A 144179-nucleotide genomic window follows, 5' to 3' on the forward strand; every position below is an offset into this window, starting at 1 on the left:
TCATTTTCAGTGGTCATGTCTTAATGTTTAATATTGTTTTATGTATTCAACGATTTGTCATTATAACCCACCTTAGCAGTCATTGCAGGATTCTGCATTCGTCTCTGTCGTTAAGAGTGGTGCTCGCGACCTTGATCTTGTTCTTCTTCTTTACATTTCTAATGGCATATCACAACCAACTGAAAGGTTCATACACCGTCACCTGCTGTTCTGGAGTGTGAGGCCGGCCACGGCCTCCCTATTCATCTATTTCTCTAATCCAGCCCTGCGTTTCCACCTGCTGTTCTGGAGTGTGAATTCATTACACTTTGTGACACAAAAAGGGAAGGGAAAAAGGGAATAAATGTTGCCCTTCCTACTAACCCCACAACCATTCAAATCTTACTGAAGCACAATCTTATCTTGACTGTCGGGTAAAGACTCTGCATCAAAACTCAGTTGGACAGACAGTGTCTTCTCTGTTTCACTCCACTGGTCACACACTGGTTGAAGCAATGTTATTCCCACGTCATTTAAACAAAATGAAGTTGACCCAACATGAACTAGACATTGAATTGACTTCTATGCCCAGTGGGACCACGCTCTCCACCGGGTCTGCGTGGCACCAAACGGAGGGCGTCACAGATGCACGACCTTGTTGATGGTGGGAATTGGTTGTCTCATTATTGAACGTCAATTTGCTCCACGAATTTATATGCATTCATCATGACTTAAAATTCTTAAGTTGAGAGAAATTGCAGCAATGTAATTGTTCTATATCAACACAAACCAGATATATACATGTTTTTTTAATCCAATACCAATGTGTCTGACAACTACTTTATTATTTTAAGTAAAGACGGAAAATACAATAAAATCTAGTAAAAACTACTTATTCAAATGTTAGATTGACTTTAAACTACTAAATCATTTTTACTTGTAAAAACTCAATAACTTGATATTAGCCGAACACAAATAAATAAAGTTGCATTTACTCAACAACCTTATATTTGTTAACATTACTCAAAAACGTTTAAGTGATAAGAAATATTATTGACTGAGTAGCACATATTATTTGAGTTTATTGACTGTCGGGGATGCTTGAGTAGCCACTAATACATTTCTTTAAGGAGGCAGGCAGGTATGTTTTACTGTGCACACACAAACACGCACGCACGCACGCACACACACACACACACACACACACACACACACACACACACACACACACACACACACACACACACACACACACACACACACACACGCACATTTGTGTCTGATCACAGAGTATAGTCTACCACTATATGAGTCAAAATACCCCTTAAACCTAGGGGTCGGAAATGGTTCCAATTTGTTTTCTACTATTCATATAATCCAGAAACACTACATATCCGGGCTGTGTTTCGTGTAGGCTTACCCTGCCTTGACGTTTTGATAACAGAGTAAATCTCTCTCGGACAAGGTGCCTTTTATCAATATACAGTGGGGCAAAAAAGTATTTAGTCAGCCACCAATTGTGCAAGTTCTCCCACTTAAAAAGAAGAGAGAGGCCTGTAATTTTCATCATAGGTACACTTCAACTATGACAGACAAAATGAGATTTTTATTCCCAGAAAATCACATTGCAGGATTTTTAATGAATTTATTTGCAAATTATGGTGGAAAATAAGTATTTGGTCAATAACTAAAGTTTATCTCAATACTTTGTTATATACCCTTTGTTGGCAATGACAGAGGTCAAACGTTTTCTGTAAGTCATCACAAGGTTTTCACACACTGTTGCTGGTATTTTGGCCCATTCCTCCATGCAGATCTCCTCTAGAGCAGTGATGTTTTGGGGCTGTTGCTGGGCAACACGGACTTTCAACTCCCTCCAAAGATTTTCTATGAGGTTGAGATCTGGAGACTGGCTAGGCCACTCCAGGACCTTGAAATGCTTCTTACGAAGCCACTCCTTCGTTGCCCGGGCTGTGTGTTTGGGATCATTGCCATGCTGAATGACCCAGCCACGTTTCATCTTCAATGCCCTTGCTGATGGAAGGAGGTTTTCACTCAAAATATCACGATACATGGCCCCATTCATTCTATCCTTTACACGGATCAGTCGTCCTGGCCCCTTTGCAGAAAAACAGACCCAAAGCATGATGTTTCCACCCGCATGCTTTACAGTAGGTATGGTGTTCTTTGGATGCAACTCAGCATTCTTTGTCCTCCAAACACGACGAGTTGAGTTTTTGCCAAAAAGTTAGATTTTGGTTTCATCTGACCATATGACATTCTCCCAATCTTCTTCTGGATCATCCAAATGCTCTCTAGCAAACTTCAGACGGGCCTGGACATGTACTGGCTTAAGCAGGGGGACACGTCTGGCACTGCAGGATTTGAGTCCCTGGCGGCGTAGTGTGTTACTGATGGTAGGCTTTGTTACTTTGGTCCCAGCTCTCTGCAGGTCATTCATTAAGTCCCCCCGTGTGGTTCTGGGATTTTTGCTCACCGTTCTTGTGATCATTTTGACCCCATGGGTGAGATCTTGCGTGGAGCCCCAGATCGAGGGAGATTATCAGTGGTCTTGTATGTCTTCCATTTCCTAATAATTGCTCCCACAGTTGATTTCTTCAAACCAAGCTGCTTACATATTGCAGATTCAGTCTTCCCAGCCTGGTGCAGGTCTACGATTTAGTTTTTGGTGTCCTTTGACAGCTCTTTGGTCTTGGCCATAGTGGAGTTTGGAGTGTGACTGTTTGAGGTTGTGGACAGGTGTCTTTTATACTGATAACAAGTTCAAACAGGTGCCATTAATACAGGTAACGAGTGGAGGACAGAGGAGCCTCTTAAAGAAGAAGTTACAGGTCTATGAGAGCCAGAAATCTTGCTTGTTTGTAGGTGACCAAATACTTATTTTCCACCATAAATTGCAAATAAATTCATAAACAAATCCTACAATGTGATTTTCTGGATTTTTCTGTTGTTGTCTGTCATAGTTGAAGTGTACCTATGATGAAAATTACAGGCATCTCATCTTTTTAAGTGGGAGAACTTGCACAAATGGTGGCTGACTAAATACTTTTTTGCCCCACTGTATTTGCCTGTATTTACCCCCCCAAAATGAAATGCTAAATGCTAATTAGCTCACCAGGGCCATGATGATCTGGACGAGACTGGCGAGGGTAAGGATCTCTGGATTAACTATCTAAATGTTTGCTAAATGTAGTAATTAATAAATTAGCTAAAGTTGCCTAAATTGACATTTATTTGAACTGTCTTAAGCAAGTTTTAAATTGAATGCATGCTAGATAGCTAGCTCATGGTTAGCTAGTTAGCAACATTAGCCTGGCTAGATGGCTTCATTAGCTGTCTATATTTCTAGCCATTTAAATGCATGATAAATTCATAAAAACAAGTTCATCTTTCTTTGGCTTTTATAAACTAAGAGTCTAGCTCAGATGCAAAAGCTATGGCTAGGCATTTTTGATAATGTTTGTTTGTGTCTGTGGTTGAGGGGTGGGTAGCCTACTTCAAGTACTTCTTGCTTTGTAGCTACCCTAGGTAGCTTATTATTTTAGTCTGGCTTTTTGAGAGGTTTTAGAGATGGACTGATTAGCATCCTCTAAAAATCACATTTTATTGGTCACATACACATGTTTAGCAGATTTTATTGTGGGTGTAGCGAAATGCTTGTGTTTCTAGCTCAAAGAGTGCAGTAATATCTAACAAGTAATATCTAACAATTGCGCAACGATACACACAATACACACACATTTTATTAAGTAAAGGAATGGAATTAAGAATATATAAATATTTGTGTGAGCAATGTCGGAGCGGCATTGACTAAAATACAGTAGAATAGAATACAGAATATACATATGAAATGAGTACTGCAAAATATGTACACATTATTAAAGTGACTAGTGTTCCAATTATTCAAGTGGCCAGTGATTTCAAGTATATGTATATAGTGCAGAAGCCTATATACATATTTAACAGTCTGATGGCCTTGAGATAGAAGCTGTTTTTCAGTTTCTCTGTCCCAGCTTTGAAGCACATGTATTGACCTCGCCTTCTGGATGATAGCGGGGTGAACAAGCAGTCGTTGTCCTTAATAATCTTTTTGGCCTTCCTGTGACATCGGGTGCAGTAGGTGTCCTGGAGGGCAGGTAGTTTGCCCCCGGTGATGCGTTGGGCAGATCGCACCACCTTCTGGAGAGCTCTGCGTTTGCGGGCGCTGCAGTTGCCGTACCAGGCTGTGATACAGCCCGAACGGATGTTCTCAATTGTGCATCTGTAAAAGTTTGTGAGGGCTTTATTTAGCCAAATTTCTTCAGCCTGTTGTGCCTTCTTCACCACACTGTCTTTGTGGGTGGACCATTTCACTTTGCCAGTGATGTCTACGCTGAGGAACTAGAAGCTTTCCACCTTCTCCACTGCAGTCCCGTCAATGTGGATGGGGGGTGCTCCCTCTGCTGTTTCCTGAAGTCCATGATCAGCTCCTTTGTTTTGTTGATGTTGAGTGAGAGGTTATTTTCCTGGCACCACACTCCCAGGGTATTCACCTCCTCCCTGTAGGCTGTCTCATCATTGTTGGTAATCAGGCCTACTACTGTTGTGTCGTCTGCAAACTTGATGATTGAGTTGGAGGCTTGCATGGTCATGCAGTCATGGGTGAACAGGGCATACAGGAGGGAGCTGCGCACGCACCCTTGTGGGGCCCCTGTGTTGAGGATCAGCGAAGTGGAGGTGTTGTGCGGCCCGTCAGGAAGTCCAAGACCCAGTTGCACAGGGTGGGGTTCAGGTCCAGGGCCCCAAACTTAATGATGAGCTTGGAGGGTACTATGGTGTTGAATGCTGAGCTATAGTCAATGAGCAGCATTCTTACATATGTATTCCTCTTGTCCAAATAGGATAGGGCAGTGTGCAGTGCGATGGCGATTGCATCATCTGTGGATCTATTGGGGAGGTAAGCAAATTGAAGTGGGTCTAGGGTGTCGTGTGAGGTAGAGGTGATATGATCCTTGACTAGTCTCCCAAAGCACTTCATCATGACAGACGTGAGTAAGTCGCTCTGGATAAGAGCGTCTGCTAAATGACTTAAATGTAATGTAAATGTGAGTGCTACGGGAGATAGTTATTAAGTTATGTTACCTTTACTTTCTTGGGTACAGGAACAATGGTGGTCATCTTGAAGCATGTGGGGACAGCAGACTGGGATAGGGAGAGATTGAATATGTCCGTTAACACTCCAGCCTGCTAGTCTGCGCATGCTCTGAGGACATGGCTAGGGATGCCGTCTGGGCCAGCAGCCTTGCAAGGGTTAACACGCTTAAATGTCTTACACACGTCAGTCACGGAGAACATGAGCCCACATCCTTGGTAGCTGGCCCTGTGTTATCCTCAAAGCGAGCAAACAAGGTGTTTAGTTTGTCCGGAAGCAAGATGCCGGAGTCCGCAACGTGGTTGGTATTCCCTTTGTAGTCCATGATTGTCTGTAGACCCTGCCACATACGTCAAGTGTCTGAGCCGTTGAATTGCGACTCCACTTTTTCTCTTTACTGATGTTTTGCCTGTCTGTTTGCCTTATGGAGGGAATAACTGCACTGTTTGTATTTGGCCATATTCCCAGTCACCTTGCCATGGTTAAATGTGATGGTTTGCGCTTTCAGTTTTGCGTCAACAATGTGTTACTTTACCGCGGGAAAACATTGATATGTTTGCTGTTACCTTCTGAACAGGTCAGCTGGTTCAGCCTGGAACGCTGTTCTCCTGCTTTGCTATGTTTCAGTCAGTGCAGGGTCCTGAAGAGCAGGAGGGTGTGAAGGGTTTTGTCCCAGCCCAGCTCTAACACCTGACTTTAATGATCAACATACTGAATCGTGGTGATAGGCTATGATTTGTAATCAGGATATAGGCTCGAACAAAAGCTTATACACACTCCTGCAATTCACCCATTTTATTCATTATCCAGTAATAATGGGGGGTTATTGATGTATAATGCATGCTCAACTCTCAAGTTGAAGTTGAACTTGTTGACTGATGCCATGGTGGCGGCTGCTAAGAAGAAGGAAGCAGCTGTGAACCAGAAGACTGCAGCCAAGGCAGCACTGGTCCAAACCTGAGTAGTTCTGGTTGATACTGTATGTGTCTTTAGGTTCCTCTCCATGTGTAGGCTATTGTACTGGCCTGTGTGGTACAGTCTTTCAAATGTGTAGTAGTTTGTTGCATCGTATTGCTTAGTTGATTTGTGCCAACCTTGAATTCAATATATGTCACAGATTGTTAACTTCCTCCATTTTGTATTGGACCTTTATAGATGCAGACCCGATGACATTCAAGCAGCATTTTGAGAGAAAGTATCCCAAGTCTCCGATGGTCCCGGTAACGGTTAACGTGCAGGTCTAATCGACCACACACTCAAATGGAGCTACAGCTGGGGTTAAGATTCTTCCATCATTTACACACAGTAGACATAGTGTAAACCACCATGTCAACAAAATGCTGTCCTCAATGCTTAAGTTGGGTTGTCTATGGCTCAGTTCGTGGAAACGCTGTGATCGCTCATCATCTTTAATTGCAAACCCTCTCTCTAGCTACCCTTTATTCCACACTATGCCTTTTATCCCCTATGGTCCCTCAACTTCAGACACTTTGGAACTCTCTATCTTATTTGTATTTTTATTCATTTATTTATTTCACCTTTATTTAACCAAGTTGAGAACAAGTTCTCATTTACAATTGCGATCTGGCCAAGATAAAGCAAAGCAGTTCGACACATACAACAACACAGAGTTACACACGGAGTAAAACAAACATACAGTCAATAATACAATAGAAAAAGAAGTATATATACAATGTGAGCAAATGAGGTGAGATAAGGGAGGTAAAGGCAAAAAAAAGGCCATGGTGGCGAAGTAAATACAATATAGCAAGTAAAACACTGGAATGGTTGATTTGCAGTGGAAGAATGTGCAAAGTAGAAATAGAAATAATGGGGTGCAAAGGAACAAATTAAATAAATAAATACAGTAGGGGAAGAGGTAGTTGTTTGGGCTAAATTATAGATGGACTATGTACAGGTGCAGTAATCTGTGAGCTGCTCTGACAGCTGGTGCTTAAAGCTAGTGAGGGAGATAAGTGTTTCCAGTTTCAGAGATTTTTGTAGTTCGTTGCAGTCATTGGCAGCAGAGAAATGGAAGGAGAGGCGGCCAAAGGAGGAATTGGTTTTGGGGTTGACCAGAGATATACCTGCTGGAGCGCGTGTTACAGGTGGGTGCTGCTATGGTGACCAGCGAGCTGAGATAAGGGGGGACTTTACCTAGCAGGGTCTTGTCTGAGAGAGATTTACACGGATATCAAAACGTCATGCCAGGGTAAGCCTACACAAAACACATCCCTTATTTGAAGTGTTTCTAAAATCCGAAATGTATATAATGAATTGTGAAAAAACAATTGGAACCATTTCCATATTTGACCGCTAGGTTTTATGGGTATTGTGATGTGTCCACTGTGGGGCTCAAGTAGTATACATTTGAACTTCTTGCCTCTTCCTGTAAGGGATTTCTTCCGAAGAGGAGAGGCGAAAAGGATCAGAGGACCAATATGCATTGTGGTAAGTGTCCATGGTTCTTTTTAATATGTAATGTACACATGAACAACTGACTACATAAAACAAGAAATGTGAAAACCCTAACAGTCCTATCTGGTGCAAACACAGAGACAGGAACAATCACCCACAAACACACAGTGAAACCCAGGCTACCTAAGTATGATTCTCAATCAGAGACAACTAATGACACCTGCCTCTGATTGAGAACCATACGAGGCCGAAACATAGAAATACCCGAAATATAGAACAAACAAACATAGACTGCCCACCCAACTCACGCCCTGACCATACTAAATAAAGACAAAACAAAGGAAATAAAGGTCAGAACGTGACACTTCCTGCTGGAATTCATTTAGTTAGGTATAGGACTCCAAATATTACTCCAGAGAAATAACATACAGATATGTTATGTTAGTTCATGTTATAGCACGCTATCTTTTAAAATAATTATTCCCCTAAAATAAATTGTAATGTAAATATTGACCAAAGCTGTCCCAAAGGGAAATAATGAAATTATAACCAAGCAAGCCGACATTATAAACAAGCAAGCCCTGTTAAGCCTAAGAGGACTGGACACTTGTCCCTTCAGGATGACCTCCTAAATCTGTTTTCTGCTTTGCTTTGCCACTGGTTAGGCTGAAACAACGCTGCCTGGTCTGGCCTCTCCTCTATCTGCACAGGGACGCCACACTGAGCAACCCCTAATGAGGTTGGTGTGTATCATCAGGGTCAGCACCCAGCCTCATCCCTGTCTTTTCGACTAGGGAGGTAGAGGGAGGATGAGGGGGGCCGGCGAGGATGAGAGAGGGCAAGGGATGGATGAAGAAGGATATGAAGGATGAGGGAGGATGAGGAGGAATGAGGAAGGAGGTCGAGGGAGGAAGGACAGGGAGGATGAGGAAGAGAGAGTCCGAGGGGAGGGAGAGGATGGTGAAGATGGACAAAGGGCCTGGGTTCACCCTGAGGCTGAGGAAAGGAGTCACACAGAGACAAGGCGGAACAATATAAAACAAGCCACGACAAGCAAAGATGAGAGATCAGAGGCATTCACTTAAATATCACTTGCATAGCCATACCCATCTCTCGCTCTGTTTGCATCCGATGAATTTGAATAGTTTTCTCTGAAGAGACAAATATCAGCAAATGACAAAGCAAACGTCCTCCATCATATATGGAATACACTGATTTTTTCTGTTTCTTTGCTTTTCTACACGTCTTGTCATGTATCCCTGTTGTAACTGCATAATGTGTGCAGTAAACAGTTCAGTACTCAGCTCTGAACAGGTATAGCCGAGCGGTTAAGAGCATTGGGTCAGTAACTGAAAGATCGCTGGTTCAAATCCCTGTGCCGGCAAGGTGGAAAAAGTTGCCCTTCTGCCCTTCAGCAAGGCAGTTAACCCCCAACAACAACTGCCACTTGAGTGCTGATGATGTTAATTAAGGCAGCCCCCTGCACCTCTCTGATTTCCAGGGGTTTGGTTAAATGCGGAAGACACGTTTCAGTTGAAGGCATTCAGTTGTGCAACTGACTGTGTATCCCCTTTCATGTCTACCAACTCCCCCTGGTTGCTACGATATGCTATTCACATTACTGTACCCACAATCTCTTGGGCATTATCACTCTATTGTGCTGAACACAACCACCCTCAATGCACCCCTGGTTTCACTGTCTGTTTGATTAGGTGAGAGTTTAGCAGTGATATTATTATGCTAATAAGAATCACCTTCACCTGCAAACATTACCCAATGACGTGAGAATCAGCCGTTGACGCAGTGAAACTTCGTCCAATCAACAGCCACCTATCATCTAAAGCATCGTCAATGGTCACTAACGATCATTCCAGTTTTCTGCCAGGCTACAATTAATCAAGTCAAATAGACATTAGGAGTCAGCATGACAATTGATTAAATGTCTCTCCATGAAGAACTGGGTCTGTGTAGGCAGCATCTCAACAGTTTCGTCCATATTGCTTTCACATATCCAGTCTCATGTGCAGGGGACAACTATTCCGACTGAAATTGTGATTTTGGCAAAGTCTTGACCAGAGCAGAATACGTTTGTTTATCTACGTTTCACATGGACACAGAGAACCTGCCTGCTCATCTCTCAACCTTAAGGTTTCATGGCCCCATTCCCTGGTCTGGAAGAAGTCTTACCATTAGTAAGGAGCCATCAGGAAGGAGAGGAGAGCACTGTAAACACACCACCTCAGAAAAGGCTCATGTCATTTATTTATTCACTCCCTTTTCCCAGAACTCTCCACTCACGAACAAGAGCAACACAGATCTGCACTTTCCTGGAGCTTGTCTCAAATATTCTTACTTGGCACACAACACACACACACACACACACACACACACACACACACACACACACACACACACACACACACACACACACACACACACACACACACACACACACACACACTGGTCTGTTTGAAAAGCTCTCTTGCATTTGCAATATTTTCCTCAACACATCGTCCTCCACTTCACCCGCAGATACAGAGAGCCCAGTCTGGAGTTTAAATCACTGTACTGGTGGCACAATACCTGGAAACACGCTGCCACCTTCTCCTGTTCCGCCCTTTCGTTTTTTCGATCCCTTTGGTACTATTTTCACAAGGATTTGGTCAAATTTCACAAAACTCAAAACAGATGTTTTTTCAAAACTCTAAAGCATATTTTCAATTGACTAAGTACAACACACAAAATCCCACAGTAACCTTTTCACCAAACCTAATCAGTCTAGAAATACCTTTCATATAAAGTAATTGCCTTTCACAATGCAATGCTCACAATAGTTTTCCTATGATTCTCTTCTCATTTGTTGAAATACCTTTGACCGTCACTTAATCCAACTGCGCTTAACGGTTAATCACTTAAATCAAATCTAATTTTATTTGCCACACGCGCTGCATACGACAGGTGTAGACCTTACAGTGAAATGCTTACTTACAAGCCCTTAACCAACAATGCTTTAAGAAGTTAAGAAGAAAAACGTGTTAAGTAAAAAATGGATAAGTAAAAAAAATTGAAAATAAGAGTAACAAACAACTAAGCAGCAGTGGTAAAATAGCAATAGCGAGGCTGTATACAGGGGGTACCGGTACAGAGTCAATGTGGAGGCTGTATACAGGGGGTACTGGTACAGAGTCAATGTAAAAAATGGGCACCGGTTAGTCAATGTAATTGAGGTAATATGTACATGTGGGTAGAGTTAAAGTGACCATGCATAGATAATAAACAGAGTAGCAGCAGCATAAAATAGTGGTCTGGGTAGCCCTCTGATTAGCTGTTCAGGAGTCTTATGGCTTGTGGGTAGAAGCTGTTAAGAAACCTTTTGGGCCTAGACTTGGCACTCCGGTACCACTAGTCATACAGTAGCAGAGAGAACAGTCTATGACTAGGGTGGCTGGGGTCTTTGACAATTTTTAGGGCCTTCCTCTGACACCGCCTGGTATAGAGATCCTGGAATGGCAGAAAGCTTGGCCCCAGTGAAGTACTGGGCCGTACGCATTGCCCTCTGTAGTGCCTTGCCGAGCAGTTGCCATACCAGGCAGTGACGCAACCAGTCAGGATACTCTTGATGGTGCAGCTGTAGGACCTTTTGAGGATCTGAGGACCCATGCCAAATCTTTTCAGTCTCCTAAGCGAGAATAGGCTTCGTTGTGCCCTCTTCACGACTTTCTTAGTGTGTTTGGACCATGGTAGTTTGTTGGTGGACACCAAGGTGGACACCAAGGAACTTGAAGTTCTCAACCTGCTCTACTGCAACCCCATTGATGAGAATGAGTGTCTGCTCAGTCCTCCTTTTCCTGTAGTCCACAATCATCTCCTTTGTCTTGATCACGTTGAGGGAGAGGTTGTTGAGGGGCCCTGAGGGGCCCCCGTGTTGAGGATCAGCGTAGCAGATGTTTTGTTACCTACCCTTACCATCTGGGGGCGGCCCGTCAGGAAGTCCAGGATCCAGTTGCAGAGGGAGGTGTTTAGTCCAAGAGTTGCAGACGGAGGTGTAACCGTTTGGTAGACCAATAGATTTTAAACTGGTTTGTGTACTCTATATGGATTTTGAGAACTACAGAAAAAAAGGTGTGTTTGTAAAGTATAAACATCTCAATTACATGTATCGTACATGATAACCATACATAATAAAAACTCATCATTGATAATTGATTTCACATAGTGGTAACTACAATTTGTCACCATATAAAAGGGTGTTTGCTGGATAAACAGCAAGGGAGACGAAGAAATCAAAGAGCCTGTGGCAAAGGTGCCCGTCAGAGAGGTGGTCATGGGCCCCATCAAAGAGGTCAAAGAGGTGGGCATATGGGCCCCGTCAAAGAGGTGGACATCAGACTGAGGGAGGCAGATGGCAGGGAACTGTTGTGTTTTATGATGTCCGGGCCATCGTAGATGACCATGCCTTACCATGGCAGCGGCTGCCAGATTAGTTCACCCAAATCTGAAAAGATCAACTGTCAATTCGATCATGAGAACATTTTGTCAAGAAAAACCGGTAAGTCTGCAAGATATGCACTATGCTTTACCATCATATTTACATTAAATTACATTTATAATACATGTAAATTCACAAAATATGTTACAGTATTCTTACCGTATGATCTATTGACAGTATACTATGTTCCACCCTCAGAATTGACGGAAGACCCCATGGTGGTGACCGTGGCCGTGGGCTGACCTTGGCCATGTACTTGTGAACCATCACAAGTACATCTTTGTTGATGAAGTGGGCTTCAACCTGGACAAAACTGGACACCGTGAGCAGAACATCATCGGCCCGTACTTTCCTTTCCTCAACCCTAGCGAGGAATGTTATTCAGCATGAAGCTGAGTACGATCGCCATTCCAATGAGCGCGCCACCCTCCTTCTGGCCATGTATGAGGCATGCGACGAGTTCAATGCAGACCAATGTCAAGCTTGGATTCGCTTTGCCAAAAGTTTTTTCCCGCGGTGCATGAACAATGAGGCCAAATGCACAAGACAGGCTTGATGCAAATGAATGCGTGCTAAACATTGTTTTATTGTCATTCATTTAATTTGTTACATCTGATTACAGACAGTACACCTATTTTGGAATTATATCTGAAAATGTCATGTTTTTTGTTTTGCACGAACGATTGTAGAGGATGTCTTCCTTGATCAGACCTTTGACTACACATTGGATAGATATTATGGAAATTATAGGTTTTCTGTAATGTAAGTCTATTGCCTAATGTGAAAACTGTGTAATCGACTGTAATTTACAGGACTGGAGCATATTACTTTCAGCACTTCTAAGGGCGATTTGAAACACGTATCTTGCATTGTTTGCTATTGGATTAACTGGTAGTTAAAACGACTAAATTGAAAAGATATCGTTGTGTTGTGTTTTGGTGATTAAACCAATGTTCTCATTACATTTCACAATAAACTTAGATTTTGAATCAATGGTTGTGTGGTGAGAGATGTTTACAATCCAAATTAATGCACAAGGACAGGTTTTGAATGAATGACTGGTTGCATTACAAGTGTGACAAGTTTGGCGTTTTGTACTAACAGTTGTGAAAATATATCACGTGAAAATAGTAGCAAAGCAAAAACAAAAAATAATAATAATAATAATTTCAAATCAGACTGCATCCTACTGTACAGTACAGTACACAATTGCTCACTTCTTGGCGACACTCAACTTGATACTCAACTACATTAAACACATGCATATGAGTTTTTTTTTGTAGTGGTCATGGTAATAAAATACAATGCAACACACAATTGGAGCTAAGGAATTAGTCATCTTTGGTTGGAGAAAGCAAAACGTGATCTAAACCAGGGATGGGCAACTTTGATGGGGGCTGGGTCTGTGTATGCACATCGATACCTACACATGCAGTTAGAGCCAGCTCTAGCCTTTTGTGGGCCTTAAGCGAAATTCTACGTTTTAGAGCAAATATCCTTCAAATATCCGTCAACTGCCCGGCACCCTCCACAGCAACCCGCCCAAGCCCCCACCATTTCTCCTTCACCCTTCTCCGCTATGCAATCTGGTTTCCGAGCTGGTCATGGGTGCACCTCAGCCACGCTCAAGGTCCTTAACGATATCATAACCGCCATCGATAAGAGACATTACTGTGCAGCTTTATTCATCGACCTGGCCAAGGCTTTCGACTCTGTCAATCACCACATTCTTATTGGCAGACTCAACAGCCTTGGTTTCTCAAATGATTGCCTCGCCTGGTTCACCAACTACTTATCTGATAGAGATCAGTGTGTCAAATCGGAGGGCCTGTTATCCGGACCTCTGGCAGTCTCTATGGGGGTGCCACAGAGTTCAATTCTTGGGCCGACTCTCTTCTCTGTATACATCAATGATGTCGCTCTTGCTGCTGGTGATTCTCTAATCCACCTCTACGCAGACGACACCATTCTGTATACTTCTGGCCCTTCTTTGGACACTGTGTTAACTAACCTCCAGACGTGCTTCAATGCCATACAACTCTCCTTCCGTGGCCTCCAACTGCTCTTAAACGCAAATAAAACTAAATGCATGCTATTCAACCGATCATTGCCCGCACCTGCCCGTCCATCCAGCATCACTACTCTGGACGGCTCTGACTTAGAATACGTGGATAACTACAAATACCTAGGTGTCTGGCTAGACTGTAAACTCTCCTTCCAGACTCACATCAAGCATCTCCAATCAAAAATAAATCTAGAATTGGCTTCCTATTTCACAACAAAGCTTCCTTCACTCATGCTGCCAAACATACCCTCGTAAAACTGACCATCCTACCGATCCTTGACTTCGGCGATGTCATCTATAAAATAGCCTCCAACACTCTACTCAGCAAACTGGATGTAGTCTATCACAGTGCCATCCGTTTTGTCACCAAAGCCCCATATACTACCGACCACTACGACCTGTACGCTCTTGTTGGCTGGCCCTCGCTTCATACTCGTCGCCAAACCCACTGGCTCCAGGTTATCTACAAGTCTCTGCTAGGTAAAGCTCCACCCTATCTCAGCTCGCTGGTCACCATAGCAGCACCCACTCGTAGCACACGCTCCAGCAGGTATATCTCACTGGTCACCCCCAAAGCCAATTCCTCATTTGGTCGCCTTTCCTTCCAGTTCTCTGCTGCCACTGATTGGAACAAACTGCAAAAATCACTGAAGCTGGAGATTCCCATCTCCCTCACTAGCTTTAAGAACCATCTATCAGAGCAGCTCACAGATCACTGCACCTGTTCATAGCCCATCTGAATACAGCCCATCTATCTACCTCAATCCCATACTGTATTTATTTATTATGCTCCTTTTGTACCACAGTATCTCTACTTTCACATCCATCTTTTGCACATCTACCATTCCAGTGTTTAATTGCCATATTGTAATTACTTCGCCACCATGGCCTATTCATTGCCTTATTTGACCTTATTTGCACTCACTGTATATAGACTTTTTTTTCTACTGTATTATTGACTGTATGTTTTGTTCATTCCATGTGTAACTCTGTGTTGTTGTATGTGTCGAACTGCTATGCTTTCTTGGCCAGGTCGCAGTTGCAAATGAGAACTTGTTCTCAACTAGCTTACCTGGTTAAATAAAGGTTAAATAAATAAAAAAATAATTCAACCATGATTACTACAAGTTAGATAGCTGGCTGCATTGAACCCGTCGAGCAAGTTTTCTGCAATTCTACACATTTTGCCATGGGGCAGAGAGAAAACTTTGCAATTTTAAAACAAATGTCCTGCAATTCTACCCATTTTGCCATGGGGTGGAGAGGAATGTTTACTGTTTCAAAGCTAATTTCCTGCAATTCTACACATTTAGCCGAAATGGCTAATTGAGTGACTGTCAGCGACTAGGATCACAAGAGAAAAACTGCTGATGCACAACCACATTTCGAAATTGCACCTTGTATATTCACTTATTCTGGCTCTCAATAAACAGTAAGTACATTGATCCGCTGCTCTACAAAAGGGGGGCCGCCAGTTGCCCATCCCTGATCTAAACCCACAGGATCAGAAATGTAAATATTAAGCCGGTGGGGTTGAACTCTTCAATTTGCAATGGACCAGAAACCAGCCATGCCCTTACCTGCGAGAAGACCAATAGAATTTTGATTGAAAAGCTGAGCTTCTCTCACATGGCTGAGCTTCTCTCTCATGGCTGAGTGCAACACATATTTTTAGAGAAATACACACATAGAGGTGGGAGGGAGGGAGATAGTGTGTGTGTGTGTGAGAGAGAAGTAGAGAGAGAGGCAGAGAAAGATTGAAGGGAGGGAGAAAGAAACAGAAGCTGAGAGGGAGCGGGAGAGAGGAATAGAGAAAAAGAGGCAGAGAGAACGAGAAAGAGAGATATGTCGTGGGTGGCAAACACAACGGGGCTTGAGGGAGATGTCAACTCTCATCAGATGAGCTAGGAGAAGTGCTAAGGGGTGTGTGAGTATGCTTTCATGTGTGGGTGTGTATGTGAATGCTTACGTCCATGCATTTGTGCATGTGTGTATGTGAGTGCTTATATGTGTGTGGCTCTGTGAATGTATGTACGTGTGTGTGTGTGTGTGTGTGTGTGTGTGTGTGTGTGTGTGTGTGTGTGTGTGTGTGTGTGTGTGTGTGTGTGTGTGTGTGTGTGTGTGTGTGTGTGTGTGTGTGTGTGTGTGTGTCCATGTGCATGTGTGTATATATGTGTGGGTAAAGCCTGTGACCATGCCATAATGTGTGAGAGCAGACATCACCTGAGGCTCCAGAGTACAGAGTCAGCCTCCACCTGTAGGTGGCTCCATGCTGCCCACACAGCGCGGGTATCAAAGGTCACTCAATCAGAACAGGAAGTGGCCCTGAGGCAGCAGGAACTCATGCATAGTACACAACACCTGGGTAGCATGAGTTCCTGAATTATAGGCAATACAAGCACAAACACACCTGATTCAACTAATCAGACAGAGATGATCCTAAATCTGTGGCTACAGGCTACTTCTACCTGCAGCTGTGTTCCACTTCCAATAGACCAACATGCAAAGCAAGAGAAAAGTCCCATTAGCATGGTTGGTTCCATTAGTTCATTTTGCATCAAACAGGACACATATTTGTCTCTCTCTGTAGAGTTCAGAACTGAGTATGGGTGGGGAGAGTGGGGTCCTGAGGGCCAGATGGCTTGCTAGGAGTCAGTCCACTGTGATGACTCTGACTCTATCCATCTGTCCATCACACTCCAACACAGCCTCTCTCTCCTCAGGCATCTATCACTACATGCCTACATGTACTGTACAATATGAACAGTATTTCTTCCTTTTCCTTTCCATTGTCATTTGTAAAGTGTGTGGAGATCCTTTCAATACTTTTTGAATACGTTAGGATTTGATTTCGAATGCCATTGATGATTGGAATGCCCTGTTTTCGCAAGCCATCCAGCCAACGTCCGAGTCTGTCACCGGAGAGCAGATCCTCAGCTCCAGGAACATTCCCAGGCAGCACATTTATTAGAGACATGATTGATACAGTAATAAGTTGGTTAGGACGTGTGTGACTAGTTTGAGGCAGGAGAGACTTTTCACAGCTTTCATACACTTGACAAGTGATACAGTACCTTTCATGCATAAAGTAATCAAATGGGATTTCTGAGCAAAACTGCTTACACTTAAGAGATACAGACTGGAGTCATACAAGGTATTTGGCGTGGACTTATTATAACATGCTGGAGTTATCATATACCGCTCTGAATAAAAGAAATAGAAGGATAATTCAGATTTCCTATTTCACAAGAAAAAGGCAATCATGCATGCAGCCGTTTGCATTCACACACCCAGCTACAAACACACACAAAATGAGAGGAATAAACTACACATACGGAATGCAAAGTTGCAAGAAAATCAACAGCAGATCACATCAAAAAGGGAGAAAAAAAAGAAAGAAAACTCCCGCTTTTTGCTGAAAATCATTCTGGTGTTGCCATGGTGAGGGGGTTCTGAGCTTGAAGCCTTCCATTACTGCGACAGTGACATCATCCCATCCAAATATAGCATAACATTTAGGAAGGGTGTCATAATACCCTCAGGAAACATCATGGGCTTATGCTGAAACACTAACTGACGATCCCTTCTAGATGGACCATGGAGAGGGGCTGGAGTCTAGCCAGGCCAGGGGTCACTCTGTTACAGTATCTATGGTCATTGTCTGGTGGAGACAGGCAACAACATCAGAGGTGTCATAACCATTGAAGCTGAGCAACCAATTACCTCCCTCACTTTCATTCAAGTTTTAAGACAAATTGCCCCTTGTATATTCTTCTATTCTGGCTCTCAATAAACAGTAAGTACATTGATCCACGGCTCTACAAAAGGGGGGCCGCCAGTTGCCCATCCCTGATCTAAACCCACAGGATCAGAAATGTAAATATTAAGCCGGTGGGGTTGAACTCTTCAACTTGCAATGGACCAGAAACCAGCCATGCCCTTATCCTGTGAGAAGACCAATCACATACACACAACCTCAGGAGCTGCTGTGGCCTTTGCTGTGTGAGCATAAATGCTAAAGTTCATTTGCTATTCAGACAAGCAGGTCAAGCATGTGGTTGTGGCATTTAAGCAACAGGCAGTCGGCCACAAGAGAAAATAAATCTCAGTGGCTCTGGAGAACTAGATATGGATATGGATCCCCCATTATTACCCCACCCCACCAAAATACATCTAATCGGAACACCATGATACTAATAGCCAGGTCAAAAGGCCCAGGAGGACAAAGAGCAAACCAGATGGCAAATACCGGAAAGTGTTTGATCTGAGGCCTACTGCTCCTGTTGAGAATGGATTTATCATATAGCCAACATGTTCACATTGTGTTTTCTAAAATATAAGCTAATGTTTTTTCAGACTGACGACTTTCTACGCTGCGGTCTACACTGACTACAGTTTACTAACGGGTAGAACTGCACAATTCTATTTGAATTCCCAACCACCAGATGTCACTGAAGTAGCACCAGCGGAACGGAATCACAATGCCACACACTTGAACGCTGTGATTGAACAGTTTGTCCCCCGCAGTCGAGAAAGTATTTAACCACGTAAAACTGTATTGGCATTGATTAAATTAAATATGTTGTGTTTAATACTTGGATGCATACTTGGGATTAATGTTTTTGTCAATAACAGTGTGTTCATTTCACTTGGCTGAAGGGGATCGAATAACTTCTCTCGCAGTTGTTCTTCCTGGTGTAGCGTGTTTACTGTATCTGCAAAGTTTAAACAATAACTATTTTGTCATCAAACCTATTTTGAGTTGATGTCAATTGTTGTTAAAGACGGTAGTTAGTGTAGTGTAAAAACCATAAAGAGAAAAACATAAATGTTCTCGTTTGAAATTTACGGTAAGGGGTGTTTTTATCGTACTGTCGTCACAAATACTTTTCGAGCAGGGTTTGACGTCAGTTTCTATATTTGGTGTTGGACGGAACCCTATTTGCATGTTAATCCCACCACGCTCTCGGATTGTTTTCCACGATGTGAACCAATCACATCGCACAGTGTGTGCGCTTTCTCTGTGAATCCCATTGGTTAAAATGCCAATCACTCAAAAAGGGTACTTGAGTAACGTCATCCATTCTCTGCCCCTTGATAAAAAGAGGCCACAAGACGTAATGTAAGCACAAAGAGAACTTGGAAGTGCTGTTTGAGAGGCCACAGCATCAAGCGAAACATTTTTTTGGGGGATAAAGAATGCTGATTGTTACGTTGGCCAGAGACAACTTGGTGCGTTGATATTACTGCTTCTGACTTGAAGATTCCATTTACTGAAGGATTCGCCCTGGACTGGAGTGAGGCCCGCATAGCTTTTCAGCTAGCTAGCCAACGTTAGTTGACGGTACCTCTGCCTCACACTGCATTCCTGACGAAAAAAACTTCTTATTTTCTACGAGCTGAAGTAACTATTTTTGCGGGCAAAATGAACCAAGCATACTCTTCTAGAAGTGAAATAGGCCCCGAAGTAACGGCCGCAGCAACCTTTGTTTCCAGGCTATTGAGAACAAGAGGCTTCCTGAGCGAACACCAACTCCATGATTTCAGAGATTGTCTTCAACAGTCATTATCAGGTAATTTGGTTAGCCATTTCCTACAGAAATAGATTTGCTCGGTACTAAAGTTCATGTCGAAATGGCTTCCTATACAAACTGGTTGCTTGTTTACTAGCGTCAACCTAGCTAACGTTAGCTAGCCTTTGTCTGTTCAACTGACTGTTAGCTAGCGAACGTTCGCTTTCTGTCTTGTTTTATCGATTTAATCCTTAATTTCAGCCAAATGCTCTACCTATATTAGATAATGTTGAAATACAATGCCAGCCTGTTGCTTAAGTGTCTTTTTCACGATGTTTAGTCGAATGGCTTTGCTGTTTTTGCAAGGCAGCAAGTTCTCGTTAGCCTAGGTAAGCTTGTCTCGAGACTATACTAGTAATTAGGCCCAATCGGATCGACCAACTGTCTATTCTCGAGCATACCTATATTTGGGGCGGCGAGCGATGTCGGCAAAAGTTGATAGGTAGTAGTATCCCATATCAGTAATTCAAACTCATTCAAAAGAGGTTGTCTTGTCAATTGCTAGCATCAGCTGTTTTATTGTCTGTGGCTTTGTTTTCAAAGTAGCACGTTGACTTCTAATTTCGTGTCTGTCTGAACATTCTCTTCACAGAGCACTACCAGAACCACTGGTTCCCTGACAGACCACAGAAGGGCTCTGGCTACCGCTGCATCAGAATGAATCATGAAATGGACCCAATCATTGGCAGGGCTGCTGGTCGGATCGGACTTACTAGCGATCAGCTCTTTGCCCTCCTTCCCCGGGAGCTGACACTCTGGGTGGACCCTTTTGAGGTCTCTTACCGCATCGGGGAGGATGGCTCCATCTGTGTCCTCTATGAGGCAGAGTCCCTAGCGCCCGCAGCAGCCCCTAGCCCTGACCCCACACACAACTGCAAGAATCAGTTTCTGATCGGTGGCCGCACTAGCCCTCCGAAGAACTACCTGATGACTGTCTCGAGCTAGTGTGGTTCAGGCACTACCGCGACGCCAAACCGCATCGGTGTGAAGGCCATCGACCACCCACAGTGATCCTTTTTGTATTTTCATTTCATAGTGTTTCCCCCCTATTAAATTAACTTGATTGCTTATTTAATTGAATTTGCGTATTCTAAAAGCACCTGGTATTTGTTAGAGCGTTGGGTAGCACTTTTGCATGTTTGACTACCAGCCCATAGGCTCTAATTGCACTGCTGGGACTCTCAGTATGTAGTGTGCTTATGTCCTGTGGTATTAGCACACTACATGCAAGCATGGGCTCTGTTAAGTGTAAACACAACATCTCTGGGATTCTGATGCTAGTTTCTCATGGTGTAATAATACTTCACTCCACTTCCCACAAATGTAAACAAAAACAATCGTATAACTGGAGTCAAGTATTTGTTCAGTAACCTATACATTTATAAAAATGTGGTTTTATAATTCAGTTCACTGCTGGTTTGTAATCTTACGGGACCACGTCACCTATCTGTGCCCTGAAATCAAAGACTCAAGACAAAATGTCTGACTTCCCAGTTGCAAAAAAAGCTGCCTCTAAAAAGGCTTTACTGCCTCAATGTGACGTCTGCTGCCCAAACACCTTTGCGGAATACTGCCTAACTTTCATAGATTCTTTTTTCACAATAGTCGGTGTTAAGAAAAATTGGAGTATGTCAGTCTCAACAAATGGCAAACTAATTTCACACCTCTTGCATCCCAGTAGACATAACATTAATAATTTAAAATGGCTTATGCTGTCAACATGTTCAAAAAGGGGTTAGGATTTTAATATTTCACTATTGTGAATTTTTGTTGGGAAGTCTTCTGTTATCCCCCCAGGTAGAATAAGCTGTGAGGTGGTTGTTGGCGTCATTTTAACGTTTAGCACTGCCAGGTAGTGTGGTGCTCTCAGCCCTCTGTAGCATCCTCTTCTTCCTACCGAGCTGTTGAGCAGCTCACCATTGCTTACTGTTCTAGACAGGGGAAGGATATAGTTTGTAAGCTATTTGAAGCACAGTAAGCATTTAAAGTAACTATTTTAAATGACTTTTGTGCATCTATAAATATTTGTACAGTTTGTCACAATTTTATTACAATAAACCTTTATGAATTCACATTGTCTCTTGTGGTGGTCAGTTTCCATTTACATTTGAATGTACCTAATCAACTCAGCTTTGCACCTGTAGCACATTGTAAGTGATCTATTCCTTTTGTGACCCAAGGGAACCTGTCAACATTACACTTTCAATTTAACCAGTTACGAACAAAGTCTTTACAATGATGGAGAAACCCGAGTAACGCTGGGCCAATTGTGCGCCGCAATATGGGGCTCCCAACCATGGCTGGCTGTGGTACAGCCTGGATTTGAACCAGAGACAGACCTTTTGCGCTGATACTGCGTCACTCAGGATGCCCCTGCCTCTGCTCTAAGTCCATATGTTGCTCTGAAAGGCTTGTATAGTATTTGGCAAAAAAACAGCACCTAACCATATGGCAGGACCATTATACCCTTCTGCTCCTTTCAGGTCTAGTTGGCATGAGTGGCCTTGGGGTTTGTATGAGTGGTGCGTTAATCACTTTCTGTTGTGTTCACTCTCAGGACCAGGCCTGTCGGTACCTCCAGCACTGGCTTGACTTAAGGGCACACCTGTGTCTGGACATGCTCTACACCAGCCACAGAGGGATCTATCAGCAGTTTCCTGGATGTAGTCATTAGGTAGAATGTCTTTTTAATATATATTGCTATTGGACAAATTCGGGTATGTCCCTCTGTTTTTAAGAAACCTTCAACTGAATCTGCTTAATGACTACGCCTCTGTGTCCTGGGAGAATGTGTCAAGTTACATTATGAACCCAGCCTCTGTTTGTGCAGGCTTAAGTTCTGTCAAACCCTTCAACGAGGGTGTTTGTGTGAACATGCACATTTGTTAGGAGAAAGCGGCAGTCTTGAATCAGCAATCCTACCTTCTAGGAATGGAGAGGCCTGTTTGAGCCTAAACACCAGGCTAAACAGTGTTGGAAATCACAACACAGCCAATAGATCTACAGACTTAAGTAATGTTTTCTAAACCTGTATTGCCAAAGGTGCCCTCAGGTTGGTTGTGTGGGGGTAAGCACTATAAAATAAAGGTCTGAGGGTGTGTGTCTTGTTCCCCATGGCTTATTTTTGGTCACACTGGTACTCCCTTGTCTGAAATGCTTTTACCTTTTTGATTTCAAACTCTTTAGCAAAAAACGATTTTGAGTTGACCTGCCCAGACAACTAAACTTCAATGTATTCTGCAGTGTGTTTATGTAACAATGTGAGTCATACAACACAATGAATGCCAACACCTCAAGTAATTACGAACAGAATACAGAACAGGAAGGGGCTGGTATAAAGAGGAGCAGGGCTCTGTTGTGACCTCCAGTACCACGTCTAGCACACAGAGAGAATGAAGCCCTGCAGTGGTTCCATTTCCATAAGAAATAAGAAACCCCTGAACCTCCCTCTCTGAGGGGCAGTCAGTGTTGCCTGGCCCTCCTCACTCCTCTTCTGTGCCCCTAAAACCCAGCAGTAGAGAGGGGGGAGAAAATACCAGAATGCAGCTCTCTTAAGCCTAGCTCACATAGGCAGCTGGAAGTGTATCAAATCCCAATTGTTTGCATATCTGATTCGAATCTGTTATTTTTCCTGTAGCCTGAACAGCCAAAAAGCACATGGAATAGGATAATTCAAACCACCTTCATAGGTGTTAGTCAGATACAAATCTGATTCCTGGTTTGCCCTCAAGTGGTTTTTAGACTTATTTGGCATAGCTTGTTGCTCGCTAGCTACTCTGTTGACAGTTTGACAAGAACATGTGGAAGATAAATTAGTGAGTGTGCTAGAAAGCTAACTAGCTAGCTAGTTGATGGCTGTGGCTAGCTAACAAAAATACTTGTTTTGATAGTTGAATTGAATGATCTTATCCTTTGTGGCTTTAAAAGTGTTCTTACACTATGATTTTGAACATTTAAAAGTCATTGGGAAATGTCCACTGCAGGCATTGTCACCTTAGCTTGCTACAACTTCTGAGTGACAAGAATCACAAGCACCACCACAGTCTACACAACTGCGCACACACCTATGACAACTAGCGTAGCCATGTCAGAAAATTACTGCTGTCTGAACACACACAGATCTGATTTGGTCACTTGTAACTTGCTGTTTGGACAGTGGGTATTCCAAAACGGATTTGAAAAACAAAACTGATTTGAGAATTAAGGCCTGCAGTTTGAACCAGGCTTAAAAGACGGGAAATGAGGTTGTTCTACCCCCTCCCCTCATCCATCCCTGTTACCCCTTTCTTCTCCCTCTGCTGACCCAGGAGGGGTGAGGGATGGACCCCTTGCAGCACGCTAGCAAGACAATTTCAGACCTTAGAACCTTACAGTCCTATCTGCGCAAAGCATTGTTCTGAGATATTGAGCATTAGTTTTCACATCCCAGATCTCAGAACTGTTATGTAGTGAATTCTTCTTTCATAACCTTAACCTAAAGTGTAGAGTATCAAAAGTTATTTGAAAAATAAATGTATAGACCTGTCTGCAGTAGCAGAAATCTGGGTTCAGTCAAAAGTTTTTATCTGGCATAGAATGTTACAATTATTTCAATTTCAATGGAATAGTACAGACATTTAATGATTAAATAAAGGGAATAACCTTCCTTCTTTCTAATCACATCATCAAATATAATAATTAATGTTCATCGCAGATTTGTTAAAGTGATAGTTCCCTAAAATGTCAAATGGACTATATCCTATGGATAACTAACAAAATTGCTGAAGCCTAGCTCTGGATGAGTAAACTGATATATTTGTCTGGTCTCTGACACCCAAAGTCAGCAAAGTACTTGCTAGTTATCAACAAAAATGTGGTAAGTTTGTAATTTTAGTGAAATACCACTTCCATGGAGATTTTTGTAGACAAAAACAGCAATGCCTCTCCCAAGGGCCTCAAATACGCTCTAAAGTACCTGTATTTATTTGTTTTTACCACAAAGAGCTTACGTTATGGCCATTCTTCTGAGCAGAACCTATGATATGAATAATCAAGGATTCGGGACAGCAAGGTTCTATCTGCGAAATGTATAGTTTTGAGATAATGAGTATTTTTTTAAGTGCCAGATCTCAGAACTGTCTTGTGATCTCTTCCTCGTCAGGACTCAATAAGTATGTCACCTTAAATCATATTATTTGGGATTGGATTGCAGATAGAACCTTATAGAACCATGTTAAAAGGTGTTGACACAGATATAACTTTCAGATTTGTATTTTTTTTCCATCATACATTTAATTTTTTCAAAACTCTGACATATCTCACATGTAAAGGACCACCAGAAGAGCAACTCTGTCATTTTTGACTAACGTGTCAGATAGAACCTTATAGGTCCCAAATTGGCATCGCATCACTGGGCCTTTCAGGAGAGGGTGTTTGTGAAACCTGGGGAGATGGGGGGGGGGGGGGAACAATAAAAGAGGCAGGCCTCTCTCCCCCCTCTCACAGTAGCCATAGCACCATCTGTCCCGTCCCCACCTCGCCCCTGCCCCCCCGCCCTCCTCACCCCTCCAGCACTAAACAGAGAGCAAAAGGCCTCTTTCAGCTCAACGGACCCCCTCAGCCCTCCTGTCTTCCTCTCACTGGAACAGAGGCCCGTGAGGTCGACAGAACTTTTCACGCAGCAACATGTACCTGTGGTGGATTACTCCGCTTTGACTGAGGGGGAGAGAGAAAGAGAGAAAAAGGGCGAGGAAGGGGAGTAGTTGTGCAGAGAAGCAGAGAAGTGGAATCAGTGCAATTTATGCCTTTGAAGGAATCCTATTGATGTGTAGATGTCTGAGAGCAGAAGTTTCCAGAAGTTTGCCCGCTGCTTTTATGTTGGTCTGAGCCTCTGCAGCTACAAAGTAAATCGCTAACTGTCAAAGTACTTCGGTTTTCTTTTATTGAGTTAACTCTTAAGCTGTGAATCAGTACAACAGTCACATTTGTAGCTATGTCAATCTCTAATTTCATATACAAAATACATACTACAATATACGCACCATAACTCTCAGAAAATATGGACAATCAGATACTTTCTAAGAGTTGATCTCTACCCTTATTATTTACAGCGTATTGGTTGTGTGTGGGGGAGGGAGCATTTATGTATGTGTGGGAGAGAGATAGGGGATATGTCTGGGTGCAAACAAAACAGTGAGTGAAATGGTGTGAAGAGGGATATAACTGGAAGTGGTTAAACAAGATGTAGGTGTTAGGGCGGAGCACAGAGGGTGTAGTTTATTACCCAGTTTGTCTGTTTCTGTCGCTCTGTCTGTCTTTTGGTGTCTGACTAGTACCTGTGTGCTCGCTTCAGGATTGTGTCACTGTAGGCCAATGTGTGTATGTTGTTGTTTACTGAGTTGGTTCTTTGTTCTTTGCTTAGAGGACACCACTGCGTGTTGGTGTGTGCGTGTGTCTGCTCTCGGTTGTGTGTGTGATCCAGTTAGAGTGGCATCATAAAGTAGGGTGTGAAGGAGGATATAATGGGAGGTGAGGTGATGTGTGTAAACACGGTGTGGGTGCGAGGCTCAACATGGGGCCACTTTATTGACATCACAGTGTGATTGGCGAGGCATAGATAAAGCAGAGGGATATGTCAGAGACATAAATGGAATGATTATCTGTCTGTTGAAACAGTGTGGATTCCACCTCAATTCAGACCTATCACATGTACGCACACACGCACAATTCACATTTCTCCCTTGATCTAGATTGTAGAGGAAAGGAGACCCTCCAATCCTACATACATGTCGATCATTGTGCTTCATCTTAGGTCACGTCTCACATATCACACGGTTGTCTCTTCTCTTCGTCACCCAATCAAGACTGTGTAAAGCTGCCACTCTGTGTCTTAGGAGCACACAGGCAAAGCACACTCTAAATGAGACCCAGTTAAAATAGCAGTATGCAAAGCTAACTATGGTAACTAGCCAGGGAAATTCTGCTTCCCTGATGCCGGATCCTCTTTGGCCCTTGGGAGGTTGACAGGTGGTTAAGAGTGACACAGTGACCCAAAAATGTACTTCATGTAACACTTGCCATAATGGACATTTTGCTCCTGTAATAGTCCTTAAGCCAGCCTAACAACATGTTCCCTGTCTAAAGTAGCCTGCGGATTTGGCCTGCTGTGTTGTAAAACTGGCCCATAAACTGAACAAACACCGTCCCAGTCTCTCTTTTGCCAGGTGCTGAGTTTGCAGATTGACGTTCACCATGGTTCCCTTTGTCTGCACTCGGCCTGAAGTACAAGGTAAAGGTTAGAGATAGGCTGAATAGTTTGTGACGTTGTACTCTTGATTGCTACAGAGAGACGGACAGAGTGGACCTCAGCGGGGGCTCTCTGTCTGCAACACACCGGACAGACTCAAAAGGGCTCTGAGTGTGCGGTGTGTGTATGCTTGAGTGTGTGTGAAAGAGACAGAGGGAGAATAGTCTGCCTGTCACATTCGGGCCAGAGTGATACTGTGTCCCCATGGGAATAAGTGTGTGTGTGTGTGGCTTTGACAGAGCCTCTCAGGCCAGACCGATAAGTACAGTCTCCTGGAACACACACCAGATAGGAGAGACCATAAAAAGATAAATGTGGAGCATCAATGTTCAAACTGACAGCCAGTCTAATATCTATTCATATGACAACTGAACACTCGCATTTTGAAAAGTAAACACAAATTGGAATTGTGTACTAGTGCAGTATGTGTGTGCTCATTTGATAATTCCAGTCAGTTTGTTGTTTGTGTTAGGCCATAGTTGGGACAAAGATGGGTAGAGTTACATCTCTCTCTCTGTCTCCCACCCTCTCTTTCTTCCACCCTCTTATCTAACTTTGTTAGGACATTCTATTGAGGAAACTGCATCTCAAGTTACCTGTGAATGCCCCCTATCCACACGTATTTTTTTAAACAAAAAATACGTTTTGGGGGCGAACTGCCAAGAATGTAACACTGTTTCCTATTGTATGTTGGCCAGAATGATTCATGATTCACATTCAGAGGGTTTAACAGTCACATGTACAGGGTTGCAAGTGTGATTGCAGGGTACAGTGGAAGTCTTAGGGTTCAGGTTCCAACACGCAGGACTGGTGAAATAAAAATAATGAAAATGGTAATTAAACAATAGAAATAGCAGTATATACATAATATACATGATAACATGATTATGGGTGTGTACATTTGAGGTCATTCCTTAAACAAACCCCCAGTCTCCCCTGTCATGTGTGTAATAGATCCGTGCCCTCCTTTCCCCTCTCGTTCTCCCAGCCTGTCTCTTACTCTCTCCGCGCCCAATGACAAAGAATGGATGATCTCTGACCTGTAGGGGCTGCTGGGGCCGGTCAAACGTTGAATTCTATTCAATCTGATTCCTCGATAGAAACTTTCTGATCGAGCGTTTGAGCATTTACGTGAGTGCAGTCTCTGCTAAAGCGGGAACATTGCCTTTACTTTTCAATCACTCTGACCATTCACAATTCGGGTTTAATAAAGCACTGAATGTATAGACCTGTCTGCTTTCTCATTGGTCGATGGCGGCATCCTAGCAGGTTTCTTGCTTCTTTCTCTATCTGTCTCTATCTCCCTGTCTATGTCTCTCTCTCTATTTCTATCTCCCTGTCTATGTCTATCTCCCTGTCTATGTCTCAGTCTCTATTTCTATCTCCCTGTCTATGTCTCTGTCTCTATTTCTATCTCCCTGTCTGTGTCTCTGTCTCTATTTCTATCTCCCTGTCTGTGTCTCTGTTTCTCTGTGAGACTCACTTCATTCCCACAACAAAGTGAAACTGCTTCTTCGTGCCACAGTGCCGTTGAAAGTCACTTATAGAAGTAGAGAGATGGTAAACAGTACTGCTAGTGTGTCTCTTCTTACCCCAGGGAAATAGAGATTCAATAGGGTCTTTGACAGAGCAGTCCCCACATGTATTTGGGTTCCCCCATGAAAAAAAAGATTCATTTAGAATCCCTAAGCTATAGGATCTCAAAGCTTTTTTTTCTCTCTCTCTCTTTCTCATTCATCTCTCCCATTCACCTCCATGCTACCCTTCCCTGTCCTGAGGCTGCCAGTGTCTCAGCTCAGGCTTCATTCCCCATTCTGCACACAAAACACACGCACCCACATCCCATTGCCTTGGCCTTGCTCCCCCCAGACCATCACAACAGAAACTGTTAGGAGGCCACTGGCTGAAGTGGAAGATAGAGCATGAGGGATTCCTCGGTGGCCCATCTCCTCAGAGACCATTTGATGTCAGTGTGAAAGATGATTCTCGACGCAGTGTATTTACTGGTTGACCTCCCGGCTCAATACGTTACAATAGACCCTGTCTATTCTGCTATGTGTGAGAGAAGCATACTAGAGGTGCCACTCAATAACCTTCTCATTTTCATTCTCTATTCTCCTATCCTCTCCCACTCACTCGTTGCATCTTACGTGAAACCCTACCGTCTCTGTCTGTGTGTTCTTTCTTTCGCCCACCTGTCTCATGTCTCCTGCAGTGCTGGAAAAAGTACCCAATTGTCATGCTTGAGTAAAAGTAAAGATAGCTTTATAGAAAATGACTCAAATAAAAGTGAGTCACCCTGTATAATGGTACATAATACTACTTATTGTTTTTTTTTGGTTTTAAATATACTTGAGTATCAAAAGTAAAAGTGCTTTAAAATCATTTCAAATTCTTTACATTAAGCAAACCAGACAGCGGGATTTTACATTTATTTACACATAGCCATGGGGCATACTCCAACACTCGGACATGATTTACAAACAAAGCATTTTTGTTTCATGAGTCCGCCAGATCAGAGGCAGTAGGGATGACCAACCAGGGATGTTCTCTTGACAAGTGCGTGAATTGGACCATTTTCCTGTCCTACTAAGCATTCAAAATGTAAAGAGTACCTCTGGGTGTCAGGGAAAATGTATGGAGTAAAATGTACATTCTTTTCTTTATGATTGTGGTGGAGTAAAAGTAAAAGTTGTCAAAAACATAAATAGTAAAGTACAGATACCCCTAAAAAACTACTTAAGTAATGCTTCAAAATATTTTTACTTTACACCACTGTTGTCATGTAGCCCATTATCAAAATGGCGGAAGGGAACTGAGACGCAGCTGTGCTGCTAACTGGGGGAAGTCCCTATGGAGGGAAGCTGGGGGTTGTTAACTGTAAAAATGCAGGTTTGAACTTTTGTGGAAGTTTTTTATTGTTTCTACTGGAGTTTTACTGTAAAGAACCAAATACTTATAGGACACAAAGCCACAGAACATCCACAATTCTCTCCCATCTGTCTCGTGATGACCCATGTTTTTTTATTTTTTATCTTTGTGCTGTAATTTTACCTCAGACGAAAGACCTTAACAAAAGTGTGGCAGCATAACTCGATTGTTCGTTGTTTTCTCTAAACCTCTATGTTTCTTCTCTATCAGAGAATTGATGTTACATCACTCGTCTCACAAAACCCAACCCAGACTACAAACGTACAAACAACCGCAGATTAGATCAGACATTTGCTTCGTCTTTGATTCTCTAAGTGATGATAATGAGTAACGAGTTAGTGAGTTGGTTGGAATATGAATGAAAATACATTACCGTTAGCTCTGTTCCTGCTAGTTCTGATTGTTGATTCTCTATGAGTCTCAGTGGTAAACATGTTGGACTGTTCCTCTCATATTGCCGAACGTTCATATAGAAATGCATTTTGCAGAAGAGATATGAACAGAACGTTTCACCCCACTGAACACACCCATGGTCTCTTGTTAGTTTCATGGGGGAGTGACCCTAGCAGCTACCTGTGTCTTTAAAGTCAATCTCATTAGAACAGGGAAACACTAGTCAAACAGCACTAAACTCCAGTGAATAGGTAAATAGGTCACAGTAAAGCTGCAAAGGTGAGACTTTAAAAGGACAGGGGGAGTTTTATGGGTGCCGTGAGTCTTTTAGCAGCTGTTTACCAACTCTCCCTCTGACCGTGTCCCCCTCTTCTTTCTCAACCCCTGAATTCCCCACCATCACTCCCCCAGCCCCCTCACCTCACAAAGCCTAAATTGTTCCCTGTGGATGCCGTGAACTCGACCCAATCCAGGGGCAGCTGTCTGAATAAATCCACGCACGCACGCACGCACGCACGCACGCACGCACGCACGCACGCACGCACACACACACACACACACACACACACACACACACACACACACACACACACACACACACACACACACACACACACACACACACACACACACACACACACACACACACACACACACACACACACAGGGGCTTGTGGCCCACCCCCTCCCAGACTGCAGCCATATCCTCTCCAGCCCCTCCCCCAGACTTCCCCCATAACAAACTGGGGGAAGGTCCCCCCAGATCTCCCATCCCAAAACGACCCCCACTTGATACATATGGGAAACTGTTGAGCGTGAAAAACCCAATAGCGTTGCTGTTCTTGACAGAATCAAACCAGTACGCCGGGCACCTACTACCATACCCCATTCAAAGGCACTTCAATATTTTACACGATCCATGTCTCAAGGCTTAAAAATCCTTCTTGAACCTGTTTCCTCTCCTTCATCAACACTGATTTAAGTGGATTCAACAAGTGACATCAATAAGGGATCATAGCTTTCACCTGGATCCACCTGGTCAGTCCATGTCATGGAAAGAGCAGGTGTTCCTAATGTTTTGTACACTCAGTGTATACAGTGCATACGGAAAAATACGGACCTACATTTTTCAGACGCCAAAAATACATATTTTCCAGACATTGAAAATATGTCATTTACCGACATTGAAAATACTTATTTTGTTGTTATTGAATCTATGGCAAAATTTCAATTGCACATACATTTTTTATGAAGTAAGCATTATATCACATTCATCAAGGAAAGAGGTGGCAATTTAAGATTGTAACAAAATATGTATTATTGCTCCCATCTTGCACATGCACTTATGTTAGCTTTTTCAAAAGCTGTAAACCGGTCAGCAAAGTAGACACATGCACTTATGTTAGCTTTTTCAAAAGCTTTAAACCGGTCAGCAAAGTAGACAAACCTATAGAATAAACACTTGCAAAGCATGCTGGGTACTTTGACCATTCAATGATGGGTCAGCCCACTGCTGATGTGTGTCTGTGTGTGTGTGTTTTGTGTCTGTGCGTATACTTGTGTGTGGTGGAAGAGATTGTCTCCGTTTTGATAGAGAGGAGGACAGGGGGATGGGGAACCTAAAACTTTTCTAGGAACCTTCTGGAAAACAGGCATGTTGAGGGTTTGAAAAACAAACACTACTCCACTTAAAAAGTGGGCCTTTACCACTGGCCCTGCCTCCACACCCACACCCTCCTCTCCTCACTGGCCCTGATAGAACTGAAGAATTACCCTGCTCTATGTTCTCCACATACTTCAGTCTGAGACGGCCATCGTTGAAGTCGTTTGTGGCAACGTTAAAATGAGGGGTGTTGAACAAATCAAAGTCGTCAGCAACGGGAACATCTGTAACATTTTCAAAATGGCACTTTTACCCACCTGTGTTCTGGCTCTGGCCCTAACCATCGTTTTTTTGGGACCAGTCAGAATGTGTTTGTGTTCTTGAAATCTTCGGGGAGGTACTCGGATCCAGACACTAACGTCCATGGGCGTGACGTAGCATTTGGCCGGAGCAAGGAGTTTGGGTAGCCAGGCAAACTCTCTCTCCCACCCCCCTGAGCTGTTCTCAGCTAAACAGGTCTGGGTGATAGGATCAGAACCAGACCTCTGGGGTGACCCAAAACAACAGTAAAACTACTCTAAAGAGTATGTGTGTGTAAACACCCAGAGGACAAGGCACCGTTCACAGACAATAGAGGTCATGATGTGGGGTAAATGAGGTAGCATGACGAACCATCAGCTTGACCAACAGTAGTTTATTAGGACCCATGTTTTGCATTGAATTTGCATCGACTTGCCTTGACTAGTCAGTCATAAAGAAGTAGCCCTAAGGACTAGGTTGTCCTTTCCATACTATGAGAAGAATGCATGTGTGTGTGAGTACGCCTATAGGGCTAGGGGATAGGCCTTTTCTAAAAATGAATTGTGTGGGTGGGTGTGTGTGTGTGTCAACATGCGTGTGCGCGAGTAAATGAGAGATCTTGCACGTGTCAGTGTGTGTCATTCCAACACACAGATTCCTATCCAGGGCTGGATTAAGAAATCATAGACCCTGGAGCTTTGTTTTTTTCAGGCTGTTGGTTGTGGCCTGTGGTATTGTGTGCAGATCCTTGCAACATTGGGCCGTGCCTGATCATGTTGAAACATGAGGTGATGGCGGCGGATGAATGGCATGACAAATGGCTTCAGGATCTCACCACGCTATCTCTGTGCATTCAAATTGCCATCGATAAAACGCAACTGTGTTTGTTGTCCGTGGCTTATGCCTGTCCATACCATAACCCCACCGCCACGATAAAACGCAACTGTGTTTGTTGTCCGTGGCTTATGCCTGTCCATACCACAACCCCACCGCCACCATGGGGCACTCTGTTCCCAACCTACAGTTGAAACCGGGATTCATCCGTGAAGAGCACACTTCTTCAGCGTGCCAGTGGCCATCAAAGGTGAGCATTTGCCCCCAATGAAGTCAGTTATAACACCAAACTGCAGTCATGTCAAGGCCATGGTGAGGACGACGAGCATGCAGATGAGCTTCCCTGAGATGGTTTCTGACAGTTTGTGCAGAAATTCTTTGGTTGTCCGGGTGGCTGGTCTCAGATGATCCCGCGGGTAAAGAAGACGGATGTGGAGGTCCTGGTTACACCTGGTCTGCGGTTGTGAGGCCGGTTGGACGTACTGCCAAATTCTCTAAAGCACATTGGAAGCGGCTTATAGTAGAAAAATGAACATTCAATTCTCTGGCAATTCCTGCAGTCAGCATGCCAATTGCACTCTCCCTCAAAACAGAGACAACTGTGGCATTGTGTTGTGTGACAAAACTGAAGATTCTAGAGTGGCCTTTTATTGTCCACGGCACAAGGTCACCTGTGTAATGATCATGCTGTTTAATTAAATTATTGATTTACCACACCTATCAGGTGGATGGATTATCTTGGCAAAGGAGAAATGCTCAATAACAAGGATGTAAACAATTTATACATTTTTTAAATGGACAAATACTCTTTTTGTGTGTTTGGAACATTTCTGTGATCTTTTATTTCAGCTCATGAAACATCGGACCAATACCTTACATGTTGATTTGATGTTTTGCTCAGTATATGTCTACGGCCACAATGCAAGAAGCTGTATGTTTGGCGCGCTTGCTGCCCAAATTACAGCCTTCCAGACTGTAAGTAACCGGTTACTGCCAAAATAAAGGAAACACTTGAGTAAATGAGGGACACAAAGTTTATGTTATTGTGTGTGGGTTTATTTTCCTGGCATGGTTTAGGTCCACTTGTAGAATCTATGCCAAGGCACATTAAAGCTGTTCTGGCAGCTGAAGGTGGCCCAACACCCTTTTAAGACACTGTATGTTGGTGTTTCCTTTATTTTGGCAGTTACCTGTTAGCGCTTGTGACATTTTTTTTTAATCAAGTTAATAAAAATAATAATACTTGTCCTCTGTGGCTAAATTACGCTCTCTGGTGTATTTTGAACATTGAGAGTGGGCTAAATGGTTTTTTTTCTAAATGTTTTGCCTCTTGGGCCCCTGACTCACAATTGACCTGTCCCATGTATTTATTATGCTATTTATTTAGTTTATTTTGATGAATCAGTTACCCAATCATGGCAGGGTCCCACAGTTACCGACGTGGGCTCCTTACCTCCTCTCCTCCCCCATCTGACGATTAGCAGAGCGGTGGCAGCAGGCTGTCTACACTCATTGAGAGCAGGCTCCTGAATCCTCCTGTGGTTTGCTGTTGTTGTAAAGAAATAAAAAATGTATACTTCATATCTAATACAGTATATACTGTATATATGTATTTTTGTATTACTTTTCTTGCTGCCTCTTGGGCCCCCCATAGGCCTGGGCCCAGGGGCTTCAGCCTCGGTAAGCTCCTGCATTAAACCGGCCCTGTTCATATTATTCAGATCAACATCAGAGGGCCACTCCTGTTGGTTACAGGTTGTAACTTGACCTCCTTCCCAGGGTGCATTGCATTGTGATTACCTGTGGCAGGAAGCCAGTTCCTGAGAATGTCTCTGTTCATCAGATTAGTAAACCAAGATAATGGCTGATTATACCACAGGAGAGGTCTGTTGTTTTAGTTATGGCTAGAGCCAGCCACCCTATCGGCCACCAGCAAGACAGATAGAAGACTTCTTAACTTCTAACATTGTTTTGTGCTGAGACCCATCTCAAGCTTTTGGGCCACCAAGTCAACAAAACCAATGTTTAGTCAGGTCTAAAAGTAGTCTGAAATTGTAACCCAAAGGGAATCCTCCCCAACCCACCAGTGAGTCTTTAGGAAACAGTGGTCTGGCATCATTTAGCTGAAGAGGATATGATTACAGGCGACGAGGGGGGTTTGCTGAGTGCTAGGTTTCGGGGAGTTTGTGTGTGGGAAAGTGTGTGAGACTGAGACTTGAGTATGTGTTGGTGCTAGGCTTCAGGGTTAGTATGTGTGTGTTGGTGCTAGGCTTCAGGGTTAGTATGTGTGTGTTGGTGCTAGGCTTCAGGGTTAGTATGTGTGTGTTGGTGCTAGGCTTCAGGGTTTGTATGTGTGTGTTGTTGCTAGGCTTCAGGGTTAGTATGTGTGTGTTGGTGCTAGGCTTCAGGGTTAGTATGTGTGTTGGTGCTAGGCTTCAGGGTTAGTATGTGTGTGTTGGTGCTAGGCCTCAGGGTTAGTATGTGTGTTGGTGCTAGGCTTCAGGGTTAGTATGTGTGTGTTGGTGCTAGGCTTCAGGGTTAGTATGTGTTTGTTGGTGCTAGGCCTCAGGGTTAGTATGTGTTTGTTGGTGCTAGGCCTCAGGGTTAGTATGTGTGTTGGTGCTAGGCTTCAGGGTTAGTATGTGTGTGTTGGTGCTAGGCTTCAGGGTTAGTATGTGTGTGTTGGTGCTAGGCCTCAGGGTTAGTATGTGTGTGTTGGTGCTAGGCTTCAGGGTTAGTATGTGTGTTGGTGCTAGGCTTCAGGGTTAGTATGTGTGTGTTGGTGCTAGGCCTCAGGGTTAGTATGTGTGTTGGTGCTAGGCTTCAGGGTTAGTATGTGTGTGTTGGTGCTAGGCTTCAGGGTTAGTATGTGTTTGTTGGTGCTAGGCCTCAGGGTTAGTATGTGTTTGTTGGTGCTAGGCCTCAGGGTTAGTATGTGTGTTGGTGCTAGGCTTCAGGGTTAGTATGTGTGTGTTGGTGCTAGGCTTCAGGGTTAGTATGTGTGTGTTGGTGCTAGGCCTCAGGGTTAGTATGTGTGTGTTGGTGCTAGGCCTCAGGGTTAGTATGTGTGTGTTGGTGCTAGGCCTCAGGGTTAGTATGTGTGTGTGTTGGTGCTAGGCTTCAGGGTTAGTATGTGTGTGTTGGTGCTAGGCCTCAGGGTTAGTATGTGTGTGTTGGTGCTAGGCGTAGGCTCTATTCTCCTCTCCGAGACAGGATGTAGCCAAGGCCGCTCTAACACGAGTGTCAGTAAACACAATAAACACGGAAAGCGAGGGAGCACGGAGAGCTGGGTGGACCACAATAGAGAGGAAACGCAGGTTGTCCAAAGCTCTCCTCTTTCTGGCTCTGCTCTATATTTCTCCTAACCTCCTCTTACGTCTTTCTTTCTTCCTCTCCTCTGTTGTTCTTTCTCAAATCTCTATAGTTACTCTGTTTCTCACTCTCGCTTCACTTCCACTCCTTCGCCACTGCTCTCTCAACCTCCCCCGTCCCTTCCTTGCTGCAGCTGTTGGTCTCGATGAGGCGTGATGTCACAGCCACCCAGCCAATCAGGTGCTGTTGTCGAGGGAGAACAGAGCGACTAAGCAGAGGAAAGAAAGAAGGGGTGGAGAGGGGAGGAGGAAGGGTTTTGTGTGTAGTGTGTTCTGCCTGGTGGGAGCTGGTGTAGATAAAGGCCCTCCTTGTGAACAGCGATGAGAGCCAGATCACCATACCTCTGTGTGTTTAGTTCTTTTCTTTCCTGGTTCTGGACAATCAACTCTTCAAGGAGCCCAGCCTCCAGCCCCAGTGTTTATTATCATATTCCCCTGGATGTCTTTCATTAGATGTAAACACAGGTCCTTGACTGTGAGTCTTATCTGGAATAGGTGAAGCCACACCCACCGAACTCCACAACTACTACCACCATGAGTGTCGTGATAAAGAGCGGACTGGTTGGTACGTGGCTGGGCTGGAATGCACTGATCCTGGGGAGGGGAGAGAGGGCTGGGGTGTTGCTTGGCCATCCCCTTTTGTGTGAGGCAGGCAGGATGCAGGGTGGGTGTGGCTGCAACATTGGCAACTCATAACAAATGAAAGGTGGAGACAGCTGGCGGTGGAATGCAAAGATCCAATGGAGACCTCATGTTTTGTCTTCTCTCTTTATCTATTTTGATGCCAAAGTTGATTTTTCCACTCACTTTTTGTTGTCATGATTGGAGTTGTTTCATTACAACATGAATAATCATTGAATAGAGCCACAGACTCGTTTCAAAGACTCTCGTTTCCTTTACCCATACCACTTAACAGTGGGATAAGTAGAAGGCTAGATTGACATACATTTAAGATGCAGTTTGTACTGTGACGTTTTACGGTGTGTTACTGCTTTTGTCTTGTGTTTCACATGTACACGATGCCTCAAACAAAACTTCACATTAGGGGAGACTCAAGTCAGTAAAGATAATCAAAGACAAGAATCTTATCTTTCTGAAAGGACAACTCAAAAAATCTATTCGCAGAAAAAGTATTTCCCAAAGGAAAGTGTAACATTTAGGAAAGAATTAGCAGCAATTAGCCCCTTCCTGTACTTTTCCCCTACAGTTTATGAAGTCAAGAAACTTTTCGATTCAGCAATTGTCTGAATCAAGGACTTCCTCCAAAACATGGTAATTGTTCAGGGTATTCTAGGTGGGAGTCTGACCCCTGGTGGTGAAAAGATAATGCCCAGATAAATTGTCTGGTCGAACCACAAACACACACACACAATAACTATTTATTGACAAATTTATACCTCCAGATATACAGCACAGCATGATATCATATTGGACTCTGTGATTTTGTTCATTTCTTCATCGATTTAGACAAGGCAACTTTTAGCTCCTTAGACCGACAGCATCACTCAGAGCAGATTCATCAGTGAAAGAATCCATCTGTTTGAGAGTGTTCTCCAAACCAAAACTTCCAAGTTTTAGAGCTTGATGAGTAGAAGTACACAGTACTGGTCCTGGAAAAATCATTGCAGTCAGTGTTGCAAAACAAAACCAAAAGTTATTGTATCATGATTATTGTATTGTGGTTACAAAGATTGGAGGTGAAATCGGAACTTTAGCTAGCTTTCGTGGAGCTGCAGCTTCTCAGAAGCATGAGTATGCTACTATATTGTGGTTAAACAAACAAACATTGATCTGCTCATGCTCACATCTGAACATTCTAACCCAGTCTCCATGACAACGGGCCCTCGGATTCTCTCTCTCTGATTAGTTCTGAGATCCGCACACTGTGTTTGTGACAGGAGGCTGGGCTCCAGGAGTGCTCTGGAGCGGGCTCCGTGTCATACCCAGGGAAAGGTGCTGTTTGGGGGTAGGTGTGTCTCACCAGCCCCCCTCTGAGGTGTCCACGTCCTGAACCATCCCTCCCTGCTGGATGACAGCTGTCGCCATGCTGATGGCCTCCTCCAATGTCTGCTGCTGCTCCTACACACACACACACACACACACACACACACACACACACACACACACACACACACACACACACACACACACACACACACACACACACACACACACACACACACACACACACACACACACACAGTATAATGCTAAGAGTGCAACTCGACAAGTTCTTAACCTCTGTGTGCATGGACTGACCTGAAAAGCAATCAGTGTGCCGTTACCCGTGGCCAGTAGCGCTACCTGCTGGTAGTGAGCTGCCTGTCATAACACCCTCTGACATCACTATGGCAACCTGGAGAGGAAAGACAAACCACCAGAAACATGATGATCCACTTTACAGCACAAACATTGACATGCAAGAGCAAATACTGCTTCATGCATTTAGCCTAGTGTGGGCTAAGGAGTATGTGCGTGTAACCTACCTGCTGCAGCGCCTTGGCCTCCCCTGTAACCATGGTAATGTGGCGGTGTCCCATGGCGGTCGTGTCCGTCTGCTGGATCGGCAGGGAGATGGTTGTGCCGTCCCGCATTACCATGGTGATAGCCGTGCCAAGCGCCTGTAGGTCCTCTTCCGACAGACCCACCTGCCAGAAGAGAACCAACTGTTTTTATAATACACTCAAGTTCGGAGAAACAGAACAGCTTGGGACTGTGGTGACAGCATGTACTAGAACTGAGCACGCGGCTATCAAAAGAATGGGAATGGTAATGTATGCCCTTTTCTTTCCATATCATACAAGTGGAATCACTAGATAGGAAAGTAGGACTACCTGAGAGCCAATGACGTCTTGGGAATCCGACCCTTCCTCTTTCTGCTCCGCCCCTTCCAGGAAGGAGACCTGTGAATGGTTGTTTATCGCTTTTGCAAAAGAGAAAACGGAGAGGCGGGTCATTAACAAATGAGGGGATTCGATTATCTGGCCCGGGTTACTCCGGTGAGAGGAGTTAGCACTGTGTTAAAAGTGATTGCATTTGTTTTGGAAGTAGGCAGCCTCCCGGTCATGAGCCAGGTGCCCCGTTTAAAGCCCGCGGCAAAGTCGGCTTAAAACAAAAGTGACGTAGCCTAGACTAGATGGAGCACGTGGAGTAATGAGTAGGATTGTGTTCTCACATAATAGAATGTATGTTTCTGGACGATGCACCATGCTGCCTTGTTGACAACAAGACCGAGCGGAGCTGATTATTGTTCAATTTGAGAAGGGAGCTCCTCCCCCACCGCTTTTCTCCGCTCACGTCACAGGCCATGGACCGTTGCATCGTGGCTCAGGTTAACAGAACTCCCTCAACGCATTGAATACTGTTAAGATCTTCAAGAGGAAATGAGTTCACAGCTGGTGTTTATTATAAGAGTGTGTGTGTGTGTCTCTACATACCTTCCCTGTCCCCTGTGGCCTCAAAGTCTGTGCGTGGTGCATTTGTGCATGGCTAGTGTAGAGGGCTGTGCCACAGTGGTTGCAGGTGTAAGGTTTGCAGTGTGTGTGAACCACATGGTGCTTGTACAGGCTGGAGTACTCGTTACATCGCTTTCCACAGCCAGGTATTGTACACAGGTGGGGCTTCTCTCCTAGAGGAGAAAGAGGGAGATAGAAAGAGGGAGGGAGCAGGGGAGAGAGAGAAAGAGGGAGGGAGCAGGGGAGAGAGAGAAAGAGGGAGGGAGCAGGGGAGAGAGAGAAAGAGGGAGGGAGCAGGGGAGAGATAGAAAGAGGAGGGAGCAGGGGAGAGAGAGAAAGAGGGAGGCAGCAGGGGAGAGAGAGAAAGAGGAGGGAGCAGGGGAGAGATAGAAAGAGGGAGGGAGCAGGGGAGAGAGAGAAAGAGGGAGGGAGCAGGGGAGAGATAGAAAGAGGGAGGGAGCAGGGGAGAGATAGAAAGAGGGAGGGAGCAGGGGAGAGAGAGAAAGAGGGAGGGAGCATGGGAGAGAGAGAAAGAGGGAGGGAGCAGGGGAGAGAGAGAAAGAGGAGGGAGCAGGGGAGAGAGAGAAAGAGGGAGGGAGCAGGGGAGAGATAGAAAGAGGGAGGGAGCAGGGGAGAGATAGAAAGAGGGAGGGAGCAGGGGAGAGAGAGAAAGAGGGAGGGAGCAGGGGAGAGAGAGAAAGAAAGAGGGAGGGAGCAGGGGAGAGAGAGAAAGAGGGAGGGAGCAGGGGAGAGAGAGAAAGAGGAGGGAGCAGGGGAGAGAGAGAAAGAGGAGGACTTATTTCATGTGAAGTATCTAACTAAACAGTCATGTAATCGCTCACCCGTGTGTATTCTCATGTAGTATTAGTAGTGTGTGTGTGTATTTTATCTTGGGGTGCGTCCTACCCGTGTGTATTCTCATGTGGTTCTTGTAGTTGGTGGCACTGGCGAAGCTTCGTCCACAGGAGGGCACAGGTCACATGTAGGGGCGTTCTCCTGTGTGTGTCCTGATGTTCGAGGTGGTGAAGGAACGACCACAGCCCTCAAACGGACACTGAAATGGCTTCTCACCTGACAGAGAGATAGACAAAATGTCAGGGGAAGAGATTGAGAGAAGAAAGAAGGAAAGAAGGAAAGAAAGATATGGGGGAAGAGCACGTACAGCCCTTGAACGGGCACTTTAATAGTCCCATCGAACAAGAGGGAAGGAAACAAGGAGGGAAAGACAAAAAGGAGAAAACGAGAGAAAGTGAGAGGGAGCGTAAAGAGGTCTACACTGAGGTGTACAAAACATTAGGAACACCTTCCTAATATTGAGTTGCAACCCCCCTTTTGTCCTCAGAACAGCCTCAATTCGTCGGTACATGGACTCTACAAGGTGTCGAAAGTATTCCACAGGGATGCTGGCCCATATTGACTCCAATGCTTCCCACAGTTGTGTCATGTTGGCTGTCATGTTCGTGGAACCGTTCATGGACAATCCTAGCCTTGTGGCATGGGGCATAATCCTGCTGAAAAACTCAATTTGCAGATAGATACACTGCCGCCATGAAGGGATGCATCCCCATGAAGGGATGCATCTGATTGGAAACGATGTTCAGATATGCTGTGGCTTCACTTTTATCAAGGGGCTCAACGTGTGCCATGAAAACACACCCCACACCATCATCACTAGCCTGCAATGATGACACGCGGCATAACATATATGCAAGGACTCGTGGTTTTCGCCATACCCTAGTCCTCCCATCAGCATGAAACAGCAGGAACCGGGATTCATCAGACCAGGCAATGTTTTTCTAATTCTCCAGTGTCCAGTGTTTTCGTTCCTTAGCTCATTGCAACCGCATTTTTTTTTTTTTGCTGAAGGAAGTGAAACTCAGGTTATCGACTGCTTTACCCCATTCGTGTCAAGGTACAACGAGTTGTGCATTATTTGATGGGTCTTTGGGCACCAATGTTGTACTGGACTGTCAGTTGATGAACTGTAGCCTGTCTGTTGCTCTGCACAATTCGTGTCAGCCTCCTTTGTCCACTTTCATCAATGACCCATTTTCAACCACTGGCAGTTGTTGGCTAGATGTCATTTGGGTGGGTGGTGGACCATTCTTGATACACACGGTAAACTGTTGAGCGTGAAAAACCCAGCAGCGCTGCAGTTCTTGACACACTGAAACCGATGCGCCTGGCACCTACTACCAGACCCTGTTCAAAGGCACTTAGATATTTTGTCTTGCTCTGAATGGCACACATACACAATTCATGTTTCAAGGCTAAAAAAATCATTCTTTAACCAGTCTCCTCTCCTTCATCTACACTGATTAAAGTGGATATGACAGGTGACATCAATAAGAGATCATAGCTTTCACCTGGATTCACCTGGTCAGTCTATGTTACCGAAAGAGCAGGCATTCCTAATGTTTTCTACACACAGTGTAGAAGTACAGAGATATGAGGAGACTGATGGAAAGAGAAAGTGTCTGAAAAAGAGGGGGGGGAACTGAGGAAAGAAGTGTTGGGGGAAAGATGCAGGGTGTGTGTGTGTCCTGCTACCTGTGTGTGCGCGGACGTGTTTCTGGAGGTCCTCTGAGGTTTTGAAGGCCTTGAAGCATATGTCTTCAGGACACTTGTGTGGTTTCTCTCCAGTGTGTGTTCGCAAGGTGACACTTCAGCCCGTGACCTGTGGCGAACGCCTTTCTACATGTCAACACGTCACACCTGTATGGCCGGACAGCTGTGTGAGCCCGCTCATGCACCTGACAAGACAGGGGGCAACGTTAGTGTAACATTCACATCTTGTCACGTGGTAACAAGTGTGTGGTGTTTGGTATCTTGAGGTGGCGACGCATGTGGAAAGGTCTACAAACGATTATGGCTTATAAAGGGAAAGCCAGCTGTGTGGCAAACACTGATGCCCTTCTCCCAGACCAGCTAAAACACTTTTTCTGCTGACTCAGAGGTAAACAACACCGATCCTCCTAGGAGGGCCCCCGGTGCGCAAAGGGACTGTGTGCTCTCGATCTCTATGGCCAACGTGAGTAAGACTTTTAAGTGTGTAAATACTCGCAAGGCAGCCGGCCCAGACGGTATCCCAGGCGGCGTCCTCAGAGCATGCCGCAGACCAGCGGGCTGGAGTGTTTACGGACATACTCAACCTCTTCCCGCCCCAGTCTGTAATCCCCACATGCTTCATGATGTCCGCCATTGTTCCGGTCCCCAAGCAAACAAAGGTAACTTGCCTAAATGACTATTGCCCTGTAGCAATGACTTCTGTCATCGTGAAGTGCTTTGAGAAGCTATTCAAGAACCACATCAGCTCCACCTTAACTGACACACTGGACCCACTACAATGTGCATACCACTCCAATAGATCCACGCACGATGCAATATCTAATTGCACTGCACTCGGCTCTATCCCATCTGGACAAGAGGAATACCTATATGAGAATGCTGTTCATTGACTACAGCTGAGCTTTCAACACCATAATCCCCTTCAAGCTCATTAAGCTCAGGCCTGGGGTCTGAACACCTCCCTCTGCAACTGGATCCTGGACTTCCTGACGGGCAGACCCCAGCTGGTGAGGGAAGGCAACAATGTGTGCTCAGCCCCCTCCTGTACTCATTGAACACCCACGACGACACGAAGTTGGTGGGCCCGATTGCCTACGACGAGACAGACCACAGGGAGGAGGTTAGAGCCCTGGAAGAGTGGTGCCAGGACAACAGCCTCTTCTTCAACGTCAGCAAAACCAAGGAGGTGATTGTGGACTACAGTAAACAGGGGGGCTGCACTGCCTCCACAGCACTGGGGTCATACCAATCTGCAGGGGTTAGAGGATGTTTGAGATTCCTTTCCTTCCATCCTTTTGAGAAGTAATACTCACTGATGTGTGAGGGACTGGACCAAAGAAAACAAGGTGACAACAACTATTGCTTTCACCAAGCCTTTCCTAGAGTAGTGAATGCAGTATCTGGCCCAGGTTTGATGTTAATATACCTTTGGGTGTGTGGTGGATGTGTGTGGTGGTGCCGTCCTCAAAGGCCAGGGGCTCTGGAGAGAGGACAGGAGAACAGCCAGCATCAGGAGCGACATGGTCTCACAGAACACAGACAAGGTTATTCACAAACCCTCCAGCATATTATTGGTTCTGAGGGTGCAGAATGACCTTTCTGCTGTACAGTGACCTGGTGGACACAGGCTGTAGTACCGCCCCAACAAACCTGTGTAATGCTGTATTACATTGTTCATATTCATGTGGCCATTGTCCTAACATCTTGCTCTGTGACAAGGATAGATAACCTAGGTCAGCTGATGTGACATTATTGCACTGATGATGACCTAGGGGTTGTGTGTGGTGGCTTGATACATCAGAGAAGAGAAAAGGTGTTGAGTGACGGGTATTAACAATCTGTGGCTGTCCTGGACCCTCAACCACTGAATATACCATATTCTATAATATTTGAATTATGTGAATGCACCTAGGTTAGGTTCAAGATGAGTCTATGGGGAGACGAACCCGGAGATCCGACGTTAAACTGCATTGGATTCAACGTCGGGTAGAAATGAGCATTTGGACCTCTACAAGCCAGAATGTTGAATAAAACTTCACTGGTAGTCCGTGTGGATAGTCCTTCTGCAGGCAGGCATGTGAAACAACATAACCACAGGAAAGTATCTCTAGCACCTGAAGCACAAGCAGAACCATCTAAACACGAAACAAGCTCAACATGTACGCACATATATGTATCATGCATTCAGAAAGTATTCAGACCCCTTTACTTTTTCCACATTTTGTTACGTTACAGCCTTATTCTAAAATGGATTCAATTGTCCCCCCCCTCATCTACACACAATACCACATAATGACAAAAGCAAAAACAGGTTTAGAAATCTTTGCACATGTATTAAAATGAAAACGAAATATTACATTCACTTAAGTATTCAGGCCCTTTACTCAGTACTATGTTGAAGCACCTTTGGCAGCAATTTCAACCTCAAGTTTGACGTTACAAGCTTGGCACACCTGTATTTGGGAGTTTCTCCCATTCTTCTCAGTAGATCCTCAAGCTCTGTCAGGTTGGATGGGGAGTGGTCGCTGCACAGCTATTTTCAGGTCTTTCCAGAGATGTTCGATCGGGTTCAAGTCCGGGACTTGTCCTGAAGCCACTCCTATATTGTCTTGGCTGTGTGCTTAGGGTCGTTGTCCTGTTGGAAGGTGAACCTTCACCCCAGTCTGAGGTCCTGAGCGCTCTAGAGCAGGTTTTCATAAAAGATCTCTCTGTACTTTGCTCCGTTCATCTTTCGCTCGATCCTGACTAGTCTCCCAGTCACAGCAAAATATCCCCACAGCATGATGCTGCCACCACGCTTCCCTTTAGGGATGGTGCCAGGTTTCCTTCAAACGTGACACTTGGCATTCAAGCCAAAGATTTCAACCTTGGTTTCATCAGATCAGAGAATCTTGTTTCTCATGGTCAGAGTCCTTTAGGTGCCTTTTGGCAAACTTCAACCGGGCTGTCATGGGTCTTTCACTGAGGAGTGGCTTTCGTCTGGCCACTCTATCACAAAAGCCTGATTGGTGTAGTGCTGCAGAGATGGTTGTCCTTATTGAAGGTTCTCCCATCTCCACAGAGGAACTCTGGAGCTCTGTCAAAGTCACCATCGGGTTCTTGGCCAGCTCCCTGGCCAATGCCCTCCCCCAATTTCTCAGTTTGGCCAGGCAGCCAGCTCTAGGAAGAGTGTTGTTGGTTCCAGACTTCTTCCATTTAAGAATGATGGAGGCCACTGTGTTCTTGGGGACCTTCAATGCTTCAGAAATGTTTTAGTACCCTTTCCCAGATCTGTGCCTCGACACAATTCTCTTGACCTCATGGCTTGTTTGTTTTTTGCTGACATGCACTGTCAACTGTGGGACCTTATATAGACAGGTGTGTGCCTTTCCAAATCATGTCCAATCAAATGAATTCACCACAGGTGGACTCCAATCAAGTTGTAGAAACATCTCAAGGATGATCAATGGAAACAAGATGCACCTGAGCTCAATTTTGAGTCTCATAGCAAAGGGTCTGAAGACTATAGAAATAAGGTAGTTCTGTGTTTATTTTTATACATTTGCAAAAAAAAAAATGAAAACCTGTTTTCGCTTTGTCATTATTAGGTATTGTGTGGAGATTGATAAGAAAAACAATAAATGTAATCAATTTTAGAATAAGGCTGTAACGTAACAAAAAGTCAAGAGGTCTACTTTGAATGTACTGTATGATATACTTTATGTATTTATCTTATGCACTATAGGCACTAACAGTGCTTTGAAACGTTTATGTAAATATACTTTCCTGTGGATATATTGTCATTCCTACCTTCAAAGGACCTACCACACAGACAACTGGTAAAGTAAGTTAAAATAGATTTTTATGTCCTGAGAGAAAGCTGTCCTGATACAATCGCTCATTTATGTCCAATGTAGAATTCAATGAAATTCAACGTCAGGTTTCCAGGATATGGGGAGGGCAGACTAATATTTGACTGTTAAGGGACATAGCTATCTGCTCATGTTGACACAAGGGTTTATGGCATAAGCAGTATGCCATCATTGGGTGCATTTCCATCCGGTTGTCACTGTGCCATCATTTCCAGGTTGTCACTGTATCGGTTTAGATGGGTTCTTTTGGTAAATGAGGGATAGGTTTGCGAATGGCTGAATGAATTATTCTGCAGCAGAACTGGTCAGGCCACACAGCTATCTTTCATTTTAGTAAATTATTGGGAATAATATTTTGTTGTACATTATAGTAGGTGTAACAATATGCCATGAAGTCTAAAAGGTAGCTTGTCAAGAAGGGATGTGGACTCGAAATAGTCCATTTAAACTGGTTCACAAACTAGGGGTCGAGTGACAACTAAGTAGCTAGCTAACAAGTAAGTAAGCTAACGTCATCATTACACTGAATGGCAAGTTTACCTAGCTAGCAACTGGCAGGCTATTGATGCTATGGCTAGCTTCAAGAAGCACATTTTCTTCACCGTTGTTGTTACAACTAGTTAAAAATCACATAACACCAATGACATCAGCAATCGTTGAATTGCTAGCCCCCTAACCTTGACTACGTTTGCAAATACAACCAGGCCTCTTCATTACAACACATTTGAGCCTGAATCAGACATTTGTGACGCAACATGGTTACTCCCGTCGGAAACACTGATAATCGATCCCTGACAAAGCGTTTTCTTTATCTTAATATTTTACCTCAAACTCAAAAGAAATCCAGAAATTCACAAGCCCTTCTTTATTTCCCTCCTCCTATTTTCCTATCCCATCTCTCTCTCGGCTTGCCAAGTTGCAACGCAAGCTGGGATGTTCACGGTGCCCACAAACTGTTGGGGCCTACATAAAGCTGTCCCAACATCTTACCACTGCTACACCTGGCTATCAGCGGAGCGTTGTCTGGCAGCGAAACAGTTCGTTCAGCCTCATTTACTGTCTTTATAAAAACATGGCTGACGTGCTTAAACAACCTCTTTGGGATAGGTGTGCCACTAGCGCCCCACCTCGACAACATCCGGTGAAATTGCAGAGCACCAAATTCAAAATATACAATTCGTAATATTAAACATTCATGAAAATACAAGTGTCTTACATAGTTTAAAAGCTTAACGTCTTGTTAATCCAGCCTCTTTATTAGATTTCAAAAAGGCTTTACGGCGAAAGCATACCATGCGATTTTCTGAGGACAGCGCCCCGCATACAAAAGCATTACAAACATTTTCCAAACAGAGATGTCAAAAAAGTCAGAAATAGCTATAAAATAAATAACTCCCCTTTGAAGATCTTCCTCAGTCTGCAATCCCAAGGGTCCCAGCTACATAACAAATGGTCCCTTTGTTCGATAAAGTCCTTCTTTATATCCCCAAAAAAAGTCAGTTTCGTTGGCACGCTTTATTCAGTAATCCACCGATTTCCGTCATTCAAAATGCATACAAATGAATCTCAAAAGTGACCAATAAACCTTTTCCAAACAAGTCAAATAACGCTTATAATCAATTCTCAGGTACCCTAATATGTAAATAAACACGCGCAACAATATTACAGTCAAAATGGGAGCCACCTAGAAAAACTACAAATTATAGTTCATTTTTCAAAAAATAAGCCTGAAACTCTTTCTAAAGACTGTTGACATCTACTGGAAGCCCAAGGAACTGCAATCTGTGAGGTATTCCATTAATATTCCCAAAGACAGCCATTTCAATGAGTGGTGAGCTCAACAACAACAAACAATTCTGGATGGATTCTCCTCGGGTTTTCACCTGCCATATCAGTTCGGTTATACTCACAGACAGATTATTTTAACAGTTTTGGAAACTTTAGAGTGTTTTCTATTCAATACTACCAATTATGCATATCCTAGCTTCTAGACCTGAGTAAAAGGCAGTTTACTTTGGGCACCTCAGTCATCCAAACTTCTGAATACTGCACAAATGTGGTTTCTAATGACAATTGAGATGTACAAACTATTGAATAAGGGGACGACAAGCAGATAAGAGGCAATCCGTAATTTGGTTTAAGACAATGAACGAGCTAGGACAGGCATAATGTTAGTCAATATAACTATTTGTTTAACACTTTTGAAATGTACAGCGACAGAATTCAGAACATGGGCGTTCTTACAGTGTTCTCCCTGTACACCAAGTTAGAACTGTAGGATAAATAAATGGGGCATATAAGCCGACAATTAAAGCTCTTACAATATTCAATGATTACATTTCTCTAAAACAGGTTATAGTCTACAGTAGAACAGTCAAAACAGTAGGTGAAATTATGAGGGGTAAATAGACCAAATTACTGGGGTGAGGCACATGGACTACTAACACCTTACTACACAACATTCACTTAGTATTACTTTCTCAACTACAGTATACATAACTCCCTTGCATGTTACAGCATTTATGAAGCAGCATACAGTACATTTTTGGACTCACATTTTTGTGCTTGGCTCATTTGAACAGGAAGGTGGTGCGGCGGTCCTCCTTATCATTTTAAACTTGGAAAAGAGCCCCTTAATCCCAGATTTGGGACCACACAGCCACGGTCACTGATTCCTTCCAAACCACTTATTGAATTTGCAATTTTCCAACTTGTGTTATGTTTGTCCACCGATGCATTTTATCTATAATTTATCTTCATATGACAATGATTAAAACGGATTTCTCAGTAGATTGTCGACTTGATTCATGATGACTGCTAGCTAAGATTTTTAAAGTATGTCGTTGACATGATCAGTTCAATCAAAGCTACTGTAGATATAACGTGATTTGATATTTTATCTGTGGCGAATGACCTCTGAGCCTTCTTGGATGGGCACTTCTGTGGCAGCAGCTGAAGGGCTAGAACTTTCAATGTATCCTCTTACATTTGTCAGTGACGTAAAGTACCCATGAGTGACAGAAAATTGAGCCAATCACAGCTCAACGCTCCGTATTTTCTGCTGGCTTGCCCAACCACCACAGAAAGCACTGAGCTTGGCTGACACACCTGCATTTAGGAGCTGCCAAAAAATAAACAATGTTTGTACACGGCTTTATTAACTCAATGATATATATCGTTTGATATGTTACACATATTAATGCCAAAATAACATGCAAAACAGTAAAGCCCCCCTCCCCTAAAAAAAACAACAAGTGGGGCTCTGCCCTGAATGATGGGTCGCCACTGGATAGGCTAGGGGTTGATACAGGGGTGGGAAGGACTGGTTCTATATATTTTTTAAGGATCAGCTCAGTGACTTTCAACGTGGCACAATCATTGAATGCCACATTTTCCAACAAGTCAGTTTGTGAAATTTCTGCCCTGCTCGAGCTGCCCCAGTCGACTTTGTGTGCCTGACCTCACAAACGCTGTTGTGGCTGAATGGAAGCAAGTCCCTGCAGAAATGTCCCAACATGTAGTGGAAAGCCTTCCCAGAAGAGTGAAGGCTGTTATAGCAGCAAAAGGTGGGCCAACTCCATATTAATGCCCATGATTTTGTAATGAGATGTTTGACAAGCAGATGTCCACATACTTTTGGTCATGTAGTGCATTTCAAGGACAGGCAACTTCAGTCTTCGGGGGCTGGAGAGGTGTCTCACTTTTTCCCCCAACTGTAGCAAACACAGCATATTAAACAAATTACATTCTAAACTGAAGATCATTAGTTTCAGTTTCAAGTTGTATTAGTCGTATTTACGGGATACGCATGGTATACATCGTCCAACGAAATGCTTACTTGCAGCTAAGTAACGTCACGCCAGGCTAAGCCTACATGAAACACAGCCCTTATTTTCAAGTGTTTCTAAAAACCCTTATGGGAAAAATGAATGGTAGGAAAACTATAGGACCCATTTCCCTGTTTGACCGCTAGGTTTTATGGGAATTATGATTATTTCTTTTTTGATTATTGGAGTCAGGTGTATTAGCTGGGGCTGGGGCAGAAGTATGACACCAATCAGGCACTCAAGGACTGGAGTTGACCATCAATTACATATTTAGATCCATGTGTAAAAATAATCACATTTATTTCTGGAAAATATGTAGCTATATAGGAAAAATCCCTTAATGATTCTAGTATGCATAGAAAAGCAAAGGCTAGCTTTTTCAAACAGAAATTTGCATCCTGTAGCAAACTCCAAAACGTTCTGGGACACTAAAGTCCATGGAGAATAAGAGCACCTCCTCTCAGCTGCCCACTGCACTGAGGCTAGGAAACACTGTCACCACCGATAAATCTACGATAATCAAGATTTTCAATAAGCATTTTCAACAAGCGGCTGGCCATGCTGACCCCCACAGCAACTTACCCAAGCCTCCCCCATTTCTCCTTCACCCAAATACAGATTGCTCATGTTCTGAAAGAGCTACAAAATCTGGACCCCTACAAATCAGCTGGGCTAGACAATCTGGACCCTCTCGTTCTAAAATTATCTGTCGAAATTGTTGCAACCCTTATTACCAACTTGTTCAAATGCTCTTTCGCATCGTCTGAGATTCCTAAAGATTGGAAAGCTGCCATGGTCATACCCCTCTTCAAAGGGGGAGACACTCTAGACCCAAACTGTTACAGACCTATATCCATCCTGCCCTCCCTTTCTAAAGTCTTCGGAAGCCAAGTGAACAGATCACCGACCATTTAGAATCCCACCGTACCTTCTCCGCTATGCGATCTGGTTTCCGAGCTGGTCATGGGTGCACCTCAGCCAGGCTCAAGGTCCTAAACGATATCCTAACCGCCATCGATAAAATACAACTGTGCAGCCTTATTCATCGACCTGGCCAAGGCTTTCGACCCTGTCAATCACCGGATTCTTATAGGCAGACTCCACAGCCTTGGTTTCTCAAATGAATGCCTCACTTGGTTCACCAAATACTTCTCAGATAGAGTTCACTGTTGTCCGGACTTCTGTCAGTCTCTATGGGGGTGCCACAGGGTTAAATTCTGGGGCTATTTTCTCTGTATACATCAATGATGTCACTCTTGCTACTGGTGATTCCCTGATCTACCTCTATGCAGACGACACCATTCTGGCACTTCTTTGGGCACTGTGTTAACAAACCTCCAAACAAGCTTCAATGCCATACAACACTCCTTCTGTGGCCTCCAACTGCTCTTAAGTGCAAGTAAAACTAAATGCATGCTCTTCAACCGATCGCTGCACGCCCGTCTAGCATCACTACTCTGGACGGTTCTGACTTAGAATATGTGGACAACTACAAATACCTAGGTGTCTGGTTAGACTGTAAACTCTCCTTCCAGACTCACATTTCCAATCCAAAATTAAATCTAGAATCAGCTTCCTATTTCGCAACAAAGCCTCCTTCACTCATGCTGCCAAACATACGCTCGTAAAACTGACTATCCTACCGATCCTCGACTTTGGCGATGTCATTTACAAAATAGCCTCAAACACTCTACTCAGCAAATTGGATGTCGTCTATCACAGTGCCATCAGTTTAGTCACCAAAGCCCCATATACCACCCACCACTGCGACCTGTATGCTCTCGTTGGCTGGCCCTCGATTCATATTCGTCGCAAAACCCACTGGCTCCAGGTCATCTATAAGTCTTTGCTAGGTAAATCCCCGCTTTATCTCAGCTCACTGATCACCATAGCAGCACCCACCCGTAGCACGCGCTCCAGCAGGTATATTTCACTGGTCATTCCCAAAGCCAACTCCTCCTTTGGATGCCTTTCCATCCAGTTCTCTGCTGCACCTGTACACAACCCAACTACCTCATCCCCATTTAATTATTTTTTTTTGCTCCTTTGCACCCCAGTATCTCTACTTGCACATTCATTTTCTGCACATCTATCACTCCAGTGTTAATGCTAAATTGTAATTATTTCGCCACTATGGTCTATTTATTGCCTTACTTCCCTAATCTTACTACATTTGCAGACACCGCATATAGATTTTTCTATTGTGTTATTGACTGTGTTTGTTTTATCCCATGCGTAAATCTGTGTTTGTGTCGCACTGCTTTGCTTTATCTTGGCCAGGTCGCAGTTGCAAATGAGAACTTGTTCTCAACTGGCCTACCTGGATAAATAAAAGGTGAAATAAAATGAACATACCTGACAAGCAACCTCACTCACAGTAGACCTGAAACACGTTTTTTTTATTTTTATATTATCATAACATTCAGCGTCTGAGAGATGTCCTGACGCTAGCCCTCTAGCAGAGATGTGACCCCCCCCCCTCCTTAGGAGGGGGCAGTTTTTGCAACAGCTCCCTACATTCCTGGCAGAGGCCCTCTTCTCCCTTGCAGAATTGAGTGTCACAGTAAGACAAAGGGACTCTCCCGCCAAATACTCCTACCTCCCGAATTGGAGAATTAAACATTATTCCTAATTTAGAGAATTTGGAAATGGTCAGTGGAGAAGCCAGCTACGACCCGGTCTATTTGTTTCATGTTTGTGACCTCATGAAATACAACACAGCCACATTACCCTAACTCTGTTTAGACAAGTTCCTCAGTTATGAGGCTTGCATCTGAATGTGGGATAAAAATGTCTAACGAAGTATAAGAACACTTTTGAAAAGATAATGTGATTTCGTCTTCTAAAATTAAAATCTTTGTTTTTGGTAACTTGTGCCCAGTCAGTAGCCACGTCCAAGTGAATAGATATTGGTTGGATATGATGAACCAACCCCTTTTCTACTCTAGAATATAAGCTCCTGTGATGAAAAGTCACCTCAGTTCCAAATACCGTGAGGTCCTCATGTTTAAAAAGGGCTAATTGTAATTTCCAATCTACAGGCCAGAACATGTGAGGGCTTGCTCCACACTTGAAATGGTATGAACTCTGAACTATTGATCACTCAAGAAGTGAGTCCTAGATTACAGCCGAACAGACTGCAGCTGGAAAGGTAGCAAATCTAGTAAGAACATTGACCCAGAAGAATCAACAAAGGACAATGGCGACATCAACTGGGCAAACCAAAGCCTCACACCAGCTCAACTATCGAAGGCAGCTTCACATAAATACAATGCATTACCTTTCTCCGAACGAGCGATCATTAGTGGCATAGGTATTTGTGAGAATAGCTTCCCATGTCCGATAGTGACCCATTCCTTAGTCTTCCTTCTGAACCTCCCCTTTATTATCTCTGAATCTATCGTGTTATAACCAAACTGTTTTTGTTTAGTCCACTAGGGATGGTATTTACTGTATAATGTTATTATGTATTGTATATTATGTAATTGTTTAATTAGTTAGTAAATAAATAAATAATTGTGCAAATGTGGATGGATGATTCATAGTAAAGGCTGGGTTCGTAGAATTTTACAACTTTCAGATGACTGATATTATGTAAATAATAATTAATGACTGATTGACTGCTATTGATATAAAATATCATGTATTTAAAAAAAAATATTTAACCTTTATTTAACTAGGAAAGTCAGTTAAGTACAAATTCTTATTTACAATGATGGCCTAGGAACAGTGGGTTAACAGCCTTCTGGATAAGAGCGTCTGCCAAATGACTTAAATGTAATGTAAATGTTATTCAGGAGCAGAACGACTGATTTTTACCTTGTTAGCTCAGGGATTCGATCTAGCAACCTTTTGGTTACTGGCCCAACACTCTTAACCACTTGGCTACTTGCCACTATTTAAGAATGGATTTGGGAGATAGCCACTCTATATAAACAAACTCTTCTGTGGTGCCCCAGGTTATTAACGAGTGGCTTAATTCAATCACATACTCGATTTGATAATAGCTTGGCATCACATTAAAGAAGCCAGAGACGACACATGAGTACATGAAATCAAACTATTTGATATAATGCTCTCTGATTTTAAGATCCAACATGGAAATTATTGCACATTTTATAACATCATGATTTAAAGGGATATCAAAAATACAATAGTCAAACTAAAGTGTTGATTTCCATGACACCTATTAAGCACACACAACCAAAACAAGTGTCCAATTCTTGACTCACATTGGAATTTGATCATACAAAACTATTGTTCAAAGCCAATAAGAAAAGGTTGAATTGCCACTTTCACCAAAGTAATCACATTTAAAGCCAGTGATATACATTGCCCCGTTTTCAATACAAAGAACCCACAGTGGACTGCTTGAAGGACACCAAATTAAGCAGCCTTGAGCTTGCTAACAGAAAAAGAAAATAAAAACAGGGAGAATATTAGCTACAGATAGTATGCCAGATAATGTGATATAACCTATTATAAAAGGCATGTTATGGAAGGGTCCAGAAACTTTTTTGCTATTTCACTTGTTTTTGAGAAACTTACCCCAGAAAGTTACCCCTTTAGATGTACACACTAAATTGTCTCAGCAACTTAATATTATATTTTGGATAAGTTCCCCAAAAACAAGTGAAATCGCAAAGAAAATGTCTGGACCCTTCTAACATGCCATTTAAATATTTTTAAAAAGATATGGTAAAAAAAAAATAAAAAAAATATTGAACTTCTTCAATAGACTATTTTTGGCACTATCCTCAGAGTTCATACAAAGCAGGGAATTAGACATGTGTACTACTAAAAGAACAGATGTATTCATAGTATGTATTATGCAATATGGCAGTAGTACATGCCAATACATCCAGTCATGAAGAGATGAACAATAACAACCACTTAATAGCTTAGGTTCCAGTACATGGACATCATTTGAACTTGAAACAATAAATAATGATAAAAGAAGTCAGCTCCAACAGGGAAGCTGAAAAACAGATTCATTTAAAATGTTAAAATATAGCTTAACAATAAGGCCATAATGTGACAATGGTTAATTCTGAGAGATTAAAACTCTATAAACACTATGTTGACAATAGAACCGGATCAAATCTCTGAACATCGATAGTCCATGTCGCTATTCACATAATAATAAGGAATTCCCCTCAACCATGCCCACAAATTGGGGAAAACAAAACTTATTTCCCATTGACCCCCAGTGTAAGAGAGACAACTTTGTTATACATTTTTTGGTAAACAGAAATAACAAAACATGGAGAAAATCTGCTGTGTTGCAGGCTATTCTCGGCGTGGGAGATGCGGGGACCTGGTGTCTAAGTAGGCTAAAAGGTAGCTGTGTGTGGAAAACATTTAAATCATAGGTAAGACATTTAACTTGTTTAGTATAGTCCGTTTGTAACGCCACTCACTACTTTTTTGTTTGTTTTGTGTTGTTTGTCTTGGCTAGCTTAATGTTCCGGTCGGTAGCTGGTAGCACTCACTCAGCTGATCGCACCATCATGTAAAGGCGCATGAGGGAAGCCCTAGAATATTTGTTTTTTTTAGTAGTAGTGAGAAGGAAAGCAATGTTGAAACAACAAGAAAATTGCATTTGAAAAATGTTTTGGCTGTGAACCAATGGGGTAACCTAGGTAACTACAGGCTGTTTTCCCCATAAGCGGCAGGGCCGCAACGTTTTATCTAATACTGACTGGGACTATAGCGTTAGTGACAAAACATCAAACACTGTGACATCACTAAAACAAACTCTGGCTTGTTAGTGCTCACGCGGGAGACTGGATGACAGTGGAAAAAGCAGTGACAAAACAAAAACAGTTAGTGAAAAGAACCTTAAGAAATAGCATTTCAGTCTTTCTGAAATTATGGCACAAGCACTCATCATCAACTATATATGAAATACAATATCTGCACTTTCAGTAATCAAATGTAATTCCCTAAACTGACAAATCAATTTCATACATCCTCCTAACCAACTGTCATTGTTACACTAGCAGCGACATGTTGAACTTAGGTGATGAATACGGTCCGGTATAAGAGCGAGTAGAAGAAGGGAGGGCAGCACCACAAAACTGTTCCATTTTTCCTGTTGTGGCGGTGTGATTTGATCACAACTAAAAAACATAACCAAAACAATCTTGAACATTCCAACTGAACAATACAGAGGCAACACCTTCTGATGTTCAAAAAAATTAAATCAGTCACTCTCTCCATTTTTCCTCTGAGGCAAACGGTCCTAATTTGAGAACATTCCAGCCTCTTCCTTATCGAGAAACACACCTCCAAGCCTGAGAGTGGTCGCTCCCTGCTTACAACCATCCAGTTGTCTTAGATCTGCGAAGGGATATCAACAAAGAGGCACAAGTAGGGGCTAGAAAGGAGTTTGTTATTAGGCCAGAGAAGGGTAGGGGAGATGAGAGGTGTTCAGATTTCTTCAGTCTATATTGTGCCTGTGGTGAGTGTGCTTTCCCATACCTAGAGGAGGGCGGGACTAGCCTGCAAGGGACGGTTAAAAGGTCCAATCACACTCGGACTCTACAGGAAGTGATATTCTCAGCCAGTATGCAGATGTCAAGACCGGAATGGAGTTTCAAGAGTTCTGTATGACAGAACCCTTCACTCTCTCCCTCCGTCTTCCTCCCATTCGGTTGTTCCTCACCTCCCTCAGAAAGTGGAGCCGTCACAAACTATGTTTTGGTCTCGGCCGGGGAACAGCTCCATCTGCCAGTAAAGCGGGTCAGCGTACACTGGCAGGGTCAAAGCACAAAGGTCACAATGAGGTCAAACTAAATGCAAATTTGTATAGGTCTAAATCAGGCTTTGGTTACTGCCGAGCACAAAGACACTATTCAAATAATTAACTAATAATGGTTACAGTATACTTACAATATTACACAGTATACTTGCAGTGTGTGAGTGTGTTCCTCTCACCTATATCTCCAGGTCCCAGCCAGAGGTTGAAGGAGCTGCAGTGTTTCTGACAGTGGTGGACCGGGAGCACTCTAACTGTGGGCAGGCCCTCTCCTACCACCAGCCAGCCCAGCACTCGCACCCCCTGAAACACACACACACGCACAATACCACTGTAACAGCACACAGCTGAATCAAGACAAACACCATAACAACAAACATACAGGGCCTTCGGAAAGCATTTAGACCCCTTGACTTTTTCAACATTTTGTTACGTTACAGCCTAATTCTAAAATGTATTTGCTAATAAAAACAAAACCTGAAATATCACATTTTTCATAACTATTCAGACTTTGTTGAAGCAGTTTTGGCAGTCATTACAGAATTGAGTCTTCTTGGGTATGATGCTACAAGCTTGGCACACCTGTATTTGGGGAGTTTCTCCCATTCTTCTCTGCAGATCCTCTCAAGCTCTGTCAGGTTAGATGGGGAACGTTGCTGCACAGCTATTCAGGTTCCTCCAGAGATGTTCGATCGGGTTCAAGTCCGGGCTCTGGCTGGGCCACTCAAGGACATTCAGAGACTTGTCCCGAATCCACTCCTGCGTTGTGTGGGCTGTGTGCATAGGGTCGTTGTCCTGTTGGAAGTTAAACCTTCGCCCCAGTCTGAGGTCCTGAGCGCTCTGGAGCAGGTTTTCATCATGGAGCTCTCTGTACTTTGCTCTGTTCATCTTTGCCTTGATCCTGACAAGTCTCCCAGTCCCTGTTTCTGAAAAACATCACCACAGCATGATTCTGCCACCACCATGCTTCACCATAGGGATGGTGCCATATTTCCGCCAGACGTGATGCTTGGCATTCAGGCCAAATAGTTCAATCTTGGTTTAATCAGACCAGAGAATATTGTTTCTTATGGTGAGAGTCTTTAGATAACTTTTGGCAAACTCCAACTGGGCTGTCATGGGTCTTTTACTGAGGAGTGGCTTCCGTCTGGCCACTCTACAATAAAGGCCTGATTGGTGGAGTGCTGCAGAGATGGTTGTCCTTCTGGAAGGTTCTCCCTTCTCCACAGAGGAACTCTGGAGCTTTGTCAGTGGCCATCTGGTTCTTGATCACCTCCCTGACAAAAGGCCCTTCTCCCCCTGATTCTCCCACCCCCCCACCTTAATTTAACCAGGTAGGCTAGAACAAGTTCTCATTTGCCACTGCGACCTGGCCAAGATAAAGCATAGCAATTCGACACATACAACAACAGAGTTACACATGGAATAAACAAAACATCGTCAATAATACAGTAGAACAAAATAAAACAAAAGGTCCATATACAGTGAATGCAAATGAGGTAAGATAAGGGAGTTAAGGCAATAAATAGGCCATGGTGGCAAAGTAATTACAATATAGCAATTAAACACTGGAATGGTAGATGTGCAGAAGATGAATGTGCAAGTAGAGATACTGCGGTGCAAAGGAGCAAGATAAATAAATAAATACTGTATGGGGATGAGGTAGGTAGATAGATGGGCAGTTTACAGATGGGCTATGTACAGGTGCAGCGATCTGTGAGCTGCTCTGACAGCAGGTGCTTAAAGCTAGTGAGGGCAATATGAGCCTCCAGCTTCAGAGATTTTTGCAGTTCGTTCCAGTCATTGGCGGCAGAGAACTGGAAGGAAAGACGACCAAAGGAGAAATTGGCTTTGGGGGTGACCAGTGAGATATACCTGCTGGAGCGCGTGCTACGAGTGGGTGCTGCTATGGTAACCAGTGAGCTGAGATTAGGTGGGGCTTTACCTAGCAGAGACTTGAAGATAAGCTGTAGCCATTGGGTTTGGTGACGATTATGAGGCGAGGGCCAACCAACGAGTGAACAGGTCGCAATGGTGGGTAGTGTATGGGGCTTTGGGGACAAAACGGGTGGCACTGTGATATACTGCATCCAGTTTGTTGAGCAGAGTGTTGGAGGCTATTTTATAGATGACATCACCGAAGTCAAGGATCGGTAGGATGGTCAGTTTTACGAGGGTATGTTTGGCAGCATGAATGAAGGATGCTTTGTTGCGATATAGGAAGCCAATTCTAGATTTAATTTTGGATTGGAGATGCTTAATGTGAGTCTGGAAGGAGAGTTTACAGTCTAACCAGACACCTAGTTATTTGTAGTTGTCCACGTATTCTAAGTCAGAGCCGTCCTGAGTAGTGAAGTTGGACTGGCGAGCAGGTGTGGGCAGGGATCGGTTGAATAGCATGCATTTAGTTTTACTTGCGTTTAAGAGCAGTTGGAGGCCACGGAAGGAGAGTTGTATGGGCATTGAAGCTCGTCTGAAGGTTAGTTAACACAGTGTCTAAAGAGGGGCCAGAAGTATACAGAATGGTGTCTCATCTGTGTAGAGATGTATCAGAGAATCACCAGCAGCAAGAGCAACATCATTGATGTATACAAGTAAGAGAGTCGACCTGAGGATTGAACCCTGTGGCACCCCCATAGAGACTGCCAGAGGTCCAGACAAAAGGCCCTCCGATTTGACTCTATCAGAGAAGTGGTTGGTAAACCAGGTGAGGCAATCATTTGAGAAACCAAGGCTGTCGAGTCTTCCAATAAGAATGTGGTGATTGACAGAGTCGAAAGCCTTGGCCAGGTCGATGAATACGGCTGCACAGTAATGTCGCTTATCGATGGCGGTTATGATTGCATAGCGGAGAAGGTACGGTGGGATTCGAAATGGTCGGTAATCTGTTAACTAGGCTTTCGAATACCTTAGAAAGACATGGTAGGATAGATATATGTCTATAGCAGTTTGGGTTTAGAGTGTGAAGAGGGGGTTGACTGCAGCAGCTTTCCAATCTTTGGGAATCTCAGACGATACAAAAGAGGTTGAACAGGCTAGTAATAGGGGTTGCAACAATTTCGGCAGATAATTTAAGAAAGAGAGGGTCCAGATTGTCTAGCCCGGCTGATTTGTAGGGGTCCAGATTCTGCAGCTCTTTCAGAACATCAGCTATCTGGATTTGGGTAAAGGGGAAATGGTGGGGGCTTTGGCGGGTTGCTGAGGAGGGTGCCAGGCAGTTGACCGGGGTAGGGGTAGCCAGCTGGAAAGCATGGCCAGCCATAGAGAAATGCTTATTGAAATTCCCAATTATAGTGGATTTATCGGTGGTGAGTGTTTCCTAGCCTCGGTGCAGTGGGCAGCTGGGAGGAGGTGCTCTTATCCTCCATGGACTTTAGTGTCCTAGAACTTTTTTGAGTTAGTACTACAGGATGCAAATTTCTGTTTGAAAAAGCTGGCCTTAGCTTTCCTAACTGCCTGTGTATATTTGTTACTAACTTCCCTGAAAAGTTGCATATCACGGGGGCTATTCGATGCTAATGCAGAATGCCACAGGATGTTTTTGTGTTGGTCAAGGGCAGACAGGTCTGGAGTGAACCAAGGACTAAATCTAGTCCACACTCCGATTACTCAGTTTGGCCTGTCGGCCAGCTCTAGGAGTCTTGGTGGTTCCAAACTTCCCCAGATCTGTGCCTTCAAACAATCCTGTCTCGAAGTCCTACGTACCATTTTTTTGACCTCATGGCTTGATTTTTGCTCTGACATGCACTGTCAACTGTTGGACCTTATATAGACAGGTGTGTGCCTTTCCAAATCATGTCCAATCAATTGCATTTACCACAGGTGGACTCCAAGTTGTAGGAACATCAAGGATGATCAATGGGAACAGGATGCACCTGAGCTCAATTTCGAGCCGCATAGTAAAGGGTGTAGTGTAAATAAGGTAACTGTTTATTTTTATTTTTTTATACATTTGCAAAAAATCTAAAAACCTGTATTCGCTTTGACATTATGGAGTATTGTATGTACATTGCTGAGGATTTTATTTTAATTTTTAATCCATTTTAGTATAACAAAATGCAGAAAAAGTCAAGGGGTCTGAATACTTTCCCGAAGGCACCGTACATGCTTGTCTATTTGGACTTCGTTAGAGGCCAGACTCACTCTCCTCTGAGAGTTGGCACTATGCGTGACCAGGCAACGCTGCAATGTTGTTCCGGCGCTGTCCAGTAGGGGACATAGCTCAGCCTTGGGGAACAGCCACCTTAACACCTTCTCTCTGGCCACAGATGTAAACCTCCTAGAGAAAGAAGGGGAGGACACTGACAAATGCATCCTTATTTTCTTCCTTCCTTGAGACCTGTTTACTAAATCATGCTCATTCATATGCATTTGTGGGTGTGGTTGGGTTTCTCTGTGTGTGCATGTGCATATCTGCACATAAGTGTGTGTGTGTTTGTATCTATATCACATTTTATTTGTCACATGCGCCAAATACAAAAGGCCTTACAGTGAAATGCTTACTCACAAGCCCTTAACCAACAATGCAGTTAAGACAAATACCTACGAAAACAAAAAAATAAAGTAACAAATAATAAAGAGCAGCATATATGCGTTAGTGTGTGCATCTATATGTGTAAGTGTGTGTGTACCAGAGCAAGGTGAAGTTTGCTGGGCCCTGTGGAAAACCCTCGTCATGTGACAGTAAGTTGTCTTTCTCCACTAGTATACTCATGGAGCCCGAGTGCGCTGAGTAGAGCTCCTCTAGCTGCTGCCTCTGCATGCACAGATACTCCCCACCCTGCATAAAGACAGGGGACATACGTCGGGCACAGGGCAGAAAAGACTGCCGATGTCAGCTAAATGAACTAGCACAATATGTATATGCTGTATGCTGTGATGGACCTGTAAACAATTAGCAGACTGGACACTCACTTTCAGGTACATTGTTGTTTTTCCAGTCTAAGTAAGATTTTCAGTCTAACAAAAACATTTCCTTTCAGTGATATTGCTGTTTTCCTGTTGAACTAAAATGTATATTTGAGTAAACTTGTAATGGTGTTAGTGTTTCAAGTTTTATTAGCCATACAGTATGTACGCGACACGCATGGTATACATCCGTCCAACGAAATGCTTACTTGAAATTCTTACTTGCAGTGGTGGTCGTACCTTAAGCAGCACAGGTTGTGGCCCCCTGCGCATGGCTGCAGACTCTCTGAGGGTCTCGGGGACCTCCAGCACAGAGGAGACCTCTGCACAGCCAGAACAGTTGACCAGGCCCTGCCGCAGAGCCCCAACACTCCACCACTCATGGAAACCTACAGGAGACAGACAATCCGGAAGCTGTTATTACACACACTGGCTCGGAAACAAAGATCCATCTATAGTGAACAACTAGTGTCTAACATAGGTCTTTTCCCTCAGTAGCTGTACCTTGCAGGTTGTACTTCTTGGCGATGGGCAGAGCTAGTAGTCTGACGTGGCTGAGGGGGGAGGACCAGTTGTGTCCCCCCGTGTACATCACACCTAGCTGGGGCCGAGTCTGGGGGTAGGTGAAGGCCAGCACCACCACCAACAGAAAGCCTACCGCTACCACAAACTACAGTAAGGAGATGAGAACAAGTGAGAGGATGGTTGATCAATGCAGAGATTGACATTAAGGGTTGTCTAATTACCGGGGCAAGTGACCTGAGTAGACCTGCAAATTGAGCCTGCTCTGAGGTTTCCACCTTGGGCAGGTGAGTTTTGGACTGATAACCAAAATGCAAATAATTCCAGTAGTCTGGTCTTGCTTGGTCCTCCCGTGTGTAGGTGAATAGCCACTTTACATTTTCAGGCTAGTGATCATAATCTTCCGGCAACCAAAAAAATGCTCCTGACTTGCCCAATGGGTGAGTGCCTTTCAAACCTTAATGTCAATCCCTGCAATGTGCTTTTGATATGTTGACTGGCATATGATTAGCTGATGGACATCGAAAGTCCCATTGCTTGATATATGATCTGTGGCCACGTGTGTGTGTGTGTGTGTGTGTGTGCACATCTTACCTTGATAGTGGCTCGAAGGATAGGGAATTGTGGCAGGTCTCTTCGAGGCTCGTTGGTCTCCAGGACTTGTTTGATAAACTTCTCGATCTCCCTCTCTGACATGCCATAGCGATACCCTGACTGGCGGAGAATATCGATGCTCTCCGACAGCTTGTCGTAGATGCAAGGCTCACTCAGCGTGGTGCCCATGACAAACGTGGTCCAAATGAATCTAGTCAACAGTTATTTTAGAAGGGACAGTGCCTCTAGTCTTCGGTTTGTTGCTGTGTAACTCATATTCCCTCGGAGGTTGGTAAAAACAGCACTTCCAAAGCCCCAGACAGAAGTTACACAAACAATCCAGATGATATAGCGGAACTTGGCCTTGGACTGTGGTCAAAAACATACACCTTGTCAATGTCAACACAAGCATTCAGAGGCCCACATGAACTGTAAGCAACAACAACAACAAAATGGTTTGATTGACATCGAGTTGAACTTGGTCGACGCGTTCTGTACATTTGTAGTTTTACCCTAAGGACATATGTCTCTGCCTGCTTAGATGTTGTCCCAACGTTTTCAACCTCTCAATTGTTTGTTGATATTATTGTCATGTGCACATACATTGAACCTTTAAACTAGGCAAGTCAGTTAAGAACACATTCTTATTTACAATGATGGCCTACCCTGGCCAAACCCTAACGCCGCAGGGCAAATTGTGCGCGAACCCTATGGGAATCCCAATCACGGCCGCTAGTGATACAGCCAGGAATCGACCCAGGGTCTGTAGTGACGCTTACTAACACTAAGATACAGTGCCTTAGACCGCTGCGCCACTCGGGAGCCACAGTGAATCCAGAAATGAGTGTCAGTTGCAGCAGTGGGGTGAAGAAATAAAGCTAGCTAAGTGGCTAGGGTCAGATATTTAAGAAAATTAGTCTCTGCTCGGGTTACTAGCTAGCTAACTTAGCTACTAACAGGTGTAGCTATATTTTACAAAATCAAGTAAACATCATTTGTCAAACAGTGACCACAAACTCACCGTAATTCACGGTTAATGTGCAATAACAGATCCACTATGTCTTGCTCATATTTAGCTTCGTATCGACCAACCAACCTTTCCCCACTTTTCTTGGTGCTTGAGAATTTGCGATGTCACTTGACTTCCCTGTTTTACAGATTCAAGTTGAGAGTGTCAACATCAGATTCGAGTAGCAAAACTCAAGATTGATGTTTAAATATAATATAATTAGTACAATTGTATGGATTAAAACTAACGTATATTATTACTATTGTTTGTCTTGTATTGGCAGTATTTGTTTTGCATGTATAAAATAATTAAATAGACGAATCTGCCTGGCCACAAAATGTTATATTTAGTGTAATATATCTTATCAACCGGTAGAGGGCGCACTTTCCAGAGTGAATCAGTTTTATACCTCAGTGATCGCAACTGCAGCTACTCATACTTGCTCCTTTCCGCGCTTTGTTTCGTGGATCAGCTGTGCATGGATCTAAAACCCCACCCGATTAGGAAGGAACGAAGGGGGAAAAAGCAATAATGACCGCAAGAAAATAAGAGGCTTTAAAAACAATTAACATTCTGTAAGGCGTCTAATCAAAAACATCGCCGTTTATATTGCGACCATTGAGGACTGAAACGGGTCACATCTTCGCATTCCTCCCATCTGATAGCGGCGGCGGCGAAGACATCCAGTCAGTTGATATTTTGCTACCATAGCCACACTCTCAAGATGATAGCCCTTTTTAACAAGCTGTTGGACTGGTTTAAACAGCTATTTTGGAAGGAGGAGATGGAGTTGACACTGGTCGGTCTGCAGTATTCGGGGAAAACCACCTTCGTCAACGTAATAGCGGTAATTTCTCAGTTTACTCGCTCCGTCTGTGTGTGTGCACCGATTACGATGGGAACAGACCTTTGCACAAAGTAGCGGTCTCGTGATTGAACCGCCGCTCCTCCTTTCAATTGGTACAGTGTCGCAGCATTATTCGTAATCCGGACCTTTTCGTCCTGGCTAGAAACAAATAGACTGTGTGTGTGTGAATAATGTCTAGATGTAATTGAATAGAACGATATGCTATATTAATTGGCCTATATGATTTATTGAAGGATGGAGACTGCATCTACAACCTTGAAATGGTGCACGGTTATTTCATTGTACACCAGAGAGTGTATATGTTACACACAACCTAGATAATTATGTGCAGTAAAATGTGCTGGGGCTAAATCCGCCCAGGAATGTCCAAACCAAGGTCTTGGATTAGGATGCTGATACTGCTTCCATGACAAGGAACTAGAAAAGGCCAAGACTAGGACCAGAAATGACCAAGGCATAGGCCTACATTGGTTGAAGTACTTTTACACACTGCAGGCTACACCAGGCCCTAAAATAGTGTATCTCTCTGACATACAGCCAGTAGGTCACAGTTGGGCTGTACATTCGATATAGGCCTCCACGCTGACTATATTCATTGTATCACCCACTCCTTATATGCTTCTACTTTGTGGCAACAACAACAACCCTTTCACCTGCTCCATTGCAACACTGTATCAAGCCTCTAAGCCTCTCACCAGCCAGTGTGTGATTGTAGTGATATCCTTGCAGTGTGGTATGTCGATGGGTGTATAATGGTTTGGACATTCTACAGGTATTTTTTGTATGAAGAGGACATGAATAGCCTATCTTTATTTGAATTTGTGTTAATACTGTAGGTGTGTGTTCACTCCTCTACCAGTGCCGATGAGTATCCCCTCTGTGAACACACACAAAACCAGGCTGTGCAGAAGAATGTCATGTGTATAAATTCACCTGTTTTACAGAGCGCATACATTAAACCTGGAATTTACCTCCTTGCATCTGCCTGCTCCAGCTGAGCCCAATCTCCCAGCCCCATCTACGTCCCCTAGCCTAGCAAGCTGCCTGATCTTGCGAGCTTACATGAATGTTCGCTGCACGGATATACAGTAATCAGCCTTATGAATCTACCCAGGCCCTGCCTCAGACCCTGCCCTTGCTTGGCCCTTGACCCTGCCTCAGACCCTGCCCTTGCTCCTACCCATCCTGAGCCCAATCCTCATCCCCTGCTCCAGCCCATCCCCAGGCTCAGCTAGCCACAGAAAATTACCCAGCCCCAGCCTCAGCTCATTCCGCTGCCCCATTCACAGCTCCAAATCCAGCCTCAGCCGATTTCCCCAGCACCATCACATCCCCATTTTCTGCCCCATACTCAACCCATTCCCGGCCCTGTGCCCATCCCCCAGGCCCACTTAGCTCAGGGCTCTCAAACTCACTGTCCGGGGCCATATCCGTCTGGTTTCACAGACCGTCCAATTCCCAACTTCCTGATCCTTGTGGTGTATCTGTTGAGCTGCCACAGGTGGCAGTGAGTGGGGTTGTCCTGTCTTATTGGAGGAGTGAGAATCAGAAGGCTGTCAGCTCTGGCCCTGGCTCCCCACTGAGTGCTAGACAGGGACTTGGGAAGATGGTGACTTAGTGACTCATCCTTGTTTGTCAGATCCTCCCATCTGGCAGTTTTGTGTCCTGTCTGTCTCATAACAGTACCCAGTAAGTGGCAGTTAAGTGTCCTTTTATCTGTCTGCTTTTATTGCACAACTGAAGGCCCAGAGTCTAACTCAGCCATGCTCTGATCAGTATGCACAGGTTATGGGTGACTGCAGTATGATCACTTAGTAGGGAAGTGTATTTTTAATGGTGTAGTTTTCTAACTTTTTGGGATGACACTTTCAGATAGAGATGTAATGTATAGAGCAGACAGAGGGAATCATATCAGTTCTAGATATTACATTTCTATGTCCAGGTTGTTGTGAAAGCATTGAAGCCATATCCCACTCGTACTAAGAATCCAAGTACAGATCTGTAGGCTAGGTTATAGGCTATGTAACAAGATGGCGCCGACAGACATGGTCGCCCTGTTCCTAGCGCCTCGCCAACTTTGCAGAATTTATTTTTTGGGTGTTATTTCTTACATTATTGGTGCAGAATTTTTCTTGCATTATTACGTACAGCCCAAAATAACTTTTGTATATTAGATCGGCAGTCACTCACCAGCATTTCGACTTTCCTGAATTGGATCTTTTGTTTGTACCCCTGAGGGAATTTCTCTCATCCCAGGGGCTGCTCAAAGACGCCGTTGATGGAAAAGACGAATATGGAGTGGGCTTTAAGTCTGACTCAGGATGCGCACATACCATCCACCGCTTCTGAGTGTATTACTCGCTAATATTCAGTCCCTGGACAATAAAATAGCCGACCTCCGGGCGAGGATCTCCTTCAGGAGAGACATCCGAGACATACTTTGTTTTACGGAATCATGGCTCTCCGGATATACTGTCCCTGTCCATAGAGCCAACAGGGTTCCCCCTACATCATGCGGACAGGAAGAAAGAACTATCTGGGGATAAGAGAGTTGGAGGTATATATTTCATGATTAACTACTCATGGTGTGATTGTGGTAACGTACAGGAACTCAAGTCTATTTCTTTTCTCCCAATCTGGAATACCTTACCATCAAATGCAGACCGCATTACCTCCCGAGATAATTATCTTCAGTCATCGTCACGGCCGTGTATATGCATTCGGCCCCTCCCCTCCTATAGACAGAAATCTTTAGTCTGCTCAATCAGAATCTATGCTTCTAGATTGTTTTGATCACACAAACTGGGATATTTTCTGGGTTGCCTCAAAGAATATAATTTTTGTATACACTGACTTGGTGACTGGGTTCATCAGGAAGTGCATAGAGGAATGTTATTCCCACTGTGACGATTAGAACTTATCCAAACCAAAAACTGTGCATAGATGGCAGCATTCGCGCAAAACTGAAAGCACAAACCACCACATTTAACCATGGCAAGGTGACTGGGAACATGGACGTGTACAAACCGAGCTGCTATGACCTCCGTAAGACAATCAAACAGACAAAACATTAGTGCAGGGACAAAGTGTATTTGCAATTCAATGTCTAAGACGCAAGACATATGGGGCAGAGACTCCAGAAAATCACAGATTATAAAGGGAATACCAGCCACGTCTTGGACACCAAGGCCTTGCTCCCGGACAAGCTAAACACCTTCGCCCACTTCGAGGAAAACACAGTGCCACCACCGCTCACAAAGACTTTGAGCTCACGTTCTCCGTGGGCGACGTGAGTAAGACATTTAAACGTGATAACATTCGCAAGGCTGCCGACCCAGGTTGCATCCCTAGCCGCGTCCTCAGAGCATGTGCAGTCCAGCTGGCTGGAGTGTTTATTGACCTATCCAATCTCTCCCTATCCCCGTCTGTTTTCTCCACTTGCTTCAAGGTGTCCACCGTTGTTACTGTACCCAAGAAAGCGTGGCCATGCACGTCTCCAACTCATTCACCAAGTTCGCAGACAACAGCAGTGGTAGGCCTGGTTACCAACAACGACGAGACGGCCTACAGGGAGGAGGTGAGGGCCCTGGCAGAGTGGTGTCGGGAAAAATAAGTAACATCTCCCTCAACGTCAACAAAACAAAGGAGCTGATCATAGACTTCGGGAGACAACAGAGAGAGCACGCCCCCATCCACATCAACGGGGCCGCAGTGGAGAGGATGAAGCGCTTCATGTTCCTCTGCGTGCACATCATGGACAACCTAAAATGGGACCATCCTCACAGACAGTGCGGTGAAGAAGGCACTAAGACCCTCACAAACTTCTACCGATGTACCATTGAGAGCATCCTGTAGGGCTCTCCAGAGGGTGGTGCAGTCAGCCCAACGCAGTACCTGGGGCACGCTGCCTGCCCTCTAAGACATCTACAGCACCCGGTGTCACAGGAAGGCATCTACAGCCACCTGAGCCACGACCTGTTCACACCGCTACCATCTAGAAGGCGGAGACAGCTGGGACCGAAGAAACTGTTTTTCAATCTCTATCTCCAGGCCATCAGTCTGTTAGTCACCACTAGCCGGCCTCTGCCCAGTACCCTGCCCTGAACTTAGTCACTGTTACTAGCCGGCTACCACCCGGTACTCTACCCTGCACCTTAGAGACTGTTGCCTTATGTACAGTACATAGTCATTGAACACTGGTCACTAATAATGTTTACATACTGTTTTACCCACTTCATATGGACATACTGTATTCTAGTCGAAGCTCATCCTATATACAGTTGATGTCGGAAGTTTACATACACCTTAGCCTAATACATTTCACAATTCCTGACATTTAATCCTAGTAAAAATTCCCTGTCTTAGGTCAGTTAGGATCACCACTTTTTATTTTAAGAATTTGAAATGTCAGAATAATAGTAGAGTTTACATACACTCAATTAGTATTTGGTAGCATTGCCTTTAAATTGTTTAACTTAGGTCAAATGTTTCGGGTTGCCTTCCACAAGCTTCCCACAGAAAGTTGGGTGAATTTTGGCCCATTCCTCCTGACAGAGCTGGTGTAACTGAGTCAGGTTTGTAGGCCTCTTTGCTCGCACACGCTTTTTCAGTTCCGCCCACAAATGTTCTATAGGACTGAGGTCAGGGCTTTGTGATGGCCACTCCAACACCTTGACTTTGTTGTCCTTAAGCCAGTTTGCCATGAGATGTTGCTTCAATATATCCACATGATTTTGCTTCTTCATGATGCCATCAATTTTGTGAAGTGCACCAGTCCCTCCTGCAGCATCGCAACCCCACAACATGATGCTGCCACCCCCGTGCTTCACGGCAAAATACATTTGCGGAGTGGTTGAAAAACAAGTTTTAATGACTCCAACCTCAGTGCACGTAAACTTCCGACTTCAGCTGTAGCTGCTGATCACACCTTTTCTATCCATATACTGTCCATCATGTCTATACACACCATCATATACATATAGATTTATTCCCGGACTCTGACATTGCCGGTTCTGAAATGTCTTAATTTTCTTTTTTGGATTTGTGTCACATCAGTATTTCCACTGCACCTGCAATAACATCTGCAGAATATGTGTACGTAACTAATCAAATTTGATTTATGTACAAATATGTTTTCATATAAGATGGGATAAATTAGGCGAGATACACCCCCCCCCCCCCCATATAGCAGACGGACCGACAGAGCTAAATGCAATCTATTATAGCTAGGGCCCTTAGTCCATGTGACCTGACCAGGACAACCTCGAGGCCTAATTCCTTTCCGGGTCAGGTCATGCAGTCAGGGAAAAACTCAGGACCCCAATTATATCATCATCTCTAGACAGGGAGTGACATTATGCTTAAATGGCATCTGACTTAACAATGAGTTCCATGTGACGTTGATACAATGTTGTGAGGACAATGGCCCTCCTTGACAGTTTTCTCCTGATAGATATCAAAGGGCTGCTCTGGCATCCACTGAGAGATTTTTTAGATTTTTATTTTTTAACTAGGCAAGTCAGTTAAGATCAAATTCTTATTTACAATGACAGCCTTGGAACAGTGGTTTAACTGCCTTGTTCATGGGCAGAAGGACATATTTTTACCTTGTCACCTCAGGGCTTCAATCTAGCGATCTTTCCGTTACTGGCCCAGCGCTCTAACCACTAGGCTACCTGCTCCGGGATCCTCTCCACTATTTAGGTCAGATGTTGTTCAGTGGTTATGAAGGAGGAACAAAGGCCTCGCTTATTTCCTCCCAAGTTGATATGAAGTCACTCCATGATCAAAACAGTAGGCTTGGCTGTAGGCAAATCCTATTGACCTTTTTACATAGGCTCCCTGTTTGGGGTTTCTATATCCAGGAATGTTTGCCCTTTGGAAAAAGTGATTTCTGTAGTTTTGTTATCATTTCATTTGGACTGTTATGGAAGTTTACATCTTAATCTTAGGGATTTTGGTCAAAATCTCAGTTTTGATTGATTCCATGTGAACTTTGAGCTCACAATCTTTGCATTGGGACATACGCAGCATTTGCATTAGGAAATACGCACCAGGCAACGCTCGCCACATTTGCGTCCATTGATCCCAATTGATCGTGGGGCTCTTTCTTATTTGAACTACACAAACGGGCTACACACAGTTCAGATAGGCCTACACACAAGTGTATGAACCCCCTGCCTGCCTCTGAAAGTCTGTGAGAGACTTATTCCCTTGGCCGAACAGGTCTTTGCTAGTAATGTGTCCGTCTGGCTGAAATATAGTTCCAGGTTGCATTAGTCTTGTCTGAGACACCTCTACAGCATGATCAGGTCAACACCTCGCCCCCGGGACGACGGAAATTACACTAGTCTCAGGACCCTATAGAGTGAAAGTGTAATATTGATGTCAAGTAGAGAGATGGCTTTGTGGCCTTGTGTCCTACTTTTACTTAGAATACTTTATTTGACCTTGCCTCAACCGAACTGACTTCATGAACAAAGTGCATCAGGTGGTGGTGTGGAATAAGCTTGTTTTTGTAATGATGGCACAAGGACATCCGCAGTGGATGCTCTTTAAGTTGTTGATTTAATGGGCAGCCGTTCCCTCTGCTTCCTGTCTTGCTCTCAACTCGAAAAGGTTGTTCGTCGGAGAGAGTACAGGAGCAGCACTCTGACAGTACAAGATGAAGGCTTTCTTCTTGAGTTAACCTGCAACACCTCAAATGGAGAATGCATTTTACTCATGTTTTCACTATTGGGTTTATATTTGTAAACTGATTTTAGACCTGGAGATTAACATGACACTACCACTGGGTATGTTTTCAGCTGAACTCATGACATTTTCCTGAAAGTTGTGTTGTCTAGGCTGAGCTCTGGTGTCAGCATTCTGCAGATTTAATGACTCGTCAGAAATGTCAGCTCCGAGGTGGAGTTTCTCCTAGGTACAGATCAAACATCCACTTTCCCTCCCCATTCCTAACCTTAAAAAGGGGCAATCTGCAGTTGCTACATCCATTTTTGGAATTGTAAACGAATGATATGTACTCATTGATTCTTGAAGAATATAACTTATAAATGCCTCATAAGCTTTGTTCAACTGTCGTACCCCATCAGAAACATGTATGTATGCATGTATGCATGTATGCATGTATGTATGCATGTATGCATGTATGTATGTATGTATGTATGTATTTTTCCCCTCTTTATAGAAAGACCTCGTGACAGAATCATTGGTATTACTACCTCATTTGATAATGTTAGCTTCCCTTTAGTATAAAATAGAAAGTGAGGCCTATTTCGTTGTATCCAAAGGTGGCTAGATAACTCATTGATCCTGCTTCATGAAACACGCTACCACCTTGCTTTCAGGTGAGAAACAAAGTACATAGGCCTATCCACTATCCACTGTGCACTGAGACCTGAGACCTGAGTGTGTTCGGTACAGGAACCCTGTTTACTCTTCTGCATACACACCTCCCAGGATGCATCTGATATGACGTAGCCTGGGGGAGTGTGATGAAAGGGCTGCTGGCTGTTGGGATCAGGTGACTTGCGGTCATGTCTCAGAGTTACGCATCATCGTCCAATATGGCTCATAATAATGATGAATGTGTCTGCTGAACGGTACTGCGTGTCTAACGGTCGCTCTCTCCGTCTGCCCCCTCCAGTCAGGACAGTTCAGTGAGGACATGATCCCTACAGTGGGCTTCAACATGAGGAAGATCACCAAGGGCAACGTCACCATTAAGGTCAGACCTGATGACGAGAACACAGGCAATGTTTTGATGATGAGCTGGACTTGTCCTTGGTGCTCATGCTGATAGTGTGTATTACGCGTCAGGTTACGTGAGACTGAGAGCGAGTCCACGCGTGTGTGTGTTTTGTACGCTTACGTTCCATTGTTCCCCAGCTGTGGGATATCGGGGGTCAGCCTCGATTCCGGAGCATGTGGGAGAGATACTGCAGAGGAGTCAGTGCCATTGTGTGAGTACACACACACACACACACACACCCTCATCAGAGCTCCATGTACCCTTTTTACCTTTCACGTGCTCATGCAGTAATACGTAATGCTGAATCTCTCTCTCTCCTCTCTCAGTTACATGGTCGACGCTGCAGACCCAGAGAAGATTGAGGCCTCGAAGAATGAACTACACAACCTCCTAGACAAACCCCAGCTACAGGGGATCCCAGTGAGTACAGCCGTTTACAAAAATCTGATATTGGTATCGGTGTGTCGATGTTACTGAAGAGGTCGAGATGAGTGTAGGTGTCGTGGAGTATGGAGGTATTGGGCGGCAGAGGCTCACCTTGACCTGAGCTGTACACAAGTCAAGGGGCGGGGGTAGGAGAGGAAGAGAAAGAGTAGAGGTTTAAGAGAGACAGGGGAGAGCGACGAATGGACAGAGCAAACAACTGGGTGGTGGTTGAGCATTGCAGATTTACTAGCATCTCCAAGGCTAGTGCCGTAGCAGTGCTGGAGGTAGGGAGGGATGGAGGCGGGGGAAGGAGGGAGTGAGGCATGGAGGTGGGGGAAGGACAGAGGGAGGGGATTGTGTGTCTCTGTCTGGGGCCGGACGTGTATTGACTGGGGTGGGGACCATTAGCAGACCTGGGCAGTGCAGTGAGATCCAGACAGGATGGCAAGTGATTCTCAGAGTATTGTTAGTGCCGGGTCATCTTTAAACACATTACTGCTCTCATAGACGTGACGATAGGGGCCTAGAACACAGGGATGGATGACACGAGTCACATCACACATGCTGCTGACTGGGGTAAGGACATGTTTATTTAAAGCCGTGGGGAGTGTGGCTGTCAGCCATTTTAAATGAGAGAGGGAAGATGGATAACGTTTTTCTGACACGAGCTAGCTATTCCCCCACTCACACCAATTCTCTTTAGCTGCCTTTGTTTCTCCACTAGCAGATATTGGCTTCCAACTGTTATTTGGAATGAGGTCTAGTTACTGTGTTACAGTGTTAGCCTGTGAAATGTAGTTCACAGCTCCAAGTGAACTACACAGCTCTAGTAACAGTGTTATAAAGCCTGTGGATTCTATTGTTAAATGGCATTGGGTTTGCAGAATAAAAGCCTCAAAGCAGGTGCGTTGGCACAGGCAAAATCACTCATGTCATTTCCATTGACTCTCAGGTACTGGTTTTGGGGAACAAAAGAGATATTACGGGTGCCTTGGATGAGAAGGAGCTGATTGAAAGGATGTGAGTATGGGAGCTCTGTCTTTTCCTTTAGCATGATTTTCACAATCTACTGTGTGGGTCTCTGTCTGTGTGCGCCTGTCTGTGTGCGCCTGTCTGTGTGCGCCTGTCTGTGTGCGCCTGTCTGTGCGCCTGTCTGTGCGCCTGTCTGTCTGTCTGTGTGTGTGTGTCTTATGTGTGTCTGTCAGTGTGTGTCTTTGTCTGGGTAATTTAAATGTTCTCTAACATTCTTTAACATTGCCCTCACACAGGAACCTGTCAGCCATCCAGGACAGAGAGATCTGCTGTTACTCAATCTCCTGCAAGGAAAAAGACAACATTGGTAAGAAAACAAATGGTTAAATGATTCCGAGGGGTTGGGTTAAATGATTCCGGGGGGTTGGGTTAAATGATTCCGGGGGTTGGGTTAAATGATTCCGGAGGGTTGGGTTAAATGATTCCGGGGGGTTGGGTTAAATGATTCCGGGGGGTTGGGTTAAATGATTCCGGGGGTTGGGTTAAATGATTCCGGGGGTTGGGTTAAATGATTCCGGGGGGTTGGGTTAAATGATTCCGGGGGGTTGGGTTAAATGATTCCGGGGGGTTGGGTTAAATGATTCCGAGGGGTTGGGTTAAATGATTCCGAGGGGTTGGGTTTCCCTTTTTAAATAGTTTCCCTTTTTAATGTTATGTAATTCCATAATAATGGCCTGATAACTATACCTTTTTATACTTTTTGTGTCGTTGGGAGTAATTGAAACAAACAAAACAATTTGTGTTTTTATCTTCTGGCAGATATCACACTACAGTGGCTGATCCAGCATTCCAGAACCAGGAGGACAACAACATGAGGCCTCAACTTACTGGATGACCCCCCCCCCCCTCTCCCCTGCAGGACCACAACTCCAAGACCAACCGTACCCCTCCTTCTCATCTGCTCTCTCCTCTCCCCCTCCTTTCCCTCTGCTCCTCCCTTCTCTCATCGCTCTGGTTCTATTTCTAGTCCCTTCGTTTCACTCCTACCCTCTTGGTATACACAGATCTGAGAGGATTGGATAGGTGTGAGCAATATGGCCGAATATGGAGCCATCACCACAATGCTTCTAAATATCCAATCTTCTCGGATCTGCGTACATGGAATGAGTAGAGGCTAAGAGAAGGGGCTGTCCTGTCATCTTCAGCTCACCTTCCTTTTTTTTATTTCCTTCCTTCCTTTTTTTTGCTATCTGAGATCCCTACATTTTACTCTTTAAAAACACCTGTCCCCCCCTATCTGATTCTGTTCTTGTAAAGAGTGTGAAAAATTATGATTTGCACTGTTTGAATTGTTTTGGTATGCATTTTTTACACCGTGTACTTCAGGCCGGATAATGTTGACTCTTGACAGTCAGCCACTGAGTAGTTATTGTTTGCATTGACTGTTGTTTATTTTGTTATATATATATACTATAATTGTACAGTGTGGGTCTGATTGGATGAGATTTTGGTCAATGAGGTAATATATTTTCACTTGCTCAAATTAATCATGTTAGCCTATCATTCAAAGTTAAAACTACTCACACAGACACTCACTCATTCTGTCGACTAACCTGTCGCTTCACAGCTGTTCCCATAGCAACGTGGTGGCCATTTTGGCTCTTAACCTGATGAGGTGATCAGCTCTGACCAATTATTTGTTGAGATTTATTGGACACAGTCATTTCTCCTTTCTCTTGCATGTTTAACCAAACTGAAAGGAAAAGCATTCCACTACAATCTGAAGGATATATATACGTTCAATACATAGGTCAGCTCACAAGTTAGCGAAACTGAGATGTCATATATATATATATGACATTACAGAACATTTTTCCATGTTGATGCAACATAAATCAATAAAGTTTCACGCAGGTTCGATATCCTTGACAATAAGTAAACCGATGTGACGGTCTTAAGCAAACATGTTCACCTTAGTGCTGCTTTTCAAACCGCTTTTCTCATATCACAGTCCAAGTCTGTTCCAATTCTAAATGCAAAAACAATGTAATATAAGATTTGATACCGTGTTATTTGGGGTAGATTTGGACCCTGCTTTGAGTTGTACATATTCTCACCAACATCAGTTTGCAACATTTTACTTGATCCCTCCTTTGGAAAGTCCTACATGACACTGTCATAACAGTGACATAAGTTATGTCAAACAGTCATGTCTGCTGATGGCAACTGATGAGTTGGAGAGGTCAGATGGAGAGATCAAGTAAAGTGTAACTATTGCAACCAGACACTTTAGCTAGCTATCCCTAATGTTACTTAGCACCATTTTGAATTGGCTATTCCTATGTCACCTCACATTAGCATGCATTGACATTCACACGCTTCTCCGTCTGACATGTATCTCACGAAAACACATGTCCATGAATTGTGATGAATGCTACAGTACTTGCCATCTCGTATAACATGTTTATAAGGCCATATTTGACTCTTAGTGTTTAGGTTTTCTTTTCATGTCTTGTCTTTGAACATAACCACAAAAAAAAAAGATGCAATACAACAATTCAATGCTAAAAGCAGCAGTATGCTCTTTAAAAACATCTCATAGAACACAGAAAGGATGTAAAGCACACAATATCCAACTTGTATATTTTGTTTCCAGTGGGTTTTCTCTGATTATTCACTCCCCGAATATGAATCTAGCCATTTCCTCCCTGTTGGATGTGGAGGTTTCAGCTCAGCCTTTAGTTTAGTGCCATGTACTGTACTGTAGCTATAGGGTGCATACTAGTAGTCTACTGTTGCTTCCTCCCCCCCTTTTCACCTTTCCTACATTCACACAGATATGAAAGACCTAGACTGGTTAAAAGAGGCATCCATCCACCATATTGCTTTCACACGTCCTCTCTGTCCAGATCATTTCAGGTCAAGACGATGAGTTGAGCCGAGGAAGTCCCTTTAGAGTATTGAGATGCATCCCTGGTCCCGTTCTTCACTTCAACGCCTCTCCATAGGCTTAATACCTGTTTAAGGTTGCTAGTCGTTATTTGAAGTTGGACGTTTGTACCTGACGGAATGTACCATGGGTGAATTGGCTTGTTTTAACACAAAGTAAAAATGGTCTTGTCTCTAAAATGAAGTGAAAGGTGTAATTTGTTCCACGATGCACCTGGCTACAGTGACTGACAGTGATGTGTTTCAGGGTTATTGGTTAACAGTGACAGTACCTCTTCGTCTTGGTTTCTTTGCCTGAGAATAGGAGTCTCTCACCTTATGCTGAACAGGCCTGGTTGTGTTGGGTTTTATGTGTGTGGGTTCAGAGAAGGCTGGTGCCAGTCTGTTTCTGCTCAATGTTTAGATTGACAATGGAGTTGGCAAAAGCGCAAACCGATCGGGGACCAGGCCAGGTTCAGAGTACAGTGAAACAGAGAGAACTCACATCATGACTGTCTGCTGGAATTATCTCAGCCTTTATTTATTTTTATTTATTTTTTTTATGTAAAAAAAAAATCATTTTTGTTTCAGTTTCATGTTAATAATACACCTGCTTTGTGGGAGAATATACACATTCCTGATGAAAAGGAATTAGTACTAAGAAACGGAGCTCTATGTACTAGTTGTTTTTAAGCCTTTCAGATAGGATCTTGTACATAGCGACTTTCAACCAAAACAACTCTCCTGAATATCAGGCCTGATGAATATGGCTATTCTTTTAATACAAAACTACACACACTTTTCCTACAGCGGCTGTCTGCAGCCGTAACGAGCTGTTATGAGGGCCGGGATGTTATCCTTGTAGCAGTCTTCTGAATGCATTGTGATAAAGTGTATGTCATTCTTATGGTGTGTGTGTGGGTGGGGGGGGTGGCTTGTCTGTGTCTCTGTCTGCTGTGAGCGAAGGTGTGATTTTGGATGAGTGGGTGTTGCGTCGTTCCCAGTGGTTAGTACCTTCTGAAATATGGTGCGCAATTCTCAGTTCTGAAATACAGCTGCAGTTGAGAAGCTCAAAACTGTTAAGTTTCCTCGCTCTCTTAATACATTATCCAGAGTGACTTGCAGGAGAATTTAGGGCACATTGACTGATTTTTCACTTTGTTGGCTCGGATTCGAACAAACAACCTTTCGGTTACTGGCCCAGTGCTCTTAACTACTAGGCTACCTGCTGTATTCATACATAAAATACATGAAACCAGGCTGACCAATTGCCTAATGAAAGACCAATAAGGCCACATGAACATATTAAATATATAGTTTCATATTGGCACATGTTTAAATATTTCCATCATGGTTCATGATGCAGTGAACTACAGTAAACCAATCTCTGCTCCATGATCCCAGCATAAGGAGGAGAGTGATCCTCAAAACTATTGAATCAAACCTCCAACCTGCTGTTGGTGGAGCTTCCACGGACAAGCGACATGGTGAGCCAGTTGAACTAAAGGCCACAGTGTGAATGTACAACAACAACAAAAACAACGTCTGATCTTTGCAATTTCTTCTTTTGAACTATTTTTTGATTTCAGTTGATGTGGTCGACGAGGTGGGACAAAACATAAAGTCCAGGTGTCTCTGTCATCATGAGGACCCGTGTGTCTTTAATTCATGTATCTTCATTTTCTGTCCTGTCAGTGACCACTCTGTATGTGTCTCTATTGTTATCTTGAGATGAAGAATAAAATAAAACTGTCCCACTCTGTAAACCCAATTTATGGATTTTTTTTCTTCTGTGAGTTTCATTGTATGACTGTCATTTATTACATACAGTACCAGTCAAACTTTTGGACACACCTACTCATTCAAGGGTTTTTCTTTATTTAAAAAAAACTATTTTCTATATACCTATACCACCCATACCTTGTCAAAACACAACTGATTTGGGAAGAAATTCCACAAGTTAACTTTTAACATGGCACACCTGTTAATTGAAATGCATTCGAGGTGACAACCTCATGAAGCTGGTTGAGAGAATGGCAAGAGTGTGCAAAGCTGTCATCAAGGCAAAGGGTGGCTACTTTGAAGAAATCAAATCTATTTGGATTTGTTTAACACTTTTTTGGTTACCACATGATTTGATATGTGTTATTTCATAGTTCTGATGTCTTCACTATTATTCTACAATGCAGAAAATAATCGAAATAAAGAAAAACCCTGGAATGAGTCAGTGTGTCCAAACTTTTGACCGTTACTGTGTGTTTGCTACATAATAAAACTACTGGTCACTATTTTTGGAATGCGGCGCTGTCTACAAATGAATCTGGAGTTTCATTGTTGGAATGGTTTTTCCATGGTAAGTACAGTTCAACACAGATGAGAACACTTCTTTATTTGTCCAGATCATTATGTGTTGCACAGATGAGTTATTTCACTGCATAATAGATGTCATTCCCAAGTAGACCCAACAAGAGGCGGTATAGGATCTGGTTTCAGATGGAACGGGGTGTCTTTCTGGGGGAGGGAAAGGGGGTACCTAGTCAGTCTTCTGCATTTAACCCAACCCCTCTGAACCAGAGCGGCCTGGGAAGAGTAATAACATGGGTGGACCTTTCTCTTCTCATCCTTGAACTTTTTGTTTTTGTTGTTGTCTCTCTCTCCCTCTCTCTTTCTCTCTCCCTCTCTCATATTCACATGCAAAATAGACTCGGTGTAACTCGGGAAAGAGTTAAACTCATTGAGTAGTGTTGATGGCTCCAGCCTGTTTGGCAGTGGAAAACGAGCAAGAGAATGAAGGGACAACCAGATTACAAATGTCCGACACAGATGGGTGCTGATGAGACGCCTTGCACAAAGAAAACAAGTCCCTTGTACAGAACGCTCACCATTTCATCTACAACAGTCTTATCTCAAAAGACCTGCTAGTTGGACTGTCTTTCAATAGATGTTGGTTTTCCAGGGCCTGCCTGACTATGTAAAGCTGTGAACCAGTAAATAGAGCCAGTGAAAGCACTGTTTCAGCCGGGATAGAAAGGTGATGTGATGTCTTTAGAGCTTATTTATTTTTCCCATGTTCCTATAAAACCAAAGCCAAACACCCTCACAGAGGAAGTGTCCTGTGGTGGTCTGTCACTGGTACCAGTCCTGATTGAAAAACAACCCCAGTCACACACATAGTCCACCCCCCCCCCCCCCCCCGCTGTCCCCCCCGCTGTCCCGACTCCGGTCCGGTTCCACCCCCAGCAGTGACAATCACAGGACAGTGACAGAGCGGACTGAGCCGGTTCTGTGTTCTGCTGACAAAAGGAACACATGGAGACTGAGAGTTCCAGAACCTCTGCCCTCTCTGGGAACTGGGCCCAGGGTTCTCTGCAGGGTTCTAGCCTATGGGCCTGCGGAGCACTGGACCCCCAAAAAACGGTTCTGTTTGCATTCTCCAATGTTCCAGAGCTGGCTGCTAGGCAGTAGCCGTGACAACGTGTAGATTGTGGTGTGATCAGAGCCTGCTGAGCAAGAAGGGAACAAGACAAACAGAGGGCCTTAACACGGTCAGTACACACATGGGGAGGCTGAGAACACACACCCACACACATATTTTTCTCGCTCTTCTCTATTTTCTCCCATCCTTTCTCTCACCGTCAATGAATAAATGGACATAAATTCCCAAAATGCATTCGCATATGTGTACGACTGTGAATGAATGGACACGTGCATCTGTATATAACTATCAATAAGATTTGCTTGTGTGCCCCAACAAAGATCCCTCTTTCATTTCATAGACAGCTTGTGTCACTGAACTTGTCTCAATCACACGATTTCCCTTCACAGCTGAGAAGGAGCTTTACTGCGATGCAGTGGGTAACTGTGGCCTTTCTCAACACAGACGGCACATTTTAGACACTGGCTGCCTCTCAATGGTCAAAAACCGTCTCCCTCTCCTAATCTCCTTTCCTTAATCTGCACTGACGAGAACGAGCTGGACAGGTGAATGTACATTCACAGTTGGCACCCCACCATACTGCGTTCACCTGTCCTGTCCCATTAGACCATTCCCTTTTCAGAAGTCGGTACTGAAACCATGCTCTTCGTTCATACCCTTGCTAATGTGAAAGCACCGATTAGATCAAAGCTTTATGGTGGATTCTCTACTCTGACCTATTGGAGAGCTAGGAGAAACCATCTCCATGTTGTTGTCCACTCAAGTGCTTCCCAAGCTGTTTCTCACCCAGACTGGTTCCTAACTGGCTAGAACCTGTTCACTTGGTGTGTCACCAAAACACTCCGACTGCGTTATGTAGGTCACAGTTCCAATACTATGTGTCAACTGTGCCCTCCTCATCCTGGCTTTCATTGCTGCGCTTTGTCACCTTAGCCTACTTCAAGAGTCACTTCAGCCCCACCTCGCTTCATCTCGGATGCAGATCAGGTTTGAAAACCTTGTCTGATGAGAAAAGTAAGCAGTCTGAGAGAGCGATAAGGCCTCTCATTTTAATGAACCTTCCCAATTATGCAGCCTCAGACACTCAATGGTGGCTTGGTAGACAGAGGAGAATTTCATGCGCAGCAAAAAACGGAACGTCTGGCCCGAACAAACAAGAGACCAGACCAAAAAAGGCCCCTCATTCGTCGTCATGGGAACCACAGGGCAACTGAAGGGTTTGGGAAAGTGCGGGTTGTTTTGGTCGCCTAGTGCCCCCTTTTTCCCTCATTCTTCCCTCTCTCCCCTCGTCTCCCTCTCTTGGTTCTGTTTGGTGACTGCGAGGGGGACTTCAATGTGACGGTACCATGGCAACTCCCCCGGTGGTTGGACATTGATATGCAGTGAGGGGACTGGGACTGGGGAGAGGGCTGAGGAACAATGCTCTCCTTATGAGAGTCCCCCCCCCCTCTCAGGCCCAGGCAGAACTAAGTGGGAGGACAAATATTTCAGCTCAGGGAGCCGAGACGCAACACATAAGACAGGGTCGACCAGCCGAAGGATCCTCACCGTCAATGTCCTCTGTGCTGTTAGTGTGTGTGTGAGAGGGATGATGGATGAGGATATGTGTCTGTGACAGAGAATGTGTGTACTTGTGTGTGTATGCATCCGTGTGTGTGCATGTGTGTGCGTGCGTGTGTGTGCGTGTGTGTGTGTGTGTGTGTGTGTGTGTGTGTGTGTGGGCAGACGTGGTGGTCCCTTTAAATTGACAGTGACTTGTTCATGCTCTGATAGATGCTTTCCCTCAGCCATGACTTCCGTGCCAGTAAAAACAAGACCACAGACACTGTCTCACTATTTATTGAGCACTGAATAAAAAAACATACAAAACACCCGCGACTAAATACTACCTCAGATAAACTATGTTAGAATCAAATCAGACATAATTGCAGTAAATTCACAATATAAGAGAATATATACTAATTCCAAAGAAAAACAATGAATTTATTGATAACTTGTTACGACATTCATATGATTTGACTGATCTCTTTTTGAGGAGTGAAAGTTTTCCAGATTGTACACATATATAGACTGAAATACACTGAAACATGTACACTAAAATATTGTTCATTGGGTCCTGCAATCTGAGCAGGTCGAAATTCCAGTATTGTCACATAACAGCAAACCACAATAGATATCAGCATTGTATCAGTCAGATTGTACTCTACACAGATTCACCATTTTGATAGGGATTGGTTAGGTTCTATCTCGACTTACAGTATATCAACATATTGACACAGGAGCCATTGTGTGGACTAGCGGTTACACTAATCGCTTTTAATAATAATAATATTAATAATAATAGTGTTTATCTGTAGAATAGACGTGGTGTAAAATCTGGGCGCTGTGAGTGCTGATAAAGGATCTGTCCATATAATAATATTCAAGTTTGATCCAAAAGGCAAAACTGATCCTAGATCAGCATTCCTTTACTGAGACGCTTGGTGGATAGGGGCCCTGAGCAATGTTCGTAGCTCTGCAGAAGATGCTCAGCAGCACGGTTTTTTGACGGGCAAAACGATGAGACAACCCTGAGCAACACCAACAAACATTACTGGAACAATTCTTAACACACCAGACCATTGATTTGCGCCCACTGTCACATTGCTCTGGAGAGATCCTAGACGACTACACTGTACTGGTTGTTAGTTACCGAGCTAACGGCAAGGTCAATGAATATTTACACCATGTGTAAACAGGCTGTCACCAGCAGTAGTGGGTGTTATGACTGATGTTTGACGGGTACCATTCTACCACATTCCTTCCCTTGTAGATCACTGTGAGATGAGGTGCAGGGGGGTTAGAAGGAGGTTATAGAGGGAACATGTACCCCACGGACACAGTCAGAGGATCCCTCAAAGGCTCTTTCTGTTGTTAATCTCCACTAATACAAACTCAGGAAGTAAAAAAAAAATACACCAAGAATCCAGACCATTATTCACAGCTAAGATAATTGTTTTCTTTTTTTTGTAAGGGATAATGGAATGTCTTTGTTGGTGTTCTTTTTATTATAAGAGAGTATAGAAAACTAGTTTTTAAAAAAAGCTGAGAGAAGTTTATGGCAGTTGATTCAGCTCTCTTCTAGCTTTCAGCTCCACCACTACAATTGATATGTTGTCTCGTGTCATAATGGTTAAGTTATCTTCATAACTTAACTCGCAGCTGGGAGGGATTGAAGACAACCAAAGCCCTAGTCAAGAGTTCCTCAAGTAGTCATAACCATAATTCTCTCAAAACCAATGACCTCAAAATCATAAAAAGTGGGCATTAAGCAGGAAGTCGCCCCCTATGCATGATGTCAACAGTGTCGCGGCTACCTTTCATCTCAATAGTCTTCTTGGTAAAATAAAGGTCAAATAAGTCACTCTTTAAAGACCCAGCATCATAGAGATCCTTTATCTTCATTCAGTTCAATGCCCAGCACAGCCACCGTGGGCCGAGAGAGGTTGGGGTAAGAGAGCTGGAGGTCTGGAGGTCTAAGGGTAGCTTGGTCACTTTGTGCTCCAATGAAGTGACTCCTGGCTAGTCAGGAAGAGGACCTCAGCAGGGTGTTCCGATGACCATGAGAGAGGAGCTGTCTTTGGCCTTGTCATAGAAGATGGCTGGTGTGGTCCCAGACACAATCGTCAACTTCTCCTCCTTGGTGGAGGACGGAGAGAGTGATGACGGAGAGGAGAGGGAGGTGGAGGCCGCTGTGGCGGTAGTCGAGGAAGACAATGATGAAGAGGCTCCGTCTGGTAGACACTCCTCACAGCAGCAACAACAACAGTCCATGAAGGCCTGGCCCAGTGAACGACACAGACACAGGAACAACACCGGTGTCACCGAGCAACGGACAAACAACAGGAACTGGCCAATCAGAGCCAGCAGGGCCTCAGTTGTCGTGGAGACGGGGTTGGCGATGTAGGCCAGGGCGATGTTACAGACATTCTCGGGGAGGTTACACGCGGCGTAAACGATGGCCAAAGCCACGACCGTAGAACTCAACCTACGCTCTCTCTTCAGCTGCTGCTGCTTCTTAGGAGCGGAGGAGGATGACGATGAAGAAGAGGTGGAGGAGGAGGAAGGGCGTACTCTTTTTCCTCCTACTACTGTGGTTGTCCCCTGTGTCCTCCGTGCCTCTTCAGCGACAACGTGTCTCGTCACCAGCTGACAGGCGAGGGTGAAGAGGAGCGGCAGGCAGAAGTAGCAGCCGAAGCACCACCACATGCGGGCCTCGTGGTAGGTCAGCACCAGCGAGTAGACCGACTCGGGCAGGCTGAGGGAGGGCCTCCGGATACACAGGTCCACCACGAAGCCCCCTGGCTGGACGGAGACCTCCTGGGTGAGCTGCCACAGCAGCAGCTCCGGAGCAGCCAGGACCATGGAGCCGATCCAGACCACAGACAGCTTGGCCAGGATGGACTGGCAGGGCTCCACCCGTGGGGCCTGGGGCTGCGGGCTGGTCGCTGCGTGGAACCGGTCGATGGTCAATGCACACAGGCTGAATGTGGCTACTCCCAGGGAGGTCACCTGGAAGGAGAGGGGTAGAAGAAGGACAGAGGGAGAAACAAGGAAGAAGAGGGGGGAGAGGTGTAGAGAGGGAGGCGAAACAGGCAGAGAAAGTGAAGATGGGAGAGAGGGTTTGAGGGCAAAGAAGGAGAGGAGAGGACAGTGGAAAGGAGAGGGAGAGTGAATGGGATAGATGGAGTGACACTGGTTTCAATACAAGATGTTCATTTGGCAGGTCTTGATGCTGATTCTGAGGCTTCTCTAACCCGCTAAAGAAAAAACTGGGGGAAGCACTACTGCCCCGAATAGATGCCCCAGGAATATGCAAATGTCGTACGCTTGGTTAAAAAGAGCATATAGACTAACATTAGAGCGTCCTGTCTGACCCAGATCCCCTCCTGGATAGAGCTCCTAACAACCTCAATTAGTTAAGCCACCCCACCAGACTATTAGCATGGGGCACTTGTTAGCATAACAATGGGCTAACTACCACAACACAGAGGGGTCTGGCAGACTGGTCTGAAGACAGCTATATACACGGGCAGTGGTGCACATAGTGTAATTACAACTATAAAACACACACATTATAGTGATTAAGTATAGTTTGTGTTTGAAATATATAAATACCCAGACAAGTAGAACAGCCAGAGTTAGGCTAGCACCATCAACCCTGCAAGTGGACTATTTCAGCCCTGATGGCACTAACACAGGGAGTATTCATACTCAAAAATATGTGAATAATATATATAAATAAAAAGATAAGACCTTTTACAATAAGAGTTCTTTGTATCTCTTCATGGACTCTTTATTTATATCTTTGCTGCCTATCACATGTGTACCTAAGTATGAACACTTGTGTGTATGACTGGCCTCGCCCTACTGTTCAATAACGGGAGAACGAGGAGAGCTAGATCCTATGCAGAAATAACGGGCACCTGCGCATGACGCAACAGTTGCATCTCTTTGCGCTTGTGAACGCACACGGCTGAAAGGTCCTCACGTACGTGGACGTTCAATGTGAACTTTTTTACCTCCATGTAAGGCACAATCCGACATGACAGGTCGCCTAGCAACCGTCTCTTGGTGAGCTCGTTGAAGACGACCACCGGCATGCAGAAAAAGAGCACGAGGAAGTCCCAGAACGCAAGGCTGGCCAGGATGCAGTTCCACGCGCTCTTCAGGTAATAGTTGTGCCAAACGATACACATGAGCGCGAGGTTACCGATGATGCCCATAGCGAATAGGATGAGCGCCAGCAGCATCACTGCGTAAGCCCGGTAGGAGCTGTCAGTTACCGGGTAGAGTGGGTTGTGTAGCAGCACCGAACCCTTGGAATCTCTGTCTGGGGTGCTATTGGCCAGGTGTGCATTCTTGGGCGTGGTAAAGTAGCCGTCCGGGTCATACGGTCTGGGGTGTCGGTAGCTGTGGGGAGACTGCTGGTCCCGGTTTCTCGAGCTCCCATCCTTGGCGCCCCGGGGGATTCTCTTTGGGTTTGCGTCTGGTTCCTGCAACAGAGATTCGATATGTCCTCCTCCAATCTGATTCAGATTCACCCCAGTGTCTGACTCTCCGTTCCCAGTGGTTAATACACGTGCTGACCCGTCCCTGTCCTGGCTCCTCAGCGCGGTGTAACCAGAGCCGACATGTCGAGGCTCCGCAGCCCTCAGGAAAAGTACGAACAAAGCAAAAAGCGGAGTCATTTTACCTTGATAGAACGTTCAGAGCAAAGTACGTAAATATTCTGAAAGTGTTGAGCTTGTTTATAAGGGATCACTCCATAAAAGCCTAAATGTATTCACAAATAGTTTCAGAAGCGTATCCAAAAATCCGTCCTCCGGCTGGTCCTGATGTAGAAGTTTTGAGCGTCTGTCTGGCTCCAACAAGCATAGCCGTTATTCACTCATGCCCCGCACATTCAAGAGACCACATCCGCCCTCTGGTGGCCTAGATGGGCGAGACAGACCTCAAGCCAAAGCCAAGTTCAATCAAAGCAAGGCAATTCATCTTGGCCATATTTCCCACAAAAGTGGCAGAAAGCAGGCCTAAACAAAAAACACAAGATCCAGTGGACAGGAGATGGTAGGAAAAATATATTGTTCAAAATAGCCGTTTTAATTGAATATACTTTTTCTTATGTCTTTCTATGGAATGTATTTTATTATAGGCCTACAGATGATTTATTTACGTTAGAGAGATCTTCACACTCCAACAGCGATCTAATTTTCCATGACGACTGGATTATTTCATGATGGGGTTCCATGCAATGCAAACAGCAATCCTGGTCGGCATTTTATGGATGCAGGCCGAAGCCACAGACACCCTGGTAAGAGACAGAGAATAACCTAAATTCCATTGAAGAGTTGGATAGATAGAAGTAGAAAGAGAAAGATGGAGAGGTAGACGGAGAGGTAGACGGAGAGGTAGATAGGGGAGACTGGGGCACAAGGTAACACTTTCAGTCATTTTCTTATTCATGAAAAGGAGATTTGAGTTAGATTGATAATATTTATTATAACAACATACAGTGCCTTCAGAAAGTATTCACACCCTTGACTTTTTTTTTGAAAAGCTGCAGTGTCTTGAGTCAATAAGTATTCAAGCCTTTTGTTATGGCACGCCTAAATAAGTTCAGGAGTGAAAATGTGCTTAAAAAGTCACATCATACTTGCGGGGTGGCAGTTAGCCTAGCGGTTCAGAGTTTGGGGTCACTAACTATAAGGTCGCTGTTTTGAATCGCCGGGCTGACTAGGTGAAAAGTCTGCCAATGTGCCCTTGAGCAACAAGGCACTTAACCCTAGTTGCTCTGGATAAGAGTGTTTGCTAAGTGACAAACACACATATGTTACATAGACCCACTCTCTGTGCAATAATAGTGTTTAACATGATTTTTTAAATGACTACCCCATCTCTGTACCCTCCTACACACCCCCACACACAATTATATGTAAGGTCCCTCAGTCGAGCAGTGAATTTCAAGCACAGATTCATCCACACACACCAGGGAGATTTTCCAAAGAAGGGCACGTGTTGGTGGATGGGTAAAAAAAGGAGACATTGAATATCCCTTTGAGTATGTTGCAGTTATTAATTACACTTTGGATGGCGTATCAATACATCCAGTCACTACAATGATACAGACACCCTTCCTAACTCATTTGCCAGAGAGGAAGGAAACCGCTCAAAATCCCACCATGAGGCCAATGGTGATTTTAAAACAGTTACAGAGTTTAATGGCTGTGATAGGAGATAACAGAGGATGGATCAACAACATTGTAGTTACTTCTATAACATAAATTACAGTGAAAAGAAGGAAGCCTGTGCAGAAGAAAAATATTCCCAAACACGCATCCTGTTTCCAATAAGGCAAAAAGTAATAATGCAAAAAATGTGGCTAAGAAATTCACTTTTTGTCCTGAATACAAAGCGTTATGTTTGGGGCAAATCCAACACAACAAGCATGGTGGTGGGCAGCATCATGTTATGGGTATGCTTGTCATCAGCAAGGACTACGGAGTTATTTGAGGGATATAAAGAAATTGAATAGAGCTAAGCACAGGCAACATACTGGAGGGAAACTTATTTCAGTCTGCTTTCCAACAGACACTGGGAGACAAATTCATATGTCAGCAGGACAATAACCTAAAACACAAGGCCAAATATACACTGGAGTTGCTTACCAAGACAACATTGGCTCGACTTGAAAATGGCTGTCTAGCAATGATCAACAACCAACTCGATAGACCTTGAATCATTTTTTCAAGAATAATTGGCAAATATTGTACAATCAAGGTGTGAACAGCTCTTAAGACTTGTACACACTGCAGGCCTTAATGCTCAAATCAGTTTTGTTTTTCAAATCAGTTGTGGACTACTAACTATACAAACAGAAAGTTACCAGTGACCAAATCAGGTGTGTCTGTTCAGACAGTCACTTGCTGACATGGCTAAACTCGTTGTCATAGTAACGACGTGTGTGGGCGGTGGTGTAGGCTGATTGGTTGTGTTTGCTCGTGCTTCCAATTGCTCAGAAGTTATGTAGCGAGCTAAGGTGACAGCAATGCCTGCCATGGATGTTTTCCAGTTGCTTTTTAATGTAGAAAATTATAATGTAAAAACACTTTTAAAGCCGCAAAGGATAAGATGATCCAACTTTCAAAAACAAATCATGTTTGGCTAACCACAGCATTCAACTAGCCATTTAGCGTTCTAGCACGTTGACTCATTTCTTTGTAAACAATCAACAAGCTATTAAGCTGCCACATCTTCTTGCCATACTGTGAACACGGTAGCCAGTGAGCAACAAGATATGACAAACAACCGTCGAAAGAACACTTCTTGAGGACAAATAAATCAGATTTGACCGCTCAGAAGTCGGTCACGTGGCCGGGAATCAGATTTGTAACAGACTTGGAATGTGGCTTAAAATATCAGATTTCATGTGCTTTTTGGCTGTTCATCAAAGTAGACTTTAATAACATATGCCATTTAGCAGACGCCTTTATCCAAAGCGAACTGTGTACATGGTCAGTCCTTGCATCTATAGCGCTGTCTGTGTAATTGAGAGTGGTTACATTTCTCAATCCCTCAGATTTTTACCAAAAGACGAGCAGGGAGGCATTTTGTTATTGTTTCTACTGCTGATTGCCACTTTAAGAAGTTAAGATGCAGATTAAACACACACCAAAATATGTTACAGATACTATAAAAATGTCCCATCACAGCAAACAATCAATCAAATGTATTTGACAAAAGCCCTTTTTTTAAATAAAAATAATATCCACAGTGGTTACAGAGGGTGCAACAGTTCAACACCTCAGGAGCAAATGTCAGTTGACTTTTCATAGCTGAGCATTCATAGGTTGAGAGAGAGAGAGAGTCGAAACAGCAGGACGGGGACAAGGTTGAAACGGGTATAAAAATACAATTGGTGGAAAAACAATTCCACTCCGATTCCCTTTATGGATGGGTGTATCTTTCAATTCGCTGTTGAATGGCCTGCTCCTTCTCCATTTTCGGGAATACCAGCCCGCTCCCCCAAAGTCATCTTTTATGGTCTTCACTGATCTCACTCGCTGTCAGCTCCATCAGTGGCGTATAGGGGCAGGCCTTGGATGTATACTGATGGATGTGAGCACAATCTAGCTGGGCACTGAGCTCTTTAGTGATGGTCTCGGTGGACCTCTTCTCCACCGCAGTACAGGAACACTGGCACCCAGGGGTCAGTTTGGCATGCTGTACTAACCGTTCTTTCCTGTTGGTAGACAAAATGAAAGCAACTATTAGGCTATAGTTATATTCAAGATTCACTGCATATACTTGAAATTAACAATAGCCTTAGAAATAACATGGATTACACATACAGTGCCTTGCGAAAGTATTCGGCCCCCTTGAACTTTGCGACCTTTTGCCACATTTCAGGCTTCAAACATAAAGATATAAAACTGTATTTTTTTGTGAAGAATCAACAACAAGTGGGACACAATCATGAAGTGGAACGACATTTATTGGATATTTCAAACTTTTTTAACAAATCAAAAACTGAAAAATTGGGCGTGCAAAATTATTCACGATGTAACGGAGGGTCCGTTTTTTCAACTTTTCTCCAATACTATAGAGCCATTACCATGTCGATCAATGCTTGAATAGAAACTTAGTTCACACCCCCGATTTTGAAGTCAACACAGTCCCAGTACTTTTCTTTGTAGCTTGTTTGAATGTTGCGGTTGCGCACATTTGTACGGAATGGGGTGAGTTTACGTTACTTGACTATCTGAGGGGGAAGCTAGCTACAGTAACTACCTAATAACAGGGGTACACAGAGAAACTGTGTTGCAATTTTAGATGAGTTGCTTGCTAAAGTTGTTTGCTGGGGGTGTTACACAAAAAACTTCAGACACAATCAGCTAGTTACCTTCAACTAAAGTTGCAACAAAGTTGTCCAGTGTCTAATGCCAGCCTAGTCAACAACAGTCATGACTGGTTAACGTTACCTCAGGCTCCATTGCATTGACTTTTACTTGACTCCAAAGTCAGCAATGTTGATGATGGTCGGTCCATAAGCTTCGAAATTGCAAGTGGAGGCACAAGCAGAGGGCTTCAACGTAGGCCTATGACTCCTATCCATTCGGAAACTCCCTGTTGCCGCATCGAAAGTGGCCTTCATCGTGAGGTCTGCCTCTGCGTAGTGCTGTCTGCAGATCCTACTAGCTCGAGCTGGCGCTTCCTTCCTCTTCAGGACATGGAGTCACTTCAACAGTTTTGGGTCCTTGGGTAGTTCACAGAGGGATTTCTTTTGGAGCCAATTCATACAGTATACTGTTCATGTTTGAATTACTACTTGATGTTGCCTTCTTCGTTGTCCGCACCTAACCTGACTCTCTTAGATTCACTCTACCCGCTTAAACACAATACCACAGACAATTTGTGGATTCCTGCCAGTGACGCACTGGCGTCAGTCGTTACTATGGCAATTTAAAATGGCGCTGACAAAGGTCATATAAACCTTGTCGACGATCAAAAGACTAAATATAGAGATCTTTTTTTATGTTAAATGCACACGTTTAGTTTTAGTGTATTGAAAACATCTCTTTGCTTAGATTTACTTCCTAAAGTGTTTCCATTCCCCTTTAATGTGTGTTAGCTGTGCTTGTTTCCTTTGAAAGGGGGTCTGGTTGACTAAAACAGCTGTGTATGAGTTAAAAACATGGCATGCTAGCTCCATCCTGGTGGACTAATTCCATGGATAGAGAACAGAAGATCATAGATTTGAATCTAACTGATGCCGTGCCGCAATAAAAAAAAAAAGAAATGTATTTGCAAATCCATTTCCATGTTTCCTATCTGTGCTTGGAATTCAAAACAGTTAACCTAAGCTAGCAGTCTTATTTAAGAAATTTCTCAGAACGTTATTTAAATACCTTCAATGTTAAGAAAACCTACCAGAAAAACGTTCAGGGAACCATAGTAAAAAACTCTCAGGAATTGCCTGCAACCTAAAAATGAATGCTCCCAGAACAGGCAAAATGTTCTCTTCTGTTCTCAGAACGTTTAAAAAACTAACTGTAAACCAAAAACATACTTTCCCAGAACTTCCAAGGAACCAAATATGCTAGCTGGGTATTCTCCATCTTTGTAATGACTCAACTCTCAATGTGTCTCAAGCTGTTGTTGTTGTTGTTAATGTTAAAACATCAAACCTGGAGGGGTTGAAGATGTTGGTATCATAACTTAAGACAATGTCACGCCCTGGCCATAGAGAGGCTTTTTATTCTCTATTTTGGTTAGGTTGTGACTAGGGTGGGCATTATATGTCCTTTTTTCTATGTTTTGTATTTCTATGTCATGGCCTGGTATGGTTCTCAATCAGGGACAGCTGTCTATCGTTTGTCTCTGATTGAAAACCATACTTAGGTACCCTTTTCCCCACCTGTTTTGTGGGAAGTTAATTTTGACTTTGTTCAGGGCACATAGCCCAAAGCTTCACGGTTTGGTTTTGTTCTTTGTTTTGTCGGCATCATTTTTAAATAAAGAAAATGTACGCGTACCATGCTGCACCTTGGTCCAGTCCTTCAGCCAGCCATGACAGACAATGTCTAGGATTTCCCCCTTTTACCTTAAAGATTACTAAAGGAGCTCATATTGTCCCAATATATGAGGCAGCTTTTCCATCTGGGAAGTACTGATTAAATGTAGTTTCGGTAGGGTTCAAGAACAATATCAAATGCTCAAAATAACACTAAGTATGAGTTTAATTTCATTTAATAAGTAGTAAGCCTATCTCCTGTTTCCATAGCATTATGCAGCTTGATGTTCAAGTACAACCCCAGGACAGGACGCTGGTCTGTCGCAGGGAAATGAATCAATAGTTGTTTATAATGGTTTCCTCATGTGTATCATATTGAATTGAATGCATTTGAAGGCAGATAGGGACCCTGTCACCTCATGTAATTACACAATATGACCACACAGAGGCAGTGTAAGATTCTCTCTCTCTCGCTCTCTCAACTAAGGACGCTTGCCACCTGCTAAGGTATGACAGAGAAAGTCATGAGTTGTGTTTGAATAATCATACTAACCGTACTATTTGTGATGGAAATTGAGCATGTAGTATGCTTATTGGACAAGCACTGGACTCTACTTCCATGCTTTTAGGCCCCATAATGCAATTATTCAGAAAATGGGCGTGGATTTAATTTGAGAAAAATGGTGGAAAATATGCAGCCGAAGTCTGACGAGAGTGGATACAAATGTATTGCTTTAACCAATTATGATAAATGTTAAGAAAATGTTGAGCAATGTAATAAAGTAATGACTTTTCAAATGAGTTATGTTACACGTTTTATGTTACACAATTTGTTAGCTACGCTATCCTTACGAACCGCATAACATATCATTATAGCAGTATGTACCGGTATGTTAGCTAGCTATCTAATGTTATTTAGCTACTAATACATTGAACTTCACATCATTCTTAAAGTGGTATAGTCGTTATGCATTCTCAATGGACATTGTTAATAAAGTCGTAAAATGCCTAGCTAGTCATTTGTTATGCTACCAAGCTAGTGGTTGCATAGCAACAGCATCGACTTCCAGGAGACAGATGAAGTGCTAGTACGCTCAACTGAGAGGATACCGTTCATTTACATAATACAAAAATGAACTAATAGTATATAGTATGTAATATATAATTTAGTATTTTTTATTATATTGTATGGGTATTTGAACACATCTATGGTCTTGACTGACATACAATTTATAGTTTTATTCCTGTTACAGAAGATGCCTTCCAAACGTCCAATATTTTCTGTATGCAATAATTTCATGGAGAAATAATATAATAATAATATATCCCATTTAGCAGACGCTTTTGTCCAAAGCGACTTACAAGTCGGCTGGGGCCACTACTTTTACATATAGCCACCATCATCACCTTTATTATGAAAGGGACCTTATTGTAGTTATTTTAGTTAGCACTGTTCTGGCCACTGTTTAATGACCAATGAATCATCAAACCATAGAGAGAAAGGCAGCAGCATCCCTCAGGAGGCAGATGAAAAACAGATCCTGATAAATGACGCACATCTATTTCTATGGGCACAAGCACTGTTCATGACACCAACTGTTCACACCCTTCTTGATGGTGGAGAGAATTTTGCAGGTTTAAAGTTGATTTCCTGCAATTCTACACATGTTGTGATGGGTTTCAAAGAAGCTTTAGCAGTTTTAATGAAAATGTCCTTGCAATTGCATACATTTTGCCATTTGTAATGTGTATTCGTGTGATATTTGAGTGACAAAAACATTACAACAATATCTATGGGCTGAAAAACCCAAATAAAAAAACTTGAGTTGACATGGGCTAGTTGATTTAAATACAAAACCTTGGAGGCTCGTAGACCTTACCCTCTTCAATAGACATACATGGTAATTATGACCACTTCCGGGGGCCGTCCTCCAACCAATCAATGTTTTTGCAATGTGAACTGACATGTTGTCCATCCATTCATAGGATTAGGATCATGCTAACAACAATGTAGTTGATTTTTTTGTTGAAGAACCCCTTTATTGCCGCATCGATCATGTAATGGATGAATGGATGAACGCCTGTGTATTCGAACTGCGCAACACAACGAGAAGGTAAGAAGAAACACTGTCACAAGCAGCTTATTGGTAAGAGTTGGCTTTTACTTAGGGCACCACGAGAGGGAAAGTTCAGCTAACAGGGGCAGCTACAAGGAGCTTACAGAGGTATTTGCACATTACGATGCTTTACTTGCTGAGCATATGGAATTTTGTACCGTCTTCTCTGGGATGTCGAAATCAATTTATCGCAATATCCATTAAGAGTGAGATTAAAAAGAGAGGAGTGATGTATCACATTTTTTCACGCTTGTTCAAGTAGGCTTTCCACTTTTTATTTATTTAGCAAAGGTAATAACAGATCATCACTTCTGACAGGCACAAGCAAAAACTGTTTACATAAATGTTGCAGAAGCCTAGGCACACCAAAACATTAGAGATCTGACATGCTGTATGGAATGAAAACGAGGCGATTTTTCAGTCTGTTCAACTGTAGGCTACTAATAATACAGCCCAAAAGTGAAGGTGTCACAATACCCATAAAACCTAGCGATCAAACAGGGAAATGGTTTGTGGCGTGACATTGTGATAACCATGTAAATCTCTCGGACAAAGTGATTTATCAATATATTCGGCTATATTTACTCTCAGATTAGAAAATCCCAATTGGCATCATACATCATACAAAATCCCAAGTAGACATCATACAAGACTACAAATCCCTGCAAGCACCTTTGCTAACAGGTATTGTGTCAATTTAAAACTTGCACAAGACAGTTCAAAGAATCATCAATTTAAAGAAATGTAGCCACTATATACATTACAAAATGTAGATAACATTAGATATATAGTCCAGAGATTATTACCTTTGCCTCAATTCGGCCGTTTTGTCCAGATCATCCTGGCATTTGTAGTTCCTTATGATAGCTACATTAGCAGCTAATTAGCATTTTATTTTGGGGGGGTAAATACAGGCAAATATATTGATAGAAGTCACCTTGTCCTGGAGAGATTTACACGGTTATCAAAACTTCATGACAGCGTAAGCCTACACGAAACACAAAAATATGGAACCATTTCCTTGTTTGACTGCTAGGTTTTATGGGTATTATGTCATACTGTAGTACTCTATAGCAGCTGCGTACAGTCTATGTGCTCTGTCCATCTGGCCAGGGTAAACAAATTGGTAACATTATGCATTTGAAGTCCATTTGTTTGTCAGGAGAAAATGTCAACATGATCAAATTTGGTTTATATGCAAACTTGGTCCTGGCTTGACCTTTTCAATCAAAAATTATTTACTTGAATTAATCAATCAACATAATAGTGATGACATAGATACATTTTTAATTAGGCCTACAGTTGCATATGCCTGTGCAATGCAAACATGCATAAAGCAAGCTCAGCCCTGTGAGTTATATTGTCCATCAGTTGTTGCCTCTGTCTAGATAGAGGAAACCCCCCTGTTAGTCTAGTCTAAATATAATTCATATAAAAGTATAAGGTTGCTGTAGTTTGACAGGGTTTTCATCCTCCCCAGGGCTTGTTGACCAGAACTTGTTGACCAAACTTATGGTGGCGCTGCTGTAATGGAATGTACAGTGCATTCGGAAAATATTCTCACCCCTTGACTATTCCCACATTTTGTTACGTTACAGCCTTATTCTAAAATTGATTAAATAAAAAATATTCCTCATCAATCAACACACAATACACCCTAATGATAAAGCGAAAATAGGTTTTTAGACATTTTGGAAAATTTATATATACATTTTTTTTAAACTTTACTTAAGAATTCAGACCTTTTGCTATGAGACTCGAAATTGAGCTCAGGTGCATCCTGTTTCCATTGATCATCCTTGAGATATTTCTACAATTTGATTGGATTCCACCTGTGGCAAATTTTAGAAAGGCATACACCTGTCTACATAAGGTCCCACAGTTGACAGTGCATGTCAGAGCAAAAACCCAAGCCATGAGGTTGAAGGAATTGTTTCGTAGAGCTCTGAGACAGGATTGTGTCGAGGCACAGATCTTGGGAAGGGTACCAAAACATTTCTGCAGCATTGAAGGTCCCCAAGAACACAGTGGCCTTCATCATTCTTAAATGGAATACGTTTGGAACCACCAAGACTCTTCCTAGAGCTGGCTACCTGGCCAAACTGAGCAATTGGGGGAGGGCCTTGGTCAGGTGACCAAGAATCCGATGGTCACTCTGACAGAGCTCCAGAGTTCCTCTGTGGAGAAGGGAGAACCTTCCAGAAGGACAACCATCTATGCAGCACTCCACCAATCAGGCCTTTATGGTAGAGTGGCCAGACAGAAGCCACTCCTCAGTAAAAGGCAAATGACAGCCCGCTTGGAGTTTGCCAACAGGCACCTAAAGAACTCTCAGATCATGAGAAACAAGATTCTCTGGTCTGATGAAACCAAGATTGAACTCTTTGGCCTGACTGCCAAGCGTCATGTCTGGAGGAAACCTGGCACCATCCCTAAGGTGAAGCATGGTGGTGGCAGCATCATGCTGTGAGGTTGTTTTTCATCAACAGGGACTGGGAGGCTAGTCAGGATCGAGGGAAAGATGAACAGAGCAAAGTACAGAGAGATCCGTGATGAAAACCGTCTCCAGAGCGCTCAGGACTTCAGACTGGGTTGAAGGTTCACCTTCCAACAGCACAACGACTCGAACAAGACAATGCCGGAGTGGCTTCAGGACAAGTCTCTGAATGTTCTTGAGTGGCCCAGCCATAGCCTGGACTTGAATCCGATCTAACATCTCTGGGGAGACCTGAAAATAGCTGTGCAGCAGCACTCCCCATCCAACCTGACAAAGCTTGAGAAAAAAAGCTGAGAAGAATGGGGGAATGGGGGAAACTCCCTAAATGCAGGTGTGCCAAGTTTGTAGCGTCATACCCATGAAGACTCGAGGCTGTAATCACTGCCAGAGGTGGTTTAACAATGTACTGAGTAAATGGTGTGAATACTTATGTAAATGTGAAATTTTATTTTTAAAATGTTTATAAATTAGCTAAAATATCTAACACCTGTTTTTGCTTTGTCATTATGGGGTATTGTGTGTAGATTGATGAGGGGAAAAAACAATTGAATCAATTTTAGAATATGGCTGTAGCATAACAAAATGTGGAAAAAGTCCAGGGGTCTGAATACTTTGTGTTCCCAGTCGAGCCCTGTCCTGCTCTCAGTGGAAGAGTTGATCTCTTCTCCAACACCGTCCATCCATGATGAGCCTGTCCTGCACTGAAGCCCCTGAACACCTCAACCCCAACCCCTGAAGTCAAGGCTCTGAACACCTCAGCTCATGTCTCATACCCTCATTCAGTCACTGCTGTGATCCCTTCCCAACACTGTGTAAGGAGCCCTTTCATTCCCATCCCCCATAATATTGTACTATAAATGTCTTTATTAAATGCTTTAGGCTAGAATAATTAGTCTTTCGCAATTTATTTTACAAGCTTTGTCGTCTTCATGCGGTCCGAGCCTATACTGTGGCTCTCCCATCCTCCTCAATTTTTCAAGTCACCACCCTCCACTGGTGCATGTGTTTGTGTTAGAAAATCCCAAACCGCAGAGGAGAATGCCACCAGTCTGCCTTTCCATTGTCTCGAATGCCTTTGTCCAACTCTCCTTTCAACATCACCTTGGTTTCTCACATCGATTATCTTTCACTTTCCCCAAAGCTGCCAGAACTAGATTCTCTGGTTCTTGCTAATCCCTTATATAGCAACGGTTCTGTTGAAGGATCGTTCTGCATCTGTCCCATGATGCAGAAAACCACATCATGGTGTTTTGATTGCCTCAGTGGGAACTACCTGAGGGACTGGCGTACATTTACATTACATTTAAGTCATTTAGCAGACGCTCTTATCCAGAGCGACTTACAAATTGGTGAATTCACCTTCTGACATCCAGTGGAACAGCCACTTTACAATAATGCATCTAAATCATTAAGGGGGGGGGGGGGGTGAGAAGGATTACTTATCCTATCCTAGGTATTCCTTGAAGAGGTGGGGTTTCAGGTGTCTCCGGAAGGTGGTGATTGACTCCGCTGTCCTGGCGTCGTGAGGGAGTTTGTTCCACCATTGGGGGGCCAGAGCAGCGAACAGTTTTGACTGGGCTGAGCGGGAACTGTACTTCCTCAATGGTAGGGAGGCGAGCAGGCCAGAGGTGGATGAACGCAGTGCCCTTGCTTGGGTGTAGGGCCTGATCAGAGCCTGGAGGTACTGCGGTGCCGTTCCCCTCACAGCTCCGTAGGCAAGCACCATGGTCTTGTAGCGGATGCGAGCTTCAACTGGAAGCCAGTGGAGAGAGCGGAGGAGCGGGGTGACGTGAGAGAACTTGGGAAGGTTGAACACCAGACGGGCTGCGGCGTTCTGGATGAGTTGTAGGGGTTTAATGGCACAGGCAGGGAGCCCAGCCAACAGCGAGTTGCAGTAATCCAGACGGGAGATGACAAGTGCCTGGATTAGGACCTGCACCGCCTCCTGTGTGAGGCAGGGTTGTACTCTGCGGATGTTGTAGAGCATGAACCTTACATCACTGTCTAGCCTTGCTACAGAGGACGGAGGCACATTGTAACCATAAATACGTTTTATCCCTTTACCTGAACATAAACCTCTTACCTTATCCTTAGCCATAAATCAGTTGTAGAGAGATACAGTAGTGAAAGTGAGGGGCTTGTAGATAAAGCAGTCAATGCTAGACTAATTCATATAAAAACAAAGCCTTTTTCATGAGAACCTTGTCCATCTAATCATCTGATCAGCAAGCAGCAATAAGATGTTGCCTGAATGGTAAACAAACCCTCACCAAACTCCTTCATTGGGTTTAGCTACTTTAATGCCTTTCACAGTCTGGTAAAGCAGCACGACGATCCCACATAGAAGTCTCTCTTCCAGATACAGTTTGTTGAAAGGTCTGTAAACGTTCAAAGACGTTGCTCCTAATGTACACTATATTAAGAACAGTTGCTGAAGCCATGGCTTTGGTAGGAGGCAGAGCGAATTGGATGAAAGAATGGTTTGCTAATCATTGATACGTTTTTTAAAATAATATCAGTCAATCATTTGTAAATGGTCATTTAGAAACTTAAACTTAGTAACACTCTCTGGATCAATTTTCCCAAGGTGAGGCTTGAGTGCCATATAAAACAAATATTACCAGATCTACTAGGTCCAGTTGTTAAAAGTGTCTTTACTTCATGGGGGTCATGGGGACCCACATGCCCCAGACCAGTGAGTGGGCACACTGTTCTACAAAGGCTGTATGTCTTCGGACATGAGATGGTGAACGAGATCCTGATTCTCTGACATTCCATCATGGAAATGAACTGAGTTGACCTGATCTGTCTAGAAGCTGATTGGCTCTCTGCTTCCTGAGATAATCGGATCTCGGCTGACTGGAAACAGGTCCATGTTAACTGTAAACGAGCAACCGTCACTCGCCAAACCAGTCTTTAACTCAAAGAACGAACAACCCAAATCCATTCCTGACATACAGTATTTCTCACCCGTTGCCTTGGTAGGAGGATTGGAAAGATGATTACTCTGCATGATTGCTGTTATGGTGTGTGTGTGTGTGTGTGTGGTCCTAAAACTTCCTTCTCTCATTCTTATGGGTGAATACCTGGGCATATTTTCCTGCTATGTCTTGGCAGTGGCCCAGAAAAAGTATCAGACAATTTGTGACACAAAGATACAGAGACAGGTGAGGTCACTTTTAACGTTCTGCTGAGTAATGGGGGTGGTTACGATGATGTAATGTTTTGAAAACAGACATCCCTTTATTATTATTATTTTTTCAACTAATTTGTTTATGTATTTGTCTTAATTATTCGAAATGGTGTATTCTGCATGCTTTAGCGTTAGTATCAGTAAGTTATCAGGTCAATAGATGGCGGTGTAGCACTGTGCTAGTAGCAGAAACAGCAAATTCTGGCCAAACACGCTCACCATTCTTCAGAATAATGAAAGAGGCAGAATGTTGCAGATGTTAACTTGTGTCCGTTCTTTTTACTATTATAGGCCACCTCAGCTACAGACTGAGGCCGGTAACAATGACATGTGTTTTAGTGACTTTGATAATGTCTTATTAATAACTAGTTATTTCTAGATTATGCATCTTAAAAATAATCACAGAAGAAACATAACATTTCAAATGAAACCAAGTGTCTGCTGGAAAGCTTTTGGACATTGATACAACTTTGTAAACTATCTATTGATGGCTTATGTGAAAGTGCCTGCAGTTCCACCTCTAGTATGAGGTGGAATTTCAGGTTAACGATGATGTCATAGGTCAAGGGGTCCAGTTTTTCTCCTTGCCATGTATGCTACCAGTGCCATGCCTTAAAAGCACTGTCGTGTCTTTGGCTATGCTGGATTAAGTGATATGACATGCTATTCTATAAAATAATTTATCCGTAATTAAATAGAGAGTCGGCACCACGAAAGAATATTTATAGAGCTGTTATCTTCCGAATAAACTCTTAAAGACCAAGTAATATTTTACATCAATAGCAGTCAATATTAATCGTCATCTTAATTCAGTCTCATCTTAATTCAGTCTCATCTCATTCTTGGTTATCTGCACGAACCCTGGCTAACAATTTTAATCAGCAATACAAAATTGGGTTTAATTATTTATTTACTAAATACCTAACTAATCACACAGAATTACACATACACATAATTAAATCATAGCTTGATTACAAATGACATCATAAAGGAAAACGTCCCTAACGGGTGGAACAGATATGACAGCTTGTTACACAAAAGAAAAGGGGCTGGGTTTGAGTGAAAGAGCAGGAAGACTAAAGAACAAAGGGAAGAAGCTGTGCTATCGTAAATACAGTATCTTATGCATTCTAAATTACTTCCCATTTGGAAAAGGAATATGCAATAAATATTTACTCTGAGCTGCGCTTCAGTAGGTTGGTGGTAGATGGAAGACCGTGTTGCCAAACCGAGTCCACTGTCTTTTGAAGAATGTCTCTGGTGGTCAATTGGATAAGTTGTAGTAACGTCGTTTGATGATAGACGGGATACTCTGTCTGTTCCTTCCTAACCCTCGTTTGCATCTGCTCTGTAACTCAACGGCTAGGAGGTATCCCTTCTGTAGTGAATAAGAGTTCAAAGTTCATACCATTCGCAACCAAAGCTCACGCTGATGTTGGCTTCGTTCTGTAGTTATTATCTGAACCATTCTGACATAGGACCGTCGTCCTCACGTCCTCGGAACAGGAGGTTATATTGTCGTCAAGGGCTTATATAGGAAGGGAGAAGAGGGGGTATTTGAAAAGTTGTATAGCCCATGTCCCTTCACAGGGGAGGGCCACTGATTGAGCAGAGCCCTGTCTTATCTAAACCCAAATCTCACATTTTAGAAGCTAAAATCACATTTTATCCCATCACAAATAATTTCATATTCAAACATTTAAATTAAACAACAATTCCATGTGAATCCGATAATCTGATGTGTAGACCTTCCACTTTAGATTTTGTCATCTTATCATTGATGAGAATGTCTCAGATGACAACCGAACAGACATAATATTCATTGAGTACCACCAAGAGGTATTTATGACTGTCATAAACCTACCCCCCAGGCCAACGTCATGACGGCACCTTAATAACTTGATAACATTTTGTATTTCTCATACTGCTTGTCAAAAAATAAGATGTATTTGCTATCCAAATACTATCTGAAAAACAGCTGTGTTTTAGAGAGGACACAAGAAGATGTTGCCTGACCAATTGAATAAACAAAAAACAACCCAAATCCTCTAAAAAATGTTTGTTGAAAAAAAATACAAAAAAATAAAAATATAGATATTGTACACAACGAAGAAAATAATTTAGGAGTCAACATCTAAATATTGCTCCAAACGTTGATCAAAGCTCAGTTTATATTCTTGTTCTGCTAGAGTCCTAATCGGGCCTCCCTCTTTGCTGCCTCTTTGTCCCTGCCTCTCTATCCTCTTGATTCCTGCTTACAGGCAAAAACTCAAACAGAAAGTACCAGTGACAAACTGGATATGTAAGTGGTCAAATTACGCTGATGCTAAGCTACAGGACTGTTTCGCTAGAATATGGAAAATGTTCCAGCATTCATCTGACAACATTGAGGTGTTTACCACATCAGTCACCAACTTCACTACTAAGTCCGTCAACGACCTCATTCCCACAGTGACCTTACATACATATCCCAACCAGAAACCATGGATTACAGGCAACATCCGCCCTGAACTTAAGGCTTGAGCTGCCGCTTTCAAGGAGTGGAACACTAATCCGAACGCTTATAAGAAATTCCTCTATGTCCTCCAATGAGCCATCAAACAGTCAAAACATCAATACAGGACTAAGATCGATTACAAAGGGAAACCCAGCTGCGAGCTGCCCAGTAACGCAAGCCTAACAAATTAGCTAAATTCCTTCTATGCTTGCTTTGAGGCAAGCAATACTAAACCATGCATGAGAGCAGCAGCTGTTCCAGAAGACTGTGATCACGCTCTCTCCGTAGCCGATAGTGCTGAGCAATTAGTGCTTTTGGAGGTTGGTTCGGTTTTGGTTCAGTTGTTAAAAAATAATCAAGGGTTTCGATTTCAGTTTCAATAATTTTTTAAAACATGAAATGATTTTAGGGATTTTTAATGTAAATTCCGAAACAATTGCCAAAACATTGAAAATATTCCATTGTCTTTGTCAGGTCCACAATAGAAAGATAGGAAATTACTATAAAATAATACAATATTTCAGTGTATATTACTCAGTTTTTATTTGATTACTTTATTATTTTTTTATTGCTTAAAAGTAATCATCTCATCTCTACTCAGCCTGCCTAAGAATGCTGCAGAGCTGTCTGACAAAACAATTGTACTAGTTATTCAAAGTAGATAAGGCATTCTTTCGTGAACTAACTCTGTCCCTCATTGTTGTGGTGTGTGTGGTCTGTGTGTATCTAACCTAACGTAGCAAACATAAAAGTGTATCCGTTCAGAGATCTGTATATAAGGAAGAGATGCTGATGTCTACGCCCTAGCAATTGGAGTTGTTGGCCCAAAGGCAGGAAGGCAGACAATAAACTTATGTCCAAAATAAAGCAATAGAAACACATTGGGATTATTTTGTCAAGAATGAAACCTCTCGCGTCGCCTCTTCCTCTCTGAACCGTGTCTGAACCAGAAAAAACTGTTGCAATGGATTATGGTAGTTGTCGTTAATTACCACGTTTCAGCATTGTACTAGGTTGAATAGTTGTTTAATGAAAACAACAACTCCGTTCAGCCCAGCATTCCACATAGTTCTAGAGTTGGTTTCCCACGTGAATGATTCAATTTCTCTTCAGAGAAATGGCGTGTTGGGCTCACAAAAAAACAAACTATACTGAACAACAATATAAACGCAACATGCAACATTCAAAGTTACAGTTCATAAAAGGAAATCACTCAATTGAAATTAATTCATGAGGCACTAATCTATTGATTTCACATCACTGGTAATACAGATATGCATCTGTTGGTCACAGATACCTTAAAAACCAGACAGTATCTGGTGTGACGGCCATTTTCTTTATGCAGCGTGACACATCTCCTTCGCATAGAGTTGATCAGGCTGTTGATTGTGACCTGTGGAATGTTGTCTCACTCCTCTTCAATGGCTGTCCAAAGTTGCTGGATATTGGCGGGAACTGGAACACGCTGTCGGACACGTAGATCCAGAGCATTCCAAACATGCTCAGTGGGTAACATGTTTGGTGAGTATGCAGGCCATGGAAGAATTTTAAAATGTTCAGCTTCCAAGAATTGTGTAGAGATCCTTGCGACATGGGGCCATGCATTATCATGTTAAAAAATTAGGTGATGGCGTTGGATGAATGGCACGACAATGTGCCTCAGGATCTAAAAACGCTATCTGTGCATTCAAATTGCCATCGATAAAATGCAATTGTGTTCGTTGTCCGTAGCTTATGCCTGCCCATACCATAACTCCACCGCCGCCTTGGGACACTCTGTTCACAACGTTGACATCAGCAAACCGCTCGCCCACATGACGCCATACACGTGGTCTGTGGTTGTGAGGCCAGTTGGACATACTCCCAAATTCTCTAAAACGAAGCTGGAGGTGGCTTATGGTAGAGTCATTAACATTATTGTAAACAAATATGTGCACAATATATGAGTGAATTATTTTTTTGTGCGAATGAAAAATGTCTATGATCTTTTATTTCAGCTCATGAACCATGGGACCAACACTTTATATGTTCAAATCAAATCAAACTTTATTTGTCACATGCTGTCACAGATCCCTCTGGAACTTTCATTGCGCACACCTGGCCCCTATTCCCACTGATTGTATTTGTATATACAGTTGAAGTCGGAAGTTTACATACACCTTAGCCAAATACATTTAAACTCAGTTTTTCACAATTCCTGACATTTAATCCTAGTAAGAATTCCCTGTCTTAGGTCAGTTAGGATCACCACCTTATTTTAAGAATGTGAAATGTCAGAATAATAGTAGAGAGAATGATTTATTTCAGCTTTTATTTCTTTCATCACATTCCTAGTGGGTCTGAAGTTCACATAAACTCAATTCGTATTTTGTAGCCTTGCCTGTAAATTGTTTCACTTGGGTCAAACATTTCGGGTAGCCTTCCACAAGCTTCCCACAATAAGTTGGGTGAATTTTGGCCCATTCCTCCTGACAGAGTTGGTGTAACTGAGTCAGGTTTGTAGGCCTCCTTGCTCGCACACGCTTTTTCAGCTCTGCCCACAAATGTTCTATAGGACTGAGGTCAGGGCTTTGTGATGGCCACTCCAATACCTTTACTTTGTTGTCCTTAAGCCATTCTGCCACACCTTTGGAAGTATGCTTGGGGTCATTGCCCATTTGGAAGACCCATTTGAGACCAAGCTTTAACTTCCTGACTGATGTCTTGAGATGTTGCTTCAATATATTCACATAATTTCCCGCTTCATGATGCCATCTATTTTGTGAAGTGCACCAGTCCCTCCTGCAGCAAAGCAGATGATGTTCTTTGGCTTGCAAGTCTCCCCCTTTTTCCTTCAAACATAACAATGGTCATTATGGCCAAACAGTTCCATTTTGTTTCATCAGACCAGAGGACATTTCTCCAAAAAATGCGATCTTTGTCCCCATGTGCAGTTGCAAACCGTAGTCTAGCTTTTTTATGGCGGTTTTGGAGCAGTGGCTTCTTCCTTGCTGAGTGGCCTTTCAGGTTTTGTCGACATAGGACTAGCTTTGTACCGGTTTCCTCCAGCATCTTCACAAGGTCCTTTGCGTTGTTCTGGGATTTATTTTCACGTTTCGCACCAAAGTACGTTCATCTCTAGGAGACGGAACTCGTCTCATTCCTGAGCGGTATGACGGCTGCATTGTCCCATGGTGTTTATTCTTGCGTACTATTGTTTGTACAGATGAGGGTGGTACATTCAGGCGTTTGGAAGTGTCTCCCAAGGATCAGGTCTACAATTTTCTTTCTGAGGTCTTGGCTGATACCTTTTGATTTTCCCATGATGTCAAGCAGAGGCACTGAGTTTGAAGTTAGACCTTGAAATACATCCACAGGTACACCTCCAATTGACAAAAAATATGTCAATTAGCCTATCAGAAGCTTCTAAAGCCATGACCTCATTTTCTGAATTTTTCCAAGCTGTTTAAAGGCACAGTCAACTTAGTGTATGTAAAAATCTGACCCAATGGAATTGTGCTACAGTGAATTATAAGTGAAGTAATCTGTCTGTAAACAATTGTTGGAAAGGTTACTTGTGTCATGCACAAATTAAATGTCCTAACCGACTTGCCAAAACTATAGTTTGTTAATTAACAATCCATTTGTGGAGTGGTTTAAAAATTAGTTTTAATGACTCCAATCTAAGTGTATGTAAACTTCCGACTTCAACTGTATGTGCCCTTTGTTCACCATGATGGGATCGATTTTTGTTACAATGTCCATTGGTGCGTGTGAGTACCTCTGCTGTGTGTTTTGGCTTTTGTGCCATTGTGGATTGCGCAGATGATTACGGGCCTCGTCCCATTATTTTTTTGAGCTACTCCTTGCTCTTTTGTTTGGGTTTCCAACCTGTGTTTTGTTAAGTGTTAGTTTGGTCTTTGTCCCGGGCCTTCACACGGCAAGCCGTAATTTGGGTACAATAAAAAAAAACTATTACGCATTCCTGCGTCTGTCTCCCGAATAATTCATATCAAAGTGACACGTGCCAAACCGTGAAATGCTTACTTACAAGCCCTTAACCAACAGTGTTGTTCAAGAAGAGTTAAGAAAATATTTACCAAGTAGACTTAAATAAAAAGTTACAATAAAAAGTAAACCAATAACAGTAATGAGGCTATATACAGGAGGCACCTTTACCGAGTCAGTGTGCCAGCTAGTTGAGGTAGTCTGTACATGTTGGTGGAGGCAAAGTGACTATGCAAAGATAACAAACAAACGGCGAGTAGAAGCAGTGTACAAAAGGGGTGGGGGTTAATGTAAATTGTCCAGTGGCGATTTTATTAATTGTTCAGCAGTCTTATAGCACGGGGGTAGAAGCTGTTGAGGAGCCTTTTGGTCCTAGACTTGGCGCTCCGGTACCACTTGCCGTGCGGTAGTAGAGAACACAGTCTATAACGTGGGTGACTGGAGTCTCTGACAATTTTATGGGCTTTCCTCTGACACCGGCTATTATATAGGTCCTGGATGGCAGGAAGCTTGGCCCCAGTGATGTACTGGGCCGATCGCACTACCCTTTGTAGTGCCTTACGGTCAGATGCCGAGCAGTTGCCATACCAGGCGGTGATGCAACCGGTCAGGATGCTCTCGATGGTGTAGCTGTAGAACCTTTTGAGGATCTGGGGACCCATGCCAAATCTTTTCAGTCTCCTGTGGGGAAAAAGGTTTTGTCGTGCTCTCTTCATGACTGTCTTGGTATGTTTGGGCCATGGTAGTTCGTTGGTGATGTGGACACCAAGGAACTTGAAACTCTCGACCCTCTCCACTACAGCCCCATCGAAGTGAATGGGGGCCTGTTTGGCCTAGCTTTTCCTGTAGTCCATGATCAGCTCCTTTGTCTTGCTCACATTGAGGGAGAAGTTCTTGTCCTGGCACTATACTGCCAGTTCTCTGACCTCCTCCCTATAGGCCGTCTCATTGTTGTTGGTGATCAGGCCTACCACTGTTGTGTCATCAGCAAAGTTAATGATGATGTTAGAGTCATGTTTGGCCACACAGTCATGGGTGTCATGCATAGGTGTAATAGGTGGCAGGAAAGTCAGGCGCAGGAGAGTAAAACTGAGTGTAAAATGGAGTCTTTTAATAAAGTTCCAAGAGTATGCTCCATAACAATAAATGTACAACCAAACCAAACATGGGTACGAGGACCCGACGCGCACCTATACAACAATCACACTGACAAATAAAACAATCTCTGACAAAGACATGAGGGGAGACAGAGGGTTAAATACACAACAGGTAATGAATGGGATTCAAAACAGGTGTGTGGGAAGACAAGACAAAACCAATGGAAAATGAAAAAAGGATCAATGATGGCTAGAAGACCGGTGACGTCGAACACCGAGCACCGCCCGAACAAGGAGAGGCAATGACTTCGGTAGAAGTCGTGACAGTACCCCCCCTGACGCGCGGCTCCAGCTGCGCGTCGACACCGGCCTCGGGGACGACCCGGAAGGCGAGGTGCAGGGCGATCCGGATGGAGACGGTGGAATTCTGATAACATGGAGGGATCTAACACGTCCTCCACCGGAACCCAGCATCTCTCCTCCGGCCCATACCCCTCCCAGTCCACGAGTTACTGAAGGCCCCTCGCCCGACGTCTCGAATCCAAAATGGATCGAACAGAGTACGCCGGAACCCCCTCGATGTCTAGAGGAGGCGGAGGAACATCATGCACTTCAGCCTCCTGGAGCGGGCCAGCCACCATCGGCCTGAGGAGAGACACATGGAACGAGTGGTTAATACGGTAATGAGTGGGTAGTTGTAACCTATAACATACCTTGTTCACTCTCCTCAGGACTTTAAACGGCCCCACAAACCGCGGACCCAGCTTCCGGCAGAGCAGGCGAAGGGGCAGGTTTCGGGTCGAGAGCCAGAACCTGTCCCCTGGTGCGAACACTGAGGCCTCACTGTGGCGACGGTCTGCGCCAATTTTCTGGCGCCTTATGGCACGCTGAAGGTGGACGTGGGCTGCCTCCCAGGTTTCCTCAGCGTGCCAAAACCAATTGTCCACCGCAGGGGCCTCGGTCTGGCTCTGATGCCAAGGAGCCAGAACCGGCTGATACTCCTTTTCAATGTGTATTAGGGTAAGGTTAGTGGAGGAGTGACGTAGCGAGTTCTGAGCCATCTCTGCCCAGGGCACGAACTTCGCCCACTCCCCCAGCCGATCCTGGCAATAAGACCGCAGAAACCTACCCACATCCTGGTTAACTCTCTCCACCTGCCCATTACTCTCGGGGTAAAAACCTGAGGTAAGACTAACCGAGATCCCCAGACGCTCCATGAACGCCTTCCAGACCCTTGATGTGAACTGGGGACCCCGATCAGACACTATATCCTCAGGCACCCCATAGTGCCGGAAAACTTGTGTAAACAGTGCCTCTGCAGTTTGTAAGGCCGTAGGGAGACCGGGCAAAGGGAGGAGACGACAGGACTTTGAAAACCGATCCACAACGACCAGGATTGTGGTGTAACCCTGTAAAGGTGGAAGATCAGTCAAAAAATCCACCGACAGGTGCGACCATGGCCGTTGAGGAACGGGTAGAGGTTGTAGCTTACCTCTGGGCAGGTGTCTAGGAGCCTTGCACTGGGCGCATACCGAACAGGAAGAAACATAAATCCTCACGTCCTTAGCTAAAGTGGGCCACCAGTACCTTCCTTCAAGACAGCGCATCGTCTGACCTATCCCAGGATGACCAGAGGAGGGTGACGTGTGAGCCCAATATATCAATCGGTCGCGGACAGCAGACGGAATGTACAGACGACCAGCTGGACACTCAGGGGGAGAAGGCTCTGCACATGACGCCCGCTCAATGTCCGCGTCCAGCTCCCACACTACAGGCGCCACCAGACACGAAGCTGGGAGTATGGGAGTGGGATCCATGGACCGCTCCTCTGTGTCATACAGCCGAGACAATGTGTCTGCCTTAACGTTCTGGGAGCCTGGTCTGTAAGAAAGAGTAAACACAAAACGAGTGAAAAACATGGCCCACCTTGCCTGGCGAGGATTCAATCTCTTCGCCTGCCGGATGTACTCCAGATTGCGGTGGTCAGTCCAGATGAGAAAAGGGTGTTTAGCCCCCTCAAGCCAATGCCTCCACACCTTCAAGGCTTCTACGACAGCTAGCAGCTCTCGGTTCCCCACATCATAGTTTCACTCCGCCGGGCTGAGTTTCTTCGAAAAGAAAGCACAGGGGCAAAGCTTCAGTGGCGTACCCGAACGCTGAGAGAGCACTGCTCCTATCCCAGCTTCGGATGCGTCCACCTCCACGATGAATGGCAAAGAGGGATCCGGATGAGCCAGCACAGGCACCGAGGTAAACAGAGTCTTCAGGTGCTCAAAAGCCCTGTTCGCCTCAGTAATTGGAAAACCCCCAAAAACGCTGCAACTCCTTTACCGTGGTTGGAGTCGGCCAATTACGCATGGCTGTAATGCGGTCGCTCTCCATCTCCACTCCTGAAGTGGAAATCCGATGCCCTAGGAAGGAGATGGATTGTTGGAAAAACAAGCATTTCTCAGCCTTGACATATAGATCATGCTCCAACAGGCGACCAAGCACCCTGCGCACCAGGGACACATGCTCGGCGCGTGTATCATCGATATACACCACTACACCCTGCCCGTGCAGGTCCTTGAAGATCTCATCTACAAATGATTGGAAAACTGATGGAGCATTCATCAACCCATATGGCATGACCAGGTACTCATAATGACCTGAGGTAGTGCTAAATGCCGTCTTCCACTCATCACCCTTCTTAATACGCACCAGATTGTACGCACTCCTGAGATCCAATTTTGTGGAAAAACGTGCCCCGTGCATTAACTCCATAACCGTATTGATCAGAGATAGCGGGTAACTATATTTCACTGTGATTTTATTAATTTATCAGCTGGCAAGTGTCTTCGCTGACTCCAGCCTCCCAAGTCGTAGGCTGTTCTCTCTGCTACCGCATGGCAAGCGTTACCAATGCACCAAGTCTGGAACCAACAGGACCCTGAAAAGCTTCTACCCCCAAGCCATAAGACTGCAAAATAGTTTGTACGGGTAGCTATTGGTTAACTATTTAACTATTTGCATTGACCATATTTTGACTCATCACTTACGCTGCTGCTACTGTTTATTACCAATCCTGTTGCCTTGTCACTTTATCCCGACCTACAAAGCGTTCAAAAAATATTCACAGCCCTTTTCTTTTTCCACATTTTGTTGTATTACAACCTGAATTTAAAATGGATTAAATTGAGATTTGTGTCACTGATCTACACACAATACCCTATAATGTAAATTTGGAATTTTGTGTGTAGAACAAAAATGAACAGCTGAAATTTCTTGAGTCAATAAGTATTGAACCACTTTATGACATGCCTTAATAATAAGTTCAGGAATAGAACTGTGCTTAACAAATCACATAGTGAGTTGCATGGACTCACTTTGTTCAAGAATAGTGGTTTAACATGCTTTTTGAATGACTACCCCATCTCTGTACCCCACACATACAATTATCTCTAATGTCCCTCAATCGAGTAGTGAATTTGTAGTGAATTTTTGTTGTTGTGGATCATATTACTCCAGTGCTAGCCTGTCTACACTGGCTTCATGTTAAGGCAAGGGCTGATTTCAAGGTTTTACTGCTAACCTACAAAGCATTACATAGGCTTGCTCCTACCTATCTTTCCGATTTGGTCCTGCCGTACATACCTACACGTATGCTACGGTCACAAGACGCAGGCCTTCTTACTGTCCCTAGAATTTCTAAACAAACAGCTGGAGTATTGGCTTTCTCCTATAGAGCTCAATTTTTATGTAATGTTCTGCTTACCCATGTGAGAGACGCAGACTCGGGCTCAACCTTTTAAGTCTTTATTGAAGACTCATCTCTTCAGTAGGTCCTATGATTGAGTGTAGTCTGGCCCAGGAGTGTTAAGGTGAACGGAATGGCACTGGAGCAACTTGCTGTCTCTGCCTGGCCAGTTCCCCTCTCTCCACTGGGATTCTCTGCCTCTAACCCTATTACAGGGGCTGAGTCACTGGCCTACTGGTGCTCTTCTATGCCGACCCTGGGAGGAGTGTGTCACTTGAGTGGATTGAGTCATTGACGTGATCTTCCTGTCTGGGTTGGTTCCCCCCCTTGGGTTGTGCCGTGGTGGAGATCTTTGTGGGCAATACTTGGCCTTGTCTCAGGATGGTAAATTGGTGGTTGAAGATATCCCTCTAGTAGTGTGGGGGCTGTGCTTTGGCAAAGTGGGTGGGGTTATATCCTGCCTGTTTGGCCCTGTCCGGGGTTATGTTCGGATGGGGCCACAGTGTCTCCCTACCACTCCTGTCTCAGCCTCCAGTATTTATGCTGCAGTAGTTTATGTGTCGAGGGCTAGGGCCATTCTATTATATCTGGAGTATTTATCCTGTCTTATCTGGTGTCCTGTGTGAATTTAAGTATGCTCTCTCTAACTCTCTCTTTCGGTCTTTCTCTCCCTCGGAGGACCTGAGCCCTAGGACCATGTCTCAGGTCTATCTGGCCTGATGACTCCTTGCTGGCCGTGCTTCTGCTCCAGTTTCAACTGTTCTGCCTGCGGCTATGGAATCCTGATCTGTTCACCGGACGTGCTACCTGTCCCTGACCTGCTGTTTTCAACTCTCTAGAGACAACAGGGGGGGGGACGTATCAATACACCCAGTCACTGCAAAGATAGAGGCGTCCTTCCTAGCTCAGTTTCCGGAGAGGAAGAAAACTACTCAGAGATTTCACCATGAGGCCAATGGTGATTTTTAGACAATTACAGTTAATGGTTGTGAAATGAGAAAACAGAGGATGGATCAACATCGTTGTAGTTACTCCACAATACTAACCTAAATGACAGAGTGAAAAGAAGGAAGCCTGTACAGAAGAAGAATATTCCAAAACATGCATCCTGTTTGCAACAAGGCTCTCAAGTAATACTGCAAATAATGTGACAAAGTAATGGCATTTTTTCCTGAATACAAAGTGTTATGTTTGGGGCAAATCCAACACATCACTGAGTACCACTCTTCATATTTTCAAGCATGGTGGTGGCTGCATCATGTTATGGCTGTACTTGTCATCGGCAAGGACTAGGGAGTTTTTTGGGGATAAAAAGAAACAGAATACAACTAAGCATAGGCAAAATCTTAGAGGAAAACCTGGTTTAGTCTGCTTCCCAAAAGACATTGGGAGACAAATTCACCTTTCAGCAGGATGATAATCTAAAACACAAGGCTACATTTACACTGAGTTGCTTACCAAGACAACATTGAATGTTTCTAGTTGTTCTAGCAATGATCAACAACCAACTTGACAGAGCTTGAAGAAACTTACCCAAAAAGACTCACAGCTTTAATCGCTGCCAAAAGTGTTTCTAACATGTATTGACTCAGGGGCTTGAATACTTATCTAATCAATATAATATTTGTATATATAGTGTATGTGGACACCCCTTCAAATTAGTGGATTCAGCTATTTCAGCCACACCCGTTGCTGACAGGTGTACAAAATCGAGCACACAGCCATGCAATCTCCAAAGACAAACATCGGCAGTAGAATGGCCTTACTGAAGAGCTCAGTGACAACATGGCACCGTCATAGGATGCCACCTTGTTATTGTGAAGTGGAAATGTCTAGGAGCATTAACAGCTCAGCCGCGAAGTGGTAGGTCACACAAGCTCACAGAATGGGACTGCTGAGTGCTGATGCGCGTAAAAAGTGTCTGATGCGCGTAAAACGTGTCGGTTGCAACACTCACTACCAAGTTCCAACCTACCTCAGGAATCAACTTCAGCACAATAACTGTTCGTCGGGAGCTTCATGACATGGGTTTCCATGGCCGAGCAGCCACACAGAAGCATAAGATCACAATGTGCAATGCCAAGCATCAGCTGCAGTGGTGTAAAGTTTGCCGCCATTGGACTCTGGAGCAGTGGAGGGATGAATCACGCTTCACCATCTGGCAGTCCGTTGGACGAATCTGGGTTTGGAACCTGGCATCCGATGCATAGTCCGATGCATAGTGCCGATGCATAGTGCCAATGCATAGTGCCAACTATAAAGTTTGGTGGAGGAGGCATAATGGTCTGGGGCTGTTTTTCATGGTTCCGGCTAAGCCCCTTAGTTCCAGTGAAGGGAAATCTTAACATTTGAGACAATTCTGTGCTTTCAACTTTGTTTGGGGAAGGCCCTTTCCTATTTCAGCATTACAATGCCCCCATGCACAAAGTGTAGATCGTTGACAAAAACATGACAACGAAATCTTCAAATAGCATTTTAATGTTTTATTTTTTTATTGTAAAGCAGTAAATGAACTTCACCTTTCAATTCCTTTCCTGTGGACCTCACTAAAACTGTTCCTGACATATTGCTTACCCTTTGACTGGGCATGTAGGAGGATAAATACTTGAAAGATCTTCAATATGATTGGTCTTATGGTAACATTGTGTGTGACTTCTGGTAAAGGAGATCCTATCAGGCGATTATCTACACACCATGAAAATACCTTCTGAGATATTGCTTTCATTCCTATGGCTGAATAAGTAGGCATATCTTCCCGCCATGCCTTGGCCCTGAAAAAGCATCACATGCAGAACTACCTTTTACAACATGTGCCTGTTAAAATAGAAAATGTATTTGCTATCCAAATACTCACTGAAAAATGGCTGTTCTTTAGAGGACACAAGCAGATGTTGTCTGAATTATTTGAATGTTAATGCAAATAGGAGGTTACTGAAATACACACACACACACACACACACACACACACACACACACACACACACACACACACACACACACACACACACACACACACACTGTAAATGAATAATGACAGACATAAAAAAGGTACTGTCATGTCACTCAGAGTGAAATGTGTGTGTGCTTCTGTGCACGTACGTGTGTGCACGTACGTATGTGTGTACTGTGCATGTGAGTGCATGTGTGTGTGAGCTAGTAAACTGTGGACAGCTTGGGCTTATTTTGATGTTTGGTTTATTACAACGATGGTGTCAGCGTGTTGCTCTCCACAGGAATTAAGTAAAAGAAGCCACACCTCTGGAACCTTAATGTTCCTCGCTGGCTGCCATTTGGAGAAACTATCCAGGTCAACTACTCTGTGTGAGCTCCCGACAGGTTGCGTTGTAGAACCAGGTGAGAAATGAGCCCTGGCAGAATGTACATAGGATTTGGGGACAAACATTGTCTAAAGGTTTTCGAAACCATTCAGCATGCCAATGTCAATCACTGTGTAAATGTGAGGAAATAACTTTGCGGCAGGTATAGATAGAATGTCAATTTTAGAATCACCTTTTTGATGTATTGCCTATAAATCATTCAAAATAAAAAAGACAAAGACCAAAAGAGGATGTTATGAGTCAAATGATAAACCTAAAATATTTTGTAGACTTTTATCACAGGAATAAGTTGATTAACTTACTTATTTGACATCTGAACAAAATCTACTTTGTTAGTGAAAGCAAATCATAATGGCCAACTCAGGCCTTTTTATTGGCCATCCACTTCCACAATACTGCCATCATCAGGCCTTTTTATTGGCCATCCACTTCCACAATGCTGCCATCATCAGGCCTTTTTATTGGCCATCCACTTCCATAATACTGCCATTATCAGGCCTTTTTATTGGCCATCCACTTCCACAATACTGCCATCATCAGGCCTTTTTATTGGCCACCCACTTCCACAATACTGCCATTATCAGGCCTTTTTATTGGCCATCCACTTCCACAATACTGCCATTATCAGGCCTTTTTATTGGCCATCCACTTCCACAATACTGCCATCATCAGGCCTTTTTATTGGCCACCCACTTCCACAATACTGCCATTATCAGGCCTTTTTATTGGCCATCCACTTCCACAATACTGCCATCATCAGGCCTTTTTATTGGCCATCCACTTCCACAACACTGCCATTATCAGGCCTTTTTATTGGCCATCCATTTGAACAATACTGCCATTAGCAGGCCTTTTTATTGGCCATCCACTTCAACAGTACTGCCATTATACAAGGATATTAGTTCAAAGGGAGATTATTAACATCATAATGTGCTCTTCTGTGTCTCTGCATCATAAAATAATCATATTTACAGTCCTGGTATTTTCTTAAATCACCAGAAATGGGCTTCTTGACAGGGCTTTATTTAGTCAAACCAGAAATCTGGTGAAATGGCACTGCAGAAAATGTCCATCAAACATGTGCCCTGAAAATGCATGTTTTTTCAATGTATTTAATCATTGAATGTTTACTAGTTTACCCACAGACCTTTAGGAGTGCCTGTGACGGGTGGCACTAGTGGTACAACTACATCTGTTTTGTGTGTGTTTGTGACCTACTACCTCTTCTCTTTCCTATGTACTTCTCTAGCAAATAGAGACAGATATTTGTTAAGCTAAACCTTGCCTGAAGCCTGAAAAAGTCAGGCTCAACTGCTGCAAGGTAAAATCACATTAGTGAAAATAACATCTAATCACTGGTCTTTCAGATGGGCTCTTATTATTTTCACACTAACTCCCTTTCAGACAATTTTTGTGAACTCAGTGCGGTTCACTTAATTTTTTTGTGCAGTGTGAACTCTCCAAAGGAACTCAGACTCCTCAAACAGTCCCTGAAATGTACCAAACTTACACCATCTTCAGAGGTCGCTTGAGTTCCGTTTGCTTGAATTACCCGATCCGGTTCTATTTTTTTAGGGAAATGTGAACACAGCTCCCCAGGTTCACTTGTCATATTTTTTTTGTATAGGCCTATTGATTAGCGATTGTCAAGGATGCACCAAAATGTAAAAATATGTGTGAAGTTCTTCGTTTCCAGTAACTGACGTATGACATTCTCCCAACCAATTGTGCTATTTTGTTAATTTTTTTGCGTTTTGTGTAACTTATTTTCTAAATGATTGTGTACATAATGTTGCTGCTACCATCTCTTATGACTGAAAATAACTTCTGGACATCAGAACAGCGATTACTCACCGTGGACTGGAAGAATCTTCTTTTTCCTTTAACGAGTCTGACGAGAAGGATATCCTGCTTTCACTGGAACAGGCCTAGGCAAGCGAGTAAACTCTCACTGCCATCTGTTCTTCTTGCTAACGTGCAATCATTGGAAAATAAAATTGATGACCTACGATTAAGATTATCCTACCACGGGACATTAAAAACTGTAACATCTTATGTGTCACCGAGACGTGACTGAAGGACGAGACGGACAATATAGAGCTAGGGGGATTTTCCATGCACCGGCAGAACAGAGAGGGGTGGGATGTGTGTCTATTTGTCAATAACAGCTGGTGTGCGATATCTAATATTAAAGAGGTCTCGAGGTATTTCCCGCCTGAGGTAGAGTACCTTATGTTAAACTGTAGACCACACTATCTACCAATATAGTTCTCATCTATATTATTTGCAGCCATCTATTTATCACCACAGAACGAAGCTGGCACTAAGACCGTTCTCAACCAACTCTATAAGATCATAAGCAAAGAAGAAACTGCTCACCCAGAAGCTATGCTCCTAGTGGCCGGGGACTTTATTGCAGGCAAATTTAAATCTGTTTTACCAATTTTTTACCAGCATGTGCAACCAGAGAAAAATAAATCCTAGACCGCCTTTACTCAACACACAAAGTGTAAGGAAGTCTGTGTGTAGCTGGTGTATAGGGGTCAGGCGCAGGACAGCAGATATGAGTAAATAAACATATTTTACTCAACATATAATAAATGCAATACAAAAACAGAGCCCACATTAACAGACCTTCCTACATAGAAACAATCACTCACAAACAAACATGGGAGAACAGAGGGTTAAATAATGAACAGGTAATTGGGGGATTGAAACCAGGTGTGTAAGACAGACAAAACAAATGGAAAATGAAAAGTGGATAAGCGATGGCTCGAAGGCCGGTGACGTCGGCCACCGAATGCCGCCCGAACAAGGAGAGGGACCGACTTCGGAGGAAGTCGTGACACAGAGATGCATACAAAGCTCTCCCCCACCCTGCATTTGGCAAATCTGAGCATAATTCTATCCTCATGATTCCTGCTTACAAGCAAAAACTAAAGCAGGAAGTACCAGTGACTCGCTCAATACGGAAGTGGTCAGATGACGCGGATGCTACGCTACAGGACTGTTTTGCTAGCACAGACTGGAATATGTTCCGGGATTCATCCAATGGCATTGAGGAGAACACCATCATCGGTTTCATCAATTATTGCATCGACGACGTCGTCCCCACAGTGACTGTACGTACATATCCCAACCAGAAGCCATGGATTACAGGCAAGATCCGCATTGAGCTAAAAGGCTAGAGCTGCTCAAGGAGCGTGAGACTAATCCGGACGCTTATAAGAAATCCCGCTATGTCCTCAGACAAACCATCAAACAAGCAAAGCGTCAATACAGGATTAGCGTCGGGCTCTGACTCTCGTCAGATGTGGCAGGGCTTGAAAATTATTACTGACTACAAAGGGAAACCCAGACGCAAGCTGCCCAGTGACGCAAACCTATCAGACGAGCGAAATGCCTTTTATGCTCGCTTCAAGGCAAGCAACACTGAAGCATGCACGAGAGCACCAGCTGTTCTGGATGACTGTGTGATAACGCTCTCGGTAGCCGATGTGAACAAAACCTTTAAACAGGTCAACATTCACAAAGCTGCTGGGCCAGATGGATTACAAGGACGTGTACTCAAGGCATACACGGTCCAACTGTCAAGTGTCTTCACTGACATTTTCAACCTCTCCCTGACCGAGTCTGTTATACCTACATATATCAAGCAGAAGACCATAGTCCCTGTGCCCATGGAAGCAAAGGTAACCTGTCTAAATTATTTCCTCCCCGTGGCACTCACATCGGTAGCCGTGAAGTGCTTTGAAAGGCTGGTCATGGCTCACGTCAACAGCATCCTCCCGGACACCCTAGACCCACTCCAATTCGCATACTGCCCCAACAGTACCACAGATGACGCAATCTCAATCGCACTCCACACTGCCCTTTCTCACTTGGACAAAAACACTTATGTGAGAATGCTGTTCATTGACTACAGCTCAGCGTTCAACACCATAGTGCCCACGAAGCTCATCGCTAAGCGAAGGACTCTGGGACTCAACTCCTCCCTCTGCAACTGGATCCTGGACTTCCTGACAGGCCGCCCCCTCCTCCTCAAAAGGTTCTACAGCTGCACCATTGAGAGCATCTTTACCGGTTGCATCACCTCCTGGTATGGCAACTGCTCGGCATCTGACCGTAAGGCACTACAAAGGGTAATGTGATCGGCCCAGTACATCACTGGGGCCAAGCTTCCTGCCATCCAGGAACTATATAATAGCAGGTGCCAGAGGAAAGCCCATAAAATTGTCAGAGACTCCAGTCACCCAAGTTATAGACTGTTTTCTCTGCTACCGCACGGCAACCAGTTCCGGAGCGCCATAGGACAAAAACATGCTCCTTAACAGCTTCTACCCCCAAGCCATAAGACTGCTGAACAATTTATATAATCGCCACCGGACAATTTATATTTCATGGTAAAGTCTACACAGTTCTATTTGGTGCATGTGACAGATAAAGTTTGATTTGATTATGATCTATAGGCTAAGAGAGCTTCACAACACAGGGCACAAAATCAATTCTCGCTCTTAAAGGGGCAGTAGCTTACATTGGGTTTACAATTTTCAATTTCAGCACTATTTACTCTGCAGTTATTCTTCTGCTATTTATTCTATTACCAATAATATTTACATGTTAATAGTATTTTCTGATGACAATTATTATGTTTAATCTTTTAACTAAATGTAATCTATTAGTTTCCAAAATGTAAGTAGGCATACAGTATCTAGCTGTCCGATAACACATTCTGATGTAGTTGCTTGTCGTGCACTTTGTAAAAACTCAGAGTGCATTGACTTAATGTTGGAAAAAGATCTTGGTTTCTTTCTGTACATAGCAATATGAATGTAAAGAGTACTCAGACAACAAAATAGGTCAAGTAAACTGGTCAAGTGAACTGAGCCCTGATCCAGAGGCAAGGGCAGTGTCAATACAAATAGAACGGAGCTATTTTGGACTGAGATTGGTTATTTTAAAGAGGACTATATGAAAACACCCTTTATAATGTTTCTGTTGAACTTAAACTGTTATCTGCCATCCTCCCCCTCTTCCAGTGAACTCTTATCTCACCATGGAGTCCAGATTATTATGCATTTACAATCTTGTTTGTTCATACCTGAGAGGTGTGGGTTGTGAGTTATGACATGTACTGCCTGTAACACTTTATTTCATTTGCTGTTGTACCACGGGGTCAGTCACAAGTCTACAATGTACAGGAAGAACAAATTCTCAGTAAGAAATGATCTAACTTACCAAAAAATAGGTCTTATATTTGATGGTTAGTGATCAATATTGTTATGTTTCTTGTCATTAGTTTATGTTTCTAAGGAATGTTTCTTGTCAGCTAGTCGATCTTGAATTTAGTTAAACAAACAAAAAGGTTTCGAAACGTACACCCACGTTAGAATTGAGCAAGTGGAGGGGAAAAAGCATTGTACAGAGTCACTCAAGCCACTCGATTCTAAAAGTGACTGAATTATTGTTGAGTTTGTGGACAAGTCAACATAAGTGTCTAATCGTGAGGTCCTTTGCTGTTACACTGTAAGTTTGATAAAGGGTCAATCTAAAGTTAATGTTCATCCAAGGCAAAGTACTGATTCACAATGCACGGTCTGATTTTGCATACCCACAAGGGAAGGGATTTCCCCTGACCTACCCCTTATTCCCAGGAAACTCCGAAAACAAACAGAGGCCGTGTTTTCACCACACAAAAATGTCTATTGATCTGCCTGTTCTGGTTAAACTTGGCTAAAGTACACATAACACACACGTACACCACTACATGGAAAAACAATGTGACTATGTTGTCACCAGCGTTTCCAAACACCCCTCGTACATTAGACACGATTCATCAGCGCCTCGTGTTAGAGACCCATTCGCCATGTCATGTATTCAGACAGTCATGTATTCTCCTTTCAGAAAACAGGTTCGGACAATGAGAGGCTCCATGTCTATTTCAAACCATCTCCCCGAAAACGGTTTGAACTCTAGTTTTCAATACAGACCCCAACATTCCGTCATGACACCTGGTGCCATACAGTCGAGGCATCCATCAGTTGACGTTCAAAAACGCATCCTTTGCTGTGATGACAACCCAATGTTTTTGGAGGAAATGGTACGTGTGGTGACTTTGTTGCTCTGTATCGTTGTTGCCAAACAGTCAATGGATAGATTACGTAAGACACAGATGTTCATAGTGGATGACATTCAGAATTACTGTCATGATGACTTACTGTGTTTAAATACAGGCTTCTCCTTTTGTCCGAAATGTTAAGTGTTGAAAGTATTACCGTAGGCACCCGATTAGTGGTAATGTTGGTCCAGATCACTTTTTCTTTTTTTAGGGAACTAAATTGAAGTTATTGGAATCAGTAAGTCCCATTCTGTAAATTGTTAATTTTGACTATTGTCCTATTGTGTTGGCCATTTCAGTGTAAATGCCCCAAATAGGTTTTGGCCTGCCTGTCAAATGACGGGAGTCAGGTCAACAGTGTTCCCACTGGGCAAAAGCCCCCCCGGGTTGAATCGACATGGTTTCCCTGTAATTTACAACAAAAATAATTCAACGTGATGACGATGAATCATAGTGGAAAATCTGATGGATTTGCGAACAGTAATCAACGTAAGGGAATTTCATATTTTTTTCCCACCCAACTTTGAACCTAAATCCAATGGCATGGTAGTTTTTGGGGGATTCACTTTGAATTCACTTTAGTTGACAACTCAACCAAATGTAAATCAAAACTAGACATTAAAATGATATCTCTGCCCAGTTCGTTGTGTGTTACTGTAAATGCTAATCTAACTCACTACACTACCGTGTACCGATGCCCTATCAACTTAACTATAAAAAGAAACACCCTGTCATATAATAACAAAGATAAACATATCAAATCATGGAATAATTTATTGTTCGTCTCTGTTTTCTCTTTCTCAGGTCTCTCTCACTGTTGCCAGAGTTCACCACCCAGGCCTCTAAAGTAACCCATTGTGTCACGTCCGGACCTTAGTTCCTTTTTTATGTCTCTATTTTAGTTTGGTCAGGGCGTGAGTTGGGGTGGGTAGGTGGGTATTCTATGTTTGTTCTGTGTGTTATAGTTCTATGTTTTTTTCCTGGTATGGCTCCCAATCAGAGGCAGCTGGCAATCGTTGTCTCTGATTGAGAACCATACTTAGGCAGCCTGTTTTCCCACTATGGGTTGTGGGCAGTGGTTTTTTGTCTCTGTGTCTGCACCAGACAGAACTGTTTCATGTTGGTCTATTTTTGTTATTTTGTCTTAGTGGTCTGAGTTAAAATAAATATTAACATGGACAGTTACAACGCTGCGTTTTGGTCTGATCTTGACTACTCATCATCAGACGAAGAGGAGAACCGTTACACTGGGATTAAAAATAAAATATAAATATAGGACAAAACACACATCACGACAAGAGAGACAACACAACACTACATAAAGACAACAACATAGCAAGAGGCAGCAACACGACAACACAGCATGGTAGCAACACAATATGACAACAACGTGGTAGCAACACAACATGGTAGCAGCACAAAACATGGTACACACATGAAAGAGGAACCCTTTTCCTAAAACTCTGCTCTATTCCTGACAGACGGGTAGCATAGACTGACAACAATAAGGGGGACAACAATAGCGTTACGACAGCGATTGTTGTGGCTGTTTCTACAGAAGAAGAGGGGTGGTCTTAGTTTACAGTGTCGGGATTCTGTTACGCAAAACCAGACAGAGGGAAAACAAAGGGTAATTGAGGTAGTGTGTTTGTTTTTGTGGGTGTGGAGTGCATGTGGGTCTGAGCATCCGTGTGTGAGCATCCTGGAGGCTGGGTTCAGAGTTTATGGTTGTTTCTGTATCTGGAGTGCCATTTCAAATCCCTTTATGCACTGTGGTATAGAAGTTAGAGTTGGAGGACGGTCTTACTCACATCCGTAGCCAATGTGACTAAGACTTTTAAACAGGTTAAAACGGATTACCAGGACGCATACTCAGAGCATGCGCAGACTAGCTGGCAAGTGTATTCACGGACATTTTCAACCTCTCCCTGACCGAGGCTGTAATACCTACATGCTTCAAGCAGCCCACCATAGTCCATGTGCCCAAGACCGCCAAGGTAACCTGCCTAAATGGCTACCGCCCTGTAGCACTCTCATCTGTAGCTATGAAATGCTTTGAAAGGCTGATCTTGGCTCACATCAACACCATTATCCCGGAAACTCAGGCCTTTCTAAGAAGCTATTTTATCACAGTAAAGGCATCCGCATGCTTCCCATCCTAAACAGTTCAAAACAGTTAGTGTATATATTATGAAATTTAGTTTTAATGTTTTTGTTCGTTTTGGTCTTTGGTATTTTTTCCCCCAGCTGTTTGTGTTTACACATTTTTTTCTTGAGGCAAGCCGAAGTTCGGCATCCGTACTCTACGCCCCTTCGTCGGTGATTGGTCAACAGTATGGATTGTTCAATTAAGTGTTTGTTGTCATTCAATGACAGAGGAGTAGTTTTCATGCACAGTTTTCCACTTGAGAAATACTTCATCAAACATACTTAATTCTGACTATTTTGAGGAAGTGTACTGGCTACAGCTTTCCAAGAGGGACAAACAGTAATATTGCACATTTTTCTTGTTTTTCAAGTGAAGATATTTTAAAGGAATATGCTAGCACACTTCGTTCGGTTCACCTAGCCGAGTTCAGCTTGGTGCCAGCCGAACCGATGTATGGCGGACGGCTTTTGCTACTTAACTGTTACCCAGAAATGATTTGATATTGAGATAAAAACAGCTGCCTTGGACCTTAAATGCTGCCTCAATCATGATTTCTTTGTGGGTTAAGACAGCAATTAACAACACAAAGAGAAGAGGTGGAAGGAAATTCAGTGTTCCATATCATCAATGCGTGGAACATGTTCATCTGAACGCAACTCGTGATTCCACCCAAAATCAGCGTGTAACATTCAAGTGAACACCACTCATGACTGTCATAAAACAACAATAACAACCATGAAAATCTTCCGCCCCCACGGTAGGTTTGGCCTCGGGCCAATTTTTTTCTCAGCTAAAAGTTGGAGGAACAGAACATAATAACAGCCCAGTCAATAGGCCTATGCTGCAAATGAAACACAATTTCTAACACATCAGGTTAGTAGACTATATAATCAGTTCAATGTCAATTACACAGCCTAATATTTTCAATCTTTTACATTGATAAAATCACCAGTGCCCTGGACGTTCTACCACCCTAGGCGAGACAAAAATAATTACATCTTAGACGTCCTCATGAATATAAGCATGGCCCTTTCAAAAGTTACCTTTCCAATCAGACAGAGGCTTTACTGACACAGAAAACTGTAAGCTTCAACTGCTGGCTACTTGTCCGTTGTATAACCCAACAACAGAAGTGCTTCCCTAAAAGCTGCCTGGGTTGAAACAAACATCTCTCTTCAGAAAGAGAAAAGCTCAAATGAATAGGGACAGAATAGCAAAGTACATTTGTTTCATCCCCTGGAATATTATAGGCTGCAGCTCAGCCTCAGATTGTCATAGAGAGGAATCAATATATCCCCATATGCATCGGAGTCACGTCTTTCACGGGCATTTTTGCGCTTGTTTCTACAACAAGGCATCACTGATTTAAGCATTATTATAGAACACTTAATATAATCTGGATATGTTTTATGTATTTATTTCAAAATATAAAGCAAACAATAGATATCCTTTTTGCCCTTTTCTTCAACAAAGGGTATTATCACGTTTCAGGTAAGATCCAAATGCAGACTGTGTTGAAGTTAACAATGTTTATTAAAGCAACAGGGGCAGGCAAATGAACAGGTCAAGGCAGGCAGGGGTCGATAATCCAGAGTAGTGACAAAGGCACAGGACGGCAGACAGGGGCAGGGGCAGGCAGAGATCAAAACCAGGAGGGCGAGAAAAAGAGAGACTGGGGAAAAGCAGGAGCTGAGACAAAATGATGGTTGACTTGACAAACTGGCAACAGACAAACAGAGAACACAGGTATAAGTACCCAGGGGATAATGGGGGAGATGGGCGACACCTGGAGGGGGGGGTAGAGACAAGCATAGGGAAAGGTGAAACAGATCAGGGCGTGACAGGTATGTGATACCCTCACTCAATTCGAGCCCTGGTTTTAGTCAAACACACCAAGCCCTTCCCAGACACGGAGGTATTTCATCAGTGCATGCGACAGTATTGGAGCGTTTGGCTATACCAACATCTATGGATAGGATAATTGTGTCTGTCACTTATTTTTTGGAAGATGAAGAAATAGCTCCAATTATATATGTAATTCTATGATTATGCCCATAAAACATTTTGGTGCACACGTGCACATATGGTCCCTTACCAGGCAGAAGGGAATTTTACTGTAACCCCTGCATTAGATAGTTACAATGTTGCTATCACTATGAAACATACTACCTATAGTAGGAAAACAAGTTTCTTATTAATAATATCCCACCTGTTATCACAATGGCACGACCCCATAATTGTTACAATTACAATAAAAATAACACTTTTATATAACATATTTTATATGTAATATTAATATTCTTGTAGAACTGTAAAACAGATTAAGATCATTTGAACTTTGGAAACAAGTGCCTTCATAAATGCATGACGGGCATCGTTTTGCTGGAGCAGTGTAAAATAAGCTTAAAGTCAATGACCCAGCCTTAACGAATGTTGTTTATTTACATATCGGATTTGATTGTCCAACATCAGTTCCAGCATTTATTATATTTATTTAGTCTCCACCTAGAGTGGTCTCTTTCTTTTGCTGGGGTCTTGCATTGCAGACAGTGATTTTTTCTCTCGGTAGCTGTCCATGGCCACTAAAATCAAATCATCTGCGTTAGCTTGGACACCAGCCTGATCTCCAACTCCTTCCACCTCTGTAAACTATCTAGATGGTCATGCGACTTCTCATGTGAGCTGAGGAGGTGGCACAGATTCTTCCAGTCCCTAGTTCCATCCCTGACCAGCGCAGATTTGCACTTGTGTGAAAATTGTTTGCAGCAAAAACAGAAGGTTGCATGGTTTTGCTTGGAATAGACAAGCCTTGGTCTCTCCACTCTCTCCCCGTTCACCATCCTCCTATTGTAGTGGGCCACCGAACACTTTCGTTGCCCCTCATCTCTTGGGAGATTCCCCTCCTTATCCTGATGTGGCCCAGCCTGCACTAACATATCCCGTAAAGATCCATTTGTATATTTTGGCCACTCACCGGGATCTTATGTTTTTTTGTCTGGGAGTTGGATTTAGCAGGAGCACCACCACTGTCATCGGGGAAAGAGAGCGACGAATCTGAGTCTGGGTCCAAGATAGTAGGGTCTTTTCCGGCATTGTTTGGACGTGTGGCTAGGTCTGGTGTGACCACATGTTCTTGTCCAGCCAGAGAGCTGTCATCATCGGTGGAAGTGCATGGCACGGATTCCCCCGGTTTGCCCTCCTCGCTGCTAGAATCAGCGAACGGGGGCTCGTCGTTCTCGGCGAATTAATGACCTGTCCTTGTAGGCTTGTCATTATCCACACTGGCTGATGGACATTGCTGCATGCTGATTCATTTCACCAGTGAATTTATTTGGTTTAGAGATTGTGCCTCTTTTCTCATTGTTCCCCCAAAAATATTTGCTTCTTGATAGTTTTTGTCTCTTACATATGGTAGCAAATTGTTTCAAATCTCTATAGATTACTTTTAGCTAAAATTATATCCACTAGTAGTAGTTAGCTAACATTAAAAGACTAGGTTAGGCTACTGCCTTAATCACTAATCGTCTTCGTCACACACAAACATAAAAAAATACAATAATGTAATTGGCAGATTCATTCATTAATGTTTCACAATTGGATAATCCCATATTGTCACGCCCTGGCCATAGAGAGGCTTTTATTCTCTATTTTGGTTAGGCCAGTCTACCACGCTGCATCTTGGTCTCCTTCTTCAACCCACGAGAGTCGTGACAGAACAACCCACCACCAAAGGACCAAGCAGCATGGCCAGGAGGAGCAGGGATCCTGGGCCCGGGAGAAGAGGGAGTGAAGGACCTCATGAACATGGGAGGAGGTTATTGCAGGGGACAAGACCCTGCCATGGAAACAGGCGGAAACAGCATGGGAGGATCGGCGGCGATACCAGGAGTCATGGCAATGAGGCAAACACGAGAGGCAGCTCCAAAACATTTATTTTGGGGGGTGGCACACAGGGAGTGTGACAGAGTCAGGGTTCAGACCTGAACCAACTCCTCATGCTTACCGTAGGGAGCGTGGTACTGGTCAGGCACCGTGTTATGCGGTGAAGCGCACGGTGCGTTACATTCCAGCTCCCCGCATTGGATGGGCTAGAGTGGGCATCCAGCCAGGACAGATGGTGCCGGCTCAGCGCACCTGGCCTCTAGTGCATCTCTTCGGCCCAGGATATCCTGCGCCGGCTCTGCACACTGTGTCTCTGGTGCGTCTGCACAGCTCAGTGCATCCTGTGCTAATGCCCCGCATTTGCCGGGTGAAAGTAACCATCCAGCCATTACGGGTTGTGCCGGCTCTACGCTCTAGACCTCCACTGCGCCTCCACGGCCCAGTGTATCTGGTGCCTGCTCCAAGAACCAAGCCTCCAGTATTTCTCCCCAGCCTGGTGAGTCCTGTGCCTGCTCCAAGAACCAGGCCTCCAGTATTTCTCCCCAGCCTGGTGAGTCCTGTGCCTGCTCCCAGAACCAGGCCTCCTGTATGTCTCCCGGGCCTGGTGAGTCCTGTGCCTGCTCCAAGAACCTGGCCTCCAGTGTGTCTCCTCAGCCTGGCAAGCCTGTGGCAGCTCCATGCACCAGGCTGCCTATTCCTCTCCTCACTCCAGTGATGATCCATGTCCCGAAGCCTCCAGTGATGATCCATGGCATGAAGCCTCCAGTGATGATCCATGGCACGAAGCCTCCAGTGATGATCCATGGCATGAAGCCTCCAGTGATGATCCATGGCACAAAGCCTCCAGTGATGATCCATGGCATGAAGCCTCCAGTGATGATCCATGGCACAAAGCCTCCAGTGATGATCCATGGCACAAAGCCTCCAGGGATGATCCATGGCACAAAGCCTCCAGTGATGATCCATGGCACAAAGCCTCCAGCAATGGTCTCCAACGATGGTCTCCGGTCCCGAGCCTCCAACGACGGTCTCCGGTCCCGAGCCTCCAACGACGGTCTCCGGTCCGGAGCCTCCAATGACGGTCCCCGGTCCGGAGCCTCCAGCGACAGTCCCCGGTCCGGGGCCTGCAGCGACGGTCCCCAGTCCGGGGCCTGCAGCGAGGGTCCCCAGACCGGGGCCTGCAACGAGGTTCCCCAGTACGGGGCCTGCAGCGAGTGTCCCCAGTCCAGAGGCGCCACCAAAGTGGGGGAAGCCAGAGGTGAAGCGGAGTCTGCGTCCCACACCGGAGCCGCCACCAAAGTAGGTGCCCACCCGGACCCTCTCCTACAGAGTCAGGTTTTGCGGCCAGAGTCCGCACCGTTGTGGGTGGAGTACTGTCTCGCCCTGGCCATAGAGAGGCTTTTATTCTCTATTTTGGTTAGTCCAGGGTGTGACTAGGGTGGGCATTCTAGTTTCTTTATTTCTATGTTTTGGCCACGTATGCTTCTCAATCAGGGACAGCTGTCTATCGTTGTCTCTGATTGGGAATCATACTTAGGCAGCCTTTTTCCCACCTGTGTTTTGTGGGTAGTTATTTTCTGTTTAGCTGTTTAGTTGCCTGACAGAACTGTGCGCTTTGATTTTCTACTTTGTTATTTTGTTGCCGTGTTCAGTTTAATAAATATCATGAACGCTTACCACACTGCATCTTGGTCTCCTTCTTCAACCCATGAGAGTCGTGACACATATAAACACACATGTCACCATAGCTACCAAGGATAGTGGGACTGAACTTCGGGAGAAGCGGGAATGGGTTGGGGGTGGGAACTGCAGCATCGCTATAAGCTGGTGGCTGGGGTGCCGCGGGCGGTGTAGTAGCCGATCAGGGGCGCCCGGAGGGAGGCAGCCAATTATGAAAATGCCACCCCAAATTCAAGTGCCGCCACAGGCGGCGGCTGAATCTTGCCTAAAGGGAGGGCCGGCCCTGACGACAACAAAACAAAACAGAAATGCTGTGTAATCCACTCATTGTCTTAAAGCTCCAACGGCTGTTAGCATGTCACTCACAGAATCTTTTTAAAACATCTATTATGCTCTGTGTTGCCTAATGGTGGTATCTTGTTTGCCTTTGTAGTCTATCTTATGCCATTGATTGTCTCATGGCAACTTTTTAGCCTTTGGGCTCACCGGTCGCATGGTGCATTAACTGCATGCCAAGCAGGGCAGTATAAGGATTAAATTACACAGTCAAACATAATCCCTCATTCACTCTGTAGAGATAAGAATCTGTTGCTTTCGTTAGAGACCAAGGGTATATTCATAAGAGCAGTGTTGGTTCTGGACACCTAATACCCAATACTAACAAACCTGATTCAACTAATCAAGGGCTTGATCAATAGTTAATTAGTTGCACCAGGTGAGTTAATACTGGTCTGGAACAAAAGCCTGCAAACCATGTGAGTTCCCAGCACCAGGACTGAGGAACAATGTGTTAAAGTCAACCTCTCAGAGAGTTAAATGTAGAAATGTGATATACGGAAAATAATGGGGAATGGTTGATACGCTCAGTCGGCTAAAGTTCATTTGGCATGCTGAATGAAAAGTAGAGAAACATATCTATTCCATGCATCATATCTCTTTCTGACTTCCTCTTAATGCTACATTAGTCATGAATAGCCGTCTGTGCATTACAACACTTATCAACACAAAGAGCAGAGTTGGATGGATATCCAGTGTACCATATCACCAGTGTGCGTAACATTCCACGAAGCATTTACCGATGGTGACGTCTTTTGGACGTCTTCTTTTGGCCCTGTCCTGACCTGAAATCTTTTTTTAGTCTTTTATTTTGGTGCAGTTCGGACCAGCCTTGATTTCAACATCCAAGGATGTCTATTTTTTAAATCTGAACCAATCATTGATTGCCTATATTTGGCCCAAACATAGACATCTATAATTGATTAAAATTTGGTCCAGTCCAGACTGGCTTTGATTTGGCCCAAACATGTAAACCCGAGATGCTGCATTTCTATGTAATGAATTATGAATGAATTACAATTCATATTATATATTACAATTGGCAAAATGTACAATATGTTAAAACTTGCAATAGCTTATGAATTTGTAGCCTAGCTCACTAACGTTATCCAGGATAGGGTTTAGGAGTTAGTAAGGTTAGGATTAAGCTTAAGGGAAGGGTTAGCTAAAAGGTGAGCCAGCTTAAAGGGTTAAGGGAAGGGTTAGTTCAAAGGGTTAAGGTTAGGGTTAGGCGAAAGGTTAGCTAAAATGGTGAAGGTTATGGTTAGTGGACGGTTTAGCTAACATGCTAAGTAGCTGCAAGTAGCTAAAATGTAAAAAAGTAAAGTAGTTCAAATTCTTGAAGTCAAAGAAATGCACACCTGGTGAGGTGAGGTGAGGTGAGGTGCTGGCTATTGGAGTTGAACACTTGAAAAAGAAAAAGGAACTCCGCACACTCTAGGAGCTCAGATGCAAGAATCTAATACCAAAGTTTTGACAGCCATGCTGGCTTCATCAGTGTATAATGGACTACTTTGAACATCATTGCTGACAGTTTTAAAGCTTTTGAAAGCTTAATGGGACCAATAATAAATATTCTCTTGCAATCTTAGCTCCTCTTTACTATACTAAGGATGGATATAGAATCAATGACCGAAAAATACATCTATTCAACTTATATTCACCTTTCATTTAGCACCTAAAATGCACCCAATGTCAACGTCTGGAATAGACATCTAAAAAACATATTTTCAACATCATTATGCTTACTGGGATTGTTCATCTAAATGCAACTCCTAATTAGTGTGTCTATGTGTAACTAAAGATGGTGGACTAAAGATGGTGGAAAAAGGAAGATCGTTCACTCAGGCCATTTACCATTGAAAAATAATTGTCGGCCTCCCGAGTGGCACGGTGGTCTAAGGCACTGCATCGAGGTGTTAGAGGCTTCAGTACAGACCTGGTTTCGACTGCAGGCTGTGACTCCAGGCTCACAGCTGTGCAACAGGCTGTGTCGTCCGGGTTAGGGGCTGGTTTGGCTGGCAGGGATGTCCTTGTCCCATCTCGCTCAATCAATTCCTTGTGGCTGACCGGGCGCATGCACTCAGACTGCGGTCAACAGTTGTACAGTGTTTACTCCCACACATTGGTGCGGCTGGATTCCGGGTTAAGCGAGCAGTGTGTCAAGAAGCAGTGCGGCTTGGCAGGGTCGTGTTTGGGTGGATGCATGGCTCTCGACCTTCGCCTCTCCCCAGTCCGTATGGGAGTTGCAGCGATGGCACAAGACTGTAACTACCAACTGGGGAGAAATAGGGTAAAACATTTTTGGGGGGATTTGTCAGTTCCGGTGCGTTTGGTCGCTGGGTCTGGTCTACTTAGTTAATTGACTTTCATTGAACAAGAAAAAAAGAGCGAGTTGGGTGTCTCGCTTCCTTTTCCACCACTCACAATTGTCCTAAACATCAAAACAAAACAGAAACGCTGTATCATGTCATGCTCCTTCCGTCCTACACAGCAGGCACCAGCTGTTAATCATCATGTCATCGTTTTCCAGCTCCAGGGGCTGTTAAAAGCAGTCATTTGTTAGCACGTCACTCACAGAGCCTATTAAAAACATCTATTATCCTCAATATTGCCTCATGGTGGAAACTTGTTAGCCTTTTGTAGTCTATTTATTATTATGTCTTGGATTGCCTCATGTTAACTAACTCGTTTGTCTTTGTCTATGTCTCTTTAAGTGTAGCAAGTCTTTCTGGTAATTATTTTCTATCTTTTCCAGAATTGAGCAACTCCACTGGGTGTGGTCGTGCATTCCTTGTGCCCGTATAGTTTGTGTGTCAATGGCAACCCACTGGGCACAGACTGGTTGAATCAACGTTGTTTCCACGCGATCGCAATGAAATTACATTGAACCAACTTTTATCCAAAACGAATTTCAGTTAGCACCTGTATAAAGTTTTTGTAGTGTATTAGTATTAGTATATTTAGTACCACACCAACAGTCTCTTTGCAATGACTCTTCACACCTTAGCACAACACACTCGCTCACACATTCACTCACAAACTCTTACACATTCACTCACAAGTTCAGTCACACGCTGTCACACATTGTCACTCGCGCTCACACATTCACACACATACACTCACACTCTCACACATTCACTCACACATTCACACATACACTTTCACACACTCACTCACTCACCCACTCTCGCACGCACACGCGCGCTTGATTGCACACACACACAAACACACACCATGATTTATATTTATACTGTTGTTATTGTACAAAGTTATTGCTCAATTCAACACTATTCTGTCCATATCTCCCCTCCCCGGCACAGGTGTAAATATCCTACTGTAAATGTGTAAAATAAACTTTACTTGACTTTAATTGATATGGGGAGCATCCACATTTCGGGTGTTGCAAGCACCATAGCTCCAACTGCTCAAATGGCTATTCAAAGAAATCACCCTTCTTCTGCAGAAACAAGTGTAGCATTGTCACAAAATGGTGAAAAGTGCCAATCATTGGATGATCATGACTCCATTGGCATATTCTTATTCATTAGCTCTGTTTGTGGTTTGTTTAACTGAACAGCTTATATAAATAAACATCCAAGCCCCCAAAGCAGTGATAGGATGAAAAAACTGATTGAGCTTTTCCACAGAACTATTTTACAAGGCAGCAGAGATACAGAGGAGAAATATCGTCATGTTTCAACTACGTAACTTCTCTGTAAGAGTGTCTGGACCTCCCTAACTCATCCTCCCCCTCTGCCCCTTACCCTCTAATAGATCCTGATAGCAGTGGATCAGGTGTATTATCAAAGCTCCCTCTCTAACAAGCATTTATTGACATGAGTTTATGGCTTCTGCCAGTAACTGGATTATATTCCAGACTTCATGACTGTTGGGTGGCATTGAGCCATGACTTAATTAATGTATTGGTCCTGATGTTATTATCTGAATGCCAATTTTACAGAAAAGAAATTAGAGCTTGGGAAATTAACTCTAGCTAAGTGCCATATGTGTTGGATTTAGGATTAGGGGTCAGGGTTCAATGAAGCTTCAGGAGAAACCTTGGTATATTTGAGTAGCCACGTTACTCCTAACAACCATCCAACAGCGCGTCCCCTCAGCTGATTATCAGCCGTTGTCAAACATGTGGGTCTCGAACGATTCTCTTCCTCAATAGTGTGCAGCGAATTCTATTAGATGAAAATCCAAAATGAGTATGACATCCTGGCATTTAAAGCATACTCACTTAATATACCCAAAATTTCCTACTAAACATACGTACCTCCCACATACCTCCCTACCACTCCACACTTCCCTTTCCCACTCTATGCCCATCAGACACACACACCCTCACTAACATACCTATTAATGACGCCACACACTTACACCCACACACCCCTCTTACACCCACACACCCTCTTACACCTACACTGCTGCTAAAATGATTGTTGATTCAATGTATTACTACCATTATGCTGCTTTCCATTGATTATTGCCATTAATATCTATATATTTTTCCTGCTACTGGTCATTATTACTCCTGTTTACATTATTACCTTTAGTATATCACCATATTATTTACATATTACTGCTACCAGTCACTTTTCAGCCCAGTTTACACTGCTTGTTTATTATTATTATTTATTTCTCATGCTACCGGTCACATGCTCCTAATCCCTGCCTACATGTACATCTCTCTATCAAATACTCCAGTATTCCTGCACACTGTACATTTGGTACTGGCTCTGACCCTGTATAAAGCGTACTCTCCTGTTTTTTTTTTTTCATTTCTTATTTCTTGTGTTTAAAAAAAAGTACAACTATTTTGATATTGAATACTGCATTGCTGGGAAGGGCTTGCAAGTAAAACATTTCACTGTACTTGTGCAAGTCACAAATCCAATTTGAAACTTGAAACTTACTATTTAAAACACAAGGACAGGTATTCGAACATGGTCAATCTTTTTTATTCCACTTTCACGTGGAACAACCCATAAGTGAATTAAACAGTTAACAATCATGTGCTCATAGATGAGCTGCATAAAAAAACACTCAAACTATACAGTTTTATCTCCGTCTCTTCATTGAAAGACTCAATCATGGACACTCTTACTGACAGTTGTGTCTGCTTCACATGATTTATTGTTGTCTGTACCTTCTTGCCTTTGTGCTGTTGTCTGTGCCAAATAATGTTTGTACAATGTTTTGTGCTGCTACCATGTTGTGCAGCTGCCATGTTGTGTTTCTACCATGTTGTTGTCATGTTGTGTTGCTACCATAGTGTGTTGTCATTTGTTGTTGTTGTCTCTCTTTATGTAGTGTTGTGGTGTCTCTCTTTTCGTGATGTGTGTTTTGTCCTATAATTGTATTTTTGCTCACACTGAGGGAGAGGTTGTTGTCCTGGCACCACACTGCCAGGTCTCTGACCTCCTCCCTATAGGCTGTCTCATCGTTGTCAGTGATCTGGCCTACCACTGTTGTGTCGTCAGCAGACTTAATGATGGTGCTGGAGTTGTTAGTGGCCACGCAGTCGTGGGTGAACAGGGAGTACAGGAGGGGACTAAGCACGCACCCCTGAGGGGCCCCCTAGGGCGGCCTGTCAGGAAGTCCAAGATCCAGTTGCAGAGGGAGATGTTTAGTCCCAGGGTCCTTAGATTAGTGATGAGCTCTGTCGGCACTATGGTGTTGAACGCTGAGATGTAGTCAATGAACAGCATTCTCCTGTAGGTGTTCCTTTTGTCCAGGTGGGAGAATAGGTAGTGTGGAGTGCAATTGAGATTATGTCATCTGTGGATCTGTTGGGGTATTATGCAAATTGGAGTGGGTCTAGGGTTTCCTGGATGATGGTTTTGATGTGAGCCATGACCAGCCTTTCAAAGCACTTCATGGCTAACGACATGAGTGCTATGGGGCGTTAGTCATTTAGGCAGGTTACCTTAGTGTTCTTGGGCACAGGGACAATGGTGTTCTGCTTGAAACATATAGGTATTACAGACTCGGTCAGGGAGAGGTTGAAAATGTCGGTGAAGACACTTGCCAGTTGCACTGTGCATGCTCTGAGCACATGTCCTGGTAATCTGTCTGGCCCCGCGGCCTTGTGAATGTTGACCTGTTTAAAGGTCTTGCTCGCATCGGCTACGGAGAGCGTGATCACACAGTCGTCTGGAACAGCTGGTGCTCTCCTGCATGCTTCAGTATTGCTTGCCTCAATGCCAGCATAAAAGGCATTTATTAATCTGGTAGGCTAGCGTCACTGAGCAGCTCGTGGCTGGGTCTCCCTTTGCAGTCCGTAATAGTTTGTCAGCTCTGCTACATCCGACGAGCGTCAGATTCGGTGTAGTAGGATTCAATCTTAGTCCTGTAATGACACTTTGCCTGTTTGATGGTTCGTCTGAAGGCATAGCAGGATTTCTTATCAGCATCCAGATTAGTGTCCCACTCCTTGAAAGTGGCAGCTCTAGCCTTTATCTTGGTGCAGATGTTGCCAGTAATCCATGGGTTCTGGTTGGGGTATGTAGGTACGGTCACTGTGGGGACGACGTCGTCGATGCACTTATTGATGAAGCGGGTGACTGAGGTGGTATACTTAAGCAATAAGGCACGAGAGGGTGTGGTATATGGCCAATATACCACAGCTAAGGGCTGTTCTTATGCACAACGTAACGCGGAGTGCCTGGATACAGATCTTACCCATGGTATATTGGCAATATACCACAAACCCCAGAGGTGCCTTATTGCTATTATAAACTGGTTACCAACATAATCAGAGCAGTAAAAATAAATGTTTTGTCATGCCCATGGTATACTGTCTGATATACCACGGCTGTCAGCCAGTCAGCATTCAGGGCTCGAACCACCCAGTTTATAATCCTCAGTGCCATTGGATAAATCCCGGAACATTTTCCAGTCTGTGCTAGCAAAACAGTCCTGTAGCGTAGCATCAGCGTCATCTGACCACTTCCGTGTTGAGTGAGTCACTGGTTTAGTGGTCCTACATGGTTTAGTTTTTGCTTGTAAGCATGAATCAGGAAGATATAATTATGGTCAGAATTGCCAAATGGAGGGCGAGGGAGAGCTTTGTATGCGTCTCTGTGTATGGAGTAAAGGTGGTCTACTAGTTGCGCTTGTGTAGTGTGCCATCTTTCGGATGGGACGTTAAACGGGTGTCCTGACTCTCTGTAGTCACTAAAGATGGAACTTATCATATGAGTAGGGGTGTTAACCCTGGTGTCCTGGCTAAATTCCCAATCTGGCCCTCATGTCATCATGGCCACCTAATCATCCCCAGCTTACAATTGGCTCATTCATCTCCCCTCCTCACCCCTGTAACTATTCCCCAGGTTGATGCTGTAAATGAGAATGTGTTTCAGTCAAATTACATGGTAAAATAAGGGTTGAATAAAATAAAATAAATGTGACATGCTGGTAGAAATGAGGTAAAACGGATTTAAGTATGCCTGCATTAATGTCCCCGGCCACTAGGAGTTCCACTTCTGGATGAGCATTTTCTTGTTTGCTTATGACCTTATATAGCTTGTTGAGTGCGGTCTTAGTGCCAGCATCAGTTTGTGGTGGTAAATAGACAGCTACGAAAAATATAGATGAAAACTCTCTTGGTAGATAGTGTGGTCTACAGCTTATCATGAGGTACTCTACCTCAGGCAAGCAATACCTCGAGACCTCCTTAATATTAGACATTGTGCACCGGCTGTTACTGACAAATAGACACACACCACCCCCCATCGTCTTACCAGATGTAGCTGTTCTGTCCTGCCGATGCACGGAAATCTACATGAGCTGGATGAGCATAACGCCCTTAGTGTGTTGCACCTCTGGGGGGAGAAGAGGGAGTTCTGTGAGGGAGTTGTTGTGGAAATAATCAGAATTTGTTGGTAACATTGTCAGGACCCGGTTTCGAACCTGGGTCTCCGGAGTGAGAAACAGTCACTTAACCAACTGAGCCACGAATAGACAGCAGAACCCAGAAGATGAGGCAGACACAGCAGTACTTAAGACGGTGTATTTAATAAAGAAAAAATCCTAAAATAAAAAAATGGCAAATCCAAAAGGTGGTAGGTAAAACACAAAAAAAACCTAAAAAGAAACTCACTAAAACTAAACAAAAACAAAAAACAGAATACTACAAGAACTTCACCCGGAATCGACAAGAGCACACAGAACACTAGGGCAGGGTGCCAACATACAAACACAGAGCACAGAACTGAGGGAAACAAAGGGTTTAAATACAATCAGGGAAAACGAGACACAGGTGCAAACAATAATGGGGATCAAGGGAAAAACACAGGGACAAAAAGCACAATGGGGACATCTACTGACAAAAACACGGAACAACCCTGGCCAAATCCTGACAAACATAGGTAAGATGTTTTATATTCATCATATGTTTGTAAGTTACTTCTCATCAGAATGGTATTTTTGTATAATACTGTGGCGGGGTTGCAGTTATCTGTTCTATGTCAAGACTAAGTTGCATGGGCCTGCAGAGAGGGGAGAGGTCAAAGTGTCATCATGTGTAAACATATCTTTTGCTCCACTGTGTGTGTGCCAGTCACTCCCTACTTTTCCCATCGGGGAAAAGGAGGATGGCAGTGTCTGGAATCATTCTCATGCTCCCTTTTATCTTAACCTATAGACTCACTCTCCTCTCCGTGAGCTTGTCCAGGATTGGTTGTATTTAGAATTGGTTGTATCTAAATGACAATTTGATATATGCCTGTTGATATGGAGGATTGGTTTATGGTTCTGAGTTTGAGAAAGGAGACAAAGCTGAACAATGAATTATGCCGATGCTGTCTTATCCTGTGTATCTTTGCTATAAAGGATCCCATTTGCCATTATGTTGGGACTCTCAACTTTTCAGTAGAGATACTGAACTGTTGAAAGTCAAAATGCTATTGCAAGGTGGAAGGGGCTCTCAGAGTATTCACTGAGAGACACTGAATTACCTGAGAGTCACATGATTGTGATAGAGCTCATATAAATAAAGATGGACTTTGATAACTAACTCTGACTTGTGTGTGTGGTTTGCTCCCATGATTTGGTAAATAGAGGACATTTCCACGACAGAGTACAGTCCGGGTGTTCCTGCAGCTCATTCATTATGACCGGAGGAGAACAAACAGACATCAGCTAAACACACAGTGGACATAATAAAAGATGAAAGGTGGGACAGAATGTGACCTTTTTATATACCGGCGCTGTTGAGTGGAACAAACTCCCACAGCAACTCAAAGCCATGCCGACCATAACTTCATTAAAAAGAATGCCAAAAGCTGGCTAATGATCAAGCAAAATAGAAAAAAAAAATGGTTAATGTCTGTATGGAATGCTCTAGGCTATGACAATGTCGTCCTGTCCTTTGTTTTGTTTTGTGTTATATGTGTAACCCAAGTATGCCTCATAGGCTAGGTCTACTGTGTAGTTTAGGACTACTATGTTTGTCTGTTTATTTTTTTGACCTTTAATTTAAGAGGACCACAATTCAAACTTTTTTGTGTCATCCCCGATCATTGTATTGTGTCTGTCTGTCCCTGTGTGCCTGAAGATGATATTACAAAAAACCACAAATTCTAATTGTGCAATGGAATCACAAAAGGCTGATGAACATTCTGATTGTAAATGATGGCATCATAAAGGGCTGTTGAAAATGTTGATTCTACTCAATGACATCACAAAGGTCTGTTGAACGTTCTAACTGATTCAAATTGATGACATCACAAAAGGCTGATGAAAAATATAATTTATTGTATATATGACATCACAAAGGATTATTTAATCCATATAGAACATTTCTAGAATAGAATTCATAGGCTGCACCTCCGTCACACGCATCATACCATTGTTATGAACATTATCAAGCCACCCTCTATTGGTACCATAGTGGTGCCCTAAAGTGGTGATAAGCCCAGGCATTCTGGACAGAGGCTAACTACTGTTAGGTCTAAATCACACAATATTTAGTAGGAAACCAGCATTATCAAGTCATCAAATTTCCTTTAGACAGATGGCAATGTTGTCATTAGTTAGCAAAGTTTGTCAAAAATAGCTTGCAAAATGATGACAAAAGGTTTTTCTACTAATTATTTGCCTCTTGAATGTCATTGCAATGCGCTTTTGATTAAATCTCCATCAGTGCTCATTGACGATGCATTGTGTAGAATTCAGTGGGCATCAGTCCAAAATGAACATTTCAAGCAATATTGTGACGGAACACGCAACCACCCATGAATACTATAAATAAAACAAATAGCACGAGAAATTTCCACAATGCAAACGGTTGATCTTGCAATGCAGCCATGGTGGCATCTCTGTCCCTTCTTCTGACCAGTGCTGTGTGGGTGATCGCAGGGTTATACAAATGTTATTTGTCGATGGTGTCCACATAGTTAGCAAACCATTCTGACTGTGCATGTTATGGAGTGCAGATTGATGGAATCAATCTGATCAGAGCTTTGAGCTATCAGTCTCACAGTATTGGCTTTAAACACATAAGATTACCTATGATCAGATAACCCGATCCCCAATCCAATACATTAACCATTAGGGAAAACAATCTGACCCTGCAACAGTTGTAAGGAGCAACTTATACCTTCTCTCAGTGTCAACAAATCCATCATGGAGAGGTGTGGCCTTCCAAACCAGGGGGCTTGTCCTAGCAGGAACCATTATCTTTAAGAGAGGTAAGGGTTATGTCAAGATACTGTAGGTTTACGGTAAAGTTTGCTGATGGTGTAATAAACCTTTGACATGTTTACCAGAGGTATAGTGATTGTGGAGCAATAAGATGTGATAATGAAAAAGGTAATTTAGCAGATATTCTTATCAAAAGCCATTGACATTCAATTGTATACAGTGTCTGTGGCCCTTGGTCAGACCTTACGGGCCCCGCGAAACTGCGGTACACAACTGGGGTCATCTGTTTGTTCATCTGCACCCGCCTGCAATTGCTATTAACCCATCTGCAACCGCCCGACTATATGTAATAATGTGAACATTTTGAGGCCTGCACCTGAACCTAACCCGGAAATATAGAAAATGCACTGTAGGCTACAGTCAGAGACGGTGCAACGATTTCTTGACAGGTGGTGCAGGATTTCCAACATTCTGGTAGACTATTTGTTAGCCAACTTGTCTGTAATTAGATACATGCAGCTTCTCTTCTGTCGTTAGCCTATATGTTGCCCTAGAAATGCCCTGAAGCTTAAGCTTATGCACTAATGCCAGATAGCCTAAAAAATAATGAAAGAAAAACCTCAATGTAGCCTATAGAAATAAATTGCACAAGAATGATACATTTATACATTCTTGTATGTATTGTTTTCCGTTTTCTTGACCCGACCGCCACCCGCCCTTCATCCATACAATTTTTCATGATCTTAAACCCGGCTGCCCTGGTTATGAGTCAAGTCGTGCATCACTAGCATACATGTACTGTGTGTGTCGGTGTGTCCTATGGAATAAATGTATTGATTTCCCCCCAAATGAATTAGTCGATGTCCACGCCTGTCTGTTTAAGCTAAAGCAGGGATGGGCAACTCAAGTCCCGCGGACTCACGGGCCCCCTTTTTATTTATTTTATTTTCATTTCACCTTTATTGAACCAGATAGGCAAGTTGAGAACAAGTTCTCATTTACAACTGCTACCTGGCCAAGATAAAGCAAAGCAGTGTAACAAAAACAACACAGAGTTACACATAAACAAATGTACAGTTAATAACACAATAGAAAAATGTGTATACAGTGTGTGGAAATTAAGTAAGGAGGTAAGGCAATAAATAGGCCAATAGTGGTGAAGTAATTACAATTTAGCACTTTATGCTGGAGTGATAGATGTGCAGATGAGGATGTGCAAGTAGAAATACTGGTGTGCAAAAGAGCAGAAAAACAAAAACAAATATGGGGATGAGGTAGGTAGTTGGATGGATGGGTTATTTACAGGCCCTCTGATCAACAACAAAGAGTAATAATCAGTCGTGGGCTCAACTTACTGTTGCGAGGTAGAGTAGTAGAATACGCAAGGTGCAATTTCGAAAATTTGGTTCTGCATCAACAGTTTTTCTCTTATGTGAGTCTCTGTGATAGTCACTCAATTAGCCCATGTCAGCTAACATGTTTTAGATTGGTAAGATAGTCTAGTGGCCAGCTATCTATATTTGTAGTAATCAAGGTACAATTAGAGGCTGAGGGGCCCCCAATGATTTTGTTTGTCAGTCTCACTCAGATATCATATATTAAAAATTTCAAATATTTCTCTCCACCCTATGGCAAAATTTGTAGAATTGCAGGAAATTAGCTGTAAAATTTCACATTTTCCTCTCCGCCCCATGGCAAAATGTGTAGGGTTGAAGCAAAATCAACTCTAAAGCGTATATAAATATTCTCTCCATACAAATGTTCTATAGGTAGCCCGGTAACAGTTAAAAATGTTATGGAAGTATATATGGAAGTAGTTAGGTGTCCAAAAAAATATGTAAATAATTTCCTGATATTTATTTTAGTCTCTAGGGGTTTAATGAGTGACTATTGAAAGGCCATGGTCACTGTCTCTCTGTACACACACATAGAGGGAGAGAGAGAGTGGCAATAAAAGCTACATCCCCGCCCTCGCTATATTTTTCCTGGCAGCAGACAGAAGGCTTCCAGTAAGTTACGTGCTGGAGTCACATTCTGGCAGCCTGCCAAACACACCTGTTAGACAGGTATGTTGATCTAGCGGGGAGGTGCAGATACCCTTTGTCACCTCACTAAGGTGTGTGCGTGTGTGTGTGTGTGTGTGTGTGTGTGTGTGTGTGTGTGTTTGTGTGTGTGTGAGATAGAGTGTGAAGAGGGAATGAGGGAGAGCTTTGAAATCCCTATAGTGTTTGTTAAAGGTGAAAGGCCTTTTAGTCTTGTGTTCTGCACTTGGAAAACCACAGCGCTTTGATTTATGCATGTTTTCAACAGTGTTTTCAACTGTGCTTTCAACACATCACATTACTACCCGCAGTGGGCACAGACATCAATTCAACGTCATTTCATTGAAATGACGTGGAAACAGCGTTGATTCAACCAGTGTGTGCCCAGCGGTCAATCACAAGATGATTTTGTTGCTCTCATTAATCCTGGATGTTTCAGTGCAAATTCTTCCAGGCCTAAATAAGGCAATATCTTGATTTGTACAGGAACCTATGACCCAGCTCACCCAATGAAGAGTCTGGCATAGATTGGAATGCCCAGAAACTCCCTGCCAGAGTGTGGAGGTGTGTCTTCCTTAAGTGTGTGTGTGTGTGTGTGTATGTGTATGTGTATGTGTATGTGTATGTGTATGTGTATGTGCATGTGCATGCATGCGTGTGTTTGTGTGTGTGTGTGTGGGAGTGAGCATCAGACTGAGATGTAAACCATGTCACAGCAGTGAACTCCAACTCAACCTCAACACTCTCCTGGCAACAGTGGAACCCTTGTAAAAAGTAACATCTATAGTCTCGTCTCTGAAACGTCACACAACACATACACTCTCATCCACATGCATCACGTGTCCTTAAACATGCGTCAGTCAATGAAAAGTGTGCCTTTGAACTTTGATACTTTGAACTAATATTTTAAGTAGAAATTGTGCACCAATATTGCATTTTAAAAGCCGGCACCGGAATTAAAACACGTATTACCTTTATGTAGTTAATAAATCCAATGTGAAAAGTGATAACTATAGTATCCTTGACTAGCATTAAAAAGTTCATTAATTCTTCTCTAATTTAAAATCTCTCCCTTGTTTCTGAATCAAACTCGTAATGTCAGCAGGCTACGGTAGCCTATGTTTCACAGGGGCAGGTAGCTTGCACACGCAGGTAGCCTACACATTTTCAGCTGGCAGGCAGACACTAGAATATGTTTCTGAGTGACAGAGTGAGGGCTTTGCATAGAGTTTTTTGTTGTTGCGTTTTTTGTGGAATTTGGAGGGAAAAAAAGAAGGAAAAACCCCCACTCCCTGTTGCACACAACAAGGTTCCATTTCCCCTGTCACAAGGGGATTCATGGCTGATTTATGATGAAGTCATCAAACCTGTTACAATCAACCCTGTTACTTTATTTGACACTTTTTGATTTAACCTCTTGAGAGGGGGGAACATGTATTTATGAAGTTGAACATGTGCTCTTTATGACAGAATGTGAAAATGAGGTGAAATCCAACGTTTTTTTTTTACCAAGTTATACTTCTGAAAGGCACCGAATTGGTGAAACGGCCCTGCTATAGACAGACAGTCTGTCACGGTTGCATGGTGTTTTTACAACATGACAACAAGAGCTGCAAGTTCCATTCAGCTCCATTTAGTTCCATTTAACACAAAAGAGAATTAGGGCTCTATTCAATTTGTATTGCTGAAGCGTTACTTATACCGCGATAGAAATGTAAAGGACATTTCCAATTGAGCTGACATCTGCAGCGTTTACAGTGAAAGTTGTCTCTGCTAACACAGGAACATTGCCTTTGAATTTCAATCACGCTGTAACGCTGAATCTTAACCACACGGACTGAATAGAGCCCTTATTAAACCAACACACTCCAGTCGAGTCATCTCCAATCAATCCAGAATGCTGTGTGTTTGTGGGTGTAATGAGAGAGAGAGGTTGTGTGTGTGTGTGTGTGTGTGTGTGCGTGTGCGTGTGCGTGTGCGTGTGTGTGTGTGTGTGTGTGTGTGTGTGTGTGTGTGTATACACACATGCATACTGTACACTATGTGTTTGTAAGCAGCAGCCATCAGTTATGGTCCGTAGGCTGGGAATTGTCCCATCTGCCACACTACTCTACAATATGTCCTCTCAGTAAATACATTTGAATTGAGCCTGTACATGTACTGATGGATCATGTTTGAACAGCAAGCTTACTGTTGCGGTGTAGCAAATCCGAAGGGTAGTTGATGTTAAAAAGCAAACACAGACAATCAGTCATTACTGTCGCCAGGGTGATGGTAGCTCGAGGAGGACTATAAGCTTACTCCTGCGCCAACCAGAGACAATTGCAACTGAGAGACAGGTGCAAAGCCCTGCTTCATGTAAAGTAGAAACTTGACATGGGTCTGAAAACGGCAGTCGATTCAATTTGGATTACGCACCTAGGATGACCTCTGTGCTAAATGTCTTGTTCTGTCAGTAAATAGGCCTTGACCGAGCCAGAACGGCCCAACTTCTGTTGTTTGCTGTTTTGTCTGACGATGGATGGCAGGACTCAG

The 144179-nt window shown here is 43.6% G+C and overlaps 4 protein-coding genes, 2 long non-coding RNA genes and 1 pseudogene across 10 annotated transcripts; 3 read left to right on the top strand and 4 right to left on the bottom strand.

The window, feature by feature from the left end:
* Window positions 1-19194: 19194 nt before the first annotated feature.
* On the top strand, window positions 19195-21748 carry LOC135539721 (protein BTG2-like). Its single transcript, XM_064965785.1, has 2 exons — window positions 19195-19676; window positions 20269-21748. Exons 1-2 carry the CDS (start codon window positions 19529-19531, stop codon window positions 20619-20621), a joined length of 501 nt encoding a protein of 166 aa, XP_064821857.1. The 5' UTR covers window positions 19195-19528; the 3' UTR covers window positions 20622-21748.
* Window positions 21749-37758: 16010 nt separating this feature from the next.
* LOC135529187 (zinc finger protein 76-like) lies at window positions 37759-43050 on the bottom strand (annotated as a pseudogene).
* A 10686-nt stretch (window positions 43051-53736) lies between these two features.
* On the bottom strand, window positions 53737-64050 carry LOC135539722 (bombesin receptor-activated protein C6orf89 homolog). 4 transcript variants are annotated; one of them, XM_064965786.1, is made up of 8 exons: window positions 63900-64050; window positions 62879-63247; window positions 62267-62432; window positions 61985-62151; window positions 61486-61634; window positions 60959-61133; window positions 57034-57157; window positions 53737-56849 (listed from the first exon to the last, which is right to left on the bottom strand). In XM_064965786.1, exons 2-8 carry the CDS (start codon window positions 63065-63067, stop codon window positions 56767-56769), a joined length of 1053 nt encoding a protein of 350 aa, XP_064821858.1. In that variant the 5' UTR covers window positions 63068-63247; window positions 63900-64050; the 3' UTR covers window positions 53737-56766. The 4 variants fall into 4 exon arrangements, with proteins under 4 accessions (XP_064821858.1, XP_064821861.1, XP_064821859.1 ...); XM_064965789.1 differs by having other exon boundaries at window positions 60998-61133; window positions 62003-62151; window positions 63900-64049; XM_064965787.1 differs by having other exon boundaries at window positions 62003-62151; window positions 63900-64049.
* An 80-nt stretch (window positions 64051-64130) lies between these two features.
* Window positions 64131-78605, top strand: LOC135539724 (ADP-ribosylation factor-like protein 8A). The gene is made up of 7 exons (XM_064965790.1): window positions 64131-64734; window positions 72404-72484; window positions 72646-72719; window positions 72835-72928; window positions 73887-73954; window positions 74203-74273; window positions 74726-78605. The coding sequence occupies exons 1-7, from the start codon at window positions 64612-64614 to the stop codon at window positions 74779-74781; spliced, it is 567 nt and encodes a 188-aa protein (XP_064821862.1). The 5' UTR covers window positions 64131-64611; the 3' UTR covers window positions 74782-78605.
* A 3488-nt stretch (window positions 78606-82093) lies between these two features.
* Window positions 82094-86678, bottom strand: gpr37l1a (G protein-coupled receptor 37 like 1a). 2 transcript variants are annotated; one of them, XM_064965793.1, is made up of 2 exons: window positions 86096-86678; window positions 82094-84821 (listed from the first exon to the last, which is right to left on the bottom strand). In XM_064965793.1, the coding sequence occupies exons 1-2, from the start codon at window positions 86498-86500 to the stop codon at window positions 83850-83852; spliced, it is 1377 nt and encodes a 458-aa protein (XP_064821865.1). In that variant the 5' UTR covers window positions 86501-86678; the 3' UTR covers window positions 82094-83849. The 2 variants fall into 2 exon arrangements, with proteins under 2 accessions (XP_064821865.1, XP_064821864.1); XM_064965792.1 differs by having other exon boundaries at window positions 85832-86678.
* Window positions 86679-88007: 1329 nt separating this feature from the next.
* LOC135539726 (uncharacterized) lies at window positions 88008-95507 on the bottom strand. Its single transcript, XR_010455662.1, has 2 exons — window positions 95246-95507; window positions 88008-90051 (listed from the first exon to the last, which is right to left on the bottom strand). It is a non-coding gene; the product is annotated as an uncharacterized LOC135539726 (long non-coding RNA).
* Window positions 95508-119953: 24446 nt separating this feature from the next.
* LOC135527063 (uncharacterized) lies at window positions 119954-122058 on the top strand. The gene is made up of 3 exons (XR_010453398.1): window positions 119954-120001; window positions 120689-120884; window positions 121707-122058. It is a non-coding gene; the product is annotated as an uncharacterized LOC135527063 (long non-coding RNA).
* The last annotated feature ends 22121 nt before the right edge of the window (window positions 122059-144179 follow it).

Source organism: Oncorhynchus masou, chromosome 5 (genome assembly GCF_036934945.1).
Source record: "Oncorhynchus masou masou isolate Uvic2021 chromosome 5, UVic_Omas_1.1, whole genome shotgun sequence".
Lineage (NCBI taxonomy): Eukaryota > Metazoa > Chordata > Actinopteri > Salmoniformes > Salmonidae > Oncorhynchus > Oncorhynchus masou.

Bases quoted from the DNA above. Each gene is read 5' to 3' on its own strand.
- LOC135539724 (XM_064965790.1), top strand. From the start codon at position 64,612: ATGATAGCCCTTTTTAACAAGCTGTTGGACTGGTTTAAACAGCTATTT. The intron at 72,720-72,834 runs GTGAGTACACAC...CTCCTCTCTCAG, and splicing joins AGAGGAGTCAGTGCCATTGT to TTACATGGTCGACGCTGCAG. The intron at 73,955-74,202 runs GTGAGTATGGGA...GCCCTCACACAG, and splicing joins AAGGAGCTGATTGAAAGGAT to GAACCTGTCAGCCATCCAGG.
- LOC135539722 (XM_064965786.1), bottom strand. From the start codon at position 63,067: ATGGGCACCACGCTGAGTGAGCCTTGCATCTACGACAAGCTGTCGGAG. The intron at 62,433-62,878 runs GTAAGATGTGCA...TCCTTACTGTAG, and splicing joins TCCTTCGAGCCACTATCAAG to TTTGTGGTAGCGGTAGGCTT. The intron at 56,850-57,033 runs GTGAGAGGAACA...TGACCCTGCCAG, and splicing joins GCTGGGACCTGGAGATATAG to TGTACGCTGACCCGCTTTAC.
- gpr37l1a (XM_064965792.1), bottom strand. From the start codon at position 86,500: ATGACTCCGCTTTTTGCTTTGTTCGTACTTTTCCTGAGGGCTGCGGAG. The intron at 84,822-85,831 runs GTAAAAAAGTTC...CTCTCCTTCCAG, and splicing joins GGATTGTGCCTTACATGGAG to GTGACCTCCCTGGGAGTAGC.
- LOC135539721 (XM_064965785.1), top strand. From the start codon at position 19,529: ATGAACCAAGCATACTCTTCTAGAAGTGAAATAGGCCCCGAAGTAACG. The intron at 19,677-20,268 runs GTAATTTGGTTA...TTCTCTTCACAG, and splicing joins TCTTCAACAGTCATTATCAG to AGCACTACCAGAACCACTGG.